We start from the raw sequence: 127,850 nt of genomic DNA, 5'->3' as shown, positions 1-127,850 counted from the left end.
TTTACATAACAGGAAGAAAGGTTTTAAAAAACAAAAAGACAAATAGCTAGAAGTTTAAACAACTAGTGGCTGAAATTTTGTATGACATTTTGGAAGCTGAGAAATGAGTTTTAAAAAGTAAGCTTGCTAAACTTATTTGTGATGTCAAGAACTGACTGTAGGTTGTTCATGGAAAAAACAAACAAACAAACAAACCAATAAACTTAACAACTAAAACAAAAAGACAGTCCTTTGGTACCCCACTAAAACTAGCATCTCTTCTTTCACAGGGTCTAATGACTACATGCTCCTGGAAACAGCTTTGCCATCAAGACTCCTATGCTGTTTGTTCATTGACATTAGTTTGTGGTATGTATGGGAGATTGGTAATCACAGCCTGAACCTCTGATTAATCAGATAAGGCAAGTGTGGGGTCAGCTGTGGGAGCACAGGTGAGAGTGATGTAGCTGTGCTCCCGGAAGGGGTGGAGCTCGACTCCACCTCCTCTGAGACCTCATTTAAGGGCTGACTCCCACTGAGGCAGCATCTCTTGGAGACTGTTCTCCAGTGAGGACTGCCCCAGCTTCTTCATCTAAGGCACCACCACTGGTGAGTTTCCCTTTGCTTGTTACTTCTGTATGTTTGTTACCATCTGTATATTAACAACCAATACAGTGGTATCTCAATATCGGTACTTGCACTGATTTTCATTCCAAACAGCATGTTGAGAAACAAAATTTTTCCCAGACTGACAATGAATAGAAGTGGAAGAACAGCACTGATGTTCTCTTACCAGTACATGTTGCTATTGTGCTATGCAGGGGAAGACTGGCTAGAAATCCTTCTCAGAAGATTTCAGTATTGGTCTAAATCTGAAGTGTCACATACACCAAAATATTTTACAGTTTAAGAAATATGCTATACAAATTCTTGGTACTGAGACTTCCTTACTAAACAGTCATTTTAATGTCCCATTATAAATAAAACTAATGCAGAGTGTAATAGCAATTAAAATGGGACTTGGCTACAAAACCACTGAAAACAGTGTATGAGCATTATGAGGACTAATAAAGTAATGTCAACAGAGTGCTTTGAAGATGTAAAGCACTGTTTAAAAGTTAAAAATAACAATGAAAGATACTGAGTGTCTTTAATCAAGTGAATGGGCTGAAATCAGCTGTAATTATTAAATTCAAAAGGAAAGTTCCTTTTGACTCATTATAGCTTGCTTGATCACACTGAAAATGTACTACACAGCTAAAACAAGAAGTTATATGAATCACTAACCTGTTTACCTTTGATCCAACATCACTATATTCTTCTAAGCTACTCCTAAGTAAAAGGGAGCTCTGAAAATGGCATATACTTTCGTGTATGAAAAATCTAATCTTCCCACTCATTTTGGGATGTGTAAGAAAAATAAAAGAAGGGGGCAAAAATACCTTATTATATATTTAATATACTATTGCACACACCATCTTCCTTGTACAGTTTTATATTATTCCTCTGCCTATAATATAGATTCAATAGCTTTACATCTTCTCCAATATATATACCTGCTTTGAATATTTCAGAATATTTTAATAAATTAATGATGTGCAGATATGAGTTCTGACAAACATATTAGTTTGAATAATATCATTTTTATGTGAAACAGAAAATAATAAATGTCCCTGATAGAGAATATGACTACTCATCAAATCTTTCAGAGATTTATAGAAGCTACTGCTACAACACATTTTTATAAACACAATTTTAGAAGGTATGACAGGACCTGATCTAGATGCATGTTCTTTGCCATAAGCAAACTGTTTTGATGAGTCAAAGAATTATAATAACTCCTGCTGCTGTTAATACATGCTAACTGTATAAATTGTCTGTGCACATTTGAAAGAGAAGATAAATTTGTTTAGAAAGTACATTTACCTAAAATGCATTCGATAGGAGAAGAGAAACAATTTTGAGTTTTTAATGTATAGCTGGAAAAATAATATCAATTCTGTGAGAAAAAAAAATTGCACTTATGTTCTCTAAACTTGAGTGAAACATGCAAAAAAAAAAACAACAAGCTTTTGTAAAAGTATGAAGTACTACAAGGTATAATTTTCTGTCATTATGCAGCAGTCTGCATAAGAATTTATTGTAGGGATAACTGGGTAAGCTACATTCTTGTTGAAGCAGTTATAATACAAGCACTGTTAGTGGCAGACATTTGAATTCTACAAACACATTTATACATCAGATCTCACACAATAAAATGAAGCAGTAGTGGCCACTCAAGTTACAGTTGATTTTCCAGCTTTTTTTTCCAGTAGCAAAGAGAATACTTATATGGGTTAGTTGATGATTTATTTGGATGCATTTAAATTCAGCGATTCGTGTAGCATAGAGTTTTACTCAAATGAAAATAAGTCCCTGTCCTACTATAATTTTCATCACAAATTTGGACAATGAAAATTTTCCTGTGCTTTTTTTCTAATAATACATGATTCTTCTTACTTGAAGAATGATGAAAAAATAAATACCTGAAGTTTATTGCCTATCTTTGGTGCTGTTTAGTGAGTAGTCTTATAATTTAAGGCTTGTGCTTATGTATTGTATTGGATGGCACTGAACAATCTAACTATGGAGTATTTGCTAACAGTTAGACTTTTATTACTTGACACAAGCTCTTGCCCAAGCAATACATCCGATAGTTGCTTTCAGGGCCTTGCATGCATGTGCAGCCCAGAGCAGCCTCACCTAGTGAAGGCTGGGCCACATTTAAAGATTTCAGAACACTTTGCAGATGTTGCTGAATTTAGTAAACTATTACCAGAAAACACGATGGTTAAAGAAAGTGAGGAACACTAGTCACTAACACTACAGAAAACTGAGTGGATATTCTCTGAAAATATAAAGCTGCCTACATTGATTATGTATTACAAAATACACTGAAGAAGATAAGATGTTATAATAGATTCCACGCAAATCTTTTCAATGCAGTATGTTAAAAAATCTAGTAAAAAAGATCACAGAATACAGGATGTATCTGTAGCATACACTTAATGCTGGAGTTTTAAAGTCATGTTGAGCCATTGTTTTTGTGTTTTATGTATTTTCAGCCTGGATTAGAAATTTGAGTCAGTTTATTAGGCTGCACACATTCTATAAGGATGACGTTGAGACAGCAGGAATAAGCAGGCTTGATAAGAACAAAGTTACTGCATTCTGCAGTAGAGTCAGCTTTACCAGCAACACTATAAGATTTTTCAGCTTTCAGTGCACAAACCTGCCCATAAAGAAAAAGCACAAAATTAAAAATGAACTCAGAGGAAACCAGTTGTGGAATATTGTGTCAGAAGATACTCATAGATTCAGCCACTGCAGATCTCCAGCCTCACAAAATGTACCATTTTGGAGAGAAAGAACCAACCTCCTAGGGGTAGGATGAAGACAGATCTGTCATGCTTATCATTACATGTGGATATCAACTAATTAGTTTTAAAATAACAGATAGGTGGGTGTCCTATATCTTGTTTGTCAAAATATGGCCCTTTTGCCTGGATGAATAATATAAAGGAAATTCAAATAGTCAAGAGAGAATGTGTAAGAAATAAGTGCAGGAAAAATTATGATAGACAGAATTGTTTCTGAATTCTATATTTTCTTACTTGGGTTTGCTTATTAATTTAGATTTTGTGAAAGAATTCATAACAAAAGAGCTGTGTACTCATCCTGAATGCTCAGTTCTCCATTGAATTTTGCTATTTCTTATTGCTACATGTATAATTTTATGGCATGTATATAATTTGTATAGCTGAGTTACATTTACTTCTGAGGATATTCTTCCTTAAAAAGAGTTTTCACATCCATTTTATTGTGGGTATATCAAAATATTAAAAAATCATTTTATCATTTAGGAGATGTACATGGTCTTTTCAGAATACCTTAACACTGTTGCATAGCTGATAACTAAGTGGACTTTGCTCTGCTAGGAAAATAAATTAGACCATGTGATGCAAACACAGTAAATTCTATCTTTATACTCTGTGTATAATGCAAAGTTCAGTATGTAATAATAAATGCAATTTGCTTCTTTTATTGATCTCATCACACTTGTAAATATGTATAAAAGTATGCATAAAATCTTTTTTTCTTGCCTTTGATATTCTAATGTAAGAGCCTGCTGAGCCTTTTAAAGGCTCACTTGTGTTCCCACATTCAATTGAACTCAACACAGTGTGTTTGGCCCAAATTTTCCCTTACAATTATGTTAGCTTTCATGGAAGTTTCAGGTGATCAATACTGAGAAAACCATCTACAGCTGTGCTATTGTATTGCTAATATGCAGAACATGGGATCAGGATGCTAATCATGATCTATGCCAAACTGCAAAAGCATGGGCTTAAGTTAGATTTGCCATCTGGAAAAACAAACAACAAAAAAATCTTATGTTCTTTATGAACTCTCTTGTACATAAATTATTGATAACTATCAAACAGTAGTTTAATAATGTTCCATAGTAACACATACTATCAATGCACTGACATAAGACATTTGTTGTGGCTTAACCCAGCAGGCAGCTGAGCCCAACATAGGCCTTTGCTCTCTCCGTGCCAGTGGACTGGTGGAGAAATCTGAAGAACCAAGGTGAAATTGTGGGAAGATTTCAGTTGAGATAAAGACAGTTTAATAGCAAAGGAGATGTTATTGTTTAACAAGTATAATATACTATCTATTTGTCTACCAAAGATATTTGTTGTGGCTTAACGTGTTACCTGAGCACCACACAGTCATTTGCTTCCTCCTCTCTCTCCCAGTGGTTTGTGGGAGGGAACAGGAAAACATAACAACAAAGTAGAACTCAGGTTTGAGATTAAAAATTATTCATTTAGAAGAAAAAGAGGAAAAAAAAAGATAATAGCAAAAATAATAATGCATATGTACACATATATTTACATACTTATGTATACACACATATATATGTGTGAGCACAAAACAAGTAATATGCAAGCAATTGCTCACCACTCATTGATCCAGTCCCCGCTGACAGATCTCCTGGCCAACTCCCCTCTATTTTTCAAGTTTATTTTGCATAACATAATATGATGTGGAATATCCCTTTGGTCAGGTTAGGTCGGCATTCCTGATTCTGTCCCCTCCCAGCTCCTTGTGCCCCTCAGCTACCCTCACTGGAAGGACAGTATGAGAAGCTAAGAAAACAAGATGTACACTTGTAAGAAAACAAGTACAGCACTGCTCAGTAAAACTAAAACATATGTGTGATACCAACATTGTTTTTTGTCCTGAAACCAAAACATAGCATTATACCAGACAGTATATAGAAAACTCAGGTCTGTTCCAGATGAAATGGGGAGAAAGAAAAAAAAAAAAAAAAAAAAAAAAAAAGGAAAAAAAAGAATTAAAACCATAAACTGCAAGAAGTGACCTCCAACATAATTAATCACCACCAGCTGACTGCAGCCATGTCAGCCTCCTCAGCCAGCTCCCCCAGTTTAATCATTTGCATGAGGCCACATGTTATGGGACAACTCTTTGGTCATCTTGGATCAGCTGTCCTGGTTATGTCTCCTCCCAAGTCCTTGTGCATCCTCAGTCTCTTTGCTGGCAAAGCAATGCGAGAAGATGAAATGTCCTTGAGTTACTGTAAGCAGTGATCAGCAACAACTAAAATATCAATGTGTTATCAACATTGTTGTCATCCTAAATCCTAAGCAAGAGACCATGCAAAACTACTTGGAAGAGAATTAACTCTGTCCTGTCTGAAACCAGGACAAAATTCCAGACTGCACTTGGGGTGCTTGAGTCCTCACCACCACTTAGTGGCAAGAGGAACTTCTAGCCCATCTAATCTGCCCTTTAGTACTTGAATATAGACCTACAAAATCAAAGAAAAATGAAGGGGCAGATAAAAATAGCAAGATATACAAATCCAGGTAATAAATTTTCCTATTTGTATTCTTCATTCTTCAGATATTCTTGAACTAGCTGAAACCTTCTCTGCCTGAAATCCAGCATGATGCAATATGTGTTTCATGTTCCTCACAAACTGCTTTTACTGAATGTTCTGTTACAACAGACGATTTCTTGCAGGTGCAAGAGAAGTGAGTTTTGATGACAAAAGAAAAAGTGTCCTTTTTCAGGCTATACACTGAAATACTCTCATCAGTTTTCATTATATCTTTTTCATGCCCATGTAGACATTTGGTGTACTGTAGAAATGGCAGTGAAATGATTTAACGCATAAATTTAGGCTGGATTTTCCTTTATTTTTAAATTTATTTCCTTTTAACTTTTTTTTTTCATGTGCAAACAACGCGAAGGCCTCCAGGTTTCTGAGCATTCATAAGCAAGGGGTAAGTTTTGTATTGCTGCAGCTGAACAGAGTATGTAGAATGAATTCTATACCAATGTGCATAAAACAAAAGGATTAGTTTAAGGTTTTGGTTTTGCATAGGTTATTTCTTTGTGCATACAAAACCGAATTGTCTTGAATCAAACTTTTTTGTGATCCATTGGTTTTCTAATTATTTCATATAGAAAAACCAAGATTACCAGTGAGTCTCTGAAGGGCCAGAATCCTGATTAGCTGTTTACCTGGAGAAGCTCATAATTTCCGCAGCCTCTCTGCTGTTTGTCTTATTTTATAAGATTAAATAATAACCTAAATATAACCTTTGGGAAAAACTAATTCTTGAAAGAAAAATGCCTTTTGATGTGATCAGCAATAACATTTTGTAGTTATTAAACATGATTGATGTTGTTTTAATGTTAGTGTTTAATTATATAAGAAAAATGATAGTCTTTTCTTTCCAGTATTGAAGTGACACTTATTTAATTACATTTTTAATTAAATTTTAGGAAGGAAGAAACTGTAGAAACATGAGATGAAAGTGTTTTGTTTTAACTTGGTGCTATTCTTTTCCTGCTGACGAAGTCTTAGTCTCACTTACAATACTGTTCTCAATAATGGAGTTAAACTTTCGTTGCTCTTCTATATATATTGTATTTGCATATACAGTAAACATTCAGTTTCACTTCACAGCATCAGAATCCTGGAAGTGAGCTAACTTTTGTGAAATGGTTTTGTTTTGCTTTGTTTTGTTCATTCCTTGTGGAAAAAGAAGTGGCCTAGAGAAAAATGTGTAATTATATTGAAGTATATGCAATTTTAACTGTGATTGTACTTTGGAAAGTTTTTCTTTAAAAGTAGTTCTGTGATGTCTATTTTGTTTCATTACTTTCCATGCTAAATTTGCTCACACAGCACAAAGAATGAAAGTGGGAGGGAGGCATTTGAAACAATGACCTTTAAAACTAACAGCATCTTCAAATGTGTCATATGTGGTTTCTGTAGAATGTGAGCAAGCCAACACTGTGTAGATAAAACCTTAATGATCTGCGATTCATTACAATTCAGTGAACAGCGCAAAAGGTGAATTTGAGAAAAAAGTTAGCACTTTGATGTGATGGAAAGTTCCTCAGAGGGATTACTTTTCAAATAAGTTTAAGAATGCTCCATTAGATTTCTCAAAGATGACAGGAAGCTGTGCCAAGGTAAGGAGGTCCCCTAAATGAGAGCAATAGCAAAGAAAGGGGGGGAAAAAAAGCCTACCACATGCTTTGAAGCTGTGTTAGTATTCAAAAGCCACTAGAAAACTGTTAAATATAAATGAAAGAGAGAAGTGCCGGGATAAGGTCCCACATTGAACACAGTCACTCTGAAAAGAGTGTTGAAGCTGCCCCTGTAGTTTTGCTACTGAGAGATAACTTGGAGAAACCCTACGTGACAACTAGAATGAGAGTCTGATGTCAGATATTTTATGTTTGATTATTATATATATATATATATATATATATATTGTTTATATGCCTTTCATTTGAAGCAAAAGCTTAATCTCCTTGCCTGCTAGAATAAATCTGTTGTTTTCATCTTCAGGCTTGTGAACTCAGGTGAATTTTTATATATAAGAGTTGCTTTTACTTTGCCATAAGCAATGAATTCAAATAAAGCAGTACTGCAGGCAGAATTCTCAGGTTGCCAGCAGACTGAAGCACACATCAGTGTCTGTGAAAGTAGAGGATCAGCAGCCCTTGGGGCTGCATCTGCAAGTTTGGGGGTCAGCTCAAGAGCCAGGATGTAGATAATATACAATGTGCTTTGGCCAAAGGCAGCTGATGGACCTTCCTTAACTTGCAGAAATGTCACACTGATGCAGGGCTGTCTTTTGAATTACAATCTCATTAGAATCCCATTGAGAGGAAAGTATAATTCAATGTTTGTGACTCATCCATCACCACTGTGGAAAAGGTGCTCTTAGAGTGAATGTAATTGCTGATTCTTATGTATTTTTATTCTCAGAAAGAGCATTTCAGTTAATCTGAATAACTTCTTGCCTATGGAAGATTTTACACACAGAATCGAGTATAATATACAATACATAAGCCAGAAAATACACTGTAATGTGTCTATTTTCTACGTTGGTTAGGGAAATTCTAAAACAATCAGGAGCTGTAAATATAATCAGTAAGCAGTATGTTGGCCTTCTACACCAGCTTTATGTCATTAGTTTCAAAATTAGCGTTTCAATAACAGAAGAAAAAGTTTATGTTAAAAGGGAATACCACATCAGTAGTTTTAAGAAAAGAGAGATTTCATTAAGGTCAAATACAAAGTCTTTAAAACAAACAAACAGCAAAAGTCACAATGGCCATTGTGCCATACCTGTGAGGAATAACATTTACTAGTTTATAAAGTGATTATCTGAAAATGCAAGATTATTTTAAATGTTTGTGTAACCATAATTCTGGGTGGGAAGGCAAACTTACAGCTTCTTGTGTGGCCATACCTACTTTAGGATAAAAAAAAGGCACTAATATATTGTAGAAGATAGAGCAGAAATCTTGCAAATATTACTTGTAATTAATTTCCAAACTGAAATTTTATCATCACCTGCTTAAAAAACATTATCAACCTAACAATGTGTTGTGATAGCAACACAAAAATTCAAGGGAAGAAGAAATTATCAGATAATAAAATCTCTGCAGTTTTCAAGCCTGCCAACAGATTTAAAAAACTCAAGAATATCAGCAAGCCTTAGAATAGAATTGTGCTTTAGGTTATGTCTGAATTACACCAGAATTAAAAGAATATAGTTTCCTTTTGGATTTGTGTAAGGGTGTATATATATATATATATAGTTATTATAGAGCTTTTGTTGTATTTTTTTTATTTGTTTGTGTGTGTTTGTTTTTTGTTTTTGTTTTTTTTTTTAAATCAAGTTTTGCTTTATTGTGATGGTAGAAAACTGCCATTTCATGCTCTAGTAGAGAGAACTATATGCCATAGATAAGCCAGGGTCTTTAGTGCTTTCCTAGAATCTGATATACTGTGCTGCTTTATTTTTAACAAAGAGTAAGACAGCATATAGGTTTGTCTGATGCTAGTGATGTCATTTATGCACTTCCAGAAAAAGACAAAAAATCCTGAACTCTGCTGAAAATCAAGGCATGCCATTAATTGAATCTGTTTTGTTTGTTTTTGTTTTTTTTTTTTTCCCCTGGATCTTCTTCTGAGATTGTTTAGTCTGGAAAATAGGAGGCTCAGGGGAGACCTCATTGCATTCCTGAATTTCTGAAGGGAGGCTTTGATTAGGAGGGGCTTGGCCTCTTCTCCCAGGCAACAAACAGGACCTGAGGAAATGGCCACAAGTTGTATCAGATAAGGTTTAGACTGGACATAAGAGGGAACTTTTTCTTTCAGAGTTGTCAGGCACTGGAATGGCTGCCCAGGGAGGTGGTAGAGTTGCTGTCCCTGGCAGTGTTCCAGAGGCATCTGGATGAGGAGCTACGAGATATGGTTTAGTGGCTTGTGGTAGTAATGGTGATGGGAGGACAGTTGAACTAGGTGATCTGGTAGGTCCTTTCCAACCTTGTGATTCTACTGTTCTGTGATTCTATGTAAACACGTCTGAGGAGGTCTTGTGTTTAAACCCCACTAGCTCTCCTATTTTGTTGTTACATATTGTAGTCTAGAAAAGTAGCTAGTTCTGTGGATACACTGTGTCAGGGTGGCACCATGTTGTGCTCTGAGGGAAGGTGCTACCAAAGTAAAAATATTAATATGCTGAATATAGTCTCTTTTAGTGGATTCCATGTGAGTGCCTGACAGCTGTTTTAAACATCAAGGGGCCTTGATCAGTCTCTGCAGCAGGTCCACTTCCATGGATAAGTTATACTGGTTCCCTGGCAGAGAAGAAAAGGTGAGATGCATAGAAGGACTTGGAATTTCTTGGTAGAGATGTGCTCAAGAGTATCAATCAACTTCAATAGCCAAAGACTGTCAGGAAAGAGAAATTCAGCCCAGTGCAACCTGCTAATGAATTGGGTATGAGCATGGCATGGCAAGCCAGACAAAGAAGGCAGATCTCTTGTTGACAAGACCTGAATATTTCAAGTATTTTACATTTCTGTGGTTAGATTTCCTTTTCTAAGTTGGCATTTATTGACATTCTTACTGTTCTGAATAGGCTTAGCTGGAAATCTTATGCAAATCTGTGTTTGGATGAGTCTGTGAGCAATTGGATTACAATCCAGAAAGGCCATGTCCAAAAAGAGCTTTAGTCTACTTACCTGAATCAAATCTGTGAGGTAATGTTTGAAAACATGGCAGACCTTGTGCAAACAATTGGGAATGAAACTGGGCAAGACTCAGCCACAACACTAGTGAAAACTCAGTCAAGAAAATGAAGTTCTTCATATTATCTAAAAAACAAACACCAAATGAAAAGTTTGCACCAGTGTTGGACTTCCTTGCCATAAAAACTGCTTGCATGATGCAAGCTTAGGAGGCAAAAATGAGTAAATTCGTTGGTTTTGAGGCATTTAATAACTAGGAAGTGCAGCAGGAGCTCAAAAGTGCTTGAGCATGGATGGAATTGGTTCTGTAATGCCGACCTTCATATTTGTGTCGGAGAGGAAGAAGTTGTTTACATTCCATGTGTGATCCCCAAAACTTATTTTACTGCTTGGTGTTCCACAGGCACCAACACTTCTTAAGTCTCATTATAAGTAAGGCTGTTTACTGGGGCTCTATTTAGCATGCAGTGAGCAGTCTTTGAAGAAGCCAAAAGAACCCAGGTTTACTTGCTCCTGAATGACGGCTTTAATTATTGGTCTCTCCTCAGCAATCTCCTCTCCCTTTCTGCCTCAGCAGAGTGCAGGCGTCGGACCTCAGCTGCTGGGAGCCCGGTGGTGCGCCCTGGGGTTTAGTTACAATCAGAGGTGATACATGAGGAAGATACTGTGCCCACTGAATCCATGAAAGCACTTCCCCGTTTCGCTTCTTGTAATAAAGCTGGCTTCAACAACGTGGCAGTAATTCACAGATGTAGGCGAGCTGCAAGAAGTGGGGAGATTAGACGTGCTACTTAAAACTTAGCAATTTTTTAATCAAGCGATCACTCAATGGCGATGCCACCTGCGCTAAGGGAACGGGGCTGCATCGCACTCGGGGCCAGCATGGAGCCCAGCGTTCGCCGGCTGGGCCTCAGAAACGGGCGGCCCGCCCCGCGACCCACGCGCGGAGGGGCGCTCCCCACCCGCACCCAGGTGCGGCCGCCTCTGGAGGGAGGGCAGGGCGGGCGGCAGCGAGCTCCGCGCCGCGGGCGCGGCTTGCCCTGGAGCAGCGCGGGGGTGGGGTGCGGTGTGGAGGCAGCAGGAAGGAAGGAGCGAGCAGGGAGAGAAAAGAAAGACGAAGCGGCCTGAAGTGCAGATTTCTCTTGCCCCCGTGTTCTTGGCTATCAGAGGTAAACCGGTCTCCGCGGGTGCGGAGCTTTCGGGACCAGTGCTGCGCGGTGCCCTGTGCGAGGGCGGCCTGCCTGCTGTGCGCCCCGGCCTGCGCGGACGGCTCCGGGCCAGGCTGAGCGCTGAGAGCGCGGAGCTCCTGGGCTGGGCTCCGTGGGGCTGCCGGTGCACCGGCCTCCCCACCCCCTCCCCACCGCAGCGGGCAGCTTGTAAGCGGGCAGCTCGGGGCGAGGCGCGGTGTTGGGGGACGGAGAACGTCTCGGAAAGATGGGCTCTGGCAGGAGAAAGCTGGGAGGCATTTAGGAAGCAGTTTTCCTCCTTCTTGCTTTTTAGCTCTGTTATGTTAACGGTCTGTATGTAAATGCAATACTGTGGAGTTGTGCTTTATTTACTCTGTGAGTAGTTTTCGGGAAGTTAGACGGAAGCTACTCGGTAGCTGCCCACGTATTCCTGGGAATTCTACCGAAAAGTGAATGAAACTCACTTTGCAGAAAGTCGGAGGGGCGCTCAGATGCCCTCAGTGATACAGGGAAGGCGCAGAGTGAGGAACAGCGCCGGGTGTTACTGCAGCAACTCGCCCCTGTGCTCCCGGCCGGTTCCACCTTCAGTTGCTTATTCAGTTCCTCGCTCCGGAGACGCTTCTTTACACTGTCTGCGAGCTGTCCCACTGGAATTTCTTGCTGAGCGAGGTTTGACTCCGAACTAGCAAAGTTGCTGAACTTTCCTCTGAAAGAGAGGTATTCTGCAATTAAAACAAAGACAACAACAACTAAAAACAAGAATAAGGAAACAATTTGACAGAGGATGTACTTAAAGTATTTCCTAATCAAGCACTGTGTTATGTTTAGTATCTTCCTTGCTTTTGGGAAAAAAGTGCTTCTAGTTTCATGACTGCCATAGGTTTCTTTGGTGTGTGTTGACCCAAAAGTTAAGTAATGCCTTTAAAATGGTTGCTCATGAGAGTTTTTCTGAGCATGCAGACATTTTGCTGATTGCATTGTGTTGGTTTTTGGAAAGATCTGTAATGATCTACGACTTTCTAAGCCCGCTAATCTCATCCATTTGTATGTAGTTACGTACAACGGGAAGATGAAATTCACTGGCAGATTTGTCTGTCCTTGGTAAGTCTTAGGGTAGTTGTTTAATTCTTTCCCCCTCTATTTGGAATTATCTAGTATGTGGTTGAGCAGAAGTTGGGAGCAAGCCTGAACTTGCTTACATTTGTTGAACTCATCACTGAAAGTGAGACTGGCTTGCCATGCGCTCCTAAAGATTTCTTAAGACTAATATCAGTACTATTCTTAAAAGAAAAGGAAGTCTCTTTTGCGTATGGATTAATGAGAGAGTGTTTTTATATTTAGCTATTTTGTTTTGTTCACACATTTAATTAAAAGCTGGTTTGCTTGCTTACTTCAGTTTAGATTCATTTTTCCAGGCACATTTTCCAGTCCGTGTCATACTGAATTTTTTTCCAATTTGGAAATCGTGGAGTGATGGCTGTATCAGTTGGTGCTGGTTTGGAGACTATTAGATGCAGGAATGTATCATACCTCCATGTGAGGAAGAGTCGTGAAAGTGATGCGTTGCTTTTCTGTGCCAATATTGTCCTGTTTTCTTTGGGGCTATACAGCTACTGATTTCTGCAGAACAAATATAGCTGCTATGCCCCTCTGAGTTCTTCTGCCTCATTGTTGCAGCTCCTTCTACAAGAGTGGGAGAGAAGAAGGATCTTAAAATCATTTTGAAGAGTGTGTGAGAAACATCATCTCTGCAAGAAAGTAGGATGATCCCTTCTAAGACTTAGGATATGCAAAACGAATTGCAGTTAATCACATGGCAAAGATGTATTTGCTTAGAAGAGAAGTCTAGGATTCCCTTGTATTGTGTTTTTTTTCTACATAGCTGTCTGCACACTGTGTACTTATTTTTGTAAAACTGATTAAAGCTTCCAAGCAGCTTTCTTTTGTATTACCACTCTAACAGTCTCCCAATTGTATAAACTCATCAAGTGGCTTTTAACAAGGTTACTTTACTTTGGAAGATATGAGAGTGTATTAAGAATCAGTTTTATTTAGGCAAGACCAAATCCTCCTCCCCATCCTCCATTTTTTTTTGTTGTTGTTTGTTTGTTTGTTTGTTTGGATACTTCTTTCTGCCAAATACAATGGGACAATCTATTCTACTCTACTACTGAAAGTGAAAGTATGGATGCAGCCATGTAAACTAAACTTAGATACTACTGTTTCTACTGTTCACTTAATTTTTCCTCGTGATATAAATATTGATCATCTGCACATACAAATATGCATATATTGGTACATCCTCGTATACACTGTTGTACAAAATTTTTGGATTTGTTATGTCTTATTCTACAGTACAAGTTATGGAAGAGAATGCATTCTTTTTCATTGATTGTCATTACCTTTAAATAGTGTCCTATTTTGGGTTCCATTTTTTGTCCTATCCTTGGGTTCCATTTTTTTTACTGTTTGTTTTTGAGGCTAAAACATTGCAACATAAGAAATGATTTACAATTTATCCTCTGGCCTGTGATATAAACACGCAATTGTTTGTAGATTTATTTAGTTGTATGTTGCTTGCAGCATCATCTGAGTGCAGTTACACCAAAATAAACAAAATAATCCCCTTCACGGATACACCAACACATGACAGTGAACTTGCTACTTAGCGAGCTGTATTGGTGGGCCAGATTTGTACGATTTCTTTAAAAGGGCTTCAGCTGGAGATGACTGCTGAAACAAAGAATGGCCTTGGCCTTCAGCTCCTAGCATTGCTGGCATTTTGTGGTCAAGAATGTCTTCTCAGCAAGCAACGTTTTCCTTTGTCAGTCTGCTGCTATGTTGCAAAATGTGCAGCAAAAAGAAATAACGTTCTGCAAATTTGGAAGCAGGGTTTGTTCTACAGTAGATAATCCAGAGTGTTGTGGTTTGTACAGAGACGGATCCAAGTAACTGATAATATGTGGTTGTTTGAGTTCCTGAAGTAACAGAACTGGAGGTGTTCCAGCATAAGGTGTGGGCAGAGCCACTGCATGCAGAAAACACAGTATTAGGTACAGAAAAGTGTAAGTAAATAAAAGCTGCTTACCTAAGTGACTTTTTGTCATTGCTGAAGGTGGAAAGATTGAAAGAACGATACTGAGTGAAAATCAATGCTAACACCTCAGGGATAAAGACCCTAAACAGCACCACAAAACCAAGAAAGATGGAAACTGCTGAGATAACCAATTTCAACATCAATTTTGAAATACTTAGCTTGAAATGCTAGCACTTTTTTTTTCTTTTTTTTTTTTTTCATATGCTTGAGAACATGCACTTTTTTTTTTTTTTTTTTTTTTTTTTTTTTTTAATGAGTACATGAAGCACTGAGACACAAACAGTTCCTGCCTGTTTTTTTTTGCTTGCCTTGCCTTTGTCATTTCTGAAGTAGTTACTCCATGCTAAGAATATAGATTCAACTTTTAGACAGAATATGTCTTTATATACATATTTTTCAGGAGTATAGAGGTGAGTGAGGGGCAGTAGCATTGAATTTTATGTTTTGTGAAGGGGTTTATATGAAAAGCTTGAGGAAATTCTGATGTTTGAAGTCTTTAAAGGAATGGTGAAGATTTAGACATCTGCTCAGGCTGAGGAAGGACAAATCAAATTCTTGTTCTAAAAGCTGGTTATTAATCTGTTTAGCTCAATCCAAGCTTGTTTGAATTGAAGTGACTGAGGAATCATTCAGTGAGATCTAACTTCCTACCAACCTCTCATCTCTGGTGAGAGGCTGGTATTGGCTTGGCCTGTTGAGTTGTCTCTCCTAAGCAATTTTAGTTGTGTGCCTTTCTTACAGAAGACTGCTTGGAACCTTTGTGAACAGAAATCAAAACTGATAAAGTTATGGCCCAGGGACTGAAGTTGAATATATTCTCAAGATTGTAGAGAGTTGTTATAAATAATGAAGCTTACATAAGAATAGTGCTGTGTTGATATATGTATATGTGTGTGTGTGTGTATATACATATATATACAATCTACATTTTTTTATATATGTTTCAGAAAAATTTTAGATTTGTTCAGCTTCTCTTTTTCCTCATATCATGCCACACACATGCATGGTGTGAATATGAAGATTGTTTTTTCCCTGTTTTTTATTATGTCTTTTTGAAAGTCTGAATAATGATTTAGTTATTCAAAAGGCATTAGAGAAATCATAGCGGAAGAGGTTTTATCCTTCAGTGGAGCTAATGATACTGCACAGAAGTAGTTCAATTCTAGATAATAAGTAGCGTCCTTTTTGTTAGAAAATATTTTGAAGAATAAGGTATATGTTATACCTTTTCTTTCAGCTTGCTGTTTAAGTCTTAAGCTACACTACTGAAGCTGCTTTTTCTTCCCTTAAGTCTAGCCTATGTGCTAGAACAGTTGCTACCATCAACAGCTTTCCCTAGGGCCAAGTTACTTTGTATACAGGAGGGAAAAAAAAAAAACAACCTTGTTGTCTGCTGTTGCCCTTAAGCCTTCAAAGACGTGTGATTTCAGGGGATGTTTCAGGCACCTTCAGAATGGTAGTTTCTCTGTCTGCTTTGAGTTGCATAAGTCATGAATTTGGATAGGGCCATGGAAGGATGAAGAGCTGGTGTGAGTGAACTCTGGGGAGTGCAAAAACTGAGCTGGAAAATACTGAGGAGGAACTGTTGTGGGCACTTGAGGTACTGAAGGTCCCTAGCACAAAGGCCAGAACTTGCCTCTGACTGTTCATTTGTGCCAGTTTGTGACTGAGGGATCTGCTTCAAGGAACGATTGGATGTTGGGCTGTGGGCTGTGGTTTAGTGGGAGCTATTGTAATGGTGAATGGTTGTACTGGATGATCTTTTAGGTATTTTCCAACCTTGGTGATTCGATGATTCTATGCTTCATTGCCTAAGCTGAACAGCTGGGAGTTATCTGGTTCCTGTCCTCCCTCATGGCAATTCTTGGAAGGGCCTGATCTGTGAACTGTATTTTGATCAATCCACAGTTTTCTGGCTATGGTTCTTTAAATAACTTAAGCAATTTCCCCCCCCACCCCCCCTACATTCTTAGAAGTGAATCTCTTTCTCTCTCTCTGTGAACTCTTGTATTGGTTATGATACTTTATCAGTGGGATTCTCATCTGAAACTGGCTTGAACCCACAGTTCACTAAGAATGCTGTAGTCAGTGACTTTTTTTCCTGTTGAAAATGTATTTCTGTGTTAAGTAGTGTGTAAGACTCAGAAGATGAAGTAGTGGCAGCCCCTGTGCTGTTAATTGATGCTAACATAGCAATGAGAAAGCCCTGGGTTCCAGGTTCTGCTCTTAGTCCATTTTTTCTAACCTTTATATCCAAGTACTTTAAAAGTGTGTCTGAAGATAAGTGGTTCATATCTTGAAAGTACTAGAATTATGTTTTAAAATTATTACTTGGTTTAAGACTTTGATTTTGCTGGTTTCTTTATAGAGTTGATTATACAAGGATGGAGAGGTTATGCTGTTTAACCTACTTGAAATGTTCATAGTTAAGAAAGTTTTAAAAATTACTGTGCAAGTGGCAAGGAGCCTTTCAGAATTTTATCCAAGACTAATGTGAAATCAAGCCTTTTTATACAGTGATATTTCTCTTTTGTTTGTGTTTCTAATTTTGTTTTTATTTTCTGTAGGTTTGCAGTCTTTAAAAACAACAACAACAACAACAACAAAACAGTTTGAACTAAAGAACCTCGAAGAAGTGTCTCAGCAAAACTGCTGTTTTCTGTTGGCTGGATGACAACAAATTTAAGAGAGTTCTGTTGCTATTGATAATGCAATTATCCTGACTTTTTCTACATGACCGTCAGGGGGAATATTCGGAATGAAGCTGCCATCATGTCATCCACAGGCAGTGGCACTGATATTGAAGAATTCTTGGTCAACATTAACTTGGGGCAGTATCTTCCAAACTTTAAAGAACATGGCTATACCATTGTTGCAGACTGCGTGGGAATAAATAACAGTGCACTTCAGCAAATGGGAGTATTGCCTACAGGCCATCGCAGAAGGATACTTAAGCAGTTAGACACTGCTCTTTCAAAAATGCAAGGAAATCTTCCCTGTGACAATTTAAAACTCAAAGAGTTGAAATGTTTAGAAAAAAAACAATATTCATTTTCAGATGAGGATTCCTCAATAAGCCATTTAAATGTAGGTGAGTCTGGCTTCATACCTGCTACGTCACTGGTACAACTTTCTAACAAAGCTTACACTGGTAAGGAAAGGCTCAGACTTGGAGAGCAAAACCTATTGGAAGCAAATGATGAAAGCTTTACAAACTCAGATTTTTCTAGTTCATACCAGAATTCAGACAGCATACTAAAAGCTGTAAGTGGAAGTATGAAGATGAATACCGAGTCAGATACATTGCTGGAAAAAGCTGCTGCATACCAAACTGATGAGCACTTGGCTGACTGTGTAGCATTTTGTGATCCTCTTCCACTTGCTCATTCATATGAAACAAAATACAAGGAAAACAAACATCAGATGTTTGCAGTTGAGGAGGATCCATCTGATAGTGAGCCACACTCACCATTTGTTAAGTTTAAAGGAGAAATGATAGACAATGACTTATATGATTCTTGTACACAGAATTGTGTTAAAGTATTTCCAAGAACAAGCCGGTCTTTTATATTAAGGCATCGACCAGTACCGGAAATCCCTGAGTCAAGCAAAGTTGAAACTTCATCAAGGTAATTGCTGTTCCCTTCTAATGATGAGTTGTTTTCCTCATAGAAGTTATGGGATGGTTTTGATGTGAAGAGTAGGGGTAAGAGGTCTTTTTGTGGATTTAATTATTTATTTTTTGTATGTGCTGTATATATAGTGGATCTGGAATGAATAAAGCCCAACTAACCAAAGAAGAATTAAGCTTCAGTACAAGTTAAAAGCACAAATGAGAATATTAGGGAAACTTCAGAATTATACGCATTATAATGGCTGTGATCATCTGTGCCTCCAGTTATTTCCAAAGAAATGAGTCCTTATTGCTTTAGAAATAACCACGTTAAAACCAACTATATCAGGTATTTGTTAGACCATATCTATATGGTCTTAGATATAAATAAAGCCTGCTATATAAATGTAGCATTTCTGTATCTAAGATATAGAGGAGAAAGAATGAAAATATGCAAATGTTACAAAAATTATACTGAAAAAACAGAAAGCTGTTGAATGTATTCCAAACCAAAATTACAATTAATTAGACATTAGGCCCAATATTAAATGAAATCCTGACTCATAGTGGGGAAAATGGCCACAAAACAGTAAATTCAAGAAAACAGTCAATCATCCTAGAAAGATCTATTTCTGTTAGGGAAACAACAGTTAATACTGTGAAACACAGGTATTCTTGTTACATTTTAGTGCCTACTAAGGGTGCATCTTCAGGAAAACACTGTCACTTTAAAATAAAAGCTTATAAGAAAACAAGTCACATTGTTTGAAAATATCTAGGAAATTTTACACAACTGCATGTATTAATGTGCATTTATCTGAAAAGTGAGGCAAAATTTAGAAAACCACCTTGTCTATTTCATGCACTGTATGGTGTAGCCATTCGGAAAGAATACATCTGTGTGAAGAAGGGTGTATCTGGTGAATTGCACACATGGACATGGGAAGGCGATTTTAAGTCTTAGCCTTAAGACACAAAACTGCAGTTGATTTTATGTTCTTCTAAAATAGAACAGAATATATAATGGTGGAATAAATTGCTTTACACTGCGGGTCTAAAGCAAACACTTCCTTCATGATCTCTCTTAGACTGATTTCTAAACTCCTCATCATTTAACTGTTAATTCAGAGTATGAATGCAACAGGTTTGTGATGTTAGTTTTTGGCTTCTGCTGGTATTTGCACACCAACAAAGCTTGGCTTGTAATGATGCCTGTAGCATAATTTTTATTTATTTATTTCAGGAATTCCAGTAGGAAGAAGTGTGTGTGTGTGTGTGTGGGGGGGGGGGGGGGGGGGGGAGATGAAGGGGGAAAGGAAAACATTGCATTGTTTGCTTTCAAAATACCCCCATGATGTGTGTGTACATTTTTATTCCTTCAGAATGCTACCTAGTGGCACTTACTGTCTTGAATAAACTTTTGTTACTTCTTCTGTAAAATAGATGATGAAATATAAAAGCCAAAGTTTGGTATTAGAACTTAACTCTGTTAATAAGTCTCTCTTAATAAGTATGAATTTTAAAAATAAGAGATGATAAATGAGCAGTTGCCCATAATATTATGAGCTCTGTACACAAAGTATCTTCCCACAGCGTCTCAGAGAGAGGAAAATTTCATGCAAAGACATATGCAAAGTTTTGTTACTGTAGATATATCCAAATAATGAGGTTGCACTTTTAGCCACTTTTTTTCTTCTTCTTCTTCTTCTTTTTTTTTTTTTTTTTTTTTTTTTTTTTTTTTTTTCCAAACCACTAGCTATGCCTGGAAGGGATGTGTCTGAGAATGTTTTGTATTTATCTTGTCTTTTATATCAGCAGTTAGAAACATCATTAGCAAGTTTACACATGCCTTGAGTGCAGAGTTTTCCCAAGCATTTATAAGTTTCTTTCAGATTGTTGAAAGACATAAATGCTAAATGTTGTAGTACAATTGTTTGAACAGGTGGAGAGGCAAAGATTCTCTGCAGTAAGTAAGATATCTTTGTGTTCCTCAATATTTTTTTTCCATCGCTGCATTCTGAAACACCAAGAAATTGTGCTTACTGAAATGAAAGTATAAACATTTTTCAATGGGGAGTGCCTATATGTTAACTTTTATGGAGTAAAGCTATTCTGGCTGAGCTGAAATGAGAACAGAGTGCAAAAAGATAATAATAAGTAACTACTAAAAGAATACTCTTATCTCTTCTGAGAAACAATCAGCCAGTAGAAAGAATGTGCTGTATTTATAGTGTTTCCACCATCGAAGTAAATCCTCCAAATCCTGATCTCTTAGTGACTGATGTGTGAGTGGGTCACCAACTTCATTACCCACCGTTCCGGTTTGTGAAGTTGAGTTTATGTTCTTCGTCTTTATGCTTCATTTATAACAATGTAAAAATCCTGAAGGACAAGTAGCAAGTCTGTCTGAGGGAGATCAAGGGTAAACCAGAACTTCACAGACACATTCTTGATTAACCCTGCTGGGTACTTCTTTTCTTTTTCTTCTTTTCTTTTTTTTAGAGGCAAAAAAATTAGTACTGAACTTTCAAGTGGTAGCTTGCAGCATCTTTAATCTCAGGAAAGATAATATCTTTCCTATAGGATTGCATAAAGAAATATTCTCAACTGACTTCTGTTGATGGATGCTGGTTTCCTTATAATTACATTGTGTGAAGGCTTTTCCCATACACGCAGAGAATTCCAGCTGAAATCTACTGGGAAACCCAGTGTTGTCTTCTGGTCATGCATGTATATTAGTCATAAAATTTTTATGCAAGTGCTTTTCTCATGATCTCTTGAGTGCCTTCTGGCACACCAAGTTGATACAGTACGTTTCCTTGTGGCACTTAGTAGTGCTGTGACCATATAACTTTTTATTCCTAATAATATACCTGCCTCTTTTGCAGTCTTAGCTGCTTTCCTGTGCCATGCTTGTGCTGTTGGCTCTTGCCTGTAACAAAACATGTTGTCAACTGGGAAGACATCATGATATTTTGGAAGTTGGAGCTATCTTGAGTTCCAATGTGCAGTGAAATCCTGAGCCCCTGCATTTTGTATTTAAGTCATTAGTCTAAATTTGTTAATATGCTTTCCCAGTAACGTGGGATTGGAGAGAGTGGGCTCAAAGTTCTGGATCTTTCAATAGCTTTTCTTCCACATGTGAGTTAAAAACTGGTGTCTCTGAAAGACAAAGTACTGAAAGTAGTGCAGTGGATGGAGCTAACCACATACATGCCTGCAGCCATGATTAAAGATAGTAAGTACAGAGATAGATCTGAAGGCTCTGCACACCTAGAACAGTGTCCTTTAGCAGGCACTGATGGGTGAAATAGCTGCAGTTGTGCTCATTGGAGCTGCAGTGCTGTTAATGGAAGACATGAGGCAGATTTATAACATGGTAGAGCTGGCTGTGACACCAAGAGAGTTGCTGCATAAGTTATGTTGTAGACTGACATACTCCATCTACATATGGATTTCTAGACATCCTCCAATTTAGTCACTTGTATTGTTCAGTGATGGCATTATGCAGATTTCTCATTTTAAAAAACAAAAAAACAAAAAAACAAAAACAAAAACAAAAAAATAACTACAGAAAAACTGCTGCCCTGGGGGTGTGAACAAGTTTGCTTGGCCTTGAGACAAGCTGTCCATTGCAAGTAACTTGCCACTTCTGTAGTGGACACTTAGCATGGCTGGCATTCTACAGACACTATTTCTAACATAAAAGTAATCATAATTGCTAATGAAGTTCCCAGCCTGATCCTGCTCTCTTTCTGCTCCATGTTCTTCCATGCAGAGCAGTTTTTAGGTAGTAGAAATGGATCTCTTCCTTCCTAGGGGCAAGCATCTCAATTAATTTGCTTGTATAAGCAGCCCTCTGAATCCCAGAGCTCTAATGCAGCCCTCTGGTGTACTTTGGACATGTTTATGTTATGAGAGGGTTAGAGCTGGAGCTGACTAGCAAAGATGTGTTGAATAAGTCAGAAAACAAAAGTTTCATTCATTTAAAACACTCAGCAGATGCGTGCCAGTAAGGGATCTGAAGCACTGGTTGCTTGCATTGAGCTCTGTCCCTCGCATCACTTGTGAGATGGCAGGCAGAGAGAGCATAGAACAGTTCTGCTTTGCCCAGAACTAAGCTCTCACCTTTCCAGTCTCTCAGCATTTAGCAAGTTGCTGCCTCATCACACCCTTTCATCCTGTTTGTGCATGAGGAAAGAGAGGTGGGGAGGAGTATGCAGCTTGGGCCACATCCTGTGTCTTGAAAATAATGGGTCTTAATCTCTACAGTTACCAAATTTAGGAAGAAAAAAAAAAAAAAAAAAAGTTGATAGAAATTGTTATTTTCTCTTTGTATAATTGGAACTTTTTCGATTTAAAGACCATTTGCACATTTGCAGTTTTGTAAATGGTTAAGGAGAGAGTCGTATTTAGGTAGATACTAGTGTTTTTGATATGGATGGGTTGTTTAAGCATGTAGAAATAATAATGATAATAAAAAATGCAGGTCTTTATAAAGTGATTTATTTCTTATTTTTTGATGAGTTTATCAGTATTACTTTTGACTCATTACTATTACCATTACCCACTTCTAAATCCTTCCACTCTGATGCTAAGCCATTCACTTGACTGCTTTACTTGTAAACATAGCAGGTTAGTTCAAATGCATCAAATACGTGATGTTAGTTTGCTAATGAAACTTCGAAAGATGAAACTGCATCAAATTTAGTAAAATGTTTGAATAGACTCTAATTATTGTGTATTTTTTTTCCAAATTATAACTTATTGTGTAAGTTAGCATGGAGCTAGGTTGTAAGCCACTTTGACTGGTCCAAACCCACTCTGTGAATTCTTGCTTTAATTTTACACAATATCATCTGGAAGCATAATTGGTACAACAAGGATAACATGAAATAACAAATAACTTCATAAAGTATTGCTTCTGTGTTGCATTTAAACCAGTAACTGTTTTGTGAGACATGGGTTGAAAAGAATGTAGTATGTAAATTTGTAAATGTATGCCTTCTGTCGTAGAGAAGCGCCAGCTTGTATTATGAAACAATTCAATGTGAACTTCATGAGTCAGTATTTCTAAAGTCTCAAGTATAGCTAGTCATAAAAGAGCAACATTTCTCAGTATGGAAGATGTAGGGAAATGAAAATCAGATATATTGATGTTTTTATTAAAATATACTTATCTTTGGCTTTGAAGGGCAGAGGACCCCCAAACTCTTAGTAAAAACTGCAGCAATCTTACATACAATCTTATGTAGTGTTTATCTATCAGTGAGTGTTCTGTAAGGATGCACGAGGGTCTATCTCACTGTTCTTTCAAGCAGAGAAAATAAAATAGAGAAATTACTAGTTATTCATGCTAACAAGTGTAATATCAGAGCAGGCTGCTGCAGTACTGAGGACAGGTACTATCCTCATGTACTATTTCAGGCATGTTTTTTACTGTTCTGTTATTCTAAGGTTGCTTTCTCAGCCTGAAATATCAGTAATAATAATGAAAATGTGATCTTAACTGTACATGAAGTTTCTGAAATGCTTAGGGGCCAGCGCAATGCCTATAACAAAATGATTTTTTTCTCATGTGTGTATTTACACACACATATGTACATATATGCATATTCTTACCTATCTATAAAATGCATCATGGCAGTCACAAGCAAGTGCATAATAATTTCAGTTATGTTACAAATTGAAAATTTAATGGGAAAAAATCATCAATGGGAATTAAAAAATTTTCCGCACTATTTCTTTTCATTGGATCTAGTTTTTTCTGTCTAGACGCACTTTGAGCTTCACATTTGAAGACTGTCTTTGGATGTGCAGTTTTGAATGTTGTTAGTCATTATGAAGTAGAAGGGGAAGGTAGTTCCACACACTTCCCTGAGGTCTAAGTGAGTATTAAGACTAATTTAAAACAAAAAAATTCTGAAGATATCTACTGAGATCAGTGAAGTATCCTGCATCATAAAGGAAGAAAAGCAAGTGGTTGGGTAGTATTTAAATTCAACCAGAAGACTTTTCCAAGACATAAAATTGGCTATTTTTATGTTTATATATATTCCTAATGGTGTGTTTAATTGCATAAGATGCTTTTGTTCAATTTCTGGGATATTTCATTTAATGTTTTCATTTTGTGCTATATTTTGTTCAAGTTCTCTTCAGAAAAGAAGAAATGTGGATCTTATAGATGTATCTTGTGCTGGGAGGCAAGTTTCACAAAAAAGTGAGTCGAGCATGCTAGTACTTTTCTCTTGAATATTCAGGAAAAGGAAACCTTAAACTAAAAGCTGAAATCTAAAATTGACTTGCTTATTTTAAGAAATACCAGGCTTCTAGAGAGCCTAAAAAAAGCGATGCATAAAATAGCAGAGCACGTAACCGAACCACTTCTCCTTTTTTACTTAGTTTTTGTTTATGAAAAAATAAGATGAAAATTAGAAAATCCGGTCTTTGAACTTCAGTTATATTATATATGCCTTTTTTTGACTATGATATATTGAGTTTCTAAGATTGGATGAAGGTTTTTGGAAGCAGAATCAGCTTTTAGTTGAAAGCTATAAGCAGGGTAATTTTGACTAATGCTGCTGAATGCTAGTGTGAGTAGAGTACACGCAGAAATAACAGAAAACTGTGTTAAATAGTTTACTGGAAGGAATTAACAGTTTTGTAGTGTGAGTTGCACTTATAAGTTTTCAGACTCCAGAAGTATGTCTTGTTTGAAATTATGCATTTCATTAATTTCATGCGAATAGTTGGTGATGGAATGAAAATTGATTAGAAATGAAATGGGATTTTTGTTAAATTTTATAGATTCTGTTTTTTAAAGTTGGAATCAACTTTGCAGTTATTGCTCCTGAGAGAGTATAACAAAAGTTTTTTTTTTTTTTTTTTTTTTTTTTTAACTTGATAGCCTGTATGCAAGCTATATCCAAATCATATACTAGGATGAAGATGTAGTAAATTGTTTTTTTTGTCTGTTTGTTTGTTTTGTTTTTTGTTGTTGTTGTTGTTTTTGCTTGTTTGTTTTTTTCCCTGAGGTGAAAAGAAAAATCAGAAGTAGAAAAACCTGTCTCTTGTGATTTTTATCTGTAACTTTTTAGAGCATGGCAGTGTATGACTCTATATTTTTTTGCTTTAAGAAACTTTCTCAGGAGAAAAGCCACCTGTCATATCACCTTATGGAGAAACCTTTTTTTGGGACAGCCTTAAAGATGCTAAAGTAAGTTGATAAGTTTGGATACAAATGGTTCATCTTCTCTTTAATCTTCATGCTATGTACTGAATACTGCCTTCAATTCTTTTTTGCTCTCCTGTTTCAGTTCTCAGTAGCATTTTTGTCTTCTTAGGTGCATGCAGAAGCTTTATAGTTGTGAGCAGGAAACTCAGTACCACACAGCTGCTCAATCTCTTTCCCTTGATGGGATGGAGATAAGAAATGGAAAGGTAAAAGTGAGAGAACTGATGGACAGTTTATTAGGTAAAGCAAAAAATGTGTCTGTGAGCAAAGCAAAACAAAGGACTTCACTGAATAATTTCCATTCATTAGATCTTCAGCCACTTGCTTTCCTGAAAGTATCATATCATGTAATGTTTTCTTTTGGGAAGACCACTACTCTGAACTTGTCCCTCTTTCTTTCCCCTTTCCATCAGTTTTTATTATTCAGCATGACAGCCTCTGGTATATCTCAGATGGGATATCCCTTTGGACATCTTGGATCAGCTGTCATAGTTATGTTCCCTCCCAGCTTCTTGTTCACCACAAGCCTCCTGTAGCAGAACATTCCTTGACTTGGTTTAAACACTGTTCTGCAACAACTTAAAATGTTAATGTTTCCTCCACTATTTTCATAAAAAAATCCAAAACACAGCATGATGTGAGTCTCTATGAAGAAAATTAACTCTATCCCAGTGAAAAACATCACAACAGTATTAATATGTATGAACTAATGACTTTTCTTTATCTTGAAATACACTTTGCAGTGTTCAATGGTAATACAAACTTGTGGACATGCTTGTTTTTGTTGCTTTTTTTTTTTTCCTATTCTTTTCTTTTTTCTTTCTTTTCTTTTTTCCTATTCTTTTCTTTTCTTTTCTTTTTTTTTTTTTTTTTTTTTTTTTTCTTTAAAACAGATGAGAGTTTCTTTTCTGCTCAGAGCTAGACACTACCATATTGAATAAAAAACAGTCAGTTACAGACAGCTGCTGGCTGCCTTAACATCTTTCTTGTACCTTCTTAACTACAGTAGTGTATTGTAGTACTTTGTGCCTAAGTGAGGTTAAGTAGAGGATAACCATTAGAGCTGACTAGTAGAGGTAAAAGTGGCTTTTTTCTCCTCCAAAAATACCAGATTAAGACTGAGTATCTCTGCACAGACTCATGGAAAGTCTATGAAAGCAGCTTATCTGCTAGATAAAGTGATACAGTAGTCACTTGTGGCCGTGATCTGTTTATTAGTTCCTATATATGAATGTTCTGAGGACTTCTAATTATTTTGTCATACAACCACAAACTTGCTGTATACCCAGCAAATCACTTTTGTGGCAAGGTTCTCTGAAGTAAACATTTTTGTTGAGGTCAGTAATTGAACAGTTGATGCTATATATGGAATGTGAACAGACTTCTAAATCACGTGGTGCTCTGGGCGGTTAACTAGCTTAGCAAGGCATCCACCGCATGCTGTGAATCTCTTCCTACTCCTGCTTCTGACTCAGAAATAGTTGCTTTTGTGTTTACTAATCCTCGTTTCAGCTAATCTCAAGTCACTGACTTGGGGAAAAGAGTAGATGATTTTCTGTCTTTGTCTTAATGCTAATGTTTCTCTTCTTTAACTGTTGTAGACTATTGACTAAATTGAGCATTGAAATTAAATGGTTCAAATTGCATCATGTGGTGAGAAGCTTTTTAGAAGCATAAAAATGATCTCTAGTTTTGATGTGTACTTACAATTGTGTTGTGTGGGTTGTGTGTGTTTTTTTTTTTTTTGTTAGTTTTCATTGTTCACTTTTTAAGGAAAATAATTCGTGGCTTATCCTTCTATTTCTTGTTATGTGCACAAAAACGACTTCTAAGCTATTGTTTTCTATTGCATAGTCTTGTCTTTGTAAAAGGCATTTTAATAACTGGCATATTCAAAGTCGAACTTCGTTTTAATTAGTTTAATGGCATAAGCAGTTTTTCTAGACATTTCTAGCCTTGTTATTTCTTAGTTTATCATCATTATTATTTTTTTTCTTGAAATAGTTGGTTATAATAAAGCATAGTGGGGAAGATTGTCTACATTTTTCTTCCAAAGGCACCAAATATTAAAAGAAAACAACAACAAAAAAAGACAAAAACTAAACCGTGCTGATTAGCTAAAGTAAAAAGTTTTTGTTGTTTTTTTTTTAAGTTTGTCACATGCTAGTTGGAAACTTCATAGTTGATTTTGCTTCCATTAGAACGTAATTGCAGACTAAGGTCATAAAGCAGAGCTGTTAAGCAAAGGTCCTAAGATATGTTTAAATTTCAGCTTTTGTTCCAGTAAGTATCACATATCTTAGGAACAAATAAAGAAGTTTAGGCAACCCTGTAAAGTAACTGAGATTTTAGTATTTGTTGCTTTATTTTTAAAAAACAACCTCACATAAGAATATAGTCCATCTGTATTATTAAATTGTTATACTGACTGAAGGAAGCCTGTTCTAAGTGTTTAGAAGTTGACCATTAACTTTCTTCTTCTTTTATTGGTGTAACAAAAGAAAGGCTTCTGTAGACATTATAAGGGGAGTGTCTGTAGAAACAAGCAGTGAGTCACAGCATACTAGAGATAAGTCAGCATTAGAGAACAGGGAATTAAAGACATAAGGAAAGTTCAGTTTAGCGTCAGTGAGGAAGGAAGGCTGCTAGAACCTATAAAGGGCAACCTGAAGAAGGAACATTTTTCTTTTATATTAATTTAAAAAATAGCACAAAAATCCTAACACTTCACAGCTGACATACCACTGTGTTCAAGTGAAGAGTAAAGCATATTAGAATGTACTTTTTCAGTGCATGTATTCTAAGTTCTGAAGTATTGTTTTCATTTCTTGCTGTAAATTCTTAGAATAGGTTAAGCATGCATATTGAGATAAATCATCTATGTGAGCTCTTAAGCACAGTGGAATGCTGGCTAGATTACAAATCTTACAGCTTTAAAACAAGGAAGCCTTAGTATTTTAAAAGGAGGAATTCTTATCTTTAAGGCTCTGTTATAAAACTGCACTGCCTTCAATAGAAAACTAAGGAGCACATCTCAAGTAAAGACTGAGAATAAACCACTCAAGTAAATAATGAGTGACATGAAGCATATGACAGCAGTCCTGATACTCATCTCAGTATTCAGATTTCCTCACTTTCCAAATTGACAGACAAAAAAAACCTTTTAAACAAAAACACACCTGAATTACTTCCTGATCAAAAAGTTTTATACAGAGCTGCCAGCAGGTAGTTTCATCTGCTTGCTATCTAGAAGCCAGGTATCTTCCTTAAGCATGGGGGCTTTTTATTCAATAGTTACATCTTTTAAGAAATACTAGAAATACTTGTTTCTACAAAGTTGACTGCAGGAGAAAATGCTCCGTACCTTTGCATAATACCTTGGAGTTACAGGAAGTGGGAGGTGGGAGTTCTGTCTCATTTTGAGTTTGAACATCTTCTGTTGCTCTTCTGCTTTATGACACACACTTCAAAGCTTAAATGAATAAATTGTTTCTATCATAAAGCACAAAGCTTTTTTTTTTTTTTTTTTTTTTTTTTTTTAAAGGAGGAAAGATGTTGAGAAGATTAGTAATACAGTATGATTGTCAGATCGAGTTTAGGAAGCGTGAAGTAGGAAGTGTGAAGCGTAATGTTCTTGAGCAATGTTAACCTTGATATTTTGTACGCTACAAGTAATATGTGATAAAGATTTTTAAACAAGCATGAATAAACTTGCCTTTTAGAAAGAAGGATGGCAAGAAATGCTAGATATATTCAATATGACTGAGTTCAACTTTAAAGTAGGAATGTAAATTCGCCTGTATTTTGTCTTTGATCTACTGTAAACACTATATGTTCAATTTTGAGAAGTATTAACATGAAAGATAGGCTAAGAGTAGCAAATCATAAATGGTATACTTATGCACTCAACATGTGGCTCTTGAGCTTAGAAAATACTCAGCTGTTATTCAGGAATAACTAGAGTACAAATATTTCTATGCACTGAGTTACTTCCTTTTACTTTCTTTTTTTTTTTTAGTTTTTTTAGTTTTTTTTTTGTTTTTTTGTTTTACTATGTTCAAATATTTGTATTTATCTGAATAGTAATTACAATGGAGAAATTGAAAAAAAATTTAAATACTTTTTTTTTTTTTTTTTTTTTTTTTTTTTTTCATATGCATGTTACATGAATACTTGGAAAAGGATAACTTTTCCACTTTGTCTGTTGGTGTGATTTATGTCTAGAGTAATTTAAACATTATTTACTACTTCACTACATGTGTTTGTTATGGCTTATTTCTTTTCTAGGAAGTTCATAGGAATGAATTCCTGGCTTGTGAAAACAAATCAGATTTGGAAATGTCTGAAGAATATTCTTCTAACAAGGATACAAGGTATTAAATAGGAGTTGTAAAAAAGAAGTTAAGAGTTTTAAATTTAAAGATTTATCTATTTACTTATACTTTTCTGTTTCTTGAGCTTTCACTTCATGCCATAGGAGGTGGATATCCTAAGGCTGTCTAATCTAGGCTTCCGAGTCTGTTCTGAATTTGGGCGATGTCTTATTTCTTATCCCACAGCCAGAACATCTGGAATTTAAAATTTGGCTTCCTAGTCTTCTAGATAACGATGTCTGAGTACTTTCGCGCTCTGCTTCCTTTTTTTAAAAATAAAAAAATCCTGAAATATTCTTGAGTCCTGTCAAGCAAGGGCCAATAGTTTTTACTAAATGGGAGCTCATAGAATCACAAGGTTGGAAAGGACCTACAAGGTCATCTAGTTTAACCGTCCACCCTTTACCATACCTACAGTAAAACCACTAAACCATATCTCCTAGCTCCCTATCCAGAAAGCCTCTTGAACACTGCCAGGGATGGCGACTCCACCACCTCCCTGGGCAGCCATTCCAGTGCCTGACCACTCTCTGAAAGAAAAAGTTCCTTCTTATGTCCAGTTTAAACCTCATCTGATACAACTTGTGGCCATTTCCTCGGGTCCTGTTTGTTGCCTGGGAGAAGAGGCCAAGTCCCTCCTCATCACAGCCTCCCTTCAGGAAGTTGTAGAGTGCAGTGAGGTCTCTCCTGAGCCTCCTCTTCTCCAGGCTAAACAATCTCAGCTCCCTGAGCCGCTCCTCATAAAACTTCTGCTCCAGACCCCTCACAAATTTTGTTGCCCTCCTTTGGACATGTTCCAGGGCTTTGATGTCTTTCTTATAGTGAGGAGCCCAAAACTGAACACAGTACTCAAGATGCAGCCTCACCAGAGCTGGGTACGGAGGGATGATTACCTCTCTGCTCCTGCTGGCCACACTATTTCTTATACAGGCCAGGATGCTGTTGGTCTTCTTGGCCACCTGGGCACACTGTCGGCTCATGTTAGGCTGAGCATCAACCAACACCCCCAGGTCCCTTTCTTCTTCACAGTCATCCAGCCACTCAATCCGAAGCCTATAGTGCTGCATGGGGTTATTGTGGCAAAAGTGCAGGACCTGGCACTTGGCCTTGTTGAACCCATTGAACTCAGCCCAGTGGTCCAGCCTATCCAGATCCCTCTGAAGGGCCTCACTGCCCTCAGGCAGATCAACACCACCTCCCAACTTGGTGTCATCTGCAAACTTACTGAGGGTACACTCAATTCCCTCATCCAGGTCATCAATAGGCCCTAGAACTGACTACTGGGGGACACCACCTGTAATGGGTCACCAGCTGGACTTAACTCCATTAACCACTTCCCTCTGGGCATGACTCTCTAGCCAGTTCCTTACCCAAAGAAGGGTATACCTGTCTAGGCCATGGGCAGCCAGCTTCCTCAGGAGGATACTCATGTGCCCTTTCAGACTCCTGTCTGCAATTGGCTTCTATCAAAGAGAGAGACAGAAGAACAAGGTGATATTACAAGTTTATAAATGATTATGATAACATTTACAGTATGTACAGTATATTTGTTCTATTTAATATTATGTATTGTAGCAATAAATGAAGAATAAAATGTACTTTTACTTTCTAGTTCCCTTAAAAATCAAGATGACAAGACAAAGGAATGTGTGGAAAATGAATCCTTGTCTCAGGAAAACAAATCATTACCACTAGAAGATTTTGAATGTGAACCTGTATATTCTATTGTGGATCAATGTTCTTTTTCTTCAAAGAAAAATAAAAATAAAAACCACTCATCCTGTACTAAGAACCAAAGTGGAGAATCAAATTGGCTGGTCAGTGAACAAATGGATTCTCAACAATTTGATGGATCTCAAACTTCAATTGCAAATGAATCAATAGCACCGTATGCTTGCTTTTATGGATCATCAGTAAAGAAGGTTAAAGCAGGATGGCTGGATAAATTATCACCTCAAGGGTATGATATTTGTAATGATTAGTGTATAATTATAAAGGGGTTTGCGTGAGACTCTTAAGTCTCTGCTCACTGTCTATTATTTGTTGTGGGAGGAAGAAGGGAACTACTGTTATTGCAAGAACATAGATATTTACTTCTGAATTCTCAATTTTTAATAATGTATTAATTCTAAAATGTATTTGGGAAGTATGTTTAGGAAATAAATGTTAAAAAAGTTGATGTCTACTCTGAAAAATATGGAATTAATTTGTGGTAATATTTTTAGTCCACAAATTTTCGCTTCTTCTCTGTTGACCACAAAGTAAGTGAAAACAAAGTCTGTTTCTGAAATACTGTTTTACCAATTTATCCATTCTTTCCTTGACTGGAGATCTTATTGATTTCAGAGTTATGTAGTCTCATGCTAATATAAGTTGTCATTTGAGGTTAGAAATCTACAATGATGCATACGGACTCCTCATTTAGTTTACTGACGTGCCTAAAGTTTGGAGAGAGGAATATGAGTACAAGCTTTCCTCTGAAATTTTAAGCAGTGAAGAACAGAATAGAAAGAGAAACCACTAATATAATCTCATGTTTAATTCCTCTTATTGTTCAAAATTTGTTTTAATTTAATCTTTAAATTCTCTGTATCAGCTCAAAGTTTACTGACATTTTCATAGAAAACACATTTTGTGTTGGTCTTTCCAGGTTATGAAAAATGATGATTTATTGTTCTTATATTATGTAAATTAATTGAGCCAGAGCTCATATATGATGAAAGTTTTGGTAAGCTACCACAGTGTACTAATACAAAATCAAACCCATCCTTTAATAGGAGAAGAAATAACATTGGGAAAAGAGTGGGCTCTGGTTCCTCTTTAATAAATTATTTATTAGAGTTTAGAATTGAAACTTTCATTAATGATAAGTTATAGTCTGTCAACATTTTTAAAGAACATACTGGACTGCTTCAAGTTCATGTTACATAATTTTTCAAGGTGGTTCTCATACAGCATGAATTAACAGGAAGCTGATATAATCCAATGAACTTCTAGTCAGTTATCTCTAGTTGATAAGAGAAATTGAAAAGGAATTTCTCTGTTGTACTTGTTGAATGATTTTGTGTGTCAGCTACTTATTCACTGGTTAGGGAGAGCTTAATGAATGAAGGTATCATAGGGTGTAAACAGAAATGTCTTTCTTATGAACCTATGAGATGGTCATTTTAGATTCCCACCTTTCCTTTTTGGAAGTGATATTAGAGATCTTGTAACATTTAAAGGTATGCTCTGTATTAAGAGATTTCGTTTGCCTCCAATAAAAATAGCCTGTTCTCATCCTTTACCTGTTAGGTCAAAGCAAAAGCACATTATTGAAAGCTCTTTTTCCCTTTGTCACTTCAAATATGATAAAGAACATGAGAATGAGGAAGAGAAAGAGAGGGGAAACTTGAAAATGAAGACACTGATTTATAACAGAACTCCATTAATGTCATACTTCTTATCTCTAGATATCTTTATTATATTTGAAATCAATGTTATAATCTTCAAAGGGGCTAATTTTAAATCTCAGAAAGTTTAGGCCCAAACATGGGAAGCAAAATGTGATATGACCTTTTGAAATATTCTTAAAAGCCAGTGTAACTTGTCATTTTAATGGTATTCATCTTTGATTCACAGCAAACGTATGTTTCAGAAGCGCTGGGTTAAATTTGATGGAGACAGCATTTCTTATTACAATAATGAAAAGGTAAGTGACATGTTTGGATCAAAATGCATGTGTATAATAGGCAACATTTAGAAATAACGGTAAATTAACATTTAAGTTAACTGTATATTCAACTGCAAAATATTAGGATTAGGCATTCGTTATTACAGAAGAACAGAATAATGAAAAACACAGACATTACTTTGGTGATGGCTACAGACAACCTTGTCACAGAAACTCAGTATGAGAGAGAGAGAAAGAGAGATAACATTTGGAATGGAAGCCTTGTAAAAACGAAAAATACCCTGTGACACCTATCTAGTTTCTTATTATAAATGTCTCTCCTGTGTGACTTCTAGGAACAATCACATAAGGGAGGACTAGTTTCCATTACAGTGGATCTCTTCATAATCAGTGTAATACTATGACTCCAGTGGATGTTTTAGTTTTTCTTCACCTAAGGGACTGATTTGTCCTGAAACATTTGCAGCCTCATGCTTTAATTCAAGTAGATCAATTCTGGTAGATGAATGTATGGAACTGTTGAGTCAAAGCCTGAACCAGTGACTGAGCATCTGGGGAAAGGGCCTGGTCATCCTTCAGAGCACAGGTGAAGGCAATTCACCTGAGTGACCAGAAGGCGTGGAGCCTGGCAGCACCTCTCCTAGATTTCATTTAAGGGCTGACCCCCACTGGGGAAGGTTCTCTTTCTGGAGATCACTTCTTGGTGAAGTTTTCTCCTGTGAACCTAGAATCCATTCTGATATGGGTGAGCAATTTTCTTCCTTTCCTTTATAGCACCCTTCTATTGTGCTAGTCCTGTCATCACACCTTTGTTGGTAACACCTTTCTTGTTGCATTGATCTGTCCAGTTGCTACAGTGACATAAAAATGGATTTGTGAGTCAGCATTTAAAAACAATAAATTAATTTTTTCAGACCTGTTTTTAAATTTGCTTCCCTTTTATCTTTTTTCTTATCTATTTAATTAAGTTGACTTCAAAATTATTTTTCCGTTGTTCTATGATTAATTATTTTATTTTGGAAGAAATGCTGATCTTGCTAAGCTCAAAAATGTTAGATGATTGTATAATGTGCATGTTTGTTGGAAATGAGGCTGTATGCACATGCACTGTTTGAAACACTGGGAAGCTTTTCCTATTGAAGATGCATATTAAATTAGGAAGAAAATTCAGCTTTGTGTTGTAATTTGGGTTTCATTATGATAGGTGTTGATAATCAATAAGAATTGCACATTATAAAAAATGTGCACACATTGTCCTGTTTCAGTAGATTATGAAGGGGAAGAACTGAATTAGAAAAAGGTTGAGAATGTCCTGAGGGGGCAGAGAACAAGAGAAAGAAGTATTTACATTATGCTTCATTATGCCTGCTGATGAGGAACATGAGACAGCCTGTTTTTGTGTGCTTATTTTTTTTCACTTAGTAGACATGATTATGTAGATGAAGAGAATATTTGGATTGGAGGGACAAAATATTTTATCCTCTTTGTGGTATTCCTGCCAGAGCTTTAAAGGAGCAGGAGAGTTAGTCATTAAGAACGGCTTAAATAGCGTTGGAATTTAATATCTTCTGTAGCATAACCAGGGAAAGAAATGTTACTTTTAAAGAATTTTAAGTCTTGTATCTAAAGTTGAGTGTTTTTTTGTTTTTTGTTTGTTTGTTTGTTTGTTTGTTTGTTTTTGGAGGTTCTCTACTAGTTATATTGAGGTCACTAGAACAGGAGTTGTTATACGCTTATTTGTTGCAAGAGATTACAGAAATCATCCCTCCTACTGAGCGGAATATTTAATGTAGCATGGGCTGCGTAGAAAGCTTCCAACATTCAGTTCTGCATTTGAGGATTTCTGTGGTATTAGACAGTTAAGAGCTGTCAGGAGGATTGGTTTACAGATTCTTTTTTTTGTTTGTTTGTTTGTTTGTTTTTTCATGAGAGAAAAAACTGCATTCTTGTGATTGAAGGAGTCACTGCTTGGTGTGTGTGTGTTCAACTTGTCCAAATTTGGATGTCTGATTTATTAACTTGATGAGTCACGTGCTAAGACCTTATATCTGAGAACTTGGAGTCTTGACACATCCTGAGAGATTAGGATTTTGTGAAACACTTGGAGATGTTCAGGGACTGGAGGAAAAGACAATGGTCTGCCCGTAGTTCTGTGTGTATTGCGGGATTGCATTGGGTAAGCAGTGTGCTGTGGCTAATCAAGGGTGAAATGACTGGATGATGGGAAGAAAAGACAAAGAAGGCCATATTCCTGAAAATGTGTGCTTAGCTTACATATATTCTTCTCTGAATAATTTGAATTTTCTAACTCTTTTCTAACCCTGTTTTAGTTGTATGTCAACTTCTAATCAGTATAGATCTTTCCCTTACCTCTCTCTCTATATATAAATAAGAATAATTCCTTTTTGTTACAAAGGGCATCTGTTCTGTGAATTGCTTTGGTTTGTATTGGTGGTGGTGCACTTTTCTTCTATTTTTGTTTTCTATTGTCCTGAGCAAACTGTTGTGGTGAGAGCAATCAGTATCTCATGTGGTTTTTGTCATAACGGAATGTGGTTAACTGAACTGAGAACAAACTGAAGAAAAGAAGGGATCACTTCAGAATTCTCTTTAGTTATTCAATTTGCATTATATTTCTTTCACATTTCTTAGTCCTTTCAGCAGGTGAATTTTGCTGTTCTAATGTACTTGGTAAGGTGAAACTGCTGGCTGTATTGAAAGTTTTAATGTAAAAACATTTTGGGATTTCTGACAAATATTTTCGTGATTTAGGAAAAAGTCTTTACTTTTCATATGGACAACTTTGTTTACTTCAAAGTAGGACAATCACTGTTGTTCTTGGAATAGGTCATGTTTTGTCTGTTGTAGAAGGATGTGGGTTGTTGTTTTTGGTTTTCTTTAGTTTTGTTTTCTGTTTCCTTAAATCACCTAGTTTCTTGTCTGGAGTTTTGTCTTGATCTGTCAGAGCTTTTAGCATTAGGTATTAGTTCTTGCACGTAAAAGAGAACCTGGTGTAGAAAGAAGACTGAGAAATTCTCATGGTTTTAACTGCATTTCAAAATAAATATGTGTGAAGGATAATTAAGTACCAAAACACAAACCATGTTGAGCTTAAAAAGAGGCAAATAGAATGAAGTAGCTGTTACTTAAAGTTGTCTAAATCATTCTCTTACAGTACCAAATATAACCAGTAGATGCCTGCAAACTCCATAATATAATTGTACCTGAACAGTTTTATAAATACCATCTGTAGTAGGCTTGCTTTTTCATTGTGAGGAATCAGTAGTTGACACAATACCTGTGCTTTTTAACACATATGAAATTGCTGTGCTTAAAGTCCATCTTCAAATAAATATAGCCATGATAAAATTACGCGTGCAGAACTGAGATGATTCTGAATTACAGAGTAGTTCTTGAGTGTAAATAAAATTACATTTTGATATCTCTTAGTAAATTGCAGTTTTTCAAACAGCATTCATTGAAATATATTAGTATTTAGAAGGGAAACAACACAGGACTATGAATTTAGTGAAAATTGGTGGCATATTCAACTCAGTAAATAGAAAAGGCATCCTCCATGCTTAGCATTCACAGTGATTCCTTAAGTCCTTGTATAAAGTCTGTTATAATAATTTATACTTCAGGAAGAACTTTATTGCAGTACAAATTATTTATGGGAGAGCTACCTCTTGGAATATTACTGCATCTGGATCATAAATCTTAGCAGTGTATCTGAATTATCTTTGTCAGAAAACCAATTGATCAAAGCATGTTGGTGACAGGAGGAGCAGTATTAACTCTGTAATCCAGGAATTGTTCAGAAATGCTTGTGAAGTGTTGTGTATTTGCTTCAGCTTTTCCCTGCCCCATCAAATCACATAATCATAAAGCCTGGGTTGAAAAGGAGCACCGTGGTCATTCAGCTTCAACCCCCCCATCATATGCAGGGCCACCAACCACTAGACCAGGCTGCCCTGAGCCACATCCAGCCTGGCCTTTAATGCCTCCAGGAATGGGGCATTCACGACCTCCATGGGCATCCTGTTCCAGTGTGCCACCATCCTCTGTATGGAAAAACTTCTCCTAATCTCTAACCTGAACCTCCCCTGTCTCAGTTTAAACCCCCCACCCCCTTGTCCTATCAATATCTGCCCTCATAAACAGGTGTTCCCCCTCCTGTTTAAGTGTTCCATTCAAGTACTGGAAGACCACAATGAGATCTCCCCAGAGCCTTCTCTTCTCTAAGCTAAACAAGCCCAGTTCCCTCAACCTTTCCTCATAGGAAAGTTGCTCCAGCCTTCTAATCATCTTAGTGGCCCTCCTCTCTCCCCAGGTCTGGATGCAGTACTCCAGGTGGGGCTTCACAAGCGCCAAGTAGAGGGGGACAATCACCTCACTCTCCCTGCTGGCCACTCCTTTTTTAATGCAGCCCAAAACACAGTTGGCCTTCTGGGCTGCAGGCATGCACTGTCGGCTCATATGCAGCTGATTGTCCACCAGAACTCCCAGGTCCCTCTCCTCAGGGCTGCTCCCAAGGAGATCATCCCCCATTTTGTATAAATACCTGGAGTTGCCCTGACCCAAGTGCAGCACCCTGCACTTGGCCTTATTGAACCTCATTGGGTTAACATGGGCTCACTTCTCTAGCCTGTCTAGGTCCCTCTGGATAGCTTCTCTCCTTTCCAGTGTATCAATGGCACCACTCAGCTTGGTATCGTCTGTACTCAATGCCATTGTCTATGTCATTGATAAAGATGTTGAAGAGCACTGGTCCCAAGACTGATCCCTGAGGGACATTGCTCATGACTGCCCTCCACCCTGACACAGAACCATTAATCAATACCCTTTGGCTGCGTCCAGCCAGCCAATTCTCCTAATCCATTGTACAGTCCATCCTTCAAATTCATACCTCTCCACTTTAGAGAGAAGGATGTGTTGAGGGACCATGTCAAAAGCTTTGCAGAAGTCCAGATAGATAACATCCATTGCCCTTTCCCCCATCCACCGAAGCTGTCACTCAGCAGTGTCATGAGATGTGTTCTTAAGAGGTGTTTCATATATGCATTATACCTCACTATGGGATTTTCTTCTATTTTAGAAGGCAGAATATGAGCATGGACACACAGCAATGAAGTGAGCTGTGTTTGGATAGTGAAATGGTTTACTAATTGATGCAGTTTTATTAATAATAAATGCTGAACTTGTAGGAGCACAGAACAGTTTACATGTGCTCATCATGTGAGCATCCTAAACATCATTGTGCGTAATACTACCTGGGAGACATTTATTAACAACTATTAACTGCTTCTTTTGTGTTTTTATTATAGGAAGTGTTCTCAAAGGGAATAATACTACTCTCTGCTATAGCAACAGTTAGAGTTCATGGAGAGAATAAATTTGAAGTTGTTACATCCCATAGGACTTTCGTCTTCCGAGTGGATAGAGAAGGTATGTATAACACATGTATGTAATTCTAATGATTTCTTGAAGACTACATAGTCATTGCTGGGAAATTCAATTATGTTATGACTTGTATTGCAAAAGGTATTTCTGGAATCTATCTGTTTTGGATTCATGAAGTAAAACTATAGATAACTATAGTCTTTGTAATAAGAAATAAAATACTTTGTAAAATATGAAAATAATAACACTGTTTTCCAGTTCTTCTGCCTTCTCTCCCATTATTTCCAAAGATGAATTTTTCTGGACATTCATTAGATATCACTAGCAACTTTTGCAGTCTGTGCACTATCAGCCATCTGCTCCTAGTCACTACTTGATATAAAATTGATGAAGAGCAACAATGAAGTTGATGGCTTGGATGTGATGATGTGATAAGAGACAATGTGATATTTTGTTGTTGTTGTTTTATTTACTGCCTTAAACATTATTTTCAGCAATATTGGTAGAGAATACAAAAAGAGGAAGTCAGTGCACCTTCTAGTCTAACGCTTTATCACCCTACTGCTGTAATACGTAGAATTAATGTCAGTGCATATACGACTTATTTATGGAAACAATCAAATAAACTGGAATACCTAGGAAAAGACACATGCTGTATGTATTTACTGCGCTGTGTGCCAGACCCATTATAGCTAGGGGTTTCTCAGCATTTCCTTTATCAAATCTCATTTTTATGGGTTATAGCTTGGTTGTATACAATTGCTGCAGGCTGCAACAGGAGTGCAGCATTAGTGAACAAATCCTTATCAGGTCTGGCTCAAATCAGTTCAGACATTTTTATGCTCTTAGCTAAGAAGTGGGTCTATTTTTATTACTTTTGCCTTTCTCTTCCAAAACAAATTTGGTCATTTTTATAAATTAGAACATAACCATCCTAGCACATTATTTTTTTGTAGGGCCATAATTTGCTTTATGAGCTGTTACCTTTAAATACCATAAAACGTTAGCAGCTTACATTGACGTAAAAAGTATATTTAGAACAGCCACATTTGTACATTAAATTGTATTTTCATTCATGGACCTGGTGATATGTTCATGAAGCTGTTGCTGTCACATTAAGGATATAAGTTGATACTGTACAAGTAATTTGATCCTCACTGTATCCAATAGTGGATGATGTATTCATAGTAAATTATGTAAATAACCTTGCTTGCTTACTGGCATGTGCACAAAATGTCATTTTATGCTATTCTTTGTGTGAATTTGTGAGTGGAAATTGTTCTGGGACTATTCTAAGAACATTTATTTTAAAACATTTTGAAATGGAAACTATATATATTTCATCCTGTGGACCTCTAATATTAATTTTACTTAATTTCTTCTGAAGTATCAAAATACAGAATATTGTCTTTGTGTTTGTTGACTTGTGTCCCTTGATGTCAACGTCAGTCCATAATCTGTAGAATGTAGTACTCGTTTTCTTGTCTTTTGGTGCTCTGATTGTTTATTTTGCAAACTGAAAATACAATATTTTTTTATTTAAGTACATGGGGGAAAATTATGTGTAACATTTTGGAAAGTTTAGGACATTTGGAGGAAGTAAATGAAATAGGTGGTAGTGCTGAATTAAAACTTCAGAGAATTTGTGTAGATTATGTTCTAATTCAAATGAAATATTTATTAAAAAGTTATTTAATTATATACATATATTTCTTTTTAATAATAATTTTTAATAAAACACACCTTTTAGATTAATTTTATCATCTTCTATAGCAAAATATTCCTATGACCTTTTAAAACTACTTTAAGAGACAAGAATGCAACAGTTGTCTTAAAACAAAACCTGTACTTATAAGAGGAGCTCTTCTATCACCTTCCTTGTGCTAGTCTGTCAGGTGCTGTCACCTGAATGTGTTTGAAGAAGTTCAAACACATTTCTGATGCTTAAATTCATTTGTTTCTTCTTGCTCACATTACTTTTATGATGTGAGCATGTTATTGTTCTGATGGTCCTCTTTACAGTGCTGGACACTGATCATGTCAACTTTAGATGCACCATGAATGACATATAAAACATACAGGATATGTTATATGTATGTATGACTTGAATCTCTTTGAGAAAATAATTGAAGTATTCATGATGTTTCTGTCATGCAGGGCATGTCTAATTCATTCAATGTATTCAGTTTTAATGTATATTGATCTTAGTCTGGTGAAATGTCAGTGTTACCTTAATCAATCAAGTAACATGTCAGAACATAGTATTTGCAACTTTATTACTTCAATTACTTGTGTTCATATGTTTGTAAGATGCTTAACTAATACCGCATGCAAAACATATTCAAACATTTATTTTCTTGATTACTCAGTGCCCTTGACAATATCAAGCTTTATCACTACACCTTAATGGAATAGTCTGTGAATTGCCAAATGTTGCATAAAAGCATGGTGAAAAAGTGTAGTGCTGGGGCTGGCTTCTCTCTTCAGTGATGGAGAGTTGCCTGATCAATAATAAAAAAAGAACATGTTACGTGTATGTCACCTCAGCCTTTAAGTTCTCTGAAATTAAGCATTTTAGAACTAGCAGTCATGATTTTTAGGAAACTGTAATTAATATTTCCATAACCTTCAATTTTTTATTTTTTTTGAATTTATGCAAGTTAACTGAGTACGTAGCATGTCTTCTTTTATGTTTGTTTTTTGTATTTCTTTTTCCTTTCTACTTCCTTTTCAAGGTAGATGTCATCTCTGTTATGCTGTAGTTATACCATCAACCAGCAAGGAAGGCATAATAGGAAGAACAAGAAAAAAAATATGGTAGAAAGTGGGGCTGCTGCTTAGCATATAACCTTTATCTAATCTTTTCCTTGTTTAGAAGAAAGGAATGACTGGGTTAATAAAATACTCAATGCCGTGAAATCTCAATCTGATAATAACCCTCAGTCTCGAATTTCTGTTGCTCCTGAGAAAAGTGGATATCTCGAACTGAAAGGATACAAAGCCAAAATCTTTATTCTACTTCAAGGGAATACTGTGTGGATCTGCAAAAATGAGCAGGTAAATTTTTCATGTGCTTTTTGTGAATGAATGCTAGAAAAGATGATTTAACTGGTCTTAGAAATTGATGGTTCTTTGTGAATATAAATGCATATCCTTTTTTATATAGTACTTTATTGCTACAGGTCTCAGAAGACCTCAAAAAACAAGAGATGTGTCATTATGCCCGTTTTACAATGAAAAAAATGAATATGTAGTGAGGTGAAATGAAAAGCCCTGAGTGTCACAACAGGTTAGTGGCAGGGGTAGGATTAATTTACTCTTAAAAGTGTGTGTCATAAGTACTCTACTAAATGAGCTTATTTTGTGCACTGCTTTCAATGTCCTCCTGTAGTACAGTGCTCTAGAAAATGCCACAATGCACTTATATATATCACATATTTGAAGTGACACTTCATCTAAATGTTCAGCGTTAATGTTCCTTGTGTTTTTAAGAGCCTGAATTGACTTGTTGTGCACTGTAATATATTAAACAAATCCAGTATTAGAAAATACAAAGTAGCTTACATTCCAGCTCTTAAATCTAGGGTTGTGGTTTTTTGTTATTGTTCGGTGTTTATTTTTTGTTTGTTTGTTTGTTTAGTTGTAAACATATTATGATGTAATGCAGTTAACTGTGGCACTCCCTAGGATGTTGTAGATAGAGGGTATAAATGAGAGCTTAATGGATGGCTGTGCAAACTGTTGGAAGAAAATCTATTACAAGACCTTAAGTGAAAGGTACTATTCCTGTGTAAGGAAATTGGCAACCCAGGAGTTGTTGGAACAGGGGTGGGGATTTGGGGAAAGTGCTGTTGTATGCTTTGCTCTTTCAAATTTGTGTACAAGCAAACTCTTATTTCAAATATGAATGTTCTCTCAGCAACTAGTCCTTCTTCACTTACTGTGTGCTCTTCTGTGTGGGAGAAGGTGTTCCAGAGCCATTCACTTTTTCAAGGTTTCTTGATAGCCTTCAGGCTGAAAATTATGAATAATCTAAGATAATCTAACACTGTTTTTTTGCATTTCCTCCCCTAACAATTTTCTCTTACGCATGCATTTTCAATTATTATTTTCCATGTTTCAATGTGTATGTTGAATGTATTTGCTTGGGGGGGGGAGGGGGAAGGAGCATGGTGTCTCTTTGGTAAACTGTATCAGCTGTGCCCTTTCAGTATCTATGACTTCACATTTGTTTTAGCTTATCATGGAAGCACACCTTTAAACAGCCTTTTGACAAGATGTTTATTCCTTTCTACTATATGGATGCTCTGCACAGGCCAGTAACTGCAGTGCAGCAGAAGGCAAACCAAAACTGAGCCCTGAAACAGAATGAAGTTTATGCATGCTGTCAGCTTGTCATTTCCTTCTCCTTGAATAAAATTTATGAACAATGATGCAAAACTAGCACCTCTCCAAAACCTGTTTACTTAAAACCGATTGTGTCAAATGATCCTAAGAGGTTTCTTGTTAGATCCTCCATTTGAACAAACATCTGTTTCTCTATGTGACTTCTGTCTATTTCGAAATCAGAAAAAATAGTTCCTGTCTTCAAGCTTTCATGCAATGTAGTTCTCCCAGTACCTATTGTGTTTTATCTAAAAGTTGAAAAACGTATTGTCACTGCTGCATTATAGAAATGCACAGTAACGTAGTTCTAATCCAGTAGAGGGCTCTCATGTTCTACAAATCTTTCCCAGTCTCAAGTTTGTGCCTCAGCCATTAATTACCAAGCAAATGCATCCAGAGATGTCCTTAAATTCTGCTCATATTGGAATTCACATCCTTACTTGAGAACTACTCCCAGAGAGACTTAGAAGGGTTTATTAAAACTGCAGCGCTAAAAGGCACCTATTTAGACTTCTTACAATGTTGAAATGAGATCAGATCAAGCTGATTTATTGATTTCTATTAAACTTGATAGAAGAGAGTCCACTGGTGCTTTAAAAGATTTTTCTTCATTGTTAAAAGTGGAGAAGATCCTAAGCCAAATGCCAAATCCTAACATAACCAACATGAACTTTGTGAAGTTCAGATTGAGATCAGAACATCATGTCTCAGGCCCATTTCTAGTTAAAAAGTGATTGGGTTAGCCTGAGCTTCTGGCAGTGATATAGTGCTAGTAAGAAACTATCAATTTCTTTGGCTCTCTATGTAGTGTGAATTTCTTAAACTTCCTCTCTGGAGCAGGCGTGAAAAATAGATCGTACAGAATCAATTTGTTCAACCTGCAACTTGCTGAAACTCCCATTTCTATTTCAAAATTGTTCGTGCTTAAATAAAAACGTGTCATCTGATCGTTCATGACAGCTCAAACACTGGCTTGAAATGTCAGGCTACTGCAATGGTGCCTGTGATAACCTCCCCTCTGTGACCATCAGAAGGGCTGTGACAGATGCTTTTCTGGTCTGCCAGAAAATACCCATTTCACTGGGGTGTATACAAGCATCACTGGTAAAGCTGAAGCCAGGGAGGGCCTATGTGTCACAGTGTTTATGCTAGAGTTTGGCTTTGATAAAGATAACTTGAGATATTTTTTTGATACTGCCTTGGGTAGTTCCAAAATAGATGCATTTACATGGGGTATTAGAGAAAACAGCAAAATAGAAAGGCTGCAAAATGGTATGTATGGCTGCATGCCATGATTATTTACAACTTTTTCCCTCCATGCATGACTCCAAGTTAAAGCTTGAATAATGATGAGTATTCTTCTGTGTATGAGAAATAGTATCCATTTCATATTTAAAAAGAAAAAAACAAAACAACAAGCCTCTTATTTCATTTTGGCTGAGTGCTCTTATTGATTTCAGAGGGGTTTTTTTGTTTTGTTTTGTCAAAGATTGAAATGATTTGCTCTGTGGCAGATGGGAATGTTTATGTATGTTGAATGAACCAGTAAGATAGTACCTAATAATTTCCATTTCCTCTCTAATGCTAGTAGTGCATATAATGCAAAACTGGGCAACATCAAGCAATGTATTACAGAAGATGATCGATTAAACATGTTCAGTAATGTAGAGAACTGATAAAGAGGGACACAGGTGGAAAGACAAGTCAGAGATGCTCGATGTTTGTAATCTGAAGGAGTGGAAGTTATGTTAAAGCCACTGGAAGAGATGTGTACAAGTATTTATTGTATGAGATCTTCATTGTATCGCTGTGATAATATTGTGAATATCAAACGAATCTAGGCTGATATCAGCAGCAATTTGAAAGAAGAGAATTTGAATGTAAGTTGAGTAAAAGCAAAATAATTGCCTAAAAGATTCTGAGCTAATGAGGAGTCCTGAGAAGTAGCTTGAGTGCCAGTTCAGTGGATGCTACTTAAAGCTGAGGTGTTGTGATGTTAATGTGTTACAAAAGCCACTGATCTTTTGGAAAGGGAAAAGGGTGAGGGATTAAAAAGAGCTAAAGAAAATTTGAGGGGCAATGCCAAGAGATGTTAGAATAGTTCGTAGGTGGTAAATGAAAAGAGAAGGAAGTGATGGATATGTACTGGTGTGGGGCAGTGAGTGCAATATTGAATTACTGTGACTGAAAAGCCATGAGAAAGAATCCATCCCTGTCCACGTGGAGAACACACGTAGTTTAGAGATGTTTGGTGATAAGCTGTTATTTATAACAAATACTGGGAAGTTCTGTAAAGTTACCTGCTTGATTGCTGGTGCAGGCAGACTATTTTCAAACGTGCTTATAATCGTATGAATAAATCTTTTCTAGAATGTCTTAAATATGTGGAGCTAATGGAAGAGTTACTGAACCTTTGCCCTTGTTTGTCCTTGTTCGATTTCTTCAGGCTTTTCTCTTCTAAATGATCTATGGCAAGATGTAAAAATATATAGTAAAAATCCAAGGAAACATATTGGGGAGGAGAAAATTAAGGTGAAAACATGTTTTGAGATCAAATATATACTGGTGACTTGAAGTGGATTCAAACTATCCAGCCTCTTTTTTTTAAATACAGTTGTTTTCATCAAGCTGTAGCAGGGATGATAGATTAAGGTTGTGTTCCTAATTTTCCAGCAGTTTCTTGGCATGCAGTTCACTCCAGTGTTTCCACACTCAAAACCGTGGCAAAGATCAATTGCTGTGCATGACATCAAGAACAACTAAGTGCAAAATAACTTGTATTCTGTAAGAAAGTTTAAAAGCTTCTGGTTTTGGCTTGTGTGCTGTATGAAATAAATTCTAGCAGGGAATTCTGTTGATATGGGGGAGGGTTTTTGAGTTTAACTTCAGATTTCAACTAATTTTACCCTTTACCCTTACTCCAAAAAAAAAAAAAAAAAAAAAAAAAAAGCATATTATATTAATATTAATACAGTAATATAATGTGATTGAATCAGACAAAAACAGCGTGACAGTGACCCATCCCCATCTGTACAGGAAGATCTGCATTTAACATTCAAAAATATTTTTATGGGATATCACTCCAGGTTGTTGAAAATATAATTAAAGAGAAGGCAAAATTCTATCAAAGAAAAAGTAAGTTAATGCTAAGTTCCTCTCTATTTCTCTGTGCAGTTAAATTAAACCTTGCCTGCATACGTGTTTTTTCCCTTGTTTGCTTTTATGGTGTTAATATCACTAAGCTATAAATACACCTAAAGCTATCATGAAGTGTGACAGAAAGCCTAACGCTTCCATAGTGTTCAAAAGCTTCATAATTAATTTGATTTGGGGTGGAGGGTAGGGAATGGGAAAAGACAAAGTTATCAGCTTCATGGTTATGCTCAGTTGAGCTTTCTGGAATGATTAATGGGTGTACAACTAGCTACCTTGATTGTGTAAAAGTTAAAGTTAGTAGTGAAAAAAATTAAGATTTGTTTGAATATTGTGAAGAAGAAGGATTTCACTGTGTGGCACAGCACATCGTGAGCAGCTGAAGAAGGTTTTAGATCTACTTGTTGTAAGATAGCCATTATCTATTTATCTATATTATCTATTATGCATTCTGGGGGAAATTCCTATTTAATTGTAAACGTATCAGTCAGTTTTCATGGCAGACATGCTGCATACTTCATTTCAAATATAAAACTACTTAATATAGCTGAAATGTTAATGTTGTTGTAAAGCTGCAAAAACTGTCATAAAAATAAGAGCAAAGTATTTCTGAGACAGTGTAGAAAACACATCCATACTGAAACATTCATTTAACAACCATAAATATAGGCACAAACATGCATTATGTAATGCATATGATTCATTTTCCAAACTAGTTAAAAATGCCATTACCTGCTATTGTAACTTTATGTAAGACATTTGTTATGGACTTGCTATTCTTGAGGTCTGTTACACAATTAAATAGATTCAGTTTATAAATCTTTAATCTTAAGTTATTTGGTGTGGCAGAACTCACACAAGGAGTGTCACAAATGGATTATTTTTTGTATTGCCTATGTATGTGCTTATTTGTATAGATATCCTCTTAGGAGTGCTAAACTTTAACATTTCAGCGAGGTGAGACTATTCATTTGCCCAGTGAGGAGCAGGATTTTTAAAGATTTGCCTAATCTGATGGGTATGATCAGATGTATGCTGACAGTCACATCATGCTGATCAAATTTTTATCCTTGATAGCTATACTAGATAAAATGTATTAGCACCCACCAGCAAGAGGCCAAAGAGTATGTCTATAATTACCAGCAGTGTAATGCCTAGAACCCTGAGCCCTTAAAAGCAGATGACAGATCATAACATAGTTAGTTTGCGCTATCAGGCAAAGCTCAGTTCTTGGAGAAAGCTATTCATTCGTGGATTTCTGTTGTTTCAAGGTAACTTTTTAAGATTGGACAGTCCTATTCTAAGCTCTGTTGGAATTCTTCAGAGAAAGAATCACTGCAGCTTGTTTCAGATGTCCAGAACCTTTAGTTCCTCCCTCCTTTTTTCCCTTTCTGCTCTTTGACTCCCCACCTTTTTGTTACAACCAAACAGCAGACAGTTGCTCCAGAATCGTTGTGCTACACACAGTGTGTGCGGAAAAAGGGAAAAGTAACTCCCCTGGCGATGGAGAGGGAGCAGGCTGAAGTCACTAATGGTCTGCTAAAATAATGGAATGAAAACAGATTGTACTATTGTTCAGTTATCTGTGTAGATCAGACCATGTAAGTTTTCATAAACGGTGAATAGTGGATGGTTTAAGTATTAGGAAGATGATCCTTAAAATACTGAGGAATTTAATGTATTTTCTAGCTGAAGTGACATTTTTGTCTTCTGGATGAACTAAATTTTTGCTTGTTAGTTGCAGTTTCTTTGTGTTATTTGGAGCAGAGTGACATTGTTTCAGATAGTAACAAAGTTATATGATAGCAAAGTAAATATCTACAAACTTTATTTTTAATAAACACATTATTCTTAAAGCAAGAGGAAAGAGGTTTATGGTTTACAGCACAGTAAAAATATAGAGAATACCCCTGTGTGCTTTTTCAGCAATAATTTCTATCTCTGCTTAATAAATTGCTAGGCTGACAAATTTGAACTTAATCAACTCAAACTGAATTATTGCCTCATGAAACACTTCAATGCTATTGTTATTAAATTAAATTTTCCCTCACAAATATTTTGCACTCAAAATAATGTCTTGTTAGAGAAGGCACGTTTTAAAACTCAATCATAAGAGTTGATATCTTAAAGATATTTCTAGAAAACTTTAATCAAAACTTGTTTCTTTCTCAGCTTGTGAGTCAGACTCCCCCAAAGATCCAGCAGAATTATTGATTGGAACCTAATGCTTTTGAAGAAATTTCTGCAAAGCATTCTGTGCACTGAATTTAGACCTCTCTTACCTTCACTTAAGGTCAAAAGTTACCAAAGCAGTTGGAAGTGAGACAGCTGGAGGTCCACAAGAACAGAACTGGGAAGTGACCAAGGAGGGCATATATTCAGTTTAATAACAGAGAAGATGGATAGCTGTGATATGAGGTAGAAGGGTCTGATCTGTTTTTTAAGTGATGCCTGATGCTATACACAATTTGAGGATATCAGTTCAGTTATTTCTGATTTGTCTTTGAGGAAATACACAGCTGCCTTTGTTTTGTACCTTTGTGCACTCGAACTGAAGATATTCAATTGATTTCTCCAATCCTCTTGGGATTATGTTATTATCTAGTATTTAACAGTATTACAATTCACAGTCATTTCTTTCTGTTTAAGGCAAGTTACATTATTTTAAATGTATTTTTATTGCTGTTTGGTTGCCATGACTCCATTTTCATTATGGCAGAATTGTTGTATGTCTGTCTCTTGTACTGACAAGTGTTTTTAAATTGTGCTACTTTCCAAACTCTGTCTAGACAGAGAGGAGTCTCTATTCACTGTACTGCACTCATCCACATTTACACATGCCTACAGTCAGTAGGCTGCTGTATGCAGTGATGTATTAAAGATACCTGAGCAAGGTTTGAAAAAGGTCTTGAAGCAGCAGGCTGCGTTGGTGTAATTAATGTGGCTTTGTGTTCTGCTTCCTGTTCCCCAATCAGCCAGTCTGGCACTTGGTCCAGAGACTCTGTGGGATGCTGTGTGATGATGAGAGGTGTGATGTTTTTTTCCAGCCGAGGGCTGTAATTCGTTGCCATGGGTCATAAAGAAGTTCAAAGGCGGACAAAATGACAGCAGTCAGCAACAGCAGCTCAGTTCCTACAACACAGGAGTAATTGCAGCCCATTATTACAATTGACTCTCACTTCTCTTCCCTGAAGGAACTGAGCAGCTGCCAATTTACTGGGCTGCAAGAAATCTGATGAGCCAGGAGATAGGGGTCATAATGAAAGTTGAGAAACTGATCAAGGCAAAATTCATTAGACCTCTGAGTAGCCATAAGAGAAGTGAAGGAGACAGTGCTGACTGGTCATCAGCGGTGCCCGGGTGGGAGCTGGATTCTGACTTCCAGGTTGGTTTGTTTCAGCTTGCACTACTTTTCTTAACAAGGAGAAGCAAGGGAATTTCTAGCATCTTGTCTTGCTTAAAATGACCAAACCACACAGAAAATACCTGACATTTTTGTGACTTATCTAGAAAGGGCTTATTTCACACTGAATAGACATATCAGCTGTTTCTCTGAGTGTTTTCTCTGTACTCTGTAAACGTGTGCATTAGGATTTTACAGATTTCTCATTTTCCTTTTACAACCGACAGCATGTGACATGTTACTTGCTTAGTCTTTTCTTCTTGTTATTCAGTGACAGTATGCAGTACATAAAACTTGTAAATCTGGTTTGAGGGTGATCTTAGGCCATATGCAAGTGCAGAGTCCTGTGTGTACAATTAGCATTTTAAATGCAAAACTTGTGTGTCTGTTGATGTTCTCAGTAAGATATGGTAGTACGGGAGTAAAAGTGTTACATCTACACAAAGCTGTATTTTAGAGGCTGGCTCTGTTTCTTCACCCTTTTCTCACTGATGAAGCATAGAAATATAAAGTATATATTTCTTGACAAAAGCGGGTATTTTACAGGGAGAAGTAAAAATGTAGGTTAGTATAATATGCTGCAGGTGCAAAAGCAGAAGACACCTCATTGCTTTACTATGTGATTCTGTGGTTCTGGCAGTTCAGATTTTCTAATTCTACACTTCTTTCATCTGCAGACCCAAATTTAATTCTCCTACACTGCATACCGATGTTTTTACATAAATCTGAAGAGGTCTGTACAGATTTTGATCAAGCTGATTGCCCTTCTATGTAAATGGAAAAGTTAAGGATATATTTCCAGTATTTGCAGGGCAGTTTAAAGAAAGCTGTTGCCTGTAGGATCTCAGCACAGATACCTGGAGTGAATCTCAAGCTTTGTGAATGTCATCTGAAACTTTGCCATTAATGTCAGTCTTGCCAGAGTTTCTTTTCGGTCCAGTATTTTGTTTCATTCCTGAATTTGTCCTAGTTTCTTAAATTGATATGGTCCTGCTGGGAAAATACACCTCCTCCTGGCTTCAGTTTGTTTGCAGATTGCAGCTGCCCATCCTTCTTAACACAGACCAACCTTTTTTTTTTTTTAAAAAAAAAAAAAAAAAAACGAAAAAAAAAACCAAAAACCCTTTGTTCTCAAAAATCATTGTTGCATGTTACAAGCCTTCCCACCAGTATACTCAACTGACACAAAATGCTTCTGCTGGGTCTCTGAGCATTGTGAAATGGAGCAGTTTTATCATTCTAATTCCGTTTTTTTTCCTGGCTGCTTATGTGTTCCTTTTTAGTGTTATCTTGATCATGCCTTTGCGATTTTGATGCAGTTTCTGTATGACAAGACACACCTCTGTCTCCTTAGTTATGAGGCATAACAGCTTTTTCCAAGCTGTGCTCCCCTGTGTACAAAGTGGTTCAATTTACTGGTGTCTGGGTCAGGATGCTGCTTTTAGATCTGCCTGTGAATCAGTGCTGAGGATTTTGGTTTTTAGCCTGTTACATGAACAAATTTCCACTGTAGATGCTGCTCTTTATTAACATCTGATTTATAAGTAATCTTCAATTATCAGAATGTAGTAATATGTGTACATCTTAATATATGTGTATTTTCTAATTACGGCATTATTTTGAAGGCTGCTTTAGTAGAACATTGTAAGTTTGCAAAGTTCACTTTATCAGAATATGAAAGTGAAGCCTGTATTTTCTACATTACTAATGGTTTCAGACTTACTGTTTAAGTAGTGATCAACTCCCCCCTTTCCATCACCCTGAGAATATGCACTGAAACAGAGTTAATATTGCTTGTGGCAAGTTTTGCTTTTTCATTCTATTTTAAAATTCATATGAGCAAGATTTATCTATTCCTTGTGTAAGAAAATGGATGGGAATGGGAGACCTGAGAAGTGAAAGGAGTGTAGGAGACAGGTAGAATCATTAGGCTACAAGGGAGCCTCATGGATATAGCTTATTCCAGATCCTGCAAGACCTTCTCATATGATTTATCATGCTTTGAGGGGAAGCTTGGTCACACACACACACACACACACACACACAAGATAAATGTGCAAGTGGTAAATGAAGATAGTTTGTTAACCCTAGTAGGCATGTGATCTTTTTTTCTACCAGTTAGCTGTTTGTAGTACAGAATGTGTCTATTACTGGAAAGGAATGTTTTGTGGTTTGGGGTTTTTTGTTCTAAATTTATTTTATTACTCTGGGGTTGCTCAGTGTTTATCTATACAGTTGCTTTCTTCTGTTGGATATTAGCCTACACTTCTCATTAACAGAAAATGATTTCATTGCAAACTTAAATTTACTTGATTTTTATATAATGTTCTAGCTCATAATTTCTGAATTATGTAAGACTGATATTCTTAAAGATTTAGACTGTTAAATTTGATTCAGTAAGACTGTGAATTCCAGACAAATATTTTGGTGATGGACCTTTGCTTTGTTGTCCTCATAGTGAACTTTATTGTTGAGGATGGATTTACTATGAGTTCAGTAAACTTTAAATATTTTATCCTATGGCTATTTCAGTATGTAAGTAATGAAAAGAAGATAACATATTTGCAAACTGTTTATTTGTGAAGCTTCTTATTTTCACATATAACTTTCATGACAAAATGCCTACACAAATATAGGAATGAATATCTGCTAAACAGTGGCTACGTCTGTCTTCATTCATCATTTTACTTTACAAAAAATCAGATGCTTCCTAGGCCTTTACATATATAAATATAAACATTTATATATTTCTTTTGTTGAATTAAATGTAAGAAAAGTGTCTTTCTGAGAGGAAAAAAGATGCTGAAATGACTGACAGTTAGGGAAGATTCTTCTTTCCTTCTTTCAATACCTGAAGGGAACCTATATCCAGGAGGGGCGTAAACTCTTTGAAAGGGCTGATAATAGCAGGACAAGGGGAAATGGATTTAAATTGAAAGAGGGTAGATTTAGGTTGGATGTTAGGGTAAAGTTCTTTACTAGGAGAGTGGTGAGGTCCTGGAACAGGCTGCCCGGGGGGGTTGTGGATGCCCCGTCCCTGGAGATGTTCAAGGCCAGGCTGGATGGGGCCCTGGGCAACCTGGTCTAGTAAACATGGAAGTTTGGTAGCCCTGCCAGGCAGGAGGGTTGGAACTTCATGATCCTTGAGGTCCCTTCCAACCCGGGTCATTCTGTGATTTGATATCGAGAACTACCATGCAGCACTGCTGCTGTAACAGCATCAGCCCTCTCTTGGTCTGAGCAGGACAGAATGTATGGTGAAACTGTTGATGCTTTAGTCCCTTCATTCTTTTAGATTAAATCACAGAAATGGAAAGAATTCACAAGTCATAATCTGGTCCCTCCAGGTTTTTGACTGGCAGCAATGGAAAGCTTCTGCTTTAAGCTGTTTTCTAGAAAATGTCTGTACCTCCGCAGGCATGTTCTTCAAAGTATAAGTACATGTGTTCACATACTCAAAATACTGTTCTTCTGCTAATAAATGCTTGCTAATATTTATTTATTTATTTATTTGGTAAGTAGGGGAAATTGCCTTTCTTTCTCTTCAGAGATATCAAAAATATCTGAAATTGAAATTTTAAGTAAATCTGAACCTGGATGTATTTTAACATTTCATGTTTTTGAAGCATGTGAGAATTTATACCATCTGGTCAAAAGTTTTTGTGTGGACTTATGCTTTGCTTAGTTATTTTTTGTCTTAAACCAAAGATCACAATGTCACTTGTTAAAGCACAACTTTTCACTTAATGGCTGTGTGAGCAGCAGGTGCTTAAAATGTCCATAGCAGGAAAGAGTCCTTATAGCTCAATCCAGAGCTTTCCATATTTTATTGAAGTGCTTCTAAATAAAGCTTTTTCTCCGTGTCTTTTCTTGCAGTTTGCATCATTTCACAGGTCCATTCAGTTTGGTAGGATCAGAAATCTGAGCTGTCAGTTTTATTAACATTAGCAGGGAAATCCAGCAGCGATCCAGCTATGATAAAATGAGGTACATTTGAAATTCACAGGGATTCATGGGGATATAGCTACAAACTTTTTTCCTTTAAGATTTGGAAATGCCCTTTACAGTTGATCCTATTTAGGTGGTACTTTAAAAAGTTTTGAAACTTGCTTTATAATTGTCCATAAATATTTTTTAATTCTATAAACTGGAGATTAATTTCATGAAAGAAGGTTAGATAGGCTTTGGAAAACTTTGAGTCCATTAGGAAAATCACAGTTCAATCAGGAAATTTTCCAACTTCTGCTAATATTTATTAAAGCAGGAATTATACATTATTTTTACTCATGGTCTGTGATGTCAGAGAGATACATTTTATTTTGAAAAAGAGGACTCCACTGTATTTGTTTAAAATGTATTTTTTTTTAAATTTAATTTTTTATTTTTTTTTGTGCAGGGCTGACTTATTACCTTTACATTTGCTCTTGATCAGTACAAAACTTACAATTGATTGGTGCTACTTTTTATTATTCAGTGTCATAGAAGTTGATCTCCACAAGTAAATTTGAAGGAAAACAGGAACCCAATTGTTCAGAGATTTTTCTTGGTTCACTGGGGAGATTTTTGCTGGAAGGAATCTAATACCTGTTTTCTCTATTGTCCAGTGGCAACTGTGTGGAAGACTATAAAGAGGGTAATCAATTTTTCACTGTTCCAACTTTTAAAACATCACAGAAATGTTCACAGTCTGTCCTTTTTTTAGAAGCTCAAACACTTTGTTAGCAGTTGCCTGGGCTATGAATACATAACAAGATCTTTGGTGGGTGTATAAAGCTTCACAAAAGAATTATAAAGATGTGAATTCAGAAAACTGTAACTGTACATGATCTAAAACATACAGACCTTTGTGGTCTCCAGAGAACAGTCCTGATAAATCTTCCAAGAAGGTTTTCTGTTCAGAATCACTTTTATAGAAGAGTCCAGATGGCTACTTAAAATTTTATTAGTAATAAAGTTGTTTAAAAATGTCCTTGTGTCAACAGGCAGTCAGTGCTCTGGGGAAGTGTTTAAAACTGTGTGAGATTTTTGAGATGGTGGTTACAGGGATACCTGTTTCAGATAAGCAAACAAAAAATATGAGAGACAGGTGGTTAAGCTATAAAAGTGAAGAAAATTGAGCCTTTTCCAAGTAATAATAGGCTTTGCTTATGCTAAACTGGCATCCCTGTGGGGTGAAAAATGTGTGAAGCAAGTAGTAAGAAATGAAATTTGAAATGGGACGGGTTTTCCTGTGTTAGGAATTGTACATCATAAGGAACATGGTTGTCTCTGCTAATGGGAGACAAGGAGATTGTGCTGTTGTAAGTGGCCACTGGAATAAGACTAGAGTTGAAAGCCTTGAAGAGAGACATCTCTCGCTTATAGCAGGCTTTTAATTTTATTTACGTGCTTGTTTATCTGCAGTATCTTTATATCAGCTTGTGAAATTTCTATAAGCAGTAGAAGAAAAGCTGAGAGCACTCCTCAGCTAATGGGATGCTGATTCCTCGTCAGACTTCACAATGAGGAGGAGCTCTGCTGGAAGGGACTTCATGTAATTGATCATACTGGGGCTTTGTCAGCTTTTACGTGGAGAACAGGGCTGGCAAGTATGAGAGCTATTTGGTCTGTCAGTGTATTTTGGAAGGTGACAAATTTTTGTGTGCAGTGATAATCAGCTTGCTTTTGATGCTTGGTTTCTGTCCTGTGTGCCTCAGATGTGATACAGTCAATACAGTCACGCTTTCTGCATCTGAGCTCAACACTGAACTGCAGAATAGCTGAATTTGGTCCTTGCTGTGTTTTTCCTAAGCAGTGATGCAAGTGGTTGTGGTACCTTTAAGTCATGAACTCTACCTTCCAGTAATAACTTTCAATTGTCTTGTGTCAAAATAATATAACTTTACTTAAAATTCAATTGCATACATTGATGCAACAGCTCACAGAAATGGTTTCAGAAGTGACAAAAAGGTTATTGGTCTGTCGCTAAATTCCATACATACAGATTATTTGTAGTGGCGAGGCATGGATGCAGGATGGATATTTTTTCCTCTAATTCTCCTTCAGCGTGTTTCAGCACTGGTGAGAAACCTATGAATGTTCTGGAATTACAGTTTCTGCTTCCTCTCCATTTTTATCATCTTGTCTCATTTTTGAGGATTAACAAATCAGAGCTTTTGTTTTATTTACATTTTTTTTTATTGAAAGCTGTTGAATTTGAACATCTTTGTTGGTTGTATCATATTATTTCACTGTGAGCTCACACTAAAGCCTTTCTTTATGGCAGCAGAGAGAAAAGGTGAGGAGAAATTTAGTGTCTGTGTCCTCTGCTCTGGCTTGCATTCTCTAAATTTTGTAAAGATTTGAGATTGTTGGTAATTGCTATGAACTTCAGTTTGATTGAAGACAAGAATGTATCTAAAGGAAAAAGTTATTTGGGGTTAGATAAGGCGATGTGCTTCCATGATTATATAAACGTAATTGGGGATTTCTGAGCTGAAAACCTGTGAAAATTCTAACAGTCTGTGCGTAGTAACATTACCATGATTACAGATTTGTGCACCCACTCTAAAAGTGAGAAAACTGGACTTGTTTCTAAAGCCTTATTTCATCCAGTTATATCTATATAATTATTGTGCAATGGATACCATAACACGTTGTTTTCTTCCATGAGATTATCGCCTCAGATATAGGTTGTTTACTTAACCATTTGATCATTTTCATTTCACGTAGTAACCTCTGCTATTTTATTGCATACTGCTGAAAAGTGTCTTAAAGAATCTTTCACCAGTAAAGGTGATGTAATTAGTAATTATTTTTTCTTAGCTATTTGAAGAACAATGGTAAACTTATTTTTCATCAGTTTCTTATAGGTAATGGAACATGATTGTCTTTCATATGAACACAGTTCTAAGAAACAGAGTAAATGATTCAAGAACCCATATATTTTGCATTCTCTTTTTTTCCTGGAGCAGAATAGTTTTTATGTATTGTATTCATAGGTCTCAGTGGAAGCTCCAGTTACTTGTCAGTTCTGCAAATCAAACCCTAGAGCTTAAAGTCAGGTACTAAGAAATGAAAAATGTACGGTGAAATGACTGAATGCTAAGACTTTTGATTTACAGTGAGTAGAAATAGGCAAAGATAAGAGCTAACTCTTCAGGATAGTATTCAGTCACATTAATTATGTCTGTCCTTTTTTTTTTTTTTTTTTTTTTTTTTGTAGTCTGTATGGGAAGACAGCTTTCATCTTCACATGTCCTAGATCCATCCCATACATCAATCACTGCACAGGCTGATAATGCATAATCAAGTGATTTAATATTGTTTTGATTCTGTAAAACTCAGATATTTAGCTGCCAAAGTGAGAATCCCAAATTATTTTTTGTAATAAGAGGATAAATATGTGTAACTTGAATGAAAATGGGAGGACCACTTGATGGATAAAAAATTGGTTGAAAGGCCGCAGACAGAGGGTGGTGATCAATGGCACTATGTCCAGGTGGAGGCCGGTAATGAGTGGTGTCCCCCAGGGATCTGTCTTGGGACCAGTGCTATTTAACATCTTTATCAATGACACTGATGATGGAATTGAGTGCACCCTCAGCAAGCTTGCTGATGACACCAAGCTGAGTGGTGTGGTTTACATGGAGGAAGGAAGGGATGCCATTCAGAGGGACCTTGACAGACTTGAAAGGTGGGCCCGGGTGAACCTAATGAGGTTCAACATGGCAAAGCGCAAGGTTTTGCACTTGGGCTGGAACAACCCCAGGCACATATTCAGACTGGGAGGAGTTGTCCTTGAGAGCAGCTTGGCAGAGAAGGACCTGGGGGTCCTGATGGATGAGAAACATAACATGAGCCAGAAGTGTGCTCTTGCAGCTTGGAAAGCAAATGTTATCCTGGGCTCCATCAGAGAGGGGTGGCCAGCAGGGATAGGGAGGTGATTGACCCTCTCTGCTCTTGTGAGGCCCCATCTGGAGTACTGTGTATAGAGTCCTCAGTACAAGAAAGACAGAGAGCTGTTGGAAAGGGTCCAGAGAAGGGCCACAAAGATGATCAGGGAGCTGGAGCACCTCCCCTACAGAGACAGGCTGAGGGAGCTGGGCTTGTTCAGCCTGGAGAAAAGAAGGCTGTGGGGTGACCTCATTGCAGCCTTTTAGTACCTGAAAGGGAACCTATAATCAGGAAGGGAGTAAACTCTTTGAAAGGGCTGATAATAGCAGGACAAGGGGAAATGGATTTAAGTTGAAAAAGGGAAGATTCAGGTTGGATGTTAGGGTGAAGTTCTTTACTAGGAGATTGGTGAGGTCCTGGAACGGGCTGCCTAGGGGGGTTGTGAATGCCCCGTCCCTGGAGGTGTTCAAGACCAGTTTGGATGGGACCCTGGGCAACCTGATCTAGTAAACATGGAAGTTTGGTGGCTCTGCCAGGCATTGGGGTTGGAGCTTCATGATCCTTGAGGTCCCTTCCAACCCGGGTCATTCTGAGATTCTGTGAAAAGTTACATCTAGGAGTCTAGCTACCTCAACATGTTATTTAGGAAGAAGTTTTTGAAAGTAATCTCTCAGTTGTTTCTACTTCTTATGTATTGGATTTCATCATAGTGCCATCTCAAAATATATATACTAGATTTCTTTATAGCGTAATGAAAGTAGCATATCCAGTACACTTCACTGCAAACAAAAACCTACAGTGCATGGCACCGACTGGAGCTAACCTAAAGTGTCCTTTCTCACTCTCACCATTTGCTTTCTTCTTGTTTTTCACCCTCTCAAATTACTGATGTCAGGTCATTGTTACAAAATGATTCAGGCTCTGATTTCAAAAATGTTTTCAAATTGTTCTATTATGGGACAGGAATTTTACTTAGTTAAGAACATAAAATTGATATCATAATGGATGTGCACAAATCTACAGAATCTTGCTCATCAGGACTCAAGTTGGTAAACTTCAAGTTGTTCTAACATCATTTTCTTATTTGTATAATTATATACTGTGTGCTTCGTTGAGATTTTATTTTGAGACCTCATTAAGAAGACCATAAAAGAGTGCATCTGTATTTACTCATGGCAGTTTTGATTCCAGTCTGTGATGTTTAATTATTATCTAAAATTTATGTTTAAAGATTTTTTTCCTGTGTTAAGGGACGTAAGTTTCTAAAGATTTGAAAAGTCAGATGACAGGTAAATGGGGTGGCTAAGTGTGGTTTAAAAGTAGGGGAGATCAATATTAATTCATGGAGAGAAGCATTAATATCATCAAAGCAATTTCTGCGCTACTAGTCGCTGATTCTCAGGTTCTGATAATTATTTATATCTTAATTTTCTTATTAAAATGGAAACTTTTTTCTCACCTGGTGGAGAAATTAGCCTTCCTTACAAGCTAGAAAGGGTGAACTCTGTACCTCCAATTAAAGGAGAGAGGGAAGAAAGCTGATTGCTTTATCTGAAGGATTCTAGTTCCTTGCTTTTAATCTCTGTGGAATAATTCGTCTGTTTGAAGGGAATCAAGTGCCATGGCTCTAGAATGAAGGATAAGTCTAAATCATGTTAAATTATTAGAGGACTTCTCAGGTCTTTCAGAAATAAATCTTAGTTTAATTGTCACAAACTTTGTAGTTGCTTCCTCAAAGCAAACCTGAAAACCTCTTGCATATATCAAGAATAGGTTAAAGGAAATGTACAAGGTCATGATTTGAAACTCCTTTCAAAGGCACAGTGATTAAATGTCAAAATCTGCTGTGTATAAAGGTAGGGTTGCAGATATGGATGAGCTTTTTAAAAACAGGTACTAGGATAGTAGAAAATATTGTTTAAAAAAAGAGTGCATGAATAAACACATATACAGGTAAATATGAAATGTATTTCTCTTGTAGCATTATACTGCATTTCCTACTGTTACTGGTGTCATAGGCATACATGTGTGTGCATACCACATCCTCTCCCACAGGGTAATGTACAATCCCAAGATCTAACAACCAAAGACAACAACAACAACAAAAAAAAAAACAGGGACCATGATCTCACTGAAATAAAGTTGCTGTGTACTGAGGACACTCAGCTGATGCAGCAGTTTCCAGAAGTGGGGTATTTTCAGTATACACTAAAGAGCTCTGTACTTCATTACATTCACTGTATTACATACATACACACATATATATATTCTCATCAAACCGTGGCAGCAGTTTTCCTGTGCCGTGCTGTTGCTTCTATCCCTTTAATCCTCTAGCAAAAACCTGAGATGAAAATGTGTTGTGATATTTCTGATGTGAAAATAATATAGTTAACCTTTAAAATAAATCTTGGAGTTTTATTCAAAGAACTTTTATGTGAAAAGAAAGGGTAAACGTGTAATTATGCTGATTGTTTATTTGCAGTTTTCATTTTGTTTGCTTTTGTTTTGTGATGTTTTACCATGGACAGTGTTTATCTCATTTTAATCAACTTGTAGACTGTGCAAATATTACATTTGTACAAGCCTGAGCACTCAAAGACAAGAATACAACTGCTAAAATGTAAAAGGCAAGGAACACAAACAGCAGCTCTAGATCTTCTATGTTTGGATGAATTCAAATTTGACCATTTTAGATAAGAAGCAAGCCAGAACAAGTTTTATTTCTGCAGAAGTGACTGGAAGGGAACAAAAAGGATCAAATTTTATACTTCCTGGAAAGAAGACTGGTGCTTTTATAGAGAAAGCTTATTCTTTGAGAGCCTGAGTAGTAACCCCCTGATCCCACATTTGTGTAAGAATTTCATAAGATAAGGCCTGTTTTTTAAAGACAGCATACAACAAGTTTTAAGTGTTCAGGAACTCTGAGAATTAACTATGTTTTAGATGTAGTTGTGTGATTTTATTCATAAATGTGGCTAATCTTTCATTATCCTCAATGTGTATTTCTGTGCCTGTAAAATGGAACTGGTGATATAGTAGAAAAATAGGTTAATTTTGAAACTTCTTGAATCTCATCCAGAATGAATAAAAGAAATGTTAATAAAGTCTCCTAATAAAATTTTCTGTAAAAAGTGTAGGTTTTGCCTATGAAAAGATAGTAGATAACAGAAAGTTGTTTAGCTCACTGCTGTGCAGTTTATATATGTGCTTTGAATGTATTCTAATAAATTAGGTTATATATTTCTGTAGTTTAGGTCCATCTAGATTTTCATAGATTCTGTGTATTTCAAACAAGGATGATAATGACAACAGGACTCACATGTTATAATTGTTTCTCCTTCAGAAAGGAACATCTTATCAGAAAGCCAGTACTTTCCACATATTTGGCTACATTCACTGTTAATATTTTTAGCATGTAGTTTATTGTGCAATTTAGTGAGTATCTTTAATCTATGATTATTTCTAAAAAGAAATTATTATGGAAACTCTTGTAGTTTTTTCAATCTCTGCTCAAACATATTGAGACCTATCTTAAATGTCTACATCTATTCTATGCATATTTTAAAAAGTTTCCTCTATATTTTTTGAATCATAAACTTCTCGTTGTTTGTCAGAAAGTCTTACACAGTTGAATCTTTCTGGAACAATGAGCTTTCAGTGTGTAGGAGTGAAACAATTCGTATTCCAAAAAGATGCAGCTTGGTCTTGCTGCCAGTACATTTTGTATAGTGCTTGAATGGCCCTATTGTCCTCCTGTGCACTCAAAATGAATGAATTTATCTTTCGAAGTGGAGCAGTTCTTTCTTCCCTATACCAATTCCCACTTCTGTGTCTGAAGGAGAGAACAAGACTGTGCTCTTGAAAGCATATAATTCTGAACCGTGAAAAGTAGATTCCAGTGTACCTGTCACTCACCAAGCTTTGGTTTAAGCCAAGTGGATAGTTACCAAAAAGAGTTTGTTTACACCATTACAGAAATAACTTAACTTTAATGTATAGATGAAATTGGTTAATTTTCCACCACATTCAGTTCTGAAAAATCATATTTCTCACTTCTAATTTCTTAACCTTTCCAACATTTCTCTTGCTGAAGTTCAGTTCTTAAACAGTCACTGAATTTAAAACATGAGAATAGTTATTTTCAGTGGGATTGTTGACTTACTTGGGAGGGTTCTGGAGGGTTTTTTGGTAGGGTTGGTGTGCCTCCTAAGAGATTTTAAACTCAGTGTATATTTCTGAGTGATTGTGAAATTCTGGATACTTGGGTTTAAGTACAACAGACTTTGATGTCTGAGTAGTGGCTGTAATTACAGCAAATGTGTGTGTGAGTTCTAATGTCTGCAGAGTGCTTCCTTTTTTGCTTAAAGGGTGCTGCTGGGTGTAGCTGGCTGAGTGAACAAGTGGGCTGCCCAAATGCCAGAAGGACTGGGATGGCAGTGGCAGCTGGGGAATTGAGCAGAATGGGCTGCTCCTGCTTCTCTATCCTCACAATTGCAGCTTTGCATAGGACATTGAAAAGAGCTTGAAATAGAATAGGCTGAAGGAAATACAGGATAGAGATTTTCAAGATGGTGTAGGAAGAAATAAGTGGATAAGTAAATGTTACTTACTTTCTCCAACAGTGAAATTCAGTTCCTCAAAAAGAAATACTTTTTTTTTTTTTTTCCTTATGATTGACATTTAGGAAATTTATGAAGTATGCTGTGGAGGCCTTAAAGCATGCATTTGTTTAAATTCCTTGAGGATGTGGCTGTCAATGGCTATTAAGTGTGATTGCTTGACTGTAGCTAATTGTTCATGGGCTTTCTGAGCTGGAAGTCCCTAGATTGCTGGAAGCTTATTTGGGAAGATGAGGATGTACCTTCTTTTATTTACATTCTTTTTATGACAGTTGCCAGTGCTTAATGGGATGCTCTGTTCTGAGTGAACTTTTGATCTGGCTAAATATGGTAGTTCTTATTTCAGTTCTTTTTTTTTTTTTTTTTTTTTTTTTTTCCTGCATTCAGTGAACTAATCTGGGCATAAGAGTATATTAAGCTACTGTAACTCATGCTTTCTGGCATGTTTCATTCGGCACATATTTAATAAAGAATGAGTTGTGATGTTATTAATGTACAAGTACAGACTCATTACCTGCCCTCTAAAAATCTGAAATTTTTAAAGCCAATTATAGGCATAATTGAAATATGTATCCAATTTACATCTCAGAAGCACAAACCACTTAATTCTAGGAAGCTGAAGGTTGTTTTTTTTTTTTCATTCTGTGTTTTTTGTTTGATTAAAGATGCAGCTATACTTTTGTCCTCCATCTTTTTTTTGTTTGTTTGTTTTTCTTGCTGGTCATGTCTGAATGCTTCATTGCTGCAGTGCATGCTGTCAACTTCATGCTCCAAAACAGATTATTCTGCCTAGTCCTTTCCCATAGAACCAGTCTTTGAGGATGAATTAGAGACTATGTAGGCTTCACAAAGCTCTCTGTTCTCTTCTAAAGCATCTATGTCAGCATCAAAACCATTGTTTTAAAGAAAAACTGCAGGAGAAAGGAATGGAAGATCAGAGAGAAGAATAAAAATGTGTTTGTTGCAGGATATGAGAGTAAAGGAAAGAAATATCTAAGAAATGATTATGTGAAGAGTGGTTAATCCTGAGTACTTACTGACAAGTTATTACTTTTTATATATTTTTATGCTGAAATGCATGAACTCTTATTTGTATCTTCTGTTATATTTAGTCTTTCCAGTCATGGCTAAAAGCAATATTTTTTATTTGCTCTTCCTTGAAATAGTTGAATGAAGTGAAAAGAGTTTTTTGACGTGTACTCTCTATGTGAGGTTTAATGCCGTTATAAACTTTGAAAATCTCATGAAAAGAAAATTGCTGGTGATGCCTGCTTTGGTGAATTTTTACTAGAAAAACAGCTACTTCACAGACAGGTATCTCTGCTGAAGCTAATCCCCTCTGGTACTGGGGCACTTTTTACGGATCACACTCAGCTACATGGTTATATACAGAAAGAGACCTTGGTGTGCTGATGGACAGTCGGCTGAATATGAGCCAGCAGTGTGCCCAGGCAGCCAAGAAGGCCAATGGCATCCTGGCTTGTATTAGGAAGAGTGTGGTGAGCAGGACTAGGGAAGTCATCCTGCCCCTGTACTCGGCATTGGTGAGGCCTCAGCTCGAGTACTGTGTTCAGTTTTGGGCACCTCAACACAAGAAAGATATGGAGGTACTGGAGCAGGTCCAGAGAAGAGCAACGAGGCTTGTGAAGGGCTTGGAGAATCAACCCTACGAGGAGAGACTAAGGAAGCTGGGCTGTTTAGTCTGGGGAAAAGGAGGCTGAAGGGAGAACTTATCGCTCTCTTCCAGTACCTGAAAGGTTCTTACAGTGAGAGTGGGGCAGGTCTCTTCTCACTAGTAACAAGTGACAGGATGAGGGGAAATGGCCTCAAGTTGCACCAGGGCAAGTTTAGGTTGGATATTAGTTAGCACTTCTTTACAGAAAGGGTAGTTAGGTACTGGAATCAGCTCCCCAGGGAGGTGGTTGAATTGCCATCCCTGGATGTTTTTAAGAGCCGTTTGGATGTGGTACTCAGGGATATGATTTAGCAGAGGGTTTTTAGAGTTAGGGTACTATGGTTAGGCTGCAGTTGGACTTGATGATCTTCAAGGTCTTTTCCAACCTGGTTGATTCTATGATTCTATATGAGCAGTAACAAGGTGAGCATGTTGCAGATGGTGAGAGCTTGAGTGAGGTAGCTCCTGGTTTTGTTTCTGATGCAGTTAATGTATCCAAGAATTACACTAGTATTCCCAGAAACCACAGAATGGTTGAGGTTGAAAGGGGAATTCTGGAGGTCCACTCCCATCACCCTTCCCCTAACAGGTCCACTTGAATCCTTTGAGGTTGCCCAGAATCCAAGTCCTGGTTCCTCCTCAATATCTCCAAAGTGGAGACCTCTCAATATCTCTGGGCAGCCCATGCCAGCATTTAGCCACCCACGCAGTACAAAAGTGCTACCTGATGGTCAGAAGAAAACTCATCTGTGTTCCCCTTGCCTCTTGTGAATTACACGTGAGGTGACTGCCATTAGATGACCATGTAAATTAGTTTCAGAAGGAAATATCAATGATTTCTGAAGTAGTTCAGAAACATGTCAGTATAGTTAAAAAATGTGTCCATTTAAGAGAGGCTGTGATTTCCTCTGTTACTTCAAGATTGATTTTTATTTTAATTGTGTTGTTTCACAGTGGAAAAAGTGACTGGGTTAAGCTAAGCACGCTTAGTATTTCTAAGAGTTAGACCACTAGTAAACCCTAGTCCATTTAATTGGTTGTATAGAACTTTATTCAAAGACATTGAGATGCTTTGTTCAGATAATAAATCAGAAGCATGAGCAGTGAAGATTTGTGATCAATTTTTCTTAAAATCAGTCTATTTAAAAACAGACAAAACTGCTGTCAGTGAAAAGGACTTAGTTCTATAACAATTATATGGCCACAAAAGTACTATTTAAGACAGATTCTTCCATTTCCATCAGCAACTTCTTGTAGCCATTTAAATTTTTTTCTTTATTAATAGCTGCAGTGCATTTCTAACAATCAAACAAGGTCATTTTAGCAACTAGAAGAATGTTTGAATGTAATTTCATATAGACTTTTTTATCCCCTAATGAATTAGGAGGAGGCCTGCATTCTGTGACCAAAAATTGTATCACTGTTGTTGGATTTTTGGACTGTGTTGATTTAGTTGTTCTGTACATGTTTGCTATTGAGTAATAACCACTCAAACTTTATTGCCTTTTCCATAGGACTTTAAGACAGGATTTGGTATCACCTTAATCCCTATGAATGTGGCAAATGTAAAACAAGTGGATCGGGCTGCAAAACAATCTTTTGAAATTATTACTCCTTATAAAAGCTTCAGGTGAGATCTTCAATATTAATAACAGTAAAAAATTATGTACTATCCTTTGTAAAAATCTTCTGTTGAAATTGGTACAAAACTTTCCTTTTGTTGATGCTGTGACTTGCAATGATTTTATAAGAGAATAGAAGTATATAATAAAATAAAACTTTTTTTCTTAAATGTGGTAGTTTTTCATTAGTGAAATTTTAATAATGCAAGAGCAGAAGAAATTGCTTTATTCTCTGTGTATATGTTCTCAAGTGTTAACCTTGAGAAAGGTGGCTGAAGTGCATACAGTGTTCTTTCTCAGTGGCCTAGAGAACAAGTTAGTCTTGATCAATGATTTGTGTCTGTGGCTAGTTGGTAGGATAAGTAGATCTTTGACTTTCTCAGACCCATCACCATATCAATGGTCACTTATTATTATTTCTATTTTACAAAACAGATCAATTTAAAAGGAAGGTTTTTTTTGTTTGTTTGTTTGTTTTTTGTTTGTTTGTTTGTCTGTTTTTTCTGTTAGGTAATGTCTGCTTTTATTCTTTAGTAACTTATTAAGTTTATTGTTGCTGTTTTATGCTTTTTTTGAAAAAATCAGTCTATGCTGGTTATGTTGACCTTTTTTTATTAAACTATGTTGAAAGTAACTCAGGAATATAACAAATGTTATAAAAACTGTGTAGCTCATGCTAGCAGTGTTTTTATTCATAACAAAACAAAGACTGAGGGAATTTTCAGTGGTGAAAATAAAAAATAATTTCTATTTACACGCGTGTAGTGGAATTTTTTTTTCTTACAGAGATTTCAGATATAAATGTAAGAAATAAGAGACTACAGGTTCTGTTTAATTGGGCTTTAAAATAAAGATCAATAATGCAGGAAAGTCAATTGTTTCAGCTTTACAGCAGAATCGGAAAGAGAGAAACAAGACTGGATTGAAGCACTGCAGCAATCGATAGCAGAAACTCTGTCTGATTATGAAGTAGCTGAGAAGATTTGGTTCAATGAATCCAACAGAAGCTGTGCTGACTGTAAAGCTCCCAATCCTGATTGGGCATCCATCAATCTCTGTGTTGTCATTTGTAAGAAGTGTGCAGGTAGAGTAATTAATGAGAGACTGTGTGGGTTCTACAAAATGTCATATTTGCATATCTGTTTATGTCCTTGAATTGGCTTTTTTTATTTTTGAGGTGCCAATTCTTTGGAAGTTTTGACAAACAAAAAATGAATATAACTTTTTTAATACCAAGTACATCCTTATTCTAAAACACTTTCATGCATAAATGACAGTTTATAAGGTGTTTGGTTTCCCACAGATGAATAATCCTCCACAATTAGTGGAAATCAAGACACACTAGCATTTCCTGATAAATGGTTTGCTTTTGCATTGCTGCATTCTAAAAGATAACAATTTGCAGCGTATAAATTTGGAGTATTACATCAGGCCCTATTTTACTGACAATAGGGATAGCACTTTCGGATACCATGAAAAATCTGATTCTGTCATGTTTTGTATTTAAATATGTGCATAAGCATTAGATGCAGACAAATACTTTTTAACTCTAGGTCTTGTTTCCAAAACAATCTTTTCTGACTATTCTATGTGAAAAAGCCTTTGTTTATTAATTATAGTCAAACATACAAAATTTGTATTTCAAAGTTATAACCTGAAGTGGACTGTTTCTGTGCCACATGCAATCTGTATCCCTTATTCCCTCTCACCCCCTTCCTCTTCTTCTTTTTTTTTTTTTTTTTTTTTTTTTTGTGCTTTTATATTTTGACATGTATATAAATTGTTAAAAAATCATGAATATATCTGCTTTCGTTAAATATATATATATATATATTAGCTCAGGAGTAGAGTTAACTCGGTTTAAGTGCTTTAGTTAAGTAAAAATGCTGTTGTATTTATAGGACAGCACCGATCTTTAGGACCAAGAGATTCAAAGGTCAGGAGTTTAAAAATGGATGCCAGCATTTGGAGCAATGAACTAATTGAGGTATGTTGGCTTAATCTAACTCTTTCTTACATTTTGAAAGGAACCACGTGAATAAGAGATTTTTTCACTTTACTTACAAGAAGTTTTAAAACATAGCTGTTTTAATAACTGTCTGGATCAAGCACCTGGGTTTGGGGATGAGAAAAGTAACAGAAATGGTTCTGAAGAGTTGTCACGATGCACAATGTTGGTTTAGGAAGAAGGGAAATTCACTACCAGGTTAGGTGTTTGGACTGTTTAGAAGTTATGCTGTTAGTAAGAGTTGAGTCATTGGTATTTTCTTTAAAACAAGTGCTAGTCTTCTCTAACCTTCTACTGGCATTTTCTAATATTTATTGAAGCACTGTAACTGGTTAGCTTTGTGAAGTGTAGTAGCCATTGCTGGAAAATTATGACATGAGCTTTATTACTAATTTATAGATGAACATAGTGGAACATGGGAAAGGCTTCCTTTTAATCTTCTGCAGGCAATTTGCTCTTATTCAATTTTTTTCCTTCATTTATAGCAGCTTAAAACTATTTAGAGTCATTCATAATATTTGTTTTCTCTTTAACTTCATTCAGCTCTTTATCGTCATTGGGAATAAGAGAGCAAACAGTTTTTGGGCAGGAAATCTTCCTCCAGATGAAGAGCTGCACATGGATGCCCCTGCAGAAAAAAGGATTGCATTCATTACACAAAAATACAAAGAGGGAAAATTCAGGAAAGCACCTTTTCCTTACAAAACCAAAGAACAATTGAATAAGGTAACATCAGAATGAATTAGCTCTTACTGTAACTTTTGTACTGAATTATATCTGTGAGTGTTTTAATCATTCTGTTAAACTGCTGAGGAAACAAATTCAAAATCCTGAGGGACAAGCTTTGCAGAGCTGAATAAATCCTACTAGGGAAGCCTTTGCAGGAGTCATTCCATCACTTCTTACTTTTCCTGTTTGTTTTAAAAGATTATGGTGCCTATGTTGTACCTGTAATAAGTACTCCAGTGTGATCAACAAATACACATCTTATCTTTTTTTTTCTTTTTCAAATGCGCACTTCAATGATGAAAATTCCCACTTCAGTTCTTTAGGTTCCTTCTTAATATTTTTTAATGTATTATATGTCTGACATCTATCATTCCAATACATTAGATGATTCAGTGTTATCAGCAGTAGCTCATGCATGCTTTCATAGTGGCTTGTAGTTAATTGGAAATGAAATAAGCTAAAATTAATGAAATGATGAAAAACGTGAGTTCTGATGTTTGCTTTTGCACAAATAATACAACTAAATTGCCTATAGTTATAAAGTGGAAAATGCTAATTATCACTTCTGCACAGCTTTTTGTCCATTTGACTGACTTGTACTATCTCCTGATTTCAGTCATGACCGCTTAAGGTTTTTGATTATGGAGAAGTTAATAATGCATACATATTACAGAGTTAATTCATTCAATTACATACTAGTGAAGCTGTCTCAAAGAATATACAGAGACTGTGGAGAGGTGATATCATTTGAAGGTAACTGTGCTTTGAACTAGTGAGAGTGGTGAGGCACTGGAACAGCTACTTAGTGTTGTGGTTGATGCCCTGTCCATGGAGACTTTCAAGGCAAGGCTGGATAATGCCTGGGTGACTTCCTGTTCATTGCAGGGGAGTTGGACTAGGTGGCCTTCAGAGGTCCCTTCCAACTCTAAGGATTCTGTGATACTATAAACTAGAGCTGCCTCACATTTAAATATATATATATATACTGTGGCAAAAAAATGTTGGAGGAGTTATATATAGAACAAGTCAAAGCAAAGGTATTTAAAATACTGCCACCTTTGAAAAACATCTAGTCAAAACATAACTGTCTCTCTGTGTATTTTGAATTTAGGTTTTCTGCATTTCATGGGAATCAGGAAATATTTTTAGCCTTTGTGGGGAAATACTTGTCTTTGAAAAATAAAACATTTATATTAATATTATTAATTTATTGATAGCAGTTATACAAGACTTTTGTGCTGTAACTGCTGACTACAGGAAGCAGAATAGCTCTTTGTGGTTTATAAGCTTGATTTTTTTCTGAAGTCTTTCTTGATATGGAAGTGTCTGTTTAATCATTTAACTACTGGTAAATGAAATGATGGAATTCTCTATAGAGACATGAAATTACAGTGTAATAAGTAGTCACTACCAAGTAATTATAGAACTTTTACTGAACTATCTGCCATATTATCTTTTACGTACTGAATGCTAAGTGTTTATTAGAGTAGCTGAATTTTAGAACTTTTTTATTTTGAGTCACTTCTGTTTTAATCATTTAAGAAAAGTTCATCTATTAGCAAAGTAATTTAAATACATTTTAAATTGTAGAAATTTTTATTGAATAGATTGCTGTAATTGCAAAAGTACGGCTGGTTTTAAGGTTTTGGAACATCGCAGTAGGAAAAAAAAAAAAAAGATTTTAAAAGATTTTCTGTCTTTCTGCATAGGAAAAAGAAAAGAACTTTATGTTCTTGGATGTGATGAAATCTTTAAACCTTGAGGAAGATCATCAAGTATAAAGATACCTTAAGGAATGATTGCATACTGACCGTGACCTTGACTTTGAAAAACTACCCATGATTTCAGCTTGTTTCCTCCTAATAGCATTCAAGGATTAAATCTAGTCTCTTTGGTTGAAATTTTGAGCTCTGGAATAAGTAGTTTTCCTCAATAGTTTGGTATGCAAAGAAAAGCGAGGAGAGAGAAAGGATTTTTCATATAAATAAACAATGTATTGCCCCCACAGTTGCATTAATTCATGTTAGCATTCCCAAGGGAAACAAGTGGCAGCAAAATTCTGCAAAACATGGGGTGGTGATTTTCTGCTTTGTTGTTGCTGGGTGGATTTTTTTTTTTTTTTTTTTTTTAGATTTGATTTAGACCATAATTCATGATTCCTGCTGATTCCCAATGTTTATGGAACTAGAGAATGAAGAGGATCTATACTGAATGTGAATTTGTATGTAAATTACAAGTACTTGTTGCATATAATTTTCTACTTTAAACCTAATTATTTTCCTTCTGTATGATAAGGCTCTGTGTGCTGCTGTAGTTAAGCAAGATGTGCTAGAAACTCTGATGCTGCTCTTCAGTGGGGCTGATGTAATGTGTGCTACTGGTGATCCTGTTTACAGTACTCCATACTTATTAGCCAAGAAAGCTGGACAAAGACTGCAAATGGAATTCCTCTATCATAATAAGTTCTCAGGTAAGATATTTTCTCTTTGTTTTGATCTTCTGCTTCTATATGGAGCAAACAGGAAGGGAAAATTTCAGAAAAAGAATGGTGTTGACTTGAACAATAATGGTAAAGGGGAGAAGGCAACATAGCATTCATTGTATTATAGCAGACTGTGTATGTAAATCGTATATGTAAATCTTTCATTTTACTTGGACATCAACTTCAGTTCTTCAAAAGATGATGATAAAGTCTACAATGATTCATGCCCCAAAATGCCTGTTTATAATACAGCAGAAAAACATAATCTGCTTTGTATTGGCAGGCTTTAACAAGAAGAATGGGTGCATAGAATTAAAAAAATAATAATAATTAAAAAAAAAAAAATTAGAAGTATTTATCAGGCCTGTTTTTTCTTACAAGTTATTTACGTTGATATCTGCCTTTACTGTGCACAGACTTACAACTCTGCTCTTTAGTCTGTAGTAGAATCTATCCTACAAAACTACCCTTTTTCAGGTCATAACTGCTGTTATAGCTTGGAGCACGCTGTATACATTGGCCTTGGATGTCAGCAGGTCTGATTTCAGTGACTTTTTCCAGGCACATGAAGTATTAAAATATAGTTCTAGTGAATCATCTTTTGGCACACATAAAATCAATTTTTTGTATGAATGTACCTGAACTTCCCTTCTTAAAAGATTTTCCACTACCTGAAGCAGTCTGTGTCTGACTGTTCACATGTGGATTTGTACTGGAAAAAATCAGCTGCGCTAATCCAGCAGGAACTTTGGACATACTTTTCATTGTCTCGTGCGACTCTGCAAAGTAGCACTTGGTAGGCTGAACTCAAATTGTTTTTCAGTGGATTTTGCATGGAAAAGACAGAGAAGTTTGGTGGAAAATAAACAATATTGTGTTCCAGCTTCTCCTTGGATATCAGAGGGGCTTGGGAAAGCTGAACTTAGATTCTGAGTGATGCCCAGTTTGGTGCAGCTGTATGTCTGGTTGCATTCAAAGTATGAACTTTCACAATTACATATTCAAAACAGCACACTGCCCAATTGGCCTTGTCACTTTTATACGGGCTCTCAAAAGGGCTCTCTGATGAGGAGTTTGACCATGCCCAGTGAGAACTCCTATGGCTAGATCATTGAGTAGTGCAGTTTATTAAAACAACAGATTCGCTTGGATAGCCAGTGATAAATTAACTGTGTGCAAGTATGTGAGGTTAACTGTAAGTATAGGAATAATACAGCCAGCCACAAATCCATTAAATCATGGAAAAGCTCTGTAGAGATTTCTGAGTTTCCTGAGGGCTGGAGGCTGGAGGCAAACTGGTGGCTCTGGACTGGCTTGGGAAAACAAGATCATAGAATCTGGAGCATCTCCCCTATGAAGAAAGGCTAAGTGAACTGGGTCTGTTTAGCCTTGAGAAAAGAAGACTGAGAGGGGACCTGATCCAGGCCTATAAATATCTGAGGTGTGGGGGGCAAAGTGGCGAGGCGAGACTCTTTTCAGCAGTGTGTGGAGACAGGACAAGGGGAAACTGGCAGAAACTGGAGCATAGGAAGTTCCACACAAATGTGCGCAAGAACTTCTTTACGGTGAGGGTGATGGAGCACAGGAACAGGCTGACAGGGGGGCTGTGGAGTCTCCTTCTCTGGAGATATTCAGAACACCTACCTTACCTATGTGACCTGGTGTAGGGAACCTGCTGTGGCAGGGGTGTTGGACTCGATGCTCTCCGGAGGTCCCGTCCAACCCCTGTGATTCTGTGATTCTGTCTCAGTTTAAAACCATTCCCTCCCCGGTCCTACCCATTCTCATCAACAGCCATTGCCCCTTCTGTTTATACACTCCTTCAAGTGCTGGAATGCCACAATGAGGTCTCAACAGAGCCTTCTCTTTACCGACCTAAATAAGCCCAGTTCCCTCAACCTTTCTTCGTAGGGGAGGTGCTCCAGCCCCCAGATCATCTTTGTGGCTCTCCTCTGGCCCCCTCCAACAGCTCTTTGTCTTTCTTGTACTGGGGGCTCCAGACCTGGATGCAGTACTCCAGAAGGGGCCTCACAAGAGCCGAGTAGAGGGAGACAATCACCTCCTTCTCCCTGCTGGCCATCCCTCTCCTGATGGAGCCCAGGATATAGTTGGCTGCAAGAGCATACAGCTGGCTCATATACAGCTTCTCATCTGTCAGGACCTCCAAGTCCTTTGCCTCAGGGCTGCTCTGAAGGAGTTCTTCCCCCAGTTGGTAATAATACCTGGGATTGCCCTGGCCCAAGCACAGCACCTTGCAGTCAGCCTTGTTGAACCTCGTTAGATTCTCATGGGCCCACTTCTCCAGCCTGTCCAAGTCCCTCTGGATAGCTTGACTCTTCTCTTTCCTCCAGTATATTGACTGCATCGCTTTGCTTGGTGTCATCTGTGAACTTGCTGAGGGTGCACTTGATTCCATTGTCTATGTCCTTGATAAAGAAGAAGTTCTATATTTTGTTTAATTCATTGTCTTTCAATAGATTTCCCAAGCTATGATACCAGTTTTGAAAGTGGCTTCTCTGAAGATTCTTCACATTCCACTTTTCTGTGTGAATTTCTGTACAAAGTTTCTTCTAATTCAACCAAGCTTCTTACAGAGAAGAAATTAAAAGAAGGTATTTCACTCTTACTTTATGCATTTGGATAATAAGTGAATATGCACGATATAGATTAATTTGGTGATTTCAGCATTTTACATTACTAAAATGTCTTTGATGTGGCATATCCTCTTTTGATTTCACAGCCTTCTGTCAGATAAAGAAAATCCTGATTGTCTTAATGTCTTTGTTCAGTGGTTGACAGAGGAAGGAAATTTAACTAGTGAATAATTATTCAGTTAACAACAATTATTGATAAATAAAAGTATTTACAAATACTTTTCACTTTAATTATACCTGGGAGGATGCTGCTAGCTGACAAAAGTATCTTTCATCTGAAATTATAATATGCCTGATTAGGCACACACACAGCTCTCACTTAAATACACTTTTGAAGTATCTATCTGTTATTGTTGATCCTAATTGTCAAAAATATTGGCTGGTCATCAGAACTAATTCTCAGTCAAGGCATTCAAACAGTTGTTAGTAAAGATACCAGGGAAGAGCCCTGGGCTGCTGCTGAACAGAACTTTTTTGTGGGTTGCTCTGAAACTCTTCTGAGTTTATTCAGGGAAGAAAGTAATTAACCACCAACCTTTTATATACACTGCCATGTGTGTATGATTAAATACACATATGCATTATATACATAGGTGGCTCTGAAAGTAATGCCTCCTATTTATTTCCATGGAAACCACAACAGATACAAAGAGCACAATAAAACTATTTGGTGGAGCCAATTCTCAACTACAAAACATTGTTGCTAGGAAAATGTTGCCCTTGTAATTCATCTTTCATCATGTCATTGGGTGCTGTTTTATTAGCATGGAAGAGTTCAGTGACATATCTTTGCTTCATTTGCACTTCCATGTCAGACACCGTTTTGTCAGACTGCCCTCCCTCCTGCCAATTGTTAAATGGCAACAAAATTTAATGGAATGTCATATTGGTGGGAAGGTTAAAGCTCTACTGCTATATCACCAACATCCGTCTCTGACATCATTGGCTATCACAGTAAGATAAGAGGTGTTACTTTTTTTGAGCAGGTCTGGTTATACATTTGCTTTTATCATTTAAAAAAAAAAAAAAATGGTGTGTCTTCAAATATAGTAGTGTATTCGAAGCGCAGTTTAAGTCTGTAAGTAGATACAGATTGAAGAGTATCTATAAATGCTCACAGAATGTCTGTTGTGTTTTGGGGGGAGAAGCAGTAGAAGTGCATAAGTCAGCATCACTAGTAGGATAACTTAAAATACTAAGAAACAATGAAATATTTTTTAGTGGACAAAAATGAAATTGCTTTCAGACCTTGTAGACTATTTCTTATCAGTTCACTTAGCACTTAGAAGAATATGTGGTGAGTTGAAAGGAGCTATTTTCCCTCAGCTGAGGTTTTCGGCATGAAAACTGTGCTAGTGACCTGTAGATAGATGTTTTGCTGTTTTTTGTTGTTGTTTGTATTTGTTTGCTTTACTTTTGATGCAATATCAGTTTACCTGTGGTTTGTCTGAACTGATGTTTCTGCATTGGGTGAAAGATATGTTTCCCAACCCAAAACCATTAGCAGGTTTAGTAGACGAATGACAAACAGAGTAGGGGGGAAAGATGTAATCATATCATCCTTTTAATAAGGCTAACATCAACGACTAAAAATTACAGTTCTGAATTAGAAACTGTTCTTATCTGAGGACTCTAATATTCCTCAGTCATGTGTAAGGAGTATAATGCCTTCTTTTTTTTAAGAGCAATTTACACCATAAATCATGCAGTCTTTTTTTCCCCATTGTCCTTATTATCTTTTTCATTCGCGTATCCCATATTGTTGAGAATATATGTGTGTGTGTTTATATATATATATATATATATACATTCATATACATTTTGTATACAAATATAAACTACATATTACTTGAAATTATATCACTTACTATCTTCAGCAAATAGTTTGATGGTTATCATAAAAAATGTGTGAGAGAAAAAGTTTGAGTTCTCTCTTTGGCAGTAGATCGTCAAATGAGAAGTTACCTCCTCCCCCACCCCCCCCAAAAAGAAAAGCATCTGTGATTTGTTGCTAACTGAACTCTAACTGGGCCAGAGAGAGATCACTTGCTCCTAATTGGTGATTAGATTACTTGTCTAATTTTTAGGCCCTACCAAAGAGTAGATTTTTAATTGCAATTTGTTGAAAGAGCTTTCAGGCAGAATCTTGATCTCTCTAAATGTTAAAATAGTGCTTTAAGTCCATAATTTCCTTCTGTGTTACAAATTATCATCTGAGTCAGTTAACAGCCTTGCCTTTGGTGCCAAGTGCTTTGTTTCTCATCACAGACAACTTGCAGTTGCTGAGCTCTAACTGCAGAGAGAAACTCAAGAACTCATTGAGAGCTGTGAATTGAACCCAGCTTTTATAACAACTAGGTACAGCATCTGGAAACACAGTATATTTTGGGGGAAAAAATTATTGATATTAATGCCTGTTGATCAGTAGAAAGAAAGTTCATTTTCTAATACAATACATCATAAAATAAAGATTAGGTGTTTGATGGTCTGAGTTTAATTTTTCTGCTTCTGTTTTTCAAATAAAAGTTTGAAAAACTCCCTTAAAAGTCATAGTATTATAAGTTATTCTTGAAAATTGTAGTAGCTTATTCAGCGTAGAAGCAGTGAGCTGTTTTGTAGAATGGCACAAATTGGGGTAGGGAGTGGAAGAAAAATCAAACCCTTCAAGTATTATGCTCAGCTCCTGTGAACCTATATGCCTTCAAATACCTTGGTGTTATGTATTTTAGTATTCAAATGCCTATTTAGATAGAATATAGGTAGAACTAGATAGAAATTAGCGTGATATCCAATTAAAAAAATAATAAAACAGTATCCAGATACTTCTAACTACCTGTATGACTCATAGAAAATAACATAAAAAATGAATTGGGTGAAATACCAGGCTTGCATCTGTGCATTGTCACATGTTGAAAGCACTGAGTAATTACCATTCTGTAAACCACAGTGTTTCTTAAGTGAATTTAACCTTACTATGTACTTGTAAGAATACCAACAAAAGTGATCTCTCACTCATTCCAATACGAACATGCACTCCTGAAACAGCTGTAGCTACCACCTGTCTATGATGTTTCCATATATCTACCCCAGTATCTAGGCATAAATTCTGTACAATTTCATTATTATGTAACACTTGGGCCTGCAATAGGAGAGAATTGGGTTCAGCTGCAATTGTATATTGAAAAGGTTGTTCATTTAGTTTGTTTCTTCTTCAGTTTTACATCCTACTTTATTTTGGTAGCATATGTTTAAAAAGGTTTTTGACAATGTTAAGTAACATAGCATCTTTGTTTTCTTCATTGTGTTCAATGGATGTAATTTCTATCATGTATGTCACTTTTTAAATTTTGAAGTATAATATTTAACAGTGTTTTCTTAAACTACCATAATCTTGAGTTCCTCCATGTTAAATGGTATCTATCAACTCAGACCTTGAATTCCTTGCTTGCTGAAGTCAATGAGACTGAGATTTCAACATAAGTGCACTAGTGTTACAACAGAGCTATGCATCCTGAAGGCGACTTCTGTAGAAGTAATTGATTTGCTTCTTATTAAACCAACTGACTTCTCTATTATTTCTTTAACCACAGATTGCAACAAAAGATGGTGCACTTTGGAAAGTGGCTTTCTCAGCTACTATGAAAATGATAAAGCTACCACTCCTAATGGTATGCTTGACATCAGCGAAGTTATCTGTCTTGTAGTACACAATTCAGACTACTTTTTAAACAGAGGGTATGTTCCAAAGTTAATAATTTAGCAAATAAAGATTCTATTGCAGATTTTCAGCGCCTATCATTTTTTTCCTGAATTTTGAACATGAAATTTTGAAAAAAAGCTGAATTATTTTATATTGCCTTCAAGAAGTGAGTGATAAGTGATATTTGTGTTTGGTGTTTGGTTTTGGTTTGCTGTTTTTTTTTAAGTAATATAATGACAATATTAGGGTAATTTTTAAAAGGTGGCATAAATTAGGCATGTCTGTTTCTTATTAAATCTGAAATGCATGTTCTCAGCACTTAAAAGATGACATGATGATAAACTAAAAAATTAATACTTATTTATGTTTCTTGGATTGACCTCAAGTCAGAACTTTTACTTTGTTTCTGATAATAACACATTTGATTAGAGTTCTCCATGATCTTTTTAGTTTTAATCAAATCCTGTTCCTTGATCTGCAGTTGAGGACAACAGTGTTATTGTTAAATGCTGAGTTAGTCTGAAGATAACATCTTTTCCTTGTCTTGCTTTTCTTTTATATCTCTCACACATCCACTCGGTACATTAAGTTCATCTAAGTCTGTTGCATCCCAGCAATTGTTGATTTCTTTCAGGTAATGTGTTTGTTGAAACAAACACTTCAGTCTGTACTTTGGATCTGTCTAAAAAATCCATAACATTTCTTCTAAAATTTCTGCGTCTGTGTGTACGGTTGTAAAATAACAAGATCTTTCTATGGTATAATACTGTATTATTTGTAGCTACAAAGCAGAAATGTTGGAGGGGGGGAAGAGGAAAAATAAAAAAAGAGAAAGGACAGTCTATTCATTAAGTTTCTAGAAAGTATAAAGAAAGAGCCTTACCCACTACAAAGTGTATACAGAAAGGAGAGAGAGATCCTAAAAAATGACGATACTTCAACATACTATGAAATAAAATGGAAATGTTCTTCACTAATCTACAGTACCATAGCTTTGTGGCTTCTGAAAAAACAAAACAAACAAACAAACCCCCCCCCCCCCCTTTTTTTTTTTTTTTTTCTGTCATGGAATATAATGTATTTCTTGCTACATCTGCAATTGGTTCCACTTCAGAATATTACCTAAAATAAAAACTTACTGGCAGAATACTTAAGGGGAATGACTAATCTCCTTATGTGCTTTATCTGAGATTGGGGAGTTATAGGAGAAGCTTCCCTAAGTTTGATCTTTTTGTGTAGTGAAATCTTCAGTCCTTAAAATGGCTTTTCTACTAGTCACAACTAAGTACTTACATATAATTTCTGAATTACACATTGAGAATGAAAGAACTGATCCATGTTCAGTTGTTCAGTTTTCCAGATTTAGACAATCCTTAATCTCCAGTACTGAAAGGAAATAGCATGCTTAATCTTTTTGGATTCTAGGGTGCTGTCATACAGAAAATCATACTAACATGACAGACCTTAGGGACAGTCTTCAACATAAACTGAGTTCTACAAAACATTGCTTTTCAAATTCCACCTGACTTCAAATGGACTGTTTATTATTTAAATTAAATATTTGTTGGATAAAATTGAAAAAGAAAGCAGAGTCCATCTGCTTAAATAGTGTTTTTGGTTTTTTATTTTTATTTGTTTGTTTGTTTGTTTGTTTGTTTAAGAGCTACAGTGCCTTCAAAGGCTTGACATAAATGAGACGAAACCAAACTGGTTCTGGAGTTGGTGGAAGCAGGTAGTGCAAGGACTGTCAATTGCTGTGTATGTCACCCCTGGAACTTTTGGTGAATTACAGGAAAAGCTTCTTCTTGAGGAGGTTGATGGCAAAGAGAAACATGTTGCAAAAAGAAGAACATCAGTCTCCATTCTTGAAGATATTCAGTGCTTGGCTAGACAAAGCCACTGCTGGTTTGGCTTGTAATTAGTGGTAGACCCTCTTTGGTCAGGAGATTAGAACAGTTGATACCTAGAAGACCATGTCAACCAACATTTCTATGATTTGATGACAAGTTGTTTAAAACTTCCTACTCAGTGCCTTGGTCTGCTTAAACTTGGATGTTTTGAAACTGTTACATGACATACTTGATGGGATTGCATGCAATTTAAAAAATGAAGTATTGCCTCTGAATTTTAATGACTATATTTAAACATTTTTATTGATTTCAGAATTGCTGAAAAAAAAAAATGTTGTGGAGTAGCATTTAAACATGTAATCTGTTAGTTATCTTGGTAGTATTCATAAAAGGAGAAATTGATTCTGTACCATAGATATGTAGCAATAGAACAGTGTAGAGAAATTGAGTTTGTTTATGTCCACTGTTATGAAGACTAAATACTGCTGTCTTTTTTCCTTCTGTTTGCTTTAGAGACATCTTTACCTTTGAAATCTATTTAATGTCAGAACGTGTTTTTCTGTTTGGAGCTGAAACTGCGCATTCACAAAGAAAATGGACTGGGGCAATAGCTAAGGTAATGCTGATAATCATCTTTTCCAGTTAGGCCCAGAGCCTTTGCACAGCTAATAAAATGTCTTTGATAGATTAAAATCCTCCAAGAAGCCATTCTTGAGGGGGTCCTGGTGGATAACAGGCCAGCTGTGAGCCAGAACTCTGCCCTTGTAGCCAAGAAGGCCAATGGTATCTTGGGGTATGTTATAAAGAGAGTGGCCAGCAGTTTGAGGAGTGTGACCCTCTGCCTTCAATTTGCCCTTATGAGGTCACATTTAGACTACTGTGTTCACTTCTCAACTCCCCAGTTCACAAAAGACAAGGATCTCCTGGAAAGAGTCAAGCAGAGAGCCATGGAGATGATAAAGGGCCTGGAGCATCCTCCTGTCTGATGAAAGGCTGATTAACCTGTGTCTGTTCAGCCTGGGGAAAAGAAGGCTGTGAGGGAATCTGATAAATGTCAATAAATATCTGAATGGAGATGGGGGGTGGGAAGAGGTTGTTTGTTCTTTTTAAATCTTAACTCACCCTGTCTTGTTTGGTAGCATTTTGTTCCCCGTGTAGCTGAATGCTTACTAGAGAGGGATTGTGACCTGATCGGCCAGCTGTACTACAAAGATTGCCATAACCTGGATCAATGGAGAAAAGGATGGTTTGCTATAGAAAAGTCAAGCCTTCATTTTTGTCTTGAAATGGAGAATGCTCAAGAAGATTCCATATATCTAAGGAGGCTACAAGAACTAAGTAAGAATTTTGGTTGTCATCTAGAATGTAGGAAGTACTCTACTGTTACGGACATAACCATTACATTTTAAAACTGCAAACACTGGGAATCTCACTGACCATCCCTTTGGATGAGCTAGATGCTCCCTGAACTCCTGTCTAAATATGATGTAAATCACGTTCTGTCTTGGGTTATTTTTTCCCCTACTTATTGTAGGCTTCTACAGCTTCCTAATGAATGAGGACAAGTTTTGTTCCAGTTGCAGCATTGTCTTTCTTACAACAGTACAGAGTTGAATTATAATATATGACCTTTTGGGATTATTGTCTCATATTTTTGACATTGCAGAAATGCTAACTGCAGAACATGTTCTTGAGATGATTGACAGGCCTAGTTTAAAATACTCAAGTGTACTGGAAAAAATTATAATTCTCTAGGAGAAATGTTTCACAGACAAATAGATTTTTTTTTTTTCTCCAACTAAAAATATTCCTTTCTCCATATCATGATGTGGAATAAATAAGAATGTTTATACAAGTGGTCTTCCATGACCGTTTTTGTATCAGTCTCTGTAATCATGCTTTGAATCTTGTTTACGCATACCTACCCTACTTGTTTTCATATTGAGCAAGATAATGTTATTTGCTGTTATAAAGAAAGCTAAAAATAAACTGAGGTTTTATCATGAACTAACATAAACAAGGGAGATATTTTAGTTTTTTATTGATGATGCTCTTTGCAGATGCTGTCAGACTATGGACTGTTTTTACTGGAAATTTCCTAAATGTCATTGGGTTTTCAATTGTTGATTTACTCCCATCTTATATTTGCTGTTAATAGTGCCACAAGAGTGGTTTTTAATCAGGAGTACTCTTCTGAGTCTATGTAAAATTTTGTGAATATTTTTATCTTGCTTTGCAATGAAAAGTTTAGACAGTAGGATCACTGTTTCTAATATTACTTTTGATTAATCTTACCTTTTAATAGTAAGTCTGTCCAAGTCTGCTTGTATATCAAATATAGCAACATAACAAACATATAGCTTTTTGACTGATTTTTTTTTTTTTTTTTTTTTTTTTTTTTTGCCTGTATTATTTTAGCACAGCATGATACAGCTTTAAAGCAGTGTTATTGAAAACTACCCAGATGTGTTATTTCTATTATGGATAATGTAGGTCTTTTTACAATGCATGGATGTAGTTGGTTTGTTTTTGTTCGCTTGTTTGTTCTTAAACAGAAATAGCATAAAATAATGTGAAAAAGAGTGGCGGCAATCTTCACTTCCTCTAAAATATTTTATTATATCTGCCACTATAAAGAGGCAAATAAATTAATGAGTTTTAAAATCCTGTTTTCTTTTGAATCATATCCCATAAGACTTGTCTTTACAAATTTAATTTCAATATGGTTATGTTTTCACATTTAAAAAGTCCCTCTTAGCCTGTTTTTACTGTTCTCCATATTACTTTTTCGTGTAAACCTTATTGTATTGTGCTTTTGTGGAACTTTGTTCTGGTTATCAAGTAGCATTTTATATTTGATGCATTTAAGTTTTTTATGAACCCCTTGTCACTGAAGATCATCCTGAAAGCACATCTGTTGTCTGTCTATTTTGTTTGTTTATCATATGAATGTGTACTTTGTTTTCAGCAATCAGTAGTGTGATGCAAAATGGAGAAAAAAAAGATGTCCTGCTGCTGGTTGAAAAAGGAAGGTAAGGCCCCAAAGTATTTTTTTTTTTTTTTTTTTTTTTAATAATCAATTTCTTCAATTGTGGTTGCTAGAATTAGTAAATTTGAAGACTTTTTAAAGGATGGAAAGACTCTGTGCATTAAGTATGTTTCATGTCTGTGTCAGGAAGCACAACACATCAGTAGTTTTACCATGAAGCCAATGTACTGTAATATCTATTGTCTGCAACATAAACTTTTTATGTGTGGTGTTTATTTTTTAAGCTGGACATGCTGGGATGTATTTTGCCTGAAAGTTGAAAAGAATTTTACTTGTGTGGTACTTTAATCTGTGTGGATAACATGTTTTGCTAGGGTGCTTTATTCTGAAGTGCTCAGTATACAATTATATTTGATAAAAATTGATTGATTATATTCTGAAGCCAGGAAAAAAATGGACACTACAAGAGGTGGGAGCTTTAGGGTAATCATGTGTACATTTAGCTATGAGTAGGAAAGACCTTCAATTATTACTACTGATACGTGGTAAACTATGTCTAATCTTCACTCACTGAAAGTGGATAGCTTACTCAAATGAAGTTTTTCCACTAAGAAAATTATTCCCAGACAGATTAATCTGCCAATAATTGTTTCTTCAAAGGGACCTAATTTCTTTTAGTGTGTAAAGGAAGAATACTTCTAGACACTCGTGAAGAGTAACTATGGACAAATTATCACATCTCAGTTTATCGCTCCTCTGTCCCACAATTCTGTATCAAATTCTGTGCAGAACAAGATCAGCAGGGTATGTATGTATCCCTTGGTTAACCTTATTGTAATGTCTGATCTCAGCAGCACACTAGCTTTAAAAAAAAAAAAAAAAAAAAAAAAAAGCATACTTGAGAAGTAAACATGATCTGTCTTCTTCCTTTTGGATGCTAATTGTTTTGCTGAGATGGTTATCAAACATAACAATACAGGATGTTGAAACTTAAAGTGAAGCACCATTTTTTCTGCCTGGATACTAATTTAAAGATGAAAGTAATGAAAGTAAAATTACTGAGAATAATTTGGATTAGACTTGTTTAAATTTCAGTGATATGTTATTGAGTAGACATCTTTGTAAGATGCAGACTTCTGAATACCTGATAATAGTTAAATAAAGAATGATTTCTTACCTCTCTGTTGAGGAAATGTAAAAAGCAGATGCTTTTGAAATCTATTTAGATTGGGAGAAAACTGTTGGAGAAAGTTGTTGTATCTTCTTTTCTTTTAATAAATTTTAAATCTTCCTAAGACACTATTTAAATTCCAGAACTTAGGTGATGTATATCATAAACAGTTCTTCCTGGTTCTTTTTTTTTCTCTCCAATAAGCATTTTGAAATATTCAGCATTAAGTATGCTAAACAAACCAAGTAGGGAAGTAGGGTATCCAGTGCTCAAGGTACAGTCCAACAGATGTATACAGGCAATGCAACTGATTTCATAGATACCAATGCAAAACTTCCAGCTCCAAGTCAGCTTTTATTATTTATTTCACTATAATCTTTATACTAACAAGTGAGAATATGTTTTCCCAGAAACGCTTCAGTAGTTCAATGGAAATTATGAACTATGTGAAAATAATTTCAAGAGTAGTACTAGCTGAAGTATGGTAACCATAAATACATTGAAGTTCTCTGTTAAAATAAAAGAATAAAAATAAAAAAGCAAATGCATAATGTTTGCATTATCTTAAGCATTAAAAGACATAATGGATATATGAATTTTGGGATAATGATTCTTGGTTAGGATATGATTCCAAAATATCGAAGTCTTTCTCACAGTTCTATGATAGTTCATCTTGTAGTGATGTGTCGGTGGGAAATGACTAAATATAAAATCACTATTATCTTTAGACTTAATTTTTGTACTTGGAAACAAAAACAACTGTATTCCTTTTGTCCATTTAAATGGTAGGGAAATTAATATCTCTGAGAAGAAGTCAGTGTCATCTGATGATATATCAGAGTTCCATCCTTTTTTGTCTGTTGTTTTATATCAGTACTTGTCAATTTCGTTTTGATTAGGTAGGGTCTCTTCAAGTAATAAATCTGCATACTGTACTACTGTCAACTTTCACACTGATTTGTTAGTTGTTTAAATCTAGGATAAATGATATAATCTCAAAAATCATTATGTCTAGAATGAATATGAAGTAAAAGAAATAAGACATTCCAGATTTAAGGAAAGTTCAAAAATAAAATAAATACCACTCGGAAAACCTCTCAACACCTTTTTTTTTTTTTTCTTTATATACAGACAGAATTAAGTGTTGTTGATGTCCTACTATGTCTTAACTAAATTTTATTAGAAGAAACTGACAGTGCCTTGAGTATTTTTCTGCTGAAGCTCGTAGTATTCTTACGTTCCTTTTGTTACTGAGTTCACTGTCTAACTTCCCTTATATTAAACATACTCATACCCTCCCCTAATCCAGCACACCAAATCCAGTCATTAGACTTGATTAATAAGGGAAGATTATACATTAGATGTATCATGCACACTCTTAGGTAACTTTTTTTTTTCTTTTGCAGTGGATATAAGGATTAAGTTGTTGCAAACAGACTTCTTATTAATGAGAGATTGCTTACAAAAATAAACAGATACAGAATCATAAAAACTTCAAGTTTTACTGCTGAAATAATTATAATGTAATAAATCCAATTAATTCTGGACTTCTAAATACTTAGTAAATTTATGTTTCTGTTAATTTCATGGGGTATGTAAACTGAATGCTTATCTGATCCATAAATCCTCAGAGGCAGTTTACAGTCGATTTGGGAAGGCAAGATGTATAATACTTTCCAGCTTGTGTAAAAAAAGAATACTACTAGACAATATACAAGATTTTTCTAAATTGTGAATTCAATTGGTCTCCCTCCTTTTGATCCTTTTCTCCTCTGATTTTTACTTTGAAAATAGATAAACAGCAAGATCAGATTTGACACGTTCAGTGACAGAAGACTACTAACTTAGAAATAAGAGGGGGTAATCCTACTGTACTGTTGTACATTGCCAAGTAATGTCCTGAAATGCTGGAAAAGGCTAGTACATTTTCAAAGTACCAAAACTGTCATTTTGTTTTTGTTTTTTTCAGAAGATATTTGAAGTGATGTGCTTCCTAAATTTTCTCAATAATCTTAGTTTTGTTTGTGTTTTGATGTCTTTAGTAAAGTAAGGTGAATCAGGAACACACTCCCTGTTATGACAACCACTGAAATTTTATTGCACTCTGACTGCTGTTAGAACATATTCTCAGATTTTTTAGAACAACCTCTGGCTCAGCTGGGAATCTTGGCTTCTTACAATGCTGTTTTCTGATGCCATAATCAGATGGTCATGCACCTTCTCCTGTATTCTGCTTTCATAATTAAGTGATCTTGATTTCTTCCTAGAAGTGGCAAACCACATTCTAGATTTTGTTATGACACGTTGCCTTCTTTGAACAACTGAAATTCTGCAGTAGCAGCAGTATTGTCCAAAGATTATTATTATTATTTTTAATATATATATATATATATATATAAACCAGGAATCTCTAGTTCATTAATATAGGACTGCTACCTAAAAATACACTGCCTTTTCTTTGATAATTATTAAGAAACCTCTTCGTCCATTATTTGCGTTGATATCTTTTCAAATTTTAGAAAATTTTAGAAAACAATGACAGCATAATAATTTGGTAGTTCTGATAATTTTCTTTTTTTGTGGTTTACTGAGTGGAAGATAGGAATATCCATAGAAAATGGGATATTCTTTTTCTTGTAGTTTATGTAATTAATATTACATGAAGGTAAATTGACAGACATGTGATTTAGACTTTCATATCACATGAAAATGAATATATGCCTAGGTTACCATTAAAGTTCAGTATACTACTCACTGATATACAGCTGAGCTGCCTTTTTTTTTCTTCAGAAATAATGTTATTTTCACTGCTTCCTGTTCACAATTCCTTACATTACAGAAAGAATTTCTTTGAGGCTACAGTTTCTCCTTTTGCGTAGGCCTTTTCTCTCATGTAGACAGTGATAGAACTAGAGGCAATGGTTTCAAGCTGTGCCAGGGGAGATTCAGGCTGGACATTAGGAAGTATTACTTCTCGGAAAGGGTAGTCAGGCACTGGAATGCACTGCCCAGGGAGGTGGTGGAGTCACTGACTATGGGGGTGTTCAAGAAACGTTTGGATGCTGAGGGATATGATTTGGCTGGGAAGTATTGGTGAGGGTTGGACTGGATGATCTTTTAGGTCTTTTCCAACCTTGATAATTCTGTGATTCTGTGAATACTGTAATGTGAATTCAGCTGTTCTGCAGAGGTGGGGAAAAAAGGCAGTAATATACATGTATGTCTTGTGTTAGGAGGCAACATAAGTCTCTTATTCACAGTCTTAACCTCTAATGATCTGTGAATAATAGTACTGAAGAAATAGCATAAAATTCATTGGCAGACTGTTTCTACTCAAGCTGTTTAATTTTCTTTGTGTCTGGTAATGGCAATACTAGAATATGTCAGTGATGTGTTTTTTGTTTGTATTTTTTTTTATTTTATTTTTCAAAGCTGATGCTTGAGAAGTGCTTATGTAGGATATCCATTCTGACAGGTCTTCAGAAAATGTTTGAATATATTGAGTTGGGCACACTCATTCTACTGTAAAAGTTTGAGAGCTTTATGCAAATGATTTCTCTCATTGGAAAATCTGGGTGTTTCTTCTATCCAGATATGTGTGATTAATATGACTTTGAATGTCAAGAAGTGGAGATTTTTTAAAAGGGGTCTTCAGGAAGCCAAAATATTTCATTATATCTTCCTTTGCTTCTAAATAGTGAAATCGGTATGGTGGATCCTGAGAACACTTCAGATCTTGGGTCTGTTTGTACTTTGACTGCATCATAACATCCTGTCAAGAAAATAAAGCTAAAATGAATATGCAAAATAAAAAGATGCAGACAAAAAAACCCAAAACAACAATAACAAAAAAATATTATATAAATAAGCCTTTTTTTTCCCCCCAGGTAATTAAATATAACATTTGTTTGTATTTTGAGGAAGGTAGTATGAATGAATTTCAGATGAACATTTAAAATTTTCCTAATTAGGAAATGTGTTAATCTTAAAGAAGATGTAGATTTATTTAGTGATAGATGAAGGGTGTGTATGTAGAAAAGATTGCTAGGCTAAGTTAAAACAATTGTTTGTTTTATGCATGCATATAATTTAGCATATACTCTTAAACAGTTCAGTTCTGTATCTTTCCCTGAAAGCTATCCTGACAATTGTTTAAAAAAAAACAGAACAAAACAACAACAATAAAACCCAAGGAGCTTACTGTAGCTTGTATAAATAAGAAAATCAGAATGGGATTGTGCTTTGAGGTAAACAGGCAATTACACAGTTGTATTATTATACCTCAACCTTTAGTTACTTTATGTATGTTCCTTACTTAAATGTATAATTTCCCAAAGATTATTCTTTTGATTCAGGCGAAAGAATGAAGTTCAAAATATCTCTTCTATACTATAGAGAAGCTGGGTGGAAAGCAGAAAAGAAGGAAAATCTGTGAATCTTCTATTTATTGCTTAGCTGTGACTTGGGCATATGAATGCAGGTGTAGGAGGAAGACTGAGGAGGAATTAAAATTGTTGGCTAGGTTCTTCAGAGGTCTGTGACAGACAAGTTTGTGGATCCTTGTTCATTTATTGTGACATTGCTAGCACAAATGAGCTTGAAAGAAAAGGTGCTGTTAACAGGTCACCACAATTCTGTGTTTTAGAAGGTGCCTTAGTGTCTTATTCTAGCTATTTCTTTGGATGACTGCTATGCTGTTGTAGTAGAATAACCCCATATTTTTCTTTCTTTTATGTATTCAAAATATTTTTAAACTTTCCAGAACGCTGTACATTCATGGCCATACAAAGTTGGATTTCATAGTCTGGTATACTGCAATTGAAAAAGCAGCGGGTACAGATGGTAATGCATTGCAAGATCAGCAGCTCAGCAAAAATGATGTTCCTATTATTGTGAACAGCTGTATAGCATTTGTTACACAGTATGGTAAGTACAGTAGGTTTTGTTCAACCTAAGATAATTTGTATAATAGCTAAATCTCTACAATATCAGAACTTATTATTGAAAGAGTTTATATATATTACTCAGTGTAAAATCATACCTCTTGTTAGCCGCACTGCTCATTGATGTGGTGGCAAAGTACAGTCACTGTGTCTGAAAATAAACAGTGTGTGGAAGTACATCTACAGAAAACCCCTACATGCCCATCATTGTACTTTTAAAATTGACTTATTTGCTTAATACAGGTTAGTCTTTGTTTCCAGCGCCTGAATGCAGAACTCCTCAGCCCTGAAAACAATCTATGTGAGGAAAGAACACCTATGACTTAAACTGGTCAGCAAATCCAAGAAATTTATGTTAATTGTGGAACCAAATTCAGTTTTAAGGCTGCTGATTTTTCAGCATAGCAGCCTGAGGAGGCATAATGAGTTGCTGTTTGCTTGAGTAAATGTTTCCAGTGTAATTTTCTATAGCATTAGATGATATTAAGATTGTTTGTGTCCTTTCCACTGCTGCAAATTAATCAGTTCTCTTCTGAAATGCTAAATACCTATCAACCCTGTACAAATTTATCTTCAGGATAGATGTGTCTGTAACCTCTGTCAGTATGAGATGGCCTAATTTATATTTCATTGATTGAAATCTGACTAATTTTTAAATGTAGCAACACTTCATTATCATAAATAGTTGTATCTGGGTTACAGTTGTTGCCTTAAACTAAGAACGCTTTTGCTAAATTATTTTTCCATCATTAGCGATAGAAATTTTTCTAAGCATAATCTACATTGCTTCATACACTGAAGTGTTGTTTAAACTAGGATAGAGGCATTCCCAACTTGGAAATATTGCTAATACATGTTCTAAATTAAAATAGAATGTCTTAATGTTTTATTTAAATTAAGTCTTCATATATAGACTAGTATATAGTATATATAGATTTTCTTTACAGGAGCGAGGTTACTGGATGTTATACTATTCACTTGAAAGTTGAAAGAGTTATATGTATGTTACTTATACTACTACTATGTAGACATACATGGTTATTTTTGCATTGTTTTTTTTGTTGTTGTTGCTGTTGTAATGAAGGCTATGTCTTCAGTTATGTCCTACTCGTGACAGACACTATCAGGTCCAACAGCTGTTCCTGACAGTAGCAGCACAAAGACAGAATCTAATGGTAGTGCTTGTGGGCATCACAAGAAACGTGAATTGCAAGACATGATTTCATAGGTCTTGACAGAATACTTTTGACAACTACATAAGAAAAGGCAGCGTTTTGTAGATAATGATTTTCTTTCTCAAGAAATGTGGAGGAATACAGTAAAATCTTGTATGAAGAGAAATAGTGAAACAGAATCCACATAAAGCTTCCTCAAGTATTAAAAAAAGAATTTTTACTTCTTTCATACACAGTAATTGAAAGTGGTATTTGCTGTGTTTTAGAATATGATTTGTTTTATTTTTATTTTTATTTATTTATTTATTTATTTTAAGTTGGCTTTGATATTTTCAGTTGTTTATTAGTGGCTGCACTGTGCCTTCCTTGATTTGAGGAAAATCAGAAAAGAAGTAATTGTTTCTCATTATCTTGAGCTTTCTGATAGTAAGCTGTAAATCTGATTAGGTAAACACAATTCTTTGAGTCCTAAGTTGAGCTACTCAGTAGGAGAATAAAATAGTGCAAGTACGGATAACAAGTAATGTAACTAATAAATGTATGTGTAGAGTCGGTACTGGCCGTTGAAACTTCTTTTCACACCATATATTTAGGAAGTAATGTAGAGATCTGGGGAGTTGTGACCCAAGGGTTCATTAATTTTATGATATGCATATTTACAAAGGTATAGGGGTTTAAGCAGTCTTGTCAGTGTTTTCTCTAACCAAGTATGCAAAAAGTCCGAAAGATACAAGTAGGAGATCTGATCTGTTTGACAGCTGGATGCACTTTTTCTCTTAGAAAGTTTGGAATTTCTAAAAGAACATGCAATTTTACAGATATTTATTTATTCTATCCTGTGTTTCTGTTTCCTAGGTTTAGGTAGCAAGCACATATACCTCAAGAATGGCAACTCGTCCAATGTGGCTGAACTGCTGGAAAGTTTCAAAAAAGATGCAAGGAGCGTTAAACTGAGAGCTGGAAAACATCAACTTGAAGATGTGACTGATGTATTGAAAAACTTTCTTTCTCAAATAGATGATGCTGTTCTCACTAAGGAACTATATCCATTCTGGATTTCTGCATTAGGTAATATATTAAATAACACTCAGTGCAAGAAAGGTTGTTTGCGTGTATTCAAGTATGAGAGTTTTGTTAAATACTTGCACCATATGCTTAGAGATGCATATGAAAAAACAAGATGGAGCATTACTTTCCGCATTAAAGCACTGAAGTAGTATAGACCCATTGGTTGCTTGACTCACTTTGTCTTTGAAAAGGATGATTAAAATGATACTGCTTTATGAATTTGCTTAATTTCAAACATATGGAGGTTTCTTCAGTATAAGCTACTATAAGTTTGGGAGATTTGACTATGGGTGTTGATCTTTTACCTTATTTGAACAAATTAATGGAAGGAATACTAGTTTTATATACTCATAATAATATTGTTATCGTCAGAAATCAGAAAAAGTCGTATCTGTAGCAGTTTAGATTTGTTAGCTCTTTTGTGAAGATACATAGTAGTGTCGTACTAGTTTAACTTCTGGATTTGTACTTAGAGCTAAAAATTCTGTTCCAGCTTTTAAAGAAGATAATCCTGTCCTTCTGTACTGTCATGTACAAAAGAGTCATGGAAAGTACTTGTGGGAATATTGAAACCCCTAAGAATTGTTTCTCGTTACTTAATAAATACTCTTATCTCAGTAGTTATTGTGGAATGTTAGCAATCACCTGGAATAGATTGGAGGAATTCTGCAGATTTTCTTTTCAGAAACATGAGAGAAACAAGGGCAGAGAAGAAAATGTTGTGGTGGAAAAAAAAAAAAAAAAAAAAAAAGAGAGATCACAGTACATCAACTTAACAATTGCCCCAAGCAGGATTATTCTCCATAGCCTCTGTGCTATATTCAGCACAGAAAGGCAGACACAAAGGCAGAGATATATTACTGTGATATATTACAGATTCTGGATACAATACTGGAATTCCTGTCTGCCATTGTTCAGCTTTCTACAGCTTGTTCATTGCCCTTCTCCTTTCCTCTCCTCTTATTAGACTTTTGTTTTTAAAACTTTAAACTACTTTGGGCCAGAGGACATTTCTCCAAATTTAAAACAAACAAACAAAACAAAACAAAAACAGATATATATTTTTTCCTCATCTCTGGATACTCCTGGAAGTGTATATTTTACAAGGGCTGTTTTGGAAGAAATGCCTCCTACTTTATCATCTTGGCCCATGATACCAGAGGTGGGTGTTGGTGGTATGGCAGTAGAGGTTGAACCTTCCCACCAGTATTGTTACATTTTGTTGCCATGTGACAGATGGCAGCAGTGGATCAGTCTGACAAAATGATATCCAACATGGAAGTAAATTTGGAGCAAAGGTGCATCATTTAGTTTCTTCATGCGGAAAAAATTGCATCCTTTGATGTTCATCAACTGAACCTTTGTGGAGACCAAACTGAGCGCTGTTAGGCAGAGGGTGGTGAATTTCAGCTGTGATGATAGTCTTTTCTGTTGGTGAAAATTTTCATGAGCCCAGTATGCAGTCTTTTATTGCTGATGTTCTTTCCTTGAACTAACATACAATAACTGACATTGTCAATAAACTGTCAGTATTATCTTCACAAAGAAGAGATTGAGTTAATTACAATTTTAAATAACTAGATGATGCGGACATAGGTAATGACGATTGTTGATAATTTTAGTACACATTGTTAAGGCTTGATGATTGTTATTTTCTGGCAGATATGCAAAATGAAAAGGAACGTGTGATGAAGTATGGAGCTTTTATTCGTACACTTCCACCAGTCAATAAGGCAACTTTGGCTGCTTTAATTGAACATCTTTACAGGTAAATGTAAATAATGCACTGCAGCAGAGAAATTCCTGGAATGTATAGTGCCACCATGAATAAAATGTGGATCACTTGATTAACTAGTAAGCATCTAGAGCTTAACTTGTGTTTCTCAATAATATTTAATTACCTTTATAATGTGTTGTGCTCTGGTTATATTTTTAGTAATAGGTAACTATAAATATGAATAGGATAGAAATGTAATATAGTAACAGAGGCTCTCAGTATTTGAGTCCAAGCAGGGTAAATTTTAGTGGAGCTTCTTTCGATGAACATTTTTGGTGTTTGTTTTTGTTTTTGTTTTTTAGACTAGTCTATTTGTTTTCCAGAGATGTATTGCAAATTTTTCTTGAGATAAAAGGATTTTTTGGGTGAAATGTCCTTCTCCCCAGTCTATACGGGAAATGCCAATTTTGAAACTTAGCTATCTCTCAAATATTTAATCACACTTCACTTTGCAACTGTGGTAATTATGGAGAATTTTCAAATTATTCCTGGTAAAGTGTTGTGATTAGAACATGTGACAACTCTCTTCTTTTCTGTACTTAGAGCAATTACATAGTAGATTTTATTTAAAAACTGTTCATACAATTACTAAATTGATTGGTTCTTTTACTAGGATGAGGATTACAACTACGTATTGTGGTTAATGATTTTTCTAAGCTTATTCAGTTCAGGTGTTAATATACTCGTTAAAGTGTTCTGAAAGTAGTTTGTATACATTTTTATAAACAGGCAAAATTCTGTTACTTACGAAGGAGAACATGTTATGTAAACCAGAGAACTTCACCACATGTACTAAAACTAAAGAATTCCTAAATTATTTCCATGTTCTTATTGATCTAAGGGGATTGGTTAATAGGATATACATAAATACATAATGTGACAAATTCTTTTGCAACTGCTTGAGGTGCAGATACAAAGCATACATTTACATTTCTGTAATAAGATGCAAGATAAAGAATATAAAGAAGTAAATATAAAATATAATAGATTACGCTAGGTTTTTCATTCTTTTTTTTTATTTTTATTTTTAATGTTCTCCATATTCTCTCGGGGAGCATTGGGCAACTAAAGGAATAATGGGATCCTCTAAATGTATTTATTTTTCCTTCAACAGGGTGCAAAAATGTTCTGAAATCAATCATATGAACCCTCACAATCTAGCCCTGGTGTTTTCTTCTTGCTTATTTCAAACTAAAGGCCAGACTAGTGAAGAAGTCAATGTAATTGAAGATCTAATTAAAAATTACGTGCAACTTTTTGACGTGGGTATCTTTATATAAAGTGTCCTAATTGCTCTACTCTTAGATATGCTAAAATATAGAAATGTCCTCAGTGTTAGGGATGATTCTGGTGTTGGTTAGACTGTCTAAAGATTTGCAGTGTTATTGAACTCTGATTCAGTAGATGTAGTTCACTGTTTGCTTTAAATTTTATTTCCCAGATGGCTCAGCCTGTGAAGGAAAGGCTATATTTATAGAATTACTTTGAGCTATTTTTTCCCAGGATAGTGCACACTCTTGCTGCTGCTGATTACTGACAAACTTAAGAAAACTTTGAGAGGATAACTATTAAAAGTAATACTTCCATTCAGATTTAATAGCATTAGTCAGAACTGAGGCATAGAAGAATTATATATTCATTGTGTTTGAGCTGTGATTGCATTAAGGACTTTAGAGGAAACAAATTTTTGTTCCTCAGGCCTTGAAAGGAGCATTGAGTCAAGCTGGATTTTTAGGAGCAGTTCATTTCAGCCATTCTGCTTGGCAATTTTTCATGGAGCTCTCTCTCTTCTAATATGTATTTGGTAAAGTTCATGGTTATGATCCCATTAATGAAATAATCTTTCTGATGGACAGAATATTTTACATAGTGATTCCACAAGAACATGATTACTAGTAGTGTTAGCCATTAATAATCAATATCTATTTTTATTTTGTTGTTGTGTTTGTCTGTTTATTATATTGTAGTGTTTTCTAGTTAATGTTATATTTTTTTATGATAGATTGCAATTATTAATTAAATAAAAATGTTCAATTTTAAACAGGTAAATGAAGACCAGGTCAAACAAATGGATATAGAGAACAGTTTTATTACCAGATGGAAAAACACTCAGGTAAGTGCAAAAGTGAAGTGCTATGCAAATGCTTCTAACAAAGAATGTTTTGTTGTTTACTGGTTTTTATACCTCAATTTATGCAATGTAATGTAAATTTCTAAGTTTAGTGACTAGTGTTGTTAACTACAGAACTGAGGGAAATAAAAGATGAGGCATTAACTGATAAAGTAGAACTGTTTTTGTAAAGCATAACTTGCAATTATCCAGTGTTTGGGCCTGAACATAACTTGCAGGTTGTTACTTGCTTTTCAGCGTGTCATATAGTAGATAGAAATTATCAGAATGTCCAAGTATGAAAATGGGAACCAATTTTAAACATACATATTCATAACTTTCAATGTTTATGCTTCTATTTATGTTTATGCTTCTATTATATCATGGCCTTTTGGTACATGTAGTCTCTCTCCATTATCCCTATAAGCTGAAAGTACTTGAATTGTTTGCCATATCCTTTTCTATAACTGTATAATGGAGCCCATATATGGAGAACAAATATGGCTGGTGAAATATTCAAACATGGTTACTTAGTCAAACTGAACTTTGGGGGAATGGTATATGGAAACAGGAGATCTTACTATTATCTTCATTTTCAGTTGTACCTGTAATAACATTTGAATAAATTGTGAGTTGACGAGAAATAGCAAAGTGATAGTATATTTCACAGTCACAACAGTGTGTGTGTGCAGTGCTCATTAAACCAAAAGCCAATAAGTTAGATAAGCATGACCAAGGTAAGTGAATCAAGAGAGGTCAAGGGAAGCAAACATAGTACACTTAGATGCTTTTTCCAAAATGTAAAGTAATGGAGGAGGCTCTCAGTAGTGTTGTAGTTTATCAGCCTTTGGAAATGAATGAAAAGTTGCCAGGAGAAAAGATCTATAATGCTTTCTCTGATGTCTATCTTCCCTTTTCAGGAAGTTTTGTGGTACTTTGAAGCCATTAATAATAATAATAAAAGGGTCTTGCAAATACACACTGAATAGCATATTCTTTGCTATCTTGAGTGCTTGTTGAAGAAAAAAAAGGCTTGCTTTGTTCTATTTATTTTCTTTCTTTCTTCTTTTTTTTTTTTTAATTATTATTATTTTTTTTTTATTTATTGTTTATCCTGGCCCCTTCCCTGTTATCCATGATGAGTTCTCCTTCCCCATTCAGCTGCAGGTCCATATTCTATAGACTCATCAGCATCCATGTTTTCCCTGGGTGGATGCTGATTCCAGTTTAAACCAGGAGCTCCTTCTTGATCCACAGAGGCCTCCTGGAATTCTTGCATGACATCCATTTTTTTTGGCACACAGTGCTTCTGGGCTTGGAGGAGGTGGTCCTTGAATACTGACCAGTTTTCTTGGACCTCCTTCCCTTCAGGGCTTTCTCCCATGTCATCCTGCCAATAGCCAGACCCAACCAGTAGTGTAATGAACTGTACAGGTCATGCAGATCAGAAACAGGATAAAAATCTTTGGAGTAGAGTGGCTAGTTGGTGTGGTCTTAGAGATATATTCCCTTTCTTTCACTGAATGTTTCACTGAATATGAGTATACTGAAGCAGATTGTTCTCAGCTGCTCTATTCCTCTTAGTCGTTAGCTCTCATCTTAGAACCTGTGAGTGGTTTTCAAGGCTCTGCAAGACTTGCATGTGCAGGTCATGTTGTGTGGAGGCTGAATTTCATGCTTGTGCAGGGAAGCTACCTCTTGGTGAACTTTAAGTATAGACATCCAACTACTGTTAAAACCAGTGTCTTGTTGCAGACAGTAATTTCACAGTGTGGGTGTTTGGCAACTCAAACTTCAAGTAATTAAGTGTGAATTAAGAATTCAGTGTGAGAATCCTTTCCATTTAACATTTGATTGTCTGGCATTATTGCATCTAAAATGTACTTATGTTTGCAGGGAAAATCAGTGATATAAATACTTAATATGTTTGATTATATTGGTTTCTATAGTAGAATTATCTCCAGGCTGGTGATAAAGAGTGTTCAGAGAATGACTGAACCAAATTCCTGCTGAGGGCCTGAAAGTTCTTACATCTGAAATGTCGCTGCATCTCCTTTCCAGGTGGTACTTCATTAGCTGCTCTTCATTTTCTGTCCATCATATATGAGGGCCAGCTGTTTCTGTTTGCAGCTGGAATTTAGAGTACACTTTCTCTCCATACAGCTGTTTACATGAGCCCAGTGGAAATCAAATGTCAGCTTCATTCTTTTTTTCAACCTTTTTCTGTAATACCATCTGAAAAGCAAATTTTAAAACTAGATGAGCTTTTTTGAGTCTGTGCCACTATAATTAAGAAGATTTCTTCCAAGTAGCTTTTTAATGTTTTTTTGTCACAAATGCTTACATTAGTTTTCTATTCTCAGGGGCTAAACTAACTTTAAAGTCACTGTTTTCCAGTATGTTAATGTTTTTTGTTGTTGTTGTTGTTTTGTTTTTTTTTTTGTTTTTTTTTTTAAATTGAGTGGTGCCATTTATTTTTCTGTACCTTCTGTAAATTAGTCAAAGTATGTCCCAAAGCCAGGATGTTTTTATTGTTTTCTCTGTAATTTATTCAGTATATGATGCAGATTTTGTTTTTCTTAGCCTCTATCTTCAACATTGCTATGAATGCTTTTCTCAGAATTGACACATGACAGTATTCTTAAAGAATTAATGTTCAAATTAACATGATATTGGTAATATTAGTAAAATGTTATGCTTGCTGAAAGGCACTATTAGCTACCTTAGTTTTTCTTCCCATGGCTCTGGTCATCATCTTTTTTTTTTTTTTTTGCATGAGCAGGCAAAGAGCTAGACATTTTTAACTGCAGAAAATTAATTTCTCATCCAAGAAGGTAGTCTTATTGCCATAGATGAGCGTCCTGGTAACAAAAGAAAATGCTAAAATGCTGAATTTCTTTCATAAATCTACTTTTTTCACCTTAAATGCTGGATTTTCTGATATCTCTATTTCTTTGTAAGATTTGTGTTATTCCACATTCTTTGATTGCATTTGTTGCTACTGAGTACATTAGACTATTATATGTCATGTCATACACTTGCTTTATCATCTTATTATTGCATATCAGTAGCTTAATGTAAAAGTTTGGATATTTGGTCCAACAAATTTAAAGGGAGATCTTTAACAGAGATTGATACCAAGAACATGTATTTCGATTCCCCTGTTTAAATATGTAATGACATGTATTTTTTGTAGTTAATTGTAGACTTCATATTAATGAGTTCTGATTATCTGATTTTGTGTAAATGGGTTTAGGAACGAAATATCCTGGTATTAGTAATTTTTCATCTCATTTTTAACAGATTCACAGAATCACAGACAGATTTATTTTATTTTGATTCATTTTATTTTGGGAATGCTTCCCATCCTTTTCCACGGTCTTAAGTTCTGTTTATCTGTTTTGGCAATGAAGTGAGCCTGGCTAAAATTTGTTATTAAATGTGAATACATTGGATTTAGCTGGGGATAAGTGGTGGGGGAAAGATTTATGTTCAGTACCTGGTAGCACATCTACTAAGTAATCAATGCACTTTCCCAGTTTAAAATAAATTGAATATTTATATTCTGACTTTTTTATTGTCACTATGTATTATTTTAGGTTTCCCAAGCTGGAGACCTACTGATTGAAGTTTATGTTGAAAAAAAGGAGCCAGACTGTAGTATTATAATTAGGGTGAGTGTATAGAAGCGATTTTTACCAAACACTTTCTCATACTGCCTTCAAAATTTATTTTCATACATGCATGTATAGTTACATTATAAAGATATGAATTTATATCTGTCATTCTTTTAAGAATCTTATTTTATTTAATGTGTTGCCTAAATTTTGTTAAGATTTATTATGCATTTTTAAAGAACATGTTATCACACAGTTTTAAAGCAGACATATTTTCCTTCGATTTTACTGTAGTATACAGTGGTATAAATTCTCATACCTCTAAGCCTGCAGCACAGAAGAAAATTAACAAGTATACAGTGAATACTGGTTTTATTCAGTACTAAAAGACCATTTAAATTACTATCCTGATGGGTTTTTTTGCTTGGTTGTTTTGTTTTGTTTTGTTTTTTGCTGGTGACTATCTGCCTTGCGTGTGTGCTAAGAAAACCAAAGCTTGCAACTTAATGTAATTTAGGTTTTTCAGTCTGATGTTTACAAAATATTTTAAATACACTCATATCCAGTTAGTAGTACTCTATTTTTTGGATGCTGATAGATATGGTTAAATGAAAGGAGGGCAATATCTCCCCTTGCTCTTCCAACTTCTGCTAGATTTTTGCTTTTTATTTCCATTTTGTTCAGCACACGACTCTCAAGTTTAGATGTATATATGTGATATACATATGCACAACATTTATCTATGCACACACATCAGAATCATTGTGTTTTTTTAAGACGTTACTAACATTATTTTAATAATTTTTTACTAACCTTTATTTCTATTCTTTCCATACCTAGGAAAAATATCCTAGGTTTTTTTTTTTTTGTTTGTTTGGTTGGTTTTTTTTTGTTGTTGTTGTTGTTTTTTAATTTTTGATGGGTTGAGAAAATGAGGTTAAAGTCATGAAAATGTTGCCAGTTTCATGATACAAAATATAGAAGGCATTCTGTAGTCTTAGAAAATAACATGAATTTCCAACTCTGTGTATCTATCTTTATCTTCAGCAAATTGTGAGAAAGGTTTGAGGGGAAAACTCAGAAAATGTTAATTTTAGTGCATTATAAATTGACTTAATTTTTGTTACAGGTATCGCCTTTGACAGAAGCAGAAGAATTAACTAATGATATTTTAGGAATAAAAAACATTACTCCCAACAAAGATGACATCTGGGCCACTTTTGAAGTACTTGAAAATGGAGAACTAGGTTAGTGATGCATATTCATTAAACTTTTAATATCTTTCAACATATAAGCAAAAGGTTAAAGAGTTATTTTTTTAAATAATTAGAGATATTATTATTTATTTTATTAGAGATACTTCAATTATCAAGGTAACAGTTTTTCTGTTATTACTAAGGCATCTTATTCTAATGAATTCTCACCGATGTCATCTGATTTAAAAAATGTATATGTACCTGAGGGACAGAAATATGCTTTTAGCAAGAAACAACCTCTATTAGCACTTCACACTAAGTTGCTTTTAGTATCTTTTTCCATGCTACAGAAGTAGACTGTGGACAAATTTATTTCTGTACAGGAGATAGCTATTTTCAAGTTCAAAAAAATATATAAATAGAGTTCTTTTGTTGTTCTTGATCTTCATATCTACTTAATAGTAAATCTAAAAAGATAATAATATTCTTGATGCACTCAGTCTTGACCTTGACAGTGTCAATAATGAGAATAAAAAATATGCTCCTTTTTTTTAAAACTGAATGATCCTGGCACCTCCTTGCATACAGCAGTCTTGTTGTATGCATGTAGACTTGTAGCACAGAGTTTCATTTAATTATTCATATATGTGGGTGTCAACTGACAAAGAATACTAGCACCTATTATCTTTGGAAGTGTCCTCATGATTCCATTGAGACCCCTAGAAACCTTATTGATTTTAACAGAGTAATGGAAAATAAATAAATAAATAAAAAGGAACAGTGAGTTTTATCTTCTTAAACTTGCTGTATAGCACTTATAAGTAAATGAAAACTAAAGGAAATATGGCCAAGAGAAGCTATAAAGAAGTACAACAGACAGACCATTTAGCAGATTAGTGGGGTATTTGCATGCAGCAATTAGAATTTTCCTGTAGGCTAAAAGATATTCTAAGCTAATATATTTTTAAGATTAGCAAAAATAAGCTTGGAGAAAGACTCTGCAGGCAGTATATAGGACTGTCAGTGTTGGTAAGGTGTTAGTGTATCCCACTGAAATAAAAGAGATTTATGAAGCAAGGTAGAAAATGACAAATATTAAATACTAAAAATGAAACAGACAAACAAAACATATAGCAAACTCAATAAAGTCCTAATTCAGCACCTCCCACCAGTCTAGACTGTGTGCTGACTGTTGATGAAGTGCCTTGATGGATCCCTTTGTGACTGAATCTGTGCATCATGACAGGAAAATGAAATAATGTTTAAAAAATAACAGAAGTATTAAGAGGTACTGATTATATGGCTGAACCTACCAGATGTATGAAAGGCTGAAAAAGAAATGAACTAACAGAGAAAGATAGCTTCTTGCAGTCTTTGATTCAAATATGGCATCGAAGAACTGAAACAATAAATATTTCCTACTTTCCTACTTCAGAATTCTCATGTGACATTCATCACTTAATTGAGTGTTTCATAATCAACAAGTAATTTGAATTTTTGACATGACATGATAGAAACATCATTTGCTTATTTTACTCAAATTTACATCAGTTAGCATAGTGTCTTGCTGACAAATTTATTTTCTGCTTATATTCGTGCCATAGTCTGGTACCTGTCCGGTACCTGGTGATATTTGGTTTGTATCACTCAATCCTGAAGTTTTCTGAAAGTTACTTTAGTTTTTGTGAAATGTCTTTTAAGATATGTTGCCCTGAAGATGAACCCTGAGAATTCAAGAAAATTAGATTCTTGTATTTTCTAAAAAGTAATTTTCTCCTGATATTTATTGCAATTTAAGACTAAAATGACTTGTTTGAGATATTTACTAGCATATGATGACCTATGTAAAAGGGTAATTGGATGCATGTGTTGACTGCTTGCTGTTCAAAATACTGAAATTGCAGTATTAAAAATCAACTAAATTATTTGCATACAGAAAACACGAAATAATTGATAATTTTATCTAAACTATTGCAGAAAGTTTCAGTACCGTATGCTTTTATAAAATAGGGTGTATATTTCTTTTAGTAATTTGTACTTGAAGGATAGCTTGTAAATGAGATGGGTTGCCAGTAAAGTAGCTAATGCATTTCAGCATGATGATTTATGTACTGTGTAATCCATGATGACAGATGGTCTTAAATGTAACTATAAATAAAACAGTAGGTATTTACTCTGGGAATGCTGGTGTTCTAGGAAGTTGTGGTGATTTGCCAATGTTTCCCGATGCCTTTGATTTGCAAAGTTACTCTCCTTAAAATGGATTTTTCTTCTCTCGTACAAAGGCAGCAAGTTGTTTTGACTCCAGCACATCAAAGAGTTGATGGTTTCCCACATGTTGAAATTAAAATGTTGGGCCATTTAAAACAAAAGGGCCAGAAGTAATGGAGTTATGAAATGGTTGCTGAGAAAATAGTTTTGTTTAGACTGTTTTGTTTTTAAGTCTACATAAGAAAATCTTGATATATGTGATATTACAAATACAGTTAAGCAGTTTAAAATAGACTTGTATGTGGCTGATGCATTCTAGAGTTCTGGTGTTTTCGTAAATATTTGCTAGAATGTAGTGCTGAACAGCCCCAAAGATTTTGTCATTGTACTTTTCCCCTTTGCTATTAGGAGATACAGGGCTAGACTGGTTGAATCTACACAATAATGTCACACAGGTGTGCTTTTCCAGTAGTTGCATTCAGGTCTTCTCAGGACTAGACCCACATTATATGTGAGAAAATGGGAGCTTAGAACTTGTGAAAAAATCTACTTTTAGAGAGAAAAGGACTCTTGCATCCACTGCTCTAAGTTGTGACTTGCAAAGCCATTGTCAAGTCTGTGCTTTCCATAGATTATATTCTGTGCTTACTGCTTGCAAGCTTGGGTGTGCGCATGGAGGAGCAGTTAGTTACAGAGTGGTATGATACAGAGGGAGATTCTGTCTTGCAGCCTCCCTGTGTCTGCATCAATGTCTGTAGTGTGATATACGAGGCTGCACTACAGAGTGTATCATGTTCACATTTCTGCTTGATCTGGTAATGCAAATTTAGGGACTACTTGCAAAGTGTATCCAACTATGAACTAGAGTTTTGTATAGAGTACCGTTTGGGCTTTTGTGTCACTGTAGTGGTTCTATGATAGGGTCTCAAAATTACTCTTTTTGGGTGAATCTTACAACAAATGTATGTCTCAGAAATCCAAGTGCCTCAGAAAGGGAGAAAACTCAGTAAGACCTCTTGCATTTCTCTTACAATTAAAGGAATGGAACAAAACCAAGTTTCCATCTCTATCTGCTTTGATTGTTAACACACAATGTAGTCTAAGCTGGCATTATAATTTATTTTTTCCACTGTACTCTGAATTTTCTGGCTTTTTTTCAATTGCAGAACATTGAGAACTATAACAATATGCTTTTGTATAAAGCCCAGACCTACAAAGCCCAGTGTAGTTGTGGCTCTAAGTACTGTCTGATTGTGTGTTGATATATGCTTTGTGATAATATCTAACCTTTGCATTTGTTTGAAAGCAGTATTTTAGCATCTTTACTGAAGGAAAGAATAACAACTAAATACAAAAGAATTGCTTGAACATTTGACTTCTGCTTGTTCAATTTAGTATTCATTACCTATGTAGATCCTGCCAGCAAAGGTCTTGCTCCAGAAAGTCAATGAAGTGCTTAATTGTCTTATTTTGAAAGTAGTGTTTTTTCTCCAGTAGCTTAAACTGAATGAGGCAAACAGTGAATTTGTAACTTCTAAGGGCCTGCAATTCTGGTTTTCCTATTTAAACTTTGTTTTGTTTTTTTTTTTGGTTTTTTTTGTTTTTCTTTTTTTCTTTTTCTTTTTTTTTTTTTTTTTTAATTCTTTTTTTTCCTGGAAACTCTTCAGAACGTCCGCTGCATTACACAGAGAATGTTCTAGAACAGGTTCTTCACTGGAGTTCACTACCCGAGCCTGGCACTGCATATCTGATAATAAAGAGATTTTTAACTGCAAACATGATGAAACTCTACAATGGTATGTGTATATATATATATATTTAATTGGATATCCTTGTATCCCTGCAGGAAATGGCAGTTCCTTTATAATTGTTTCATTGAAGCAAAATGTCCCAGAACATCTGAATTACCAGTATTTTATAAAAGCTTGTGCTTTACTGAGAGTTGTACTGACTTCCTTTTAAAATACAGAACCAAAACCATACGTCATTTCTACAAATGATGTATGCCATGTGAGCATATATGTAAACAGAATTCATACGTTCAGCTTACAATTTGTGAATGTGCTCACAGTTCTTCCATGTAAATACCGAACTTGCTCCCTGTGGGTGCATCAGATACACACGTATATACATTGTGTGTGTGTGTTATATATTAAACGTAATTGTTTCTGTTATATATTCTGATGCCTCCAAACTAGTTTGAGTGACATAAGCAACTTTTGTACAGCATGTGGCTGTTTGAAAGGATGAAGAGCTTAGACCTGACACTTGAAAAGAAACACAGCTCAAATGTAAATCCTGTTTTTCTACTTTATAAGCTATTCCAGTCATACTTTTTTTTTTTTTTTTTTTTTGTTTTGCATTATACCTGGTGTTAGATCTCTCATCTAAGATGTACAGCATTAATTTTGAGGGAAACAGTTCAGAAGTTCAACATGCACAAAAATTACTATTCTGTTTTCAACCAGTTGAAATCTGTATGCTGTCAGTAAAGCATGCAGTGTTTCCCCATAAAAGGAAGTATTAATTTTTCCATCAGTATTTCTGTTATGTCTTGATTTCAAGAAGTAAAAGTTATGCTGTTATGCTTACTCTTCTGAAAGTAATAGCCTTCTCTCATCATTCTTTATTCCATAGATATGAACAAACCTTAACAAGTGTGTTATTCATGGCTTTTATATTGGAGTTTCACTATCTCTAAATGTGTTGCAGCTGATAGTGAATAGAGTGAAATGGCCTACTTCATTAAAAGCTTGATATATGAACTCCCATCACCTTACTATGTGTTGAGGAATAATCAGAAAAAGGGAATGGGTTGTAAGGAATGTGTGTGAACCACTGTTCCGAGAAACACATAAGGATGAGGCTAGTGTCTGAAGTTCAATTTACAAAATGTAGTACTATCTAAAGGGTAGAGCTGACATTTGCCCACCTTCTTTTCCACCTGCTTTCTATACTCATTTGTTCCCCCAGTCCATCACAGTAATTGAGTTTGAATCAATTCTTTTCAGTTTGACCTTAGTACAGACACACTGCCTTTTGATGACTGAATGTTTACATTTATTGGTTCCTTTTTCTCGTGTTAAAATAATTAAAACCTTATTTATTAAATTTCTTCCATATTCCAAACTTGCAGTATTGATCTCAGAGTAACCTCATATACAACAAACATATTTTCTTGAATATGGAATTGCTATTCTTGGGAGCTTTTATGTGGTGAACAAATTTTAATTTCTAAAGCTTTAGATTTTATAACTGCTTCTTGCTACGGGAAAATGAAAGTGTTTTAAATATAAATAGTTCTAAAATCATTATATCTTGTAGAGGTTATGAGACTAGTTTCTAAATTTGCTCTGAAATATTAACAATAATGAGCAGCTAATGCACAAATTCACTAGCTTCAGCAAGACAATGCATGTACTGTGTAGGCAAAATTGCCTAGAAGATCTGAATCAATCGTACTCATTTTGTAGTTGCAGAAATTTACATGTTTATTGTTTCTATTTCTAGTCTTGTACCTGTACATGCTGAAAACATATAAGCATCTATTTCAAGGCAAAAAGATGTCTTTAGATCAGCACTGAACTTCCATCATCATATACTGTTAAAATGAGAAAAGAACAGGATTAAACCACAGGGGAAACACCTTCAGTTTCCAGAGGGAGGCAGATGTTGTGGTTATGCTGGAGCACTCCATCCCAAAGTACACACAAAAGATCTGCTGGCCAGTAGGGAAGGATGGTTTTGTCACTCTTTTACCTTCTTTATGTAGATATTTTCTCATCACTAACTGAGCACTTGGACTGAGTCCAGATATTCAACTAATGTTATTCATAGTGTGTTTTTTAGCAGTGGATTCAACCTATACAAATGGACTACTGAGTTGATGGTTTTCTTCCTCTTCATTAAAATTCATAGAGTTGTAATCATATTTATGTTTATAATTGAATTTGATGGATTTTCCTTTCTTCTGTGATTTTTATTAGTATCTTACATACTAAATTATTATTCTTCTGACCTTTTTTTTTTTTTTTTTCTTTCTGTTAATGTAATTTCAGAATTTTGTGTCATCAGCATTTTTCTTCATCCAGAGGCATTAATGATATGTGAAATAATGTTAGTTCAGTAGTGAGCCTGGAGAAGCAACTCTGCTAGCCTCATTTTATTCTAGCAACTTAACAGGGCCATCCCTGTCAGTGAAACGTTTACCATGTACATCTAGATGTAGTATACTTTGTTCTTTTTCATAACTCTTTCACTCATTTTTCTCAGTCTCAAGTTAATTTCTCATGTTCTGCAATACCAAACATTGTACTTAGGTACAGATTTATATTTTTTCTCATTTAGAGACCATTTTTTCTTTTCAAGGAAATGAAATGGTTTATTCTTATTGATATGTTTCAGAATATTTGTTGTGAATTTTACACTTTCCTCCAAATCTTTAGCTACTCTCTCCTGGCAATTTATTTTATAGCTTTTGATGCCTGTTGCAGAAGCACTGTCTTTGAAGAGCTGTTCAGCAGGGCAGGGTGTACATTGCATTTTGGTATGAGAGATACTCAGTTCTGCGTAGTTCTATTTCAAGACCTTTTATCTTCTCCTTACCTGAATTTTTCCCGTACTAAAGATGTATTTGTTAGAAAAATGTGAGAGAATAGATTCACTATAAAGTGTGTATATAGGTACTTGATTTTTTTATACAACCAGTAAAGAGTTGTATAATTCGAGTGGGAAGTGTTGATATCTGAGAACCAGGGGCTATTATTCAGGGAAATTCTTTGAAACACAAACTTCTATACTGAATGTGCATCAACCCTGAATGGATTAAGTGCCTCCAGTTCCTAGTAGCAGAAAAGTTCTGGAAAGCTTTGTATTCTTTACAAAATGTATATCTGAAAAATAGATAGGACATGCACTGGTCATTTTAGATTTGAGTGTGGAATACTTGCCTCTAAAGAATACAGAAATTCATAAATCAGAGAAATATATGTTGTGCTTTTTTTTTCCCACTTTCATGTCTTTTAAAGATCTTTGCAAGATTGAGTATTCCTAGATTTGCTAAGGTGGGAATGCTACAAAGTTTAGGAAGTGGGCGTTTTCTTGGTCATTTTGAGAACTGTGTGTATAAATATAAAATATTTCAACTGGTACAGAATTCTGCTTCTCTCAATTGTTTATTTATTTATTTGTTTGTTTGTTTATTTATTTATTTTTTTAAAAGAAGCCTGTTTTGAGTGTGGATAAGGACTCATATTCCATTATGAACACAAAAGAAATACTCATAGTGGCAGAGAGGAAATATGCTCATGTTTGTGTTTTTTTTTTTATCATATGTTAGCACAGAAAGCTGAAGAAATCAGGCTTTTGATTTTATTTTTGCATTAGCTTCTGCTGTAAGCTAAAGAAAATAGTGGGAAATTTAATGTTAAGATTTTCTTTTAAAGGCAAACATGCTGATTAGAATGCAGTTGATCAAAATCAGACGTTCAATACCTTTTAAAACTTCTATTGTATTTTTAAAAGTATTTCTAAGGTCCAGTTTGTTGTAAGATATAAATCAAGAAGGAAACAGATTCATGGTTTTTAATTATCTTTTTTTTGTGAATAGAGTTAGTAAAAGGAATAATTTTATTCAGACTCTTTGAACAGCTGGATTTCAGCTGGTAGGAAAGATGGGATTGAGATACAGCTTTTCAGGTTAGTCCCAAAGTCTCACTATGCTGTAGGAATGGCAAACAAATCTGAGTTTTGTAATGTAATGTTATTTTTTTATAAGCACTTCGAAGTGTATTTGTATAATCAGATGTCAGAAGTAATGAACTTGAGTAGTTCTTACTTTAATAAAAAACTTTTCATTTTTGTAAAGTTTATTTATTTACAAAGCAGACTACAGTCTTTAGTTTTAATATGTACATATCCTAAATATATGTGTTTCTTTGTGCATTTTGTATATACAACTGCACATTCTTTGCTGAGAAGATTCTTTAATCTATTTGGTGAATTTTTTCTGTGTTATCTTAGGAGTAAATATAGAATACATTTCCCCCCCAAGTAATTAAAATCATAAATGATATAAAAAATATATGCTAAAATAAATAAAGTGCAATTTTTGTCTTCTGATAAACATTAATACTGAGAGCACTTACAAATGATGTAGTAGTATCCAAAGTTGGTATAGATTCTAACAAAGAGCTTTTTACTTTCTTGATAGAGAGAAATGTGAAAGGTAGTGTGAAAGCTGGCTATCTAAAGTACAAAGAAGAACCTTCAAAACTACTGTCTGGAAACAAGTTTCAGGAGCGTTATTTTGTATTACGAGAAGGAAACTTGCTTCTTTACAAGGATATGAAGGTACAGTTAATTCTTCAGTAGTTTAATCATAAACACATAAACACATAAACACTTAAACTTACTTTTTTTCATGTAGAAAAGCGAAGACAGACAAATAGATGAATATTTCTATACTAAATGGCAGCTTTTAGTGAAGTACAGGATTTTAAGGTCCTCATTTCAGAGGCTTTAGTAAATAGAGCTTGCATGAATTTGTTGGTTTAGCTATTTTGGTTATGCTATATTACTAGCTTTGAAAATGTTTATGAATGCATACATTCCCTTGTGCTGTGAATAAAATGAAAACCTTCTGTAGATAGTGGTGTTAGAAGTAATATGAAGCTGGAACTGCATGCTGCATACAGTATAATAGGATCTTTTTGTAAACTTACACATTCATTGTTAAACAAGTGCAGGAAAAAAAAAAAAAAAAAAAAAAAAAAAAGTGCAGTCTTTTGAGACTGTTGATATTATTCTAGTTAAAATGACCCCAGAATGTCAAGAATAGTGCATTGTAATTTATTGCTAACACTCAAATTGGCACAATGTAAGAGTATATCAATAAGCCCATCAAAGCTTAACTAGCAACTTGGAAAAAGTTTATGATACAGTAAAGTTATTGTACTATTTTACAATCTGCTTTTTGAGCCATTCTGATTCATAAAGCATTAAATTCCTAAACTGAGGTGGAAATTTTGCTGGTGTTACTTTTAAATAGCTTTATATTTTAAAAAACAAAAAGAAACAAAAGGAAAAAAAAGAAAAAGAGAGATACTATGCTGAAAATATAACTTATTTAGATTTTTGTTTGTTTGATTTTAAGAGATGTTCATCCAGCACTAACAGTCTTGGTTAAATTTTATGATGTAGTCAGAAATGAATAGTAGAAAGAGATGAGACTACACATGAAAAAATGGTGTTTAATAAGATTGCATGTACTAAGTAATTTATGAATTCTCATTGAAAACAAATTAAAATTATATATGCAGGTAGAGATGCATTCTGTTAAATGTTTCTTTTATTCAGCAATTATCAAAACAGTGAAGTTTTTATGATACTGTATATTAATTTGATTTCAAAGGAACCTCTAGAGATCCATGGTTCAACTTGCCATTTTCATATTAGGGCCAGAAATAAGGTCCAAAAAGGTAGCTCAGGGACTGATCCAGTTGAGTCTTGAAATCTCCCAAGGACAGAGGTAGCACAACTTCTTTGGACAGCCTATTCCTATACCTAACTCCCCTCATGCAAAAGAAGTTTCTTTTCATATTCGGTCTGAAACTCTAGTTTCAAACTGACTTTCATTTTGCCAACACACACCACTGTGAAGAGCCTTCTCAGTAACCTACCCAGACCTACTTGTGGATTTTTGAAGCCACCTCTTCTCCCAGCTGAACAAGCCAACCTCTCTCAGTCTCTCATCACAGATCAAGTACTCCAGCCCCCAGACAGTTTTGTGGACATCTGCTGAAATCACTCAAGAATGTATTTTTATTGGTGGACCTAAAAGTGGATGCAGGACTACAAGTGCAAAGGAGAAGAGGAAAAACTTCAGCTGCTCCCTAGTGTCACTGCAGGGTGTTCTTCCTTCTCAAGTACAGGATTTGATGTTTATCTTTGTTGAATTTCCTAGCGCATGTTGTCCCATTTCTTCAGCTTCTGCAAATTTCTCATGTTCCCAAGTGTATTGACTGGTTATATAGGTTGAAATGTAAGCTTAATGATTGACTCCTCAATGTGATTACCGAAGATGTTATAAAGGACAGAAGAGACTACTGCAGTATTCCCCTTGTCACAAGCCTGCAGTTAGGGTATGTCTGATTAACCATTAACCTCTGAGTGTATTCATGCAAGTGGCATTTTACTGATAGTGATGTTACAGTCATTGAGTTCTCAATATCCCAGCTTGAATAGAAGATTATTTTGGGAGACAAGTGTCAGAAGCATTGATAAAGTTAAGGTAAACTGATATCCACTGCTCTCTGCTCATGTACAAATCCAGTCATCTTACTGTAGAAATCAATCAGCTTGGTTGTGCAGAATGTTCCCAGTAGCACTGTCAATTCCATGTACTCAAAAATGTGTTCTAAGAAGCTTGCTTCAGGATTTCCCCAGGGAGTACGTGACTGGGAGACAGCTAATTCCCCTAGTCATCTTTGTAGCTTTACTATCACATCTGAACTCCAAATCAGCCTTGGCTGTCCAACCACTGTACCTACATTTCCTAAACAGCTTTTCTAAATTTCTTGCTTTGTAACCACTCCCTTTTTTCACTTCCTGTATGCTGCCTTTTTCTGTGTTGGAGCTTCACCAGAACCATTCAGGTTACTCATCTGGCAGTTCCAGTTGTTTTCCAGAGTACTGACATGAATTGTTGATTGGCAAATGCTGTCCTTAAGTGTATTTCCTGAACTTTTTTATCCCTGAAAGCTGTCCTCCATGGACAGAACTCTCAGTTTCCTGAATAAGCCCAAATTTGCTCTTCTTGGTCTCTGCTAACTTTTCAGTGTTATTCTTCTTAGAATCTTAAGTACCAGTATTTTGTGGTCTTTACAGTCAGTACTCCATCTGTGAGTAGTAGGTCCAGATTTGCATCACCCATTGTTGGCCCATCCAGTACTGATATCAAGAAAAATTCCTGATACCCTCTAGAAATCTACTGGACTGCTTGTACTGCTGCGTTTTGCTTCCATGAGACTACCTGAGGGAGAAAAGCTCTATCCTCCCTTGCATTGTAAAAGTTGAGATCTACTGTCCATTTACTTTCTTCAGTTGTTTAAAGATTGTTTGATTTTATTTTTTTTCATCTTCATTATGTGGTCTGGAGGAAATACTGTGACACTTGACATTCCTTGGAAGAGATCCATTATCACAGAAGGCAGCCTTCCCTTCATCTTCGTTGACTGTATCTCCTGAAGAGTTTGCATCCATTCATTGTAGCCCTCCAGTCTTGTGACTTTCACCACCTCATCTCTGTTATTTAAATTATGTTATAGTTTTATGACTTCACATTGAGCTCAAGTTCTTGCTATCTTTTGCTGATAGTAGTGACGGGCACCCTCTGCTAATGGGAAAGAAAGTGAGGGAAAAAGCACAATGATCTATTAGAGAAGAGTGATTCAGACCATGAGAGTTGTATGGCTTTTTCTCCTTTTGTACGTTCCTGATACAATAATTAAAATCTTAATTTATTTGCAGGCTAGCAAACCTGAAAAAGTATTGCCTGTCAATTCACTGAAGCTTTATCTTGGAGCGAAAAAGAAGATGAAGCCACCAACAAAGTAAGAATAGAAAAGAAGCTAAATACTATGTAGCAAGGTACTGTAGTGCCTCAGCAAAAAGGGAACATAAAACATTGTGGATCTGGAGAAAGTTGAGAAGCCAATTGAAGTATGCTGTATTAAATTACCCTCCATAATATTATTTGTTCCGATGTTATCTCTGTTCTTGTGTTCCATGTTAACTCTTCTGTGCTAGGAAATTACTTTATTGATTGGCTTTCCTTAATCTTAAGTGTATTATCTCTAGTGGATACGTTTGCTGCCAGCTCACTTAATTTTGGAGTATGTGCCCTGCATTTCATTGGTGGACACACATTCTTTGCATCGAGAAACAGGGAAGAGAAGAAAAAAGCAATTGGATGTGGTCTTTAGTGACAATCCTGTTGTTCAAAATAAGATTTCATTTTTCAGGACTCCAGTTATTTTTTATATTTCTCCTTCTAGATGAATACTATTGTGCCCTTTACAAATATCAGTGACTATGACTCTGGGAAAGTGGAGTGAAAAATGACACCTGTTTCTCTCAGATGTTTCTAGTACTTCCTTCTTCAAAGCCTTGAGACACTGAGACAAAAAGATTCTATACCAAGGGGATTCTAAGCAGGCTGTAGTCTTTAAGCAGATTTGTCTGAACTTTTCCTTTACAGTTGGCATATCAAAACATCCTCCAAAAAGGTCTGTAAATTCAAAGTATAGTTATTGTGAAGAAAAAGTTGGTGAGGTTCGTGGGGTTTTTCATGTTTGTTTTGTGTTTGTTTGTTTTTTTCTTTGTGTTTGTTTTAACAGGATGGCATGGGGGGTGTTTTTTGGTATTTTTTTCTGTTTAATGCTCAGTAAGTAGTTGAGTAGTCCAAAATAAAAAAGCAAAGGCTATATAAATGAGTCTTTGCTGATAGGTTATTTCCTTGAGGCTTATTTTCAGTCTAACTGTGTTCAAACTCAGACTTCACAAAGTCTCTTCTAGAGCCCTAGGAGTATCTGTTTGTTTGTTTGTTTTTCACATCAGAGACTTCATTGTGATTTCTTTTTTGGACACTATCTTAGTAGTTGTTTTGCTTCCAACAGTTTTCAAAAAGTACAGCTGCCAAAATGAGGCAGGCAGTCAGCCATGATCTCCAGGACTTGGCTATAAACCTTTGTCCGGAAGAGAATGCTTATAACCTGTGAATCAGCTGGGGGAAAGTGAGTGAAATAAGCTATCAAACTCTCAGTAGATTTGCAGTACACATTGAAACTTCCAAAAAACAAATAAATAGATAAAAAACACTACATAATCATTGCCTACAGTTTCAGGAAAATGCTCCTGTCTTGAGTTTCTGGAACTAATTTTGATTTTTTTTTTTATTTATTTTTTTTTTCAGCTGGGGAATAGTAGTGATTTCTGAAAAGCATCAGTGGTATGTAAACATAAAACACATACAATTATTTTGACTTCAATGTTTAATGTTTCTTGAAGTTTTCCATTTCAAAACAACAACATTTTAAAACTAGCAGACGTTATTTTGCTTAAATGTTGACTTCTTGTTACATTTTTCCTAATTAAATAAACAATTGTGGTTGATATATTTTGCGAATCTTAAGGAGGTTATGTGTCTGTCTCCTCTTTGTGGCCATAAATTAAAATTTTCCATTCAAAATTCATGAAGTCTGTACACATGCTTTAAATCTAGCAGACACAATGTCTTCAAATAGCATTAAGTGATAATTTGAGATAATAATAATTTGCTATCTTTTTATGGGAGTTTTAAAAAATGAGTATTGGCAACATTCATAAATGTATGTAAACACTATTTGAGCTTGTCTAGAAATTTCATCTTTAGTAGCTGTAGTTGCATTACATTTTTTTTTTCCTTGTTAACTCTGTGTTCTAGGCATATATGTTGTGATGGACAGGAAGCACAGATAGACTGGATGATCAGCATTTTCACTGCAAAGGTACTAACCTGATCAAATGCATGAAATGCCCATTTTACTGCTATAATGAAAATCCCATTAAACTGACATATGTATTAGTTATAGATACACTACGGATAAACGTGCAATACCATTAAGATGTCTGGAGTACTCAGTGTGTTAATGCTGCAAAAAGATGATCTTAGTCTTTGAAGACTACTGTTTACAATTGCATTTTCATATGAAAGCTGAGAGCTTTGAGGCTTAGGGAGAAGAACATTGGTATATTCTGAGATCTTATTTTCCTCCTGTGTACTAGGGAAGCTGCTTAAAGAAAAACAACTCATTTCCTTTGCAGCAGCAAACCTCTTTTGTGTGAAATTCTAGCTGATGACACAAAGGTTATATTTGTCCCACGGAGCCTGAGCTCTCTGTGGTTGCTGCATGCAAGGCAGTCATGAGAAAAAAGGTACCTTGTTTAAGCATGGTGGTGGGAACTAGCCTTGTTGGAGAGCTGTGCCAAGGTGTATTTTTCCTGGTATCCAAGTTAGCTTAGTTAACACTGTCACTTAATTGTGCTGTCTAAAATTAAGTAATCTACTTCTTACTAGCTTGTGAGTAAGGAGGTTGCAATCTTGAGGGCCAAATAAAACACCTTTGCCAATGGAGCTAAGTATTTAAATGGTAAGAAGTGAGAGATCGGAAGGTGGGAAGAATTCAGTCTGACATGAGACTGGAACAGATTTGAAGTTCTTAAAGATAGTTTGTACTTGGAGCTGATTTTATTGTCTTATCCATGATGTTCAAGGCACTTTGAGGGATATCACACTGAATAAACAGTGATAGATTCATGCTAACCTGCAAACTTCACATATTACATTAAGTGGGCTAGAAACTGCTGTTGCAATGCATACTTTGTAAAGACTTTCTGAAACAGCATCTGTATCTTTGACCTTCATAGGTGGTAGAGCTAGAAATATAATATATACCTTCTAAGTAAAACTTCCAAATTTTTGTCTTATCCAGCTCCCTTAACTGAAATAGCTATTGTAGTTTCTATGGAAACAGCCACAAACCCTGGCATACATCTCATGGGCATAACATGAGCAGTGTCACAAGAAATAGGCTCAGAGGTTATTGATATAGACTACTTAGAAATAATTCACACAAGCTTCGTAACTCTGTTGAAACCCTTCTGACATGAAATCACAGGGAAGGCAATCAATTATGATTCTGATCTCAGGTAGTGTGATATGCAGAATGTTACTCTAACAATATAGATAAAAGACAGGCAAACTCACCAAAATTTAAGAGATCCTTTCTAACATAAAAGCTTCATGTGCATTTTATACAAATTATGAATTAATACTGTTGTATGTCATTGTTATTATTATTAATTTTATTTTGAGTGCTTCATTCTCCTGAGGCCAAAAACTGATGGTACTAATGAGGTACATTGAGATTTTTTCTTTTTTATTTTTTTAAGACCTGTGTTCTGGACAACAATAAAAGTTGTCAATCTTTAAATTATGTGAGAAATTAAAGTGAAGGTAGTTTTCTTTATTGTTTTATTACAATGTAATGCTTAAAATGGTATTTAAATTAAAAAAATTCTCATTGAGAATGCAACTGTTCACACTGCTGAAACTTATGGTAAAATCTGCAAACATATCACACAGCATTAGATCATTTTGGTCACATTATCCCCTTTCTAAACAGTAAAACTTTAAATGTCAACTGAGGTTGTTACTTCTGGTTAAAACTGTCAAGTGGATTCCATGTTTAGAGAAGACAACATTCTTCTACCTTACATTATCACAGTACTTGGAAAACTTTATATTGGAAGGGCCTCAAGCAGCGTGTTTCATTTATGTTAGTAGAATAGCTGAATTTGGATTACAATTTGATAAAGTGTAAAGAAGATTTTGCAGAACTAAGATATTTGCATTAACTGACCTGATGCAATTAAGAGGGAGATAAATCTCTTAATGTGCTCCTAGGTGCTCAAGTAGACAAAACTTAAGTGTTAACTTAATGTTGGTAATATTGTACTGCTATCAGGAAAAGGAAGAGGAAAAAATAATATTTCTTAATTCCTGAAGTATAAATAATATAGAGAGTCTTAACAGGAAAGTTAGAATCATAAAATCGTAAAGGCTGTAAAACAACAGTAAGACCATCTACTCCAACCATCAAAACATCACTAACTTGCCTACTAAACCATGTCAGTGCCACATCTACTCTTTTCCTGGAAACCTCCAGGGATAGTGACTTCACCACCTCCTTCGGCAGATTGTTCCAGTGTCTTACCACTCCTTCTGAGATGTTCTTCCAAATATCCCGCCTGAACCATGCAGTTTAGAGCCACTACTTCTCATCCTATTTCTAGTTATCTGGGAGAAGAAGCTGCCCTCCACCTCACCACAATCTCCTTTCAAGTAGTTGTAAAGAGCAATGAGATCTCCCCTGAGCATCCTCTTCTCCAGACTAAATAATCCTAGTTCCCTCAGTCACTCCTCATAAGACTTGTGTCTCAGGTCCTTCCCCAGCTTCACTGCCTTTCTTTAGTTAAGCAAGCTGTAGGTACCACTATAAAGTACAAGAGTGCTTTTACTACAGAAAGTCAATTTATCCCAGAGATTATTCACCTTGTACTCAAATGGTTAAATACTGAAAGGATTTGGAGGAGAACAGTTGTTGCTCATAGTGCTATGCAAAGTCAGTCTGAAAAGTATGGCTGAAATGTCATTCCTTAATTCTACATTAATTTTGTACAAGACTAATAACATGTATGGCATACAGTTGGAAAGAATTAGTTGATATGGAAATACATGCAATTCTTTACTTGCAATTCCATTGCTTTTGTTTGAGTGAAGAGAGGCATACTGTTTTACTATAAGGTACAGTTGGATGGATAAGTCAAAACTATGAATCAATGAATTTATTATGTAGCCTAATTCATTGCTAGTATTTGTGTTATATTTTCCCAGAGTTCTATTTTAAGAAATGTTACAGACACAAAAGAGAAATTGAGCTAAATCCTAAAAGCCTTACATTCCTTAGGCTTGCTGAAAATTAATGGAGGCAATTTCCTTCAGATGCTCACTTAAAGCTTCTCAGCCACTTTTGGAATCACTTCTGTTTTTTAAGTCTTAGAAATAAAGAATTTGAGTTGGAAGGGACCATTAGAGCTCACATAGTCCAATTTCCCTGAAATGAACATGCTAGATCAGGTTGCTCAGAGCCCTATTCAGCCTGAGCATGACTGTCTGTCTCCAAAGATGGGGCACCCGCCACCTCTCTGGGCAACTGATTTCAGTGATTCATTACCCTTATTGTGGTCCATAATAAATTGATTTTGGTTGGCAGCGATCTTTCAAATAAAACATAACTGATATTTTATTGGAAGAAAAATGAATGTTCTTAATGTTCACAAGGGAGATCTCTTACAGCAGAACAGTCTTTTGTATCACTCAGGCCAACACTGTGTGTATACTTGCACTCCTATCATGCAAGTACTTCTCTATATTGAGTTCTGGTTGCTGTACTGAATTGGTGTCCAGCCTTTTGGCTTGTCTGGGCTCCAGTGAAGATAAATTGTCTTGGGCTGCATATGTGTAGACAGCTCTGAACGTAATGCCTCCTATTTATTTCCATGGAAACTACAACAGATATAATAAGTACAGTTAACTGTTTGATAGACCTAATTCTCAGTTACAAGGTGCTTGCTAACCACCATTAGCTGTGCATTTTTGTCTGCTACGAACAGGAGCCTGCATGCTGCATTCATACAAATCTGCACCAGTGGAGATAACTTGCTGTTGGTGTTGTCACTCTAAAAACACACCACCTACTGCATCACTGTACTCACATTCACTGTTTGGTCTCCATAAAGGTTCAATGAAAGTCAACAAGTGAAATGTTTTCCTTATGGAAGAATTCAGTTATACACTATTACTTCATAAGCATTTCCACATCAGTTATCATTCTGTCAGACTGCCCCTCAGTTGCTGTCCATTGTACGGCAACAAAATACAATGGAGTACTGGTGGAAATATTCAACCTCTATTGCCATACCACCACCATCCATCACTGATATCGTGGCCAAATGAAATAAAATGGGAGGCATTACTTTTGGAGCTGCCCTTATCAAATGTGCAATACAGCTAATTTATACAAGGAAGAAATCATTTAAATTTTTAGTGTTTCTTATTAAAACATAAAGGAAAGCAACAAAGCCATGAAACTAGTGGCATATTTGACCTTATTTTTGTGAAACTAATGCATCAGGCTGGTTTGATTTCAGTGGTTTCAATTCTTAGTGAGTTCTCAAGGTAAAAGTCAGGTTTCTGGTGTGAAACCTGTTCTCAAATTTCTTTATCACAATAGAAAGTACAGCTGCATATTTTTTTACTTCTCACAGGACAGAGTTTAGCCAGTGAATCAAAACGCATAAATTTACTTGCCATAACTTCAGCTAACATTGCAGTGTGCCCCATGTCTTGTTTTCAGCCTAGATAGGTTTCATAGTACACTGGAGTTTGCTTCATGCTGAGTAATAGTTGCGCACCTGGGGCCTGGCCAGCCTGCTTGACAGGCAGAGCTGCTGCTGTGATAGATGGGCTGCACTACAAGCTGTACTGAGACACATGTGGGCCATGGATTGGGCATGCCTGCTATATTGCTTGTCATTTTATTGGATTTAATTGGAAATATTCAAATAAAGATTTTTTTTTTCTCTCTTTACCCAGTTATGTTTTTCATTTGAATAAAGATGCGTACTTTGGGGTTCTCCCCAAAACTGACCTGTTTCAATACAGCAAGGAAAGACCAAATCCAAATTTATTTGAGTGTAGGTTATGTTTCTGGTGGGCATTCAGACTGTCAGACCATTTCTTTCTGGATAAACGGATACTGTTATTGTAGAATAAGCAATATTTTTCTTCTAAGATATTAATGTAAATTTTTAAACACGTTTGCAAATTGGGGTTGTTTTATTTCAGAAACTTGTATTAGCTCTTCTGAAAGCATGCTTTTGTGGAATTTGGAAGTTTTTGAGCAAGTATTTGTGTTTGTCTTGCATGAGGATGTTTTCTATTACTAGTAGATGATTGTATTGATATGCAGTGTGGAGAGAAGATCAAAATGCTTGAACATTGCATAGAGACATTTTGATTCTGTTTACCCAGTATTGTGCAGCATTTATGAACTATTAGTGTAATTTTAAGCACCATACTGAGTTCCCCCTTCTCCAAAAGAAAAATGCAGTGTCATGCGGTAGATAGCTTTTTCCAAGACAATTTTACATACAAAAAGAATGATGTGTCTTTATGAAATTGCACACCAAAAATAAGGAATTTTTTTTTTTGTTCTTTAGCATGCCAATATATGGCCGCCTGCTGGAAAAGCAAGAAAACAGTCTATAACTAAAAGTCCAAAGATTGGAGGTTTACAACTAATTCCCATTCAACAGGAGAAGAGCACTTGTAAAATCAGAGGGAGTACAGAAGTAAGTAGGGTTTAAACTTGGTGTGGAAGTTCTAATGACAATGTTGTACTTCTAAATAGTCCAGTAATAATGACCTCTTTAGAGCTGGATAAATGGAAAATGTAGGCGCTCTTACTATCAAAATCCTTTTCATTCTATAACCATTGTAAGATTTCTTAGGACAATTTACTATAAAAACAAAGCTTATTATTGTAACCTAATCTTGTGTGTCAGCAATTTGGCTGTACAATGAATCAGTAATGGATTTTATTTATTTGTTGAGCAAGGTTTACTCATTAGAAGTAAATAAGACTACTGCTCTTTATTACAGTTTTATTTCAAAAAGGTCCTTGGCAACTTTAGAGCATATGTGTTCCATCATACCTTCTCTGCTCTCCACAGTATCTGTTTGGGATTAGATTTGCTCAGTGAATGTGATGGGAAAGTTCAGCTGGAACTAACTACACGATTTTTTTTTAAGTTGTAATATTTTTAGAGAAGAAGAGAAAGGTCAGGGTTTAATTACAGCTGTTTATGGAGGCTGACTTCAGTGTCTCAACAATATATGCACTAATGATATGTCTCAACCTCATCATCCAAGCTTAAGATGAATTTTTGGCATCCGCATAGAGATACTGGTGCTTCTGGGAGCACTTTTGTGCCTTACTTTCAGCTGATAAGATGCAGTGGTACTTGAGGCACTGATTTGCTTGGGGAAAGTAGTGGTAAATAATCTGAAAGCCAAAGAGAATACATGCAGGGAAACAGTTTGGACCTTTGACTATATGCAGTGTTATTTCTTGCATATCTAAGAAGATTTTGAAAGAAGATGGGTATTATGGAAAATGTTATTGCCCTTTAGAAACAGTGTTTCAGGCAGAAATCATTGGAGTTGACACAGTTCCTTAACAAACCAAAAGCAAGAGCAAAAGTGGTGCTTGTTAATAAAGCATTTTTTTGTTTCCTTTTATGCTTTTTAATTTTTTTTATTATTTTTTTTATTTAATGCATTTATGTTCTTTCTTACCAAGGATTACAATACGTTGTGAATGCAGTTATTGGTTTTCTCTTTCTGCTTAAGTTATCCTTTCATTTTTACTTTTCTTGGAAAATACTTTTTGAATCAACTTTTTGATAAGTTCCTTTTAATATCTGTTTTTTTAAACATTTTGTAATGAAAGAAAAATACAAGTCTTGTCATTCAAAAAACTCCATAACCTTTATGTATGTTTTTAACTCTTGTACTCTTTATTCTGGGTGTACGAGGTCTGCTCTAAAAGTAATGCTTTCTACTTTGTTATGTCAACTCACAACATCAGAAGCCAATGTTGCCATGTGACATATGGCAGCAGAGAGGCAGTGTGACAATGTCTGACATGGAAATGCTTATGAACCAAAAGTGTGTTGCTGAGGTCCTCTGTGTGAAAGAAATTGCGCCCACTGACATTCATCAATGCTTGCTGAAAAATAAGTGAACAAAGGATGGTGAACACTGTGAGATTTCAGCAGTGGTGCTAGTGACGTGACAGTGGTCACCTCCACTGGTGCAAATTTGAATGAAGGCAGCGTGCAGGCTGTTGTTCATTGGTGAAAATGCTAATGGTGGTTACTATGTTAAAAAACAGTATTTTGTAGCTGATAATTGTATCAAATTTATTATTGAATACTATTTGTCAAATAGTATTATTGTGCTTAGTATCTGTTGTCATTTCCACAGAAATAAATAGCAGGCATTACATTCGGAGCAACCTATGTCCATTACAGATCTGTGTAATGTTCTTTGAGACAACTACAGACTCCAGCCTTCTAGAATGGAAGTTTTCTTGGATTTTGAGCTTCAATATTTTAAATCCCTAATTCCTTACAATAACAGACTTTTTGTTGCTTTTCTTGTTGCTTTTTTCCTTGTTGGTTTTTACTTTGTGTGCCCCCGGTGGCACAGTGGTATAAAGTGCTGCTTGCGGCACCGAAGGACCCGGGTTCGAATCCCCCCTGTGGAGCAGGGGGTAGAAGTGCCGCTTCGCTACACATGGGGCTCAAAACCTGGGAGTTGGACTCAAGGATCTCTAAGGTCCCTTCCAACTCGCACGATACTATGATACTATGATATGATATGATACTTGTTTTTTGTCTTTTTATTTTTTATTTTTATTTTGTTGGTGCTAATGTGCTTTGTTAGCAAGGACTGCCATGTTCTGTTCACAGCAACTCAGAAAATGTTTCCATTTGATCTTGAAAATACAAGATCTCAGTCTTCATTGTTATGACTAGATCTTGACAAGTTTTATACAGACAGTATTTGTATATTTGAAGAATGGTGACACCAAGTTAGATCATGAAAAATAAGAATTTAACACTTTTTTTTTTTTTTTTTTAACATGGAATGTCAACATCAGAATGAACAGTAAAAGACGTAGAAAATGAATATTTCATATGAGTAATTATAGAGAAATACAGCACAGCAGTGTAGATTGTGAACTGATAGATATCTATCTGTACACCACAACTTCATTATTCCCACAGATTTGTAGTGCTTCTTCAAGAAAGAAAAATACCCTACTTTAAATTGTTAGAGACTTACGACAAAATAAAACATTTTCTGAAAGGCTCTGGTTTATGAAAAATGGTGGTGTGCTTTACAGAACAATATGGAAACTTACAGTAGAAATGTGATCTAATTTGTCTTATAGGCAGGAAAAGAGACTAAAAGTTCTCCAGACAGTTAAAAGAGTCAGCATTTTGTCCTCTAAAGATGGGTGGGAAAAAAAATAATGAATTATCCAAAACCAACAAGATTAAATATACATTCTGGTGCTAAAATTGCTATATAGAGAATGTATTTTTTTTCCCCTTGATATTTATTGAAAGCAATTTTACTGTATGCTAACAACAAGAAAATAGAATACAGAACATTTCCAAACACTTTTATTACTAAAAATTCGCCTAATAACAATTAGAATCAGAAAATTTCTACTTTCTTTCCTATGCCATTTGTTGCATATATGGAAAACAGTGCACTTAAAACCAAGTATTTCTCTTATAGAATCATTTAACTGAAATTGAGGTAACAACTGTTATTTAGCATCTGCAGTAAGCTTTGTTTTAAAATTCTTGAAGACTGAGATATGAAAAACTTCCTTTCTGACTTAGAATGTTATACATGTGTAACATTTTGAAAGAAACAAGATTTCTCAGGGGTAATTTATGTGAATAGAATTTGTCTGTATTTGACGATGTTCAGAAAAAGAAAAATGTAGATATGTATACATATTATTATGTATATAATCATTTATATATTACTTGATTCAGCATTTGAAATTTAGAGGTAAAACTTCTTCTAACTGGAAATAGGTTTTTACATTTTACATACTCTTCTCCCAATAATTTCTACAGTAGTGTAACTTTTAACATGAGAAAAGTAATTATTAAGAATGGAATGACAGAATTAGACACCATCAATTTAATAACTCTATAGCACATATATTTAGTAGTTAAGATTCTTGTACATAGTGTATATATGGTTCTTTAAAAGAACTAAATACTGAGTCTACATTAATACCTGCCAATATAAATGACTATTTCAGAGAAGGAAGCATATTTTAGTTTTGAGTGCTGTATTTGATCTGTTCATACTTACATTATACGAAGTTATCTTCAGAAATAGATTTATTTTGTTTATTTCTTGTGTTGTTTTGGGGGTGGGGGGGGAAGAGCAGTTTCTGCTATACACAGGGCAATGGTAATTTCAGAAATAGAATTCTTCTCAGAAGAAGCAAAATTGTACTATGATGTAAAAAATCTTTAAACAAAAGATTGTTGATCCTGATTTATACTTTATATCTTCATTTATTGAATAACAATAGATGGCTTGGATTGTGTTACTGTTTTCTGAAAGGTAGTGCATAACATCTGCTATTTCACACATTCTATATTTCAAATATGTGTATACAATCAGATATTAATTTCGTTATTGATTTATTAAATGAAATTGAATGTGTGACCGATTTTAATCATTAAAAGTATTTAAAATGGAAAATTATAACTTTCTCAGATATTTCCCAGGACAGAACTTCTTGCATATGTGAGTCATTGGGATAGTTCCCCAGGCACCTAGATTTTTTTTCACTGAATATTGATGAACATATTAAATATATCCCTTGCAGATGGTAGCGGGTGATTCTTAACTGATAGAGGTTGTTACTTATGTTAGTAAAATTTCCAGGCACCGAAGATGTGCCCTATAGCATGCAGTTATGGTAACTCATAGCACTATGCACTCATGTTCATCACTGTTCTGGGATACATATATATTTGTTGCATGGCTAGGCCACCAATATTTTGTTATTAGTGGGTGAATTTCATTCTTTAGGAATGCAACTAAAAATACTATCCTTCATAGCACTAAAAATAGTATGAAAAAACGCACACTATTACCGGCTTTATTAGAAACTCTTTTATATCATCCAAGTATTTTTTTAGTTTATTACTTAATAGATGCTAGCTCTGATGCACAGATATATACTTCATTGTACAGCTTACATCTCTATAACAAAAGCATTTAATATTTACTATTTTCCTTCTTATGTTTCACCTAATTTGCACAAACGTGACTTTAAAACAAATAAACTAACTGGTAGAGGAATTTATTGTAGACAGATCATTCCATTTGTGGAAAAGACAGCTGTGGAGAAAATTGAGGTCTTGGAATTCATTTTCCTTCATGTATGATAACTCTGACTACTAAAATACACTCAAGGCTGAGAGGGACTTTTTTCTTTGTCTTTGTTGTATAGCAGTCATTCTGGTTGGGTAGATTTTTTTTCAAGTTGTTCACATTTCGTACATGAGCAAACTATCTGATGGAATCTTGGTACTCTATATATGTTAAAGTAGCCGTGAAAAACTATTCAGTTCTAGAGGGGAGCTAGTTTAGATACAACTATGTGAGTATCTGAGTTAAGATCAGGAATGCACTTTAGAAGCAAATCTTGCTGTGTTGTTGTTCCCATTTACTGTTTTGTTTTGTTTTGTTTTTGTTTTGTTTTTTTTGCTTTGAATTGCTTCAGACTTTCCTTTGAAGAATGGCTTTAAACTGAAAGAAGTTAAATGTAGGTTAGACATTAGTAAAAAATTCTTTACTCAGAGAGTAGTGTGGTACTGTAGTGGGTTGTCCAGAGAAGTTTTGGATCACAGGATCGTGCGAGTTGGAAGGGACCTTAGAGATCATCGAGTCCAACTCCTGGGATTCAAGCCCTTCTGTGTAGCAGAGCAGCATTTCTGCCACTTGCGCCACAGGGGGGATTCGAACCCGGGCCTCTGGTGTTGCAAGCAGCAACTTATACCACTGCACCACCGGAGGCACACATTCCTTGGGACATTCAAGGCCAAGTTAGATGGAGCCCTTGGTAGCCTGATTCATTGGGTGGCAGCCCTACTCTTGGCAGGGGGTTGGAACTGGGTCATCTTTAAGGTCCTTTCCAACCCAAGCCATTCTATGATTTTATTACCCTACTACTCTATGAGTTGTAGAGTGACTATGGAGTCTGTGAAATTCGACTTTTTTCCATCAAAATTGTAGAAATTTATAATTATTAGCTATGCTATTTAGCTCTTTAGTAAAATTGATTCTTCTTTAAAATGTTATGTGAAATCAAAGAGCAAAAATTGCAATATAAATATTCTTGATTACATTATTAATGTGAATGATCTTATTTATTTGTTCACTCAGGATATACAGCTGAGAGTGGGGAAACCAAAACTTGATGAGCATAATGAAACTGACTCAGTGGAAGAAAGAAAAAACTTGAAAGAAAAAGCATCGATTGTGGCACAGTGTTTGGAGCGCAAGGAGGAGAAAGTGCGAAATCATGCCAAAACACATCGGAGTTTTATCTCTGTTGAGGACATGGGTGTAGGAACAGCTGACCATTGCCAAAGATCACATAAGCCACTGAAAAAAAACAAGAACAAAACAAACAAAACTACATTGGAATTAGATAACAAACTGCCATCAAATGTGATTCAGGAGCTAAATACAGTGCTGCAGAAAAACAGAACACTGCATGATGAAACATCCAGCTGATGTCCTAAGTTTGAAGTTTAAAATACGTATTTTCTGGGCAAAATTATGTGGCTTTTTTGGAGTGTATACTTTGTACAGTGCAGACAAAGTCTGTTTATATGTTGCTGCTGATTTTGTGAGTATGTCATGGTATAATTTAAGATGGATCTGAGAGAACTGATTTTGCAGAAATTCTGAAATTTGGAAGTTTTACTATGTGATACAGTGGCACCTGGGTTTTGTCTGCTATCTTGTTTTTGTTGTTGCAGATTTTGTTAGATGCAAGAATTCTAAGCACTATCAAAAGCTCTTGCTCTGTTTATACTCTGTACCATCCCGTAACTACTGGAGAGAGATTTTTGGGATAAAGAAAAGATGTATGCTAAAATTCATGCTGTTAACCTACAATATTTTATTTGTTTAACACTATAAAAATGTTAAACATCTGATTAAAAGTGTGATTTTTTTTTCATCAAACTTTTTTTTTGTTGTTTTGTTTTGTTTTTTTAAATTTAAATTTAAGAATGCAGTAAGTATCTTATTCCATAAATCTGTCCTCAGCGACATGAAATGAATTGGAGAGGGGTACAATAGATAAGATAATGCATTAGTTCAATGACTTTGCATCTCTAAACTGTGTCTATATGGTGTACATCTGACTATGATATTTTTGAAAATGATTTATTTTGTTACTGCATTTCATTCCATATAGAATCAATTTATTCTTTCTTCTTTTTCTGGTAGTTACAGGTGCCATAACATTTCTCACATCAGTTACTTCCATTCTTGATTGCATTGAGGAACTTCATTGGAAAAATAACTTGTTTGAAGAAATTAGACAAATTATTCAATGTATCTGGTAAATCTGTTAGTGAATGCAGCAGAAGTGAGGCTAAAATCAAATGTTTTATACTGCTGTTTATTTATTCTTCTGGCACATAGCACTGAGAAAGCAAGTTTTGTCATTTTGACTTTGCACTTACCACATCTAACTAGTTGTTAAATCTGAAACGAGTTTGTACATTTTAATTTTCCCAGTGCACTATTGACTGTTTTGCTACTTTTAATTTGTAATTGAGCCTCTTCTAATCACTGAGGCTCTGGCTCAAGAAAACATATAAGCCAGAACTTAGATTGTATTGACTAAAGCCTGTGCCTAATGTTAATAAGCACATTCCTAAATGCCAATCTGAATCAGGGTGTGCTGCTGTTGGGGGAAAGTTACTTTGCTTTCTGTCTGAAGCAGGGCCCAAATGTTCTGTTTACAGTTGTATTTTTATTTGCAAATATTTTTCAGTATTGAGTTATGGTTTCTGTATTGTTTATCTTTTTATTGGGTCCTCACAAATGACATTCACCTCACTGCTGAAAGCCTCATGCATCATTTAAGCCCCACACTAATGGAATAAATGGAGCAATAGAAGGATTTTGTGCACTGGAGTGAAGAAGTCTGTGAAGAAAATGTTTTGTTTATTTTTATTGGATCTGAGGACTACAGAAACATTTGTTCTACTTCAAAAGCAGACCTCAGATAAAGTATCTGTAGGGCTACTGTTAAAGGGCCCTAAAAATCAAGAAGAAAGAAAAGATGTTTACTAAAATATATTTAACTGTTTACTTTCATTTACAGCTATACTATCTTTAAAGCTGTCGAGTGCTCAGTGGAAATGTTGTTTCAGTAGCTACTATAAGTATTTTGTTTTGTATGTGTATATGTACATACATCCCCATTGTATATGTATATTTTTGCATAGAGTTAGGTGCATATCTGTAGAGGCATACTGAATGTTGACAGAGCTAACCTAAGGAATGCTTCTTTGGGAAAGCAGATATTAAATTTGCAGTGGAAACAAAGTTTTGCATCAAATACCTGACATATCATTCTTGCACTACGCATTTCAGACTGATTTAAGACCTGCAAGAATAAATGTTTTGTTGCAATACCTTGATAGCTGCTGATGCTCTATTGTTCTTCTGACATGTTGTGGAATGATAGTGTAATTTTCAGAGAATAACTGTTAATTATTTGAATAAATGCTGTTTCTTTTAAATAAATGATGGATTTATTTAAAAAATAAAAATAAATATTCTGTGCCCATTGAATAGCCAATTGAGTGCTTACTTTCAGATCTGCAAAATGAGGTTAAATGAGGCACTGACTTTGTTCATTCTGTAACAGTGGGAAGGCTAGAATTAAAGTCTCGGTAAATCTCAGGTTCATCATTACTGTGGCATTGTAAGTGGAAAGCTGCTTGGTTGTGTTTTTAGTTTGAAAATCACCTACTATTTTGGTTTGGTTTTTGTTTGTTTGTTTTTGTTTTTGTTTTGAGACAGCTGTTTTTCCTGGATACTATTTTGGGTTTACAGTTCAAAAGAGCATTTTTCAGTTAGTTTTGTGCCTCAGCGGAGATCCCTTTAATGTGGGGTCAAATTGACTAGCTGAGATTTAAAGATAAATTTGTGTACATCCCCCTTCTTTATTTAAGGGGGAGGGTATGACCGTATTTTTTATGTTTTGTTTTATTTCTTTATTGTCAGGAGCTCTGGTCAGCTGTTCCTGAAGTGTGTTGCAGTGATTCCATGGGCTTCTGTCTTCCCTACACAGCACCCCTGCTGTCCTTTCCACTAGTGCATATATTGTTTTGGCTGCCCAGCAGATATAGATTATTCAGAGAATAAGATTTATTATCATAATTTACTATTAATAAATAATAATAATAAAAATTAATAACTAATAAAATTTACTATTATAATTTATATATATTTATTCAGAGAATAAAATTTACTATTTATAAAATAAATAATGTTTTATCTCACTTCTGGGACTCCTCTTTCCCCTGATAAAGTGGTTGGCACAATTCGTGTTCCTAAGTGCTGCCATGTTACCACCAGCCCCCTGTACCAAATTCCAGACTAAGGAACTGGCGGGAAAAAGCCTTCTCTGTTCAGCTGTGGATGATGGTGGTATCAACTGGAGTCTTGAGTTAAGGATTGCACACATCACTGGCTGAGGTATTTCCTTCTGAGCCTTCTCTGTCATGTCACCTTTTTGATTTTTATTTCCTGTTTTCCTATGCAAGCTGTTTTAGTGTAAGAGAATCAGTTAAATTGTTGCTGACATCTGAATAAGAACTTTGGTTGTGCTTGATTCCCAATGGAAACCGAATTAAAAAACTGAAGTACT

The 127,850-nt window shown here is 35.5% G+C and overlaps 1 protein-coding gene across 2 annotated transcripts; it reads left to right on the top strand.

Annotated features, from left to right (window-relative positions):
* Positions 1–11,602: 11,602 nt before the first annotated feature.
* ARAP2 (ArfGAP with RhoGAP domain, ankyrin repeat and PH domain 2) lies at positions 11,603–126,757 on the top strand. Of its 2 annotated transcripts, XM_072334088.1 has the most exons (33): positions 11,603–11,789; positions 17,472–18,533; positions 24,667–24,737; positions 25,654–25,733; positions 30,039–30,124; positions 31,737–32,084; positions 33,746–33,815; positions 39,125–39,245; positions 42,076–42,257; positions 65,826–65,941; positions 66,818–67,017; positions 67,835–67,920; positions 68,485–68,667; positions 70,966–71,140; positions 73,630–73,764; positions 77,397–77,541; positions 79,870–79,972; positions 80,496–80,694; positions 82,325–82,388; positions 88,279–88,442; positions 90,490–90,702; positions 92,365–92,470; positions 93,594–93,741; positions 94,524–94,592; positions 98,189–98,263; positions 99,336–99,453; positions 103,281–103,409; positions 107,825–107,964; positions 111,142–111,224; positions 112,586–112,621; positions 113,096–113,159; positions 118,495–118,626; positions 124,334–126,757. In XM_072334088.1, exons 2-33 carry the CDS (start codon positions 17,638–17,640, stop codon positions 124,685–124,687), a joined length of 5,091 nt encoding a protein of 1,696 aa, XP_072190189.1. In that variant the 5' UTR covers positions 11,603–11,789; positions 17,472–17,637; the 3' UTR covers positions 124,688–126,757. The 2 variants fall into 2 exon arrangements, with proteins under 2 accessions (XP_072190189.1, XP_072190190.1); XM_072334089.1 differs by lacking the exon at positions 118,495–118,626.
* Positions 126,758–127,850: the final 1,093 nt, after the last annotated feature.

This window comes from Excalfactoria chinensis, chromosome 4 (assembly GCF_039878825.1).
Source record: "Excalfactoria chinensis isolate bCotChi1 chromosome 4, bCotChi1.hap2, whole genome shotgun sequence".
In the NCBI taxonomy this organism is placed as follows: Eukaryota; Metazoa; Chordata; class Aves; order Galliformes; family Phasianidae; genus Excalfactoria; species Excalfactoria chinensis.
This window is presented reverse-complemented; position numbering and strand designations above follow the sequence as displayed.

Coding starts and splice junctions, on each gene's coding strand:
- ARAP2 (XM_072334088.1), top strand. CDS start 17,638: ATGACCGTCAGGGGGAATATTCGGAATGAAGCTGCCATCATGTCATCC. Junction 90,703..92,364: donor ATTCTGGATTTCTGCATTAG/GTAATATATTAA, acceptor ATTTTCTGGCAG/ATATGCAAAATGAAAAGGAA. Junction 103,410..107,824: donor CATGATGAAACTCTACAATG/GTATGTGTATAT, acceptor CTTTCTTGATAG/AGAGAAATGTGAAAGGTAGT.